Source organism: Sciurus carolinensis, chromosome 6, assembly GCF_902686445.1.
Source record: "Sciurus carolinensis chromosome 6, mSciCar1.2, whole genome shotgun sequence".
NCBI classification, from domain to species: Eukaryota; Metazoa; Chordata; class Mammalia; order Rodentia; family Sciuridae; genus Sciurus; species Sciurus carolinensis.
This window is the reverse complement of record NC_062218.1, coordinates 108,453,664-108,596,400: the sequence shown is the minus strand read 5'-3', so window position 1 is coordinate 108,596,400 and position 142,737 is coordinate 108,453,664. Positions and strand designations below refer to the sequence as shown.

General features: G+C 43.6%; 4 protein-coding genes, 1 long non-coding RNA gene and 1 pseudogene across 8 annotated transcripts; 4 read left to right on the top strand and 2 right to left on the bottom strand.

Moving 5' to 3' along the window:
* The first annotated feature begins 25,981 nt into the window (after positions 1-25,981).
* Dctn4 (dynactin subunit 4) lies at positions 25,982-62,343 on the top strand. Its single transcript, XM_047556283.1, has 13 exons — positions 25,982-26,167; positions 30,148-30,218; positions 32,256-32,434; positions 36,586-36,629; positions 38,772-38,879; positions 40,471-40,544; positions 41,001-41,113; positions 41,399-41,508; positions 44,246-44,319; positions 47,231-47,285; positions 48,313-48,420; positions 49,804-49,901; positions 59,726-62,343. The coding sequence occupies exons 1-13, from the start codon at positions 26,033-26,035 to the stop codon at positions 59,937-59,939; spliced, it is 1,383 nt and encodes a 460-aa protein (XP_047412239.1). The 5' UTR covers positions 25,982-26,032; the 3' UTR covers positions 59,940-62,343.
* Positions 28,487-29,145, top strand: LOC124986912 (caspase-6-like; annotated as a pseudogene).
* Positions 62,344-70,807: 8,464 nt separating the features above from the next.
* Positions 70,808-80,415, top strand: Rbm22 (RNA binding motif protein 22). Its single transcript, XM_047555721.1, has 11 exons — positions 70,808-70,961; positions 71,399-71,452; positions 72,565-72,594; positions 73,320-73,452; positions 74,910-75,010; positions 75,165-75,337; positions 76,080-76,280; positions 77,255-77,419; positions 78,393-78,481; positions 78,662-78,793; positions 79,664-80,415. The coding sequence occupies exons 1-11, from the start codon at positions 70,908-70,910 to the stop codon at positions 79,792-79,794; spliced, it is 1,263 nt and encodes a 420-aa protein (XP_047411677.1). The 5' UTR covers positions 70,808-70,907; the 3' UTR covers positions 79,795-80,415.
* A 1,538-nt stretch (positions 80,416-81,953) lies between these two features.
* On the bottom strand, positions 81,954-96,101 carry Myoz3 (myozenin 3). Its single transcript, XM_047556925.1, has 7 exons — positions 95,950-96,101; positions 94,370-94,431; positions 89,103-89,257; positions 88,147-88,200; positions 87,920-88,046; positions 87,383-87,545; positions 81,954-84,453 (listed from the first exon to the last, which is right to left on the bottom strand). The coding sequence occupies exons 2-7, from the start codon at positions 94,428-94,430 to the stop codon at positions 84,285-84,287; spliced, it is 729 nt and encodes a 242-aa protein (XP_047412881.1). The 5' UTR covers position 94,431; positions 95,950-96,101; the 3' UTR covers positions 81,954-84,284.
* A 1,913-nt stretch (positions 96,102-98,014) lies between these two features.
* On the bottom strand, positions 98,015-135,226 carry Synpo (synaptopodin). Of its 3 annotated transcripts, none has more exons than XM_047555218.1 (3): positions 134,567-135,226; positions 106,363-108,764; positions 98,015-100,691 (listed from the first exon to the last, which is right to left on the bottom strand). In XM_047555218.1, the coding sequence occupies exons 1-3, from the start codon at positions 134,976-134,978 to the stop codon at positions 100,026-100,028; spliced, it is 3,480 nt and encodes a 1,159-aa protein (XP_047411174.1). In that variant the 5' UTR covers positions 134,979-135,226; the 3' UTR covers positions 98,015-100,025. The 3 variants fall into 3 exon arrangements, with proteins under 3 accessions (XP_047411174.1, XP_047411175.1, XP_047411176.1); XM_047555219.1 differs by lacking the exon at positions 134,567-135,226 and adding an exon at positions 129,536-129,558; XM_047555220.1 differs by lacking the exon at positions 134,567-135,226 and adding an exon at positions 128,981-129,005.
* LOC124986667 (uncharacterized) lies at positions 126,885-133,452 on the top strand. 2 transcript variants are annotated; one of them, XR_007109055.1, is made up of 4 exons: positions 126,885-127,119; positions 127,406-127,540; positions 132,824-133,056; positions 133,274-133,452. It is a non-coding gene; the product is annotated as an uncharacterized LOC124986667 (long non-coding RNA). The 2 variants fall into 2 exon arrangements; XR_007109054.1 differs by lacking the exons at positions 132,824-133,056; positions 133,274-133,452 and adding an exon at positions 127,696-128,816.
* Positions 135,227-142,737: the final 7,511 nt, after the last annotated feature.

The window sequence follows — 142,737 nt, the reverse complement described above, 5'->3', positions numbered from 1 at the left end:
AGTTTGCTCAAATAATAAAGGCTTAATATTTTAGTCTCTACCTTATGACATATATATGTCATTCACAAGCAGGAGGGATGCTAGTATTAACTGACTGTGGTTTATCTGCTCCATATTTCTTTTTCTTCTTCTTTTTTATTTGTTCTAATTAGTTATGCATGACAGTAGAATGCACTTATGCACTTTGATACATCATACATAAAAGGAGTATAATTTCTTATTTTTCTTCTTGTACATGATGTAGAATCATACTGGTCATGCAATCATATAAGCACATAGGGTAGTAATGTCTGATTCATTCTACTATCCTTCCTACCCGCATACCCTCTCCTTTCCCTTCACTCCCCTCTACCTAAAGTAACTCTATTCTTCCCTGCCCCTTATTGTGAATTAGCATCCGCATATCAGAGAAAACATTCAAGCTTTGTTTTTTTGGGATTGACTTATTTTGCCATATTTGTGACTGGCTAATAATCTAAGAATTGCATTATTTATAAACCCACAAAAGCATTCATTCTGTCCAATCAAAAAATAATGTTTATCTTCCCTCTGTTACTTTTTTAAATAGATAGGTCATTTCCTCACGTCCACAGTATATTCTTGCCCTTGAGGAAATAATGACAAAATTCATAACCTAATAGAGGATTTTATTCACCCTTTTCTGATATAGTTTGTCTACAGTAATAAACTAATAGAAACTTCAGTTTAATCAACAACGGATGGTTTTTGCTTTCCTTGCATGCTTGTCTGAAGACCTGTGCTGGAATCTTTGACAAAGACAGTCCCTGTGCCTTCACAGAAAACACTGCAGCAGCTACTCTTAACTGGGAGAGACATGCGGAGCCAGACGTCTTAGCATTCACTGACCACAAGTGGACATCTATAGACTAAACCATATGGCTATTTCAGGACTGCTAGGATGCTTTTTAGTCCAGAAGCAAATGGCCACGGAAGTACACTGCTGATTTGTGAGTCAAGAATAAATTATATAAGCCTAATGAGCCAACGAGGGAAATATAATCATGGTTATTTGTCTTGGTATACTGGTGGATTGCTTTGATGTTCTGTTTTCTGATGTGCATAAGGAAGTTCTTTTCTCTTTCATTTTTAATTATTTGCCTACTTCTTGGTCTATGGATAATCCTCAACTTAGCAAACTATGCTTATGCAAACTGAAAAGAAATATCTTTTAATGATTTCTTCTTCCCACTGACCTCTAACAAAGGAGTAAATATTTTCACAGAGTCTCTGGCTATTGTAACTATTTGAATAGATTCACAGACTCTGCTCTCCTCTTTACCAGGATATATTGGATAAATCTATTATACAATAAAAAACTCCAAAGAGTTTTATATGAGAATAAATGTCATTTAATCTGTTATAATTACATAACTGCCAAGGAACAAGAATTGTACTTCCTGTGCGGAAGCAAGGCTGTAGCCCTCTGAGGAAACTGGTCTGGTATCTATTTTTGGCTTAAGGGTCCCAACATTATACTGATAAGATAGTAAGGAAGTTTTGCTATCAGGCCAGTATTGTTAGCAAATGGTGAAGACCTCGAGAAAAATGGAAGTCGCTCACTTTTAGGTACTGCATATAAAACGTAATGAAGATTAATTTCTTGGCTTGGTTTTGCGGTATTGGAATATATGAGCAAAGAGGAGCTTTGATAAAAGTATCAATCATTACATTAAAAAATATTCATTTCATGTTAGCAAAGTAGTAAAAGAGTAATAGAAGAACAAAAATACAGAAAACTATTTAAAAAATTGAAATGATAGAAATCTAACTATTATCAATAATCATGTTAAATGCAAATGGACTGAACAATTCAATCAAAAGGCAGTGATTCTCAGTTTGGATTTTTAAAATGCAGGATCAAAGTTAAACAGTATCTAGTGGAGAGGCACACTTTAGGTTCAGAAGTATAATAGATTAAAAGTAAAAGAATGGAAAAAAATATATGATGCAAACAGTAACCACAAGAAAACTGAAATGGTTACATTTACAAAAAAAATTATATATATATATATATACTATAAAACAAACATGTTATTAGAGATAAAGAGGCACATTTTATACTATTAAAGAATCAACCTATCAGAAACTTAAAACAATTATAAACAAATGCACCTAACAACCAAGGAAAAATAAAACAAAGCAAAGATTGATAGAATTGAGAGAAGAAATAGACATTAAGTAATAATTGTCACAGACTCTTGTACCTCACTAATATTAGATTGAACAATTAGGCAAAGGATTGACACAGAAATAGAAGAGTTGAACAATACCATGAACAAGATACACCTAAAACACATCTGTGTAACACTCTACACAATAACAGAAGAATATACATCTTTTTCATGTGTACACAGAACATTATCCAAGATAAACATGCCAGACCATAAAACAAATCCCAGTAAATTTAAATAGACTGAAATCTTACAGAGCATATCCTCTAATCACTATGTATTAAAATTAAAAATTGATAAGAGAGAAAAGTTTGGGAGATTAACAAATTTGTGGAAATTTAAAAATATACTACTAAATAACCAGTACATCAATGAAGAAATTACAAAGAAAATTAGATAGTCTTTTAAAATAAAATGAAGACAAAACAAGCTGGGCATGGTGGTGAACAGTTATAATCCCAGGTACTTGGAAGCCTGAGGCAGGAGGATCCCAAGCTCAACGCCAGCCTAAGAGACTTAATAATATCTGTCTCAAAATAAAGATTTTTTTTTAAAGAACTGGGAATGTAACATAGAGGTAGAGTGCTTGCCTAGCATGCACAAGGCCTAGGTTCAATCCCCAATACCACCACCACTACAAAAACCTAGGGGATACAGCTAAAGCAGTGCATAGAGGAAAATACATGCTATAAATGTCTACGTTAAGAAAAAAAAGAGATCACACATTGGCAACCTAACCTACCACCTTGGACAATGAGAAAAAGAAGAGCAAACTAAACCAAAAGCAAGCAGAAGAAAAGAAATAATAAAGATTAGAATGGAAATTAACAAAATAAAGAATGGAAAAACAATTAAGAAAATCAACAAAACCAAGAGAGATTTCTTTGACCACATCAGTGAAATTGGCTAATTTTTAAAAGCTAGACTGAACGTGAAATCCAAACTGAGAATCACTGCCTTTTGATTGAATTGATAGATTACTAAAAGTAATTTATGAAATGGAATTTAGAAATGGGAGAAGGGACATGACCATGGATGGTTCAGAAGAAACAAGAATCGTAAGGAAACACTATGAACAAGTTTTTGCCAATGAGATCACTTAGATGAAATGGAAAAATTTCTACATTGATAATGAACTACTAAAACTTACTCAAGAAGAAATAGAAAATCAGAATAAATTCCTAGCAAATTAAGAGAGAATTGGTAGTTCAAGCCACAAACTAAAAAAGCCCAAGACCAAAGGGCTTCACTGATGAATCTACTAAATATTTAAGAATTAATACCAATTCTTCTAAAAAACAAGAGAAGTGCGAATGTTTTCTTAGCTTATTTACCCTGATACCAAAACAAGACAAAGACATCACAAGAAAAGACTGTAGACCAAAATTTCTCATGAATATATTCACAAAACTCTTCAATAAAATAGAAGGCTTATACAAAAAACCAAAGGCCACATGTTTTCTCTGATAAGTGGATGATGATACATAAGGGGGTGATCAAGAGAAGATTGGAGGAACTTTGGATTGTGTAGAAGGAAATGGGGAGGAAAGATAGTGGACTGACATATTATCATTACCCTATTATATGTATGATTACACGAATGGTGTGAATCTACATTGTGTACAACCATAGAAATGAAAAGTTGTACCCCATTTGTGTACAATCAATCAAAATGTAGTCTGTAAAAATAAAAAGAAAAGAAAAAAATAGAAGGCTTAGACCAAGTGGAATTATATGATCAACCTGGATTTATCCTAGGAATACAAGGTTGGCTGAATATCCAAAAATCAATGTAATATACCACATCAAGAGAATTTTAAGGACAAAAATGACATGATCATGTCAGTAGATGGCAGATTCAATGTAATTTCTATCAAAACCCAACTGCCTTATTTGCAGAAATGGACAAGCTTACAAACTAAATTTCTACACAGAGGTAGAGTGCTTGCCTAGCATGCACAAGGCCTAAAAATGTAAAGGACCCCAAAGAGTCAAAACAATTCTAAAAAAAAAAAAAAAAAAAAAAAAAGGGAGAGAAAGTTGGAGAATTCACACTTTTCAATTTCAAAACTTACTACAAGCTACAGAGTAATTGAAACAGCCTAGTTCTAGCATAATGGCAGGCACATGTGTCAATTTATTCAGGAATAAACCCTTACATTTATGGTCAAGTGATTTTCAAAAAGGCTGTCAAAACAATTAAGTGAGAAAAAGTAGTCACTTCAAACAACAGTGCTGGGACAATTGTATATCCAAATGAGAAGGAGTAAAGTTGGACTCCTATCTCACATCATATAAAAAATTAACTCAACATGGATCAAAGAACTAAAACTTTAAAACTCTTTGAAGAAAACAGGAGTGTATCTTCATAATTATGCAATGGTCAGTTAAAGATATGCAGTACTATTTCAGAATCCACATGAATCAACATTGCAAGTTAAAGAAACCATCCACAAAGGACCACATATTTATGGTTCCTTTTATAAGAAATATCCAGAACAGGTAAATCAATAGAGACAGAAAAGATGAGTAGTTTCCTAGACGTGGGGTGACAATGGGAATACTGGGCAATGTCTAAAGAGTACAGAATTTTTTTCTGGGAAAGGAAAATCTAAAATTGATTGTGGCATGCTTGCTCGACTCAGCAAACATACTAAAAGCCATTGATTTGCACGCTTTATTTTTTTAAATTTTTTTTTAGTTGTGGGGACACAGCATCTTTATTTTATTTTTGTATTTTTATGTGATGCTGAGGATTGAACCCACTACCTCATATGTGCTAGGCAAGGGCTCTACCACTGAGCTATAGCCCCAGCCCAACTTGCATACTTTAAATGAATCAATCATATGGTATATTAACTATATCTGCCAAGTTGATAATATCTGGAATGATACTGGGTATTGAAAATCCAATCCTAATTCCTTGTAAAATTTCCCAGCAGAAGCAGATCCTCTGGTCATAGTAATTGCTTGACACCATAAGGCTCTGGACTTGAAGACCATATGATGGGACTACTATGGGGTTGAATGCAGTCAATAACTCCAAAATATAACAAAATGAAACATTTCTGTGATCATAAATAACTTTGGAAGTTTGTCATTGTAGAGATGAACTGACAAGAAAAATTACCCAGAACTTGGAAATAAACCAGAAGGATGACTAGCTATTCAATCCATATCATACTAACTCATGACTTAAAGACCATCTGACTGAAGGAATATGTGCATTTTTTAATTTACTACTTACTATTAATTAGGGTTCAGACATATTACAGTCCCACAAAGTTAGATGCTAACTTGTAGGTAGTTTGATAGAGCACAAATAGATTTTTGTTTGTTTGGGTTTATTTTGTCCAGAGATGCAAATGATTTCTGTCTTTTCTGATAGAAAAGATCACCCCAAAGATATGCTTATATTGCTTTATAAGTGATTAGCTAATTTTGTATCTAACATTAATTTTATTTTCATTTTTTTAAAATGTTTTTTTAGTTGTCGATGGACCTTTATTTTATTTATTCATATGTGGCACTGAGAATTGAACCCAGTGCCTCACACATGTTAGGCAAGCACTCTACTACTGAGCCACAACCCCAGTCCTATTTTAGTATTCTTGGTCATCTTAATAGTTCCTTCATTAAACATCTAAATAAAACTTTGATACATGCTGTGTTAACAGCTTTGAGTCTCTGTGACCAAAATACTGGATACAAATAACTCAGAGGAGGAAAAGTTTATTTTGGGCTCACAGTTTCAGAGGTTCAGTCCAAGGTCAGCCAACTCCATCCTCTGGGCCCAAAGTGAGGCAAAGCATCATGGCAGAAGGGCATGGCAGAGGAAAGCTACTCACCTCATAGCAGCCAGGAGGCAGGAAAAGAGAGCTCTGCTCACCAGGGAAAAATTTAAACTCTTTGGGCATGCCCCCAGTTACATCCAGCCAAGCCCACCTGCCTGTAATTCCCACCCAATTAGTTCATTCAAATTATTAATTATTAATCCATCAAATGAATTAATCCACTGATTACGTTACAGCTCTCATAATCTAATCATTTCACCTGTGAATGTTCCTGGATCGTCTATCATGGGGTTTGGGGGGACACTTCATATCCAAACCATACACATGTTCTCTGTGTATATGTATACAAATCATATTTTTAAAAGAATTTTGAAAATTATACTTTGACAAATTATTTGAAGAGAACAGAGTGCTGAAACAGATTCTGGACTTCTTGAACATATGCCATTCTTCCCAAATACCAAGAATTTCCAAACAAAACAAGGAATGCAAGACTGTGTGCTTCAGAATTTTTGAAAATTGAGTTTGCACACTGGTTTTGACACGTACTAGTTGTGTGGCCTTGAATAAAGTATTTAATGTCTACAGGCCTCAGTATCTACAAACTGGAAATGCTGCTGCCTACTTCAGGGGGGGTTAGTGAAGATGAAATCATGAGTGTGAAAGAGCATGTGACTGGAAAACAGTACTCCTTTGTATTCACTCTATATATGAATGAAATACCAATATGTGAGGTTGTGCCTAGAGCAGAGTTGTATGTTTGAAAAATTATATAAATCAGAGTTCATTAGATGTGTTTCGTATGGAGAGAGAGAATAAAAGAGGTGTCAAGGAACTGGTTCACAGGACTGTAAAGGCTGGCAAGTCCAAAATCTGCAGGGTGGACCAACAGACAAGAAATTCAGGAGGAGAGGATGTTGCAGCTAGAGTCCAAAAGCAGTCTAATGACTTGGGGAAGGTCAATCTTTTTCTTAAGGTCTTCAGCTGGTTGAAGGTCTATCGTCATTGTGGAGGGTTATCTGCTCAAAATCTTCATAGCGGCATTTGCCAGGTAAATGGATGGAACTGGAGACTATCATGCTAAGTGAAATAAATCAATCCCCAAACACTAAAGTCCCCAGTGTTCTCTCTGATATGCAGATGCCGACTCACAATAGGCTGGGGACAGGGGACAGTTTTCACCAGATTTGACAAGGGGAGTAGGGGGAAGGGAGGCGGTAGGAATAGGAAAGACAGTGGAATGAATTGGACTTAACTTTTCTATTTTCATGTATGAGTACATGACCAGTGTACAATGATTAAAAAAATGGTAAGTTATATTCCTTGTATATATGTCAGAATACATTCTACTGTCATGTATAACTAAAATGAACAATTTAAAAAAAAATTTTTAAACCTTCTTAGCAACATCTAGTTCTGTTTGACAAACTATCTGGGTACTGTGGCCCAGCCAAGTTGACACATAAAATTTACCATCACACTTGTGTCCTCTTCTAGCCACCACAGTCTGAAGAAAACATTAACTAGGTGATGATATGTCTAGAATATTAAGTTGTTCTAAAACTGGACCAAAAAGACAGAATCATAAGAAAACAGGATGTTTGGTCTAGAGAAGTAGCGGGAGGTCCACTGTGGGGACTCGGAAAAAACCTCTGAAGTATGTCCTAAGACAAAGAGGGCTGACCTAGAAGGAAAGAGTGTCAGCTGAGGAGAAGCAGATTCTCAGTTCACCTTAATAAAGAATTTAGTAGGAGAGCTATCTGAAAATGGGCAGAGTGGACTTTCCTGGGATGTCCTGAGCTCCACACTGCTGGAGGCATGCAATCAGAGCAACGTTGCAAGATTTCATTGGGATAGTGAGAGACCGAAGGATACTGGTACAATATAATGGCACCAAACTGTCATGACTTTTTATCCTGACTCTGTCCCTATTTTGCCATGTTACCTTGAGTGAGTCTCCCTCACTCGAGGAAAATCTTTAGGCTCCAGAAATGAAAACAAGTCACCTGCACTTTCAAAATTCTTTTAAAATTTAGGGTCAAGGATCTTAAGATTTCTACAGTTTGGAAGTAAAAGCAATCTGTACAGGGTGATCCATCTTGGCCCACTGATGGATATGTCCTGGTTCAGAGAGTTGCAACTCCCTTACAGGCCCTAGAGCAGCTCAGTTCTTCCAAAAAAAGTCAGACACTGGGCACCAGGCCTCCTGAAATTACTGGTCTCCCTTTCTTCTTCTTTCATTCTGGAAAAATTCCAAAGGGTTTTTTTGGTTTTTTTTTTTTTTTTTGCTCTACAGATCCTTGGGCAAGATGCCCTCATACTCTTTGGAGAAGCTTCACTAGCTGGCTAACTCTCAAAAGAAATAATCACTTAGCCTGAAAACTATGTGCAGAAACTTCTACTTTAATTAAAACTTTTTTATTATAGTTGGCAGACTTCACTGAATTAATGATTAGACAGAAAAGTAAAATGATAGAATCGTGCAAATACATGGAATATGAGATTAGACAAGATGTTGAACAGACTGAAAAAAAGAAAAGGAAATGGAAAAATCCATTTTATAGCTTTGAAGTTGAGTGATGGTCACATGGTCTCATTAGTGTGGTTGTAATTACTTGAATCAGTTCTTGTGGCTTAATTCCAATGTGTTCAATTACACAGTAATGTAGCTAAGAGAAGACTTTTACTGGCATATATCTCAGTTCAGTCAGTCTAATTTTGGAAGTAAACTGTGTTCTCAAGAAAAATATTTAACAAAAGTATTTGTCTTTAATGTTTTTCTAGAAAAGATTATTTACTTAATTAAAAAAAAAAACTCTTTAACACTTACTGTATAGCAAAATTTAATACGCATTATACTTCTTAGTCCTTACAACTATTCCACGGTGAAAATGTTATTTAACTCACTACACCTGGAAAAACAGAGACCCAAAGAGGATAAGTTAATTTGTCTAAGATTATTTGCCAGCGAGTAGGAGCCCTGGATCTAAATGCCTGCTGGCTCTTATACATCCTATCTTCTCTGCACTTTTACTTTGTGCTCTATGAAAGGCACTCATTCCTGCCCTGAGGAATGCACAATCAGAATGTGTAATACACAAGCACAATTTTGCAAAAAGTCCCTATGTTAAATTTTTCTCAAATTACCAGTTATTCCACCACCTGTTTCCTGTTTCCATGACTAATATAGCAGATTTGATGATTTCTGAGTTTGGCCTTAGAAGAGTTGAGTTCGAAAATATATTGGGAGGGCACAAGGCAACAAAGAGAAGTATAGAGTGCAGCAAAGGTAAACTTCCCTGGTGGTTATCCTCCCAGGGATCGCTCCTGTGAGGACAGAGAGATTCTCGGATGAAACAACTCAATGTCTAAAAGAGTTTCCCAGAAATTAATTGGAAGAGTCACCCAAGAGGAACAGACAGGAGTTTGGACAACTTGGGAAGTCACAATCATCCAAAATAACAAAAGTAGTCAACTTAGTGCTCAAGAAGTAAGCTTGAGCACTAATCACTTCCTCTCTTCAAACCTGTTTTCTACTTGTAATGAAAGGGTTGGCTTAATAGCAAAGACTTATGTAACTCTGATGGTGTTACTTTCATTAGCTCGTTTCATCTTCACGCAAGGGGTGAGTTTGTTTGGAAGAGCACTGGCTCCATTCCAAATGGGCTGGGCTCTTGAATAGCAGTGTCTCAGCCTGGGTTGGAGCCCTGAAGATCTGATTAATGTGTTTAGCAACCAACTGGCTCTTTCTCTAGGTCTCTTGTGAAATAGCCTTTCCTGTGTGGTAATCATCATGTTTTGTGAGTTGGAACAAAGCAAATGAAAGATGGAACAAGTTAGTTTTATTTCCTTTTCTTAAACATAAAAATATCTGATTCTTTCCTGGATCTTTTTATTTTGACCTTAGGGAGAAGAAACAGATAGTATTAGTAGTGATTTCTGAGGAAATAAACTCCCAGTGATTGAATTCATCCAAATCATGAAATGAATTATCCCCTGGACCAACCACAGCCTCCCTGTTCCAAGGCTTCAAGCTGCACCTACATATATGATGCCCCAGAGCAAACTCAGGAAATCCCATAGACTCTACCTTCAAATATAGCCAGAGTCCCTGGTTTAAGACACTACGGACTTTTGCCTGGATCACTGTAGCAATATCCTAGCTGACCTCTGCTTTTATTCTTTTCTGTCTCTATATTCACAAGACATTCCCAAACAGTGCCCAGAGTGACACTTGTTCGATCACGTCACTGCTCTGCTTGACATCATGCACTTACTCCCCATTTCCCACAAAGCAAAATCTAATGTCCTTTAAATGCCCTTCAAGACGCCAATAAGCTACCCCTGCTGCTCCCATTACTTTGGGTGCCTCATTCCCATGGTCTTCCTCCTGCTCAATCCTGAACAGCCCTCTTGCTATGCTCCCAGTTAGGAACTTAGAGACTTTGATCAGCCTCTATCTGGGACTTTTCCCCCAGATGTCCACTCAGCCTTCTCCCCACCTCTTTCAATCTTTGTTCAATCTGACTTTCTCATGAATCCTACCCTGCCACTGTATTTAAAAATGCAAGATTCCTCCTTCTCTCCACTTCTTGCTCTACCTTCTAGAATAAGGAATTGTTTAAAAATCAAAAACAAAAAGAACTAGTTTTTGAGATAGAGTCTTGCTGACTTGCCCCAGCTAACCTCCAACTCATGATCCTCCCACTTCAGCCTCCCAAGTAGCTGGAATTTCAAGTTGCACCATTACACCTAGTTGATAAAGAACTCTTTAGTTGCTAACTTCCATCTGCTACTTAGTTTCATATAGTTGAAGACAATATTCATTCATTCAACAAACACTTATTCAGTACCTGCTCTATGCCAGGTACTGTTGTTCTTTTGCGGTACTGGGGATCAAACTCAGGGCCTTGTGCTTGCGAGGCGAGTACTCTACCAGCTGAGCTATCTCCCCAGCCCTTATGCCAGGTACTGAATTAAGCAGGAATTCAATCTTCGATTTTATTTTATTCAATTCAGTAAGTAGTAGTACACTATAGGTCCCCTAGGAGCAAACCTCAAGGCTGGGTAGTGAGCCCCATAGAAATGGAGAGTTAGCCAAGTGTAGCCAAAGCAAGAAATTTGGAACCAGAACCTGAGTTCCAACCCCAGCTTTACCTCTATCATAAAATAAGGGGAGTCAACTAGTTCATTGCTAAGGTCACTTCTGACTACTCTTTCATGGTTGTACCCTCATTTCATACAAAGTTAGAGTCTATGAGTCAATTGAGCTCACAAGGGTGAGGCACCTGCCTTAAGCAGTCAGGGTTACTACTCAGTGGTTAACCTGAGTTCATGCTGCAAATCCTCCCACTGAAAGAAAATACACAGCCCACATCCCTGCTGCTTCAGCAGAGCAAAGAGAAGTGAACCAAAGTCCCACAGAATTGACACCGGCTTCCTGTAAGCCAGCTGAACACGGAGAGGAGAATGAAAGGAATGAGCTTTGGTGAGGCTTTGAGTACACTTAAGGAACTCCTGGTAAAGCCAAGGGAAGAGATGGGACATTCATGTGCCCAAAGTAGGAATGAGGTCATCCAACAAATTTCCAGGGCAAAAAACAAAAGGCTATCTATTTGCATTTGTTTTCCTTTGTGTAATGGTTAATTTGAATTGTCAACTTGATTGTATTAAGAGATGCTGATGATTAAGAGGCTTCTGGGTGTGTCAATGAGGGTGTGTCTGAGAATGATTGGCAAGTGGGATAGTGAACTGAAGTGGAGACCCTTCCTAACTATGGGCAGCACCACCCAATAGGATGGTGGTTTGGATGAAATAAAAGTTGGAAGAACAAGGAAGCAGATGCAGATGCAAGCTCCACTGTTCTTGAATGGGTTCTTGATTGCTGCTTCAATCACCTAAGGATATCAGACTCTCGCTTCTTCACTCTTCCAAAGTGGACTCTGCCAGGGATTCTCCAGGTAGTTTCCAAAAGCCTTGGTCTCAGACTAGTATAGCACTGTTGATCCTTCTTGTTCTGGGACTTCTGCCTCTTGAACTGCACAGCTGCTGGTTCTTCCAGCTCCCCAGCTGCAGAGGGCTATTGTGGACTATCCATCTTCTGGTTGTGTAAGTCAATCTAATAAGTCACCTTTTTATAATCATATTTCCTGTGATTCTGTTCCCCTAGAGAACCCTGACTAATACACCTTACATTGACTTTCTTTTCTTTTTAAGTATTGTTAGAAGAGCAACTATTTTCTTACTCTGTTGCAGGCATGGATTCATTAGCCAATGTGATGTGAAGTAGAGAGTTGCATTTATAGAACCAGAAAAAAAAAAAAAAAAAAACAGGAAGCTGTACCAGAAGTGAGAAAATCTGTGGGCATGTCCCTTTAACTTTCTGGGCTTGATTTTTTTCCATCTGAAAAATACAGGGATTGAACTAGATTCTTGCTACTACTACCTAGTCATACACAGCCTGCTAAACTGGCTAGAGTGAGCATCAGTAAACTCCAATCCCCTGGCCAGATCTGACCAATGCTTGTTTTTGTACAGCCTGCAAGCACCACTGAAGCTGGCACTGTGAGCCTCAGAAACCACTTGTCCTCTTGGGTCCCTGCTTCTCCCTCTGCTTATTTGCCTGGGCTGTGCCTCCCTGCTGCCCAGGGCCAGCACTGGCTGCCACCTATGCACTGAGAATTCCACTGCTGATGACTGCCAGTCACTGAGCAATGAGACCTCAGCCTGCCCAATTTGAAACACTTGGTTTCTGGGAGGAAAGAAGGGCACTGGACGCTGGGTGTTACCAGGGAAGATAGTTAAATGGACCTTTCTCTTTCTCTCTCTTCTTGTCCCACTTTTCCCCACCTACTCCCCACTGACCTTCCTCCCTCAGCTGGTTTCTCTCCAACTGGGTTCAAAGTATGCCCACAAGGAGGCAATCAGCAACTCAGAGGGAAGGGCAAGGTTGTCTCTCTGGTTATATAGATACATAATATTCTTGATTTTGCCTTGGCCTACAAATTCCAACCTATTTCTATCTGTTCCTTTATAGAAAATGTTTGCCAATCCACAGGGTGTGGTGCACATGCCTGAAATCCCAGCAGCTCAGGAGACTGGGACAGGAAGACCATGAGTTCAAAAACAGCCTCAGCAAAAGTGAGACCCTGTCTCTAAATGAAACACCAAAAAGGGCTGGGATGTGGCTCAGTGGTCAAGTGCCCCTGAGTTCAATCCCCAGTACCTGCCCTCAAATTAAAAGAAGAAAGAAAGAAAAAATGTTTGCCAATCCAAGGGCTATTGCAGAACCTGTGAGAGAAGGGTACAAAGTGATTAGATGACCTGGGTCCAGATCCTAACTCTACCACTTCTAGGTGTGACCTTGAGAAAATTACTTAACTTCTGTGAGCTTGTTTCTTTACCTGTAAAATTGGGTTAATAAATGTGGTGCCTTCCTCATGGGGTAGTTGTATGTGTGTATACCTATCAGATAATTGTAGCAAATTTAGCAATGGGTATATGTAATAAAAATGTTCAGACATAAAAACATTAAGCAAAATTTATTGTGTGCTGACTTTGGGGCAGGCCCTTTGCCCGGCCTTAGCACAGTCCATAGTCTAGAAAGAAGGCTGATTCCTTTTTGAAAATAGAGGCAGTGCAGTCTGCAAGTTGCTCTAACAGGACGAAGTTGCAGGAGAAAGGTAAGCATGGTCAACTCCTCATTGCCAGCGCTGGACAAGATTTTACAAAAGAAAATTACCCATGAGGTGGCAAGCAGATAAAAAGGTCATTCCTGGTTGAGGTAATTGCTTATGCAGGGTCCTAAAGACATAAAAGGATACTGCATGTTCTCGTTAGTTGGTCAACAAGACTTAGAGGGCCTTCAGTGCAGTGCCCTCCTTCAGAAGAAGCTGAAAAGGCAGAAAGATCCCGGAGGACTTATCTACTATGCCAAGAGTTTGGGAGTTTGTCCTATGGGTGATGAAGAGTCACTGAGGAAATCCAAGCAACAGCAAAACAAGATCAAGATCAAAAGATGGGTTTGAGAAAGACCACCCTAAATCAAAGTAGAGAACACATGAGGCAGCAGTAAGTCCAGGAGGAAATCGGTACAACTCTGAATTAAGGCAGAGACTATGAGAATGAAGAGGGGAGCTATTGAGGAGGCAGACTCAAAAGGGAACCACCCCAGAAGTTCTTGGGTTTTGCGCTGGGGTGGGTGGGTGAGAGAAGGAAATAACTGCAGTAGGTGGCGCAGGTAGGGAATAATCAGCTCCATTAAAAAAAAAAAACCCAAAACTCAGAGTCCCGTGCCCAGGAAAGGTTGACCAGAACAAAGACACACCTGCATCCTTGGCCTTGCTTACATTTGGGAAATAGGATTTTACCAGCACCACCACCATATTTTTTGGGTGAAGCTCCCACAGGGGCCAGACACATATTGAGATGGTGGCTTTTTTTTTTTTTTTTTTTTTTTTTTTTTTTTTGTCCCCTTCTGTTCACTTACTGTGACTTTTAGATGAGTCTTCAAGATTCAGTGTAGGAAAAGCTGTGATTAATGTTATTTTCAACAAGAAACCAAAGGCAGGGAAGGCAGCCCTGGCAAATGACCAGAATCCGTCAGAGACATTCTCTGAAGTTGCAGAGGCCCCAGGCCTTTGCTGTGGAACTCCTTTGACCAAAGCCTAGCTCTGCCCAGTTTTTTCAGTTGTTATTGTGAATTTTCTTTGAAGAACTTGAGAGAAATGAAAACCACCCCAGATTTTTCATACATTGAATATATAGAGAGAGACCTTTTGTTACATGTCACTGGTGCTTCATAGCTTACAAAGTGCTTTTGCAACCATAATGATTCTTTATTTTCATTGAGATGGGAATTATCTTCCCATTCTATGTATTGCTGGGTCAAATGGTGGGTCCATTCCAAGTTTTCTGAGGAATCTCAGAAAACTTTCCAGAGTGGCTGCACCAATTTGCAACTCCACCAGCAATGTATGAGTGTGCCTTTTTTCCCACATCCACGCCAACACTTATTATTGCTTGTGTTCTTGATTATAGTCATTCTAATTGGAGTTAGATGAAATCTTAGGGTGATTTTAATTTGCATTTTTCTAATTACTAGGGATGATGAGCACTTTTTTATATATTTGTTGATCAACCTGTATATCTTCTTCTATGAATTGTCTGCCCATTTCCTTAGCCCATTTATTGATTGGGTTCTTTGTATTTTGGTTGTAAAGTCTTTTAAGTTCTTAATAAACTTTGGAGCTGAGTGCTCTGTCTGAAGTGTGTGTGGAAAAGATTTTCTCCCACTCTGTATCTCTTTTCACATTATTGATTGTTTCCTGTGCTGAGAAAAAAACGTTTTAGTTTGAATCTATCCCATTTAATGATTTTTGCTTTTATTTCTTGCACTATTGGGGTCTTGTTAAGGAAATCTGGTCCTAAACCAACATGATAGAGATTCGGGCCTACTTTTTCTACTATTTGGTGAAGGGTCTCAGGTCTAATTCCTAGATCCTTGATCCATTTTGAGTTGAGTTTTGTACAGGGTGAGAGATAGGGGGTTAATTTCATTTTACTGCAAATGGATTTCCAGTTTTGCCAGTACCATTCGTTGAAGAGGCTATCTTTTCTCCATTTTATGTTTTTGGCACCTTTGTCTAGTATGAGATAACTGTACTTAGGTAGGTATGTCTCCATGTCTTCTGTCCTGTACCATTGACCTACCTGTCTATTTTGGTGCCAATACCATGCCATTTTTGATACTATTGCTCTATAGTAGAGTTTAAGGTCTGGTATTGTGATACCTTCTGCATCACTCTTACTGCCCAGGATTGTTTTGGTTATTCTGGGTCTTTTGTTCTTCCAGATGAATTTCATGATTGCTTTTTCTGTTTCTATGAGAAATGTCATAGGGATTTTAATTGGAATTGCATTAAATCTGTATAGCGCCTTTGGAAGTATGGCCATTTTGATAATATTAATTCTGCCTATCCAAGAACATGGGAGATCTTTCCATCTTCTAAGGTCTTCTTCAGTTTCTTTTTTCAATGTTTCCTAGTTTTCTTTGTAGAAATCTTTCACCTCTTTGGTTAAATTGATTCCCAAGCATTTTTTTTTTGAGGCTATTGTGAATGGAGTTGTTTTCCTCATTTCCCTTTCAGATGTTTCATCGCTTATGTATAAAAATGCTTTAGATTTATGCATGTTGATTTTATATCCTGTTATTTTGCTGAATTCATTTATGAGGTCTAGAAGTTTCCTGGAGGAGTTTTTTGGATCATCAGCAAATACAGTTTAAGTTCCTCTTTTTCCTATTCATATCCCTTTAATTTCTTTAGTCTGTCTAATTGCTCTGGCTAGTATTTCAAGGACAATGTTGAGTAGAAGTGGTGAAAGAGGGCATCCCTGTCTTGTTCCCATTTTTAAAGAAAATGCTTTCAGTTTTTCTCCATTAAGAATGATGTTGGCTGTGGGCTTAGCATAAATAGTCTTTACAATGTTCAGATATCTTCCTACTATCCATATTTTTTCTATTTTTTTGAGCTTGAAGGGTTGTTGTATTTTGTCAAACACTTTTTCTGCATCAATTTAAATAACCATATGATTCTTATCCTTACGTCTATTGAAATGATGGATTACATTTATTGATTTACGGATGTTGAACCAACCTTGCATTCCCGGGATGAACCCAACATGATGGTGGTGCACTATCTTCTTAATATGTTTTGGGATACGGTTTGCCAGGATTTTGTTAAGGATTTTTTGCATCTATATTCATCAGGGATATTGATCTAAAATTTTCTTTCCTTGATGTATCTTTGTCTGGTTTGGGTATGAGGGTGATATTAATTTCATAGAATGAGTTTGGTAGGGTTCCCTCCTTTTCTATTTCCTGGAATACTTTGAGAGGTATTGAAATGAGTTCTTCTTTGAAGGTCTTGTAGAACTTGGCTGAGAATCCATCTGGTCCTGGGCTTTTCTTAGTTGGTAGGCTTTTGATGGCTTCTTCTATTTCATTGCTTGATATTGATCTGTTTAAATTGTGTATGTCCTCCTGGTTCAGTTTGGGAGGAGCATATGTCTCTAGAAATTTGTCAATGTCTTTGGTATTTTCTATTTTGTTGGAATACAGATTTTCAAAGTAGCTTCTCATTATGTTATGTATTTCAGTGGTGTCTGTCATGATATTTTCTTTTTCATCATGAATTTTAGTAATTTGAGTGTTCTCTCTCCTTCTCTTTATTAGTGTGGCAAGGGTTTGTCTATTTTGTTTACTTTTTCAAAGATCCAACTTTTTGTTTTGTCAATTTTTTTGAATTGTTTCTTTTGTTTCAGTTTCAATTATTTCCACTCTGATCTTATTTCCTGTCTTCTACTACTTTTGGTGTTGTTCTCTTTTTCTTTTTCTATGGCTTTGAGCTATAATGTTAGGTCATTTAGTTGTTGAATTTTTATTCTCTTCTTGAATGTACTCCATGAAGTGAATTTTCCTCTACTGCTTTCATAGTGTCCCAGAGATTTTGATATGTTGTATCATCATCCTCATTTACTTTTAAGAATTTTTTTATATCCTCCCTGATGTTTTCTGTTATCCATGCTTCATTCAATAGCATATTATTTAATCTTCAGGTGTTGGAGTAATTTCTGCTTTTTTTTGTCATTGATTTCTAATTTCATTCCATTATGATCTGGTAGAACACAAGGCAGTATCTCTATTTTTTTGCATTTACTAAGGGCTGCTTTGTGGCATACATATGGTCTATTTTCAGGAAGGTGCCATGTGCTGCTGAAAAGAAAGTGAATTCACTTGTTGATGGATGGAATATTCTATATATGGCTGTTAAGTCTAAGTTATTGATGGTGTTATTGAGTTCTGTGGTTTCTTTGTTTAGTTTTTGTTTGGAAGATGTATCCAGTGGTGACAGCATTGTGTTAATGTCACCCAGAATTATTGTGTTGTGGTCTATTTGATTCCTGGAATTGAGAAGGATTTGTTTGATGTACATGAATGCACTATTGTTTGGGACATAAATGTTTATAATAGTTATGTCTTCCTGATTTATGTTTCCCTTAAGCAGTATGAAATGTCCTTCTTTATCCCTTCTGACTAACTTTGGCTTGAATCCACTTTATCTAAGGATGAAAACCCCCGCTTTTTTACTGAGTTCGTGTGCGAGGTAGGTTTTTTCCTGTCCTTTTACCTTTAGTCTGTGGATGTCTTTTTCTATGAGATGAGTCTCTTGAAGGCAGCATATTGTTGGGTCTTTCTTTTTAATCCAATCTGCCAGTCTATGTCTTTTGATTGATGAGTTTAGGCCATTAACATTCACAGTTATTATTGAGATATGATTTGTATTCCCAATAATTTGGGTTTATTTTTGGTTTTTAACTTGACTTGTTTCTCCTTTGAATGGTTTTTCCTTTAAGGTATTTCTGCCCTTTGCTGACCTACATTGTTGTTTTTCATTTCCTCCTCATGCAATATTTTGTTGCGAACATTCTGTAGCGCAGGCTTTCTATTTGTAAATTCTTTTAACTTCTGTTTATTATGGAAGGATTTTATTTCATCTTCAAATCTGAAGGTTAGTTTTGCTGAGTATATGATTCTTGGTTGGCAACCATGTTCTTTCAGAGCTTGAAATATGTTGTTCCAGGCCCTTTTAGCTTTTAGAGTCTGGGTTGAGAAATCTCCTGATATCTGTATTGATTTGCCCCTATATGGAATCTGATGCTTTTCTCTTGCAGCCTTCAAAATCCTATCTTTATTTTGAATGTTAGGCATTTTCATTATAATGTGCCTTGGTGTGGATCTGTTGTGATTTTGTACATTTGGTGTTCTGTAAGCCTCTTGTATTTGATTTTCCATTTCATTCTTCAGGTTTGGGAAATTTTCTGATATTATTTCATTGAATAGGTTGTTCATTCCTTTGGTTTGTATCTCTGTGCCTTCCTCAATTCTGATAATTCTTAAATTTGGTCTTTTCATGATGTCCCATAGTTCTTGGAGGTTCTGTTCATGATTTCTCACCATCTTCTCTGTTTGGTTTACTTTATTTTCAAGATTAAATATTTTGTCTTCATTAAGGTTCTGTCTTCCAAGTGGTCTAGTCTGTTCATGATACTTTCCATTGAGTTTTTTATCTGGTTTATTGTTTCCTTTATTTCAAGGATTTCCCTTTGGTTTTGTTGTTGTTGTTGTTGTTGTTGTTGTTTGTTTTTTGAGAATATCTCTTTGTTGAAATGATCTTTTGTTTTCTGCAGCTGCTCTTTCAACATCTTATGGGTGTGACCATTCATTGCCTGCATTTGCTCTCTTAACTCATCCTTTGCTTCACAAATAATTTTAATTATGTATAATATGAACTCCTTTTCTGACATTTCTTCTACCATACTGTCATTGGATTCTATTAATATAGAATCTATATTTGTTTGGATCATTTACTTCCCTCGTTTTTTCATGTTGTTCATGTATCTTCCCCTCTAGCAGTGCAGCTCTGGGGTATTGCAGTTCCCCCCATAGGCTTATAATGACCCTATAGCTTTCCAAAACCTTTTCTTTAAGGGGAGATCAATATTGGCAGTGCCCAGTTCAGACAATATGCAATCCTAGACCAAATAGCTCCTATGAGGACATTAACAATGTTGTCATAATAAACAGAATGAATTCAACTATTACCTACAGTATAACAAATAGATTTGCAATAAGGTCTGCAGTTTCTAATGGAGGACATAGAGGATGGGGAGGGATGTAGGATGTAGCTGTTAATGGGATAAGAAAAGAATCTTTAGAAGTTCTAGATCATAGAAACAGTGATAGTATAATCAAACAAAGTTGGTTGTTAGCATGCGAAAAGGGAGAAAGAGACTCTGAGGAAACAAGTAAACAAAAGGAAAAGAGAGTGAGAAAAGTAAAGAAAAAAACTTAAAATTTTTCAATAAGGAAAAATAAGAAAATCTACACTATAACAGTCATATTGTATTCAAACCTCACAGTCTTCAGTAGCCTGATTTATGAGAGGTACCTGACAATGAGCTTCCAGTCTCCAGCAGGTGTCTCAGGATGAGATTTTCCCACCTAAAGATGGGAGATACTGCTTCCAGGATTATCCAAGATGTAAGCTCCGGCTTCCAAATGTGTTGGCAAATGAGGAGCTGCAGCACAGAGTGTGGGCATGGTCAACTGGAGGTCCTAGTAGCGGGGTGCGGTTGGTCAGGCAAGGGTCCTGGAGGTGGGGTGCAGTCAGTCGGTCTGTGGTTCCTGGTGGTAGGGTGCAGTCAGTCGGTCTGAGGGCCTTGGAGGCAGGGAGTGATCAGTCAGGCTGAGGGGTCCTGGAGACAGGACTCAATCAGTCCAGCCAGGGGTCCTATGGGGCCTGGCTGTTGTCTCAAAATGGTGGCAGCCACATGTAACCAATCTGCAGGTACTGTGACAGTGAACTTCCAGGCAACAGCAGGCAGCTGGCGCTCCACTGGCAGTCTGCAGTTCGCTGGCTGCTGTGAGATGATTGGGAGGTGAACCTCAGGCGGTGGGTGATGGTTAGATGAAAGGCAGGTGATGGACAGGAAAGAGGCAGGAAAATGGCAAATGGTAGGTGCGAGAGAGTGAGCAATCTGCACTTTATAAGTCTGAAACTCTGTAAGGAACTGTTACAGAACTGGGGCCTTCTGAGAAACTGAGGCAATGCAAAGACCCACCTCCCCCTACAAACCCTGATTCTTGCAACCAGTCAAAAAGATTTCAGACAAGTCACTCAGAGTAACAGGAATGAGTTTATTGAAGGAATAGGAAAAGGGAGAGGGGACATTCCCAGGAGAGAAAGTGGGTCCTCTTGGAGATGAGAAGGATCATGTGCCTCTCCTGCACTCCAGTTTTATTGGGGATCCCAGAGCATCCTGCCAAGGTGCACCTCTTGACTTTTGACTAACATCGGGATGACAGACTTTCAAGTCCCCGTTGCCATGAAAACTCTGTCACCTTGGCCTCTGTTGACTGATTCTAATTGTATTCTTACTCATTTTCACAGGTTTTATGGTTAGGAGGAATTATCCTTATCTTCCGGGATCTGGTCTGTGAAAAGGGCCACAAAAGTCTCTCCCTTCAAAGTAAATTGGGTTTCCTTTTTTTTTTTTTTTTCTATTCTCATACAAATTTATTACTTATGGAGTTTGTCTACATTATACAATGAAAGTAATATTTCCAAATAAATAAATTTACCATATTATTAGAACATAGCATCAAGTAACAAAGTACATTTTTACTTGTTTCCTCTTATCAACGTTATTTCCTGCCTGCATTCCCTTGCAGATAACAGGTAGTTTGCTGAGGAATGTGATATATCCTGTCCACTTAGGCAAGGCAGGGCTGCAGGTAAATTGTTTTTTGTCAAAGAAAACATGTAGAGTCAGCATGGTGGGCCCATTTTATAGAATTTTGTTCTTAACCTCCCGTTTCCACCATCCTCATCCAACTGCCCCTTAACAGAACCATAGAGAATGTCTAAAAGCAGGAATGGGGGGACATTTATTACAAGATCCCACCCTATGTTGGTCAAGGTTTTCCCCAAAGAGTGTTTTTTAAAAAATATTTTTTAGTTGTAGATGGACACAATACTTTTATTTTATTTATTTATTTTTATGTGGTGCTGAGAATCAAACCCAGTGCCTCACACAGGCTAGGCAAGTGCTCTACCACTGAACTACAACCCCAGCCCAAGCAAAGAATGTAAACACATCCAGGTTTGCCAAGTGAATTCTCAAAGGTATCCCAAAACTATTTTCATATATTAATTATAAGTTAAAAAGATCAGAGGAAGGCGTCAACCTAGGACTGGAGTAGTCACAGGAACACAGATCTCCAAAGTCAAGCCTAATCTTCAGAGACTGAAACTAGGGCTCTGTAGAATTAGAATTATGGAAAATAGAATCCAGGCCCCTTGGAAATGGGAAGAAGAGCCTGGCAAGGGACAGGCAAGGTGTTTTAGTTTTCTGCCACAGGAGACTGTCATGAATGACTTGGATCTGGAATGTCTCGCAAAGACTCAGGAGTTGAAGGCTTGGTCCCCAGCGCAGTAATGTTCAGAGGCAGGGCTTTGGGAAAGTGGATGGTGAGGCCTCTGACCTTATCAACGTATTAATCCATTGAGGGATTCCTAACTGAATGAGCTTTGGCAGGCAGTGGAAACTGTAGGAGGTGGAACCAGTTGGAGGAAGTGGGTTGTTGGGGGTGTGCCCTTGGGAACTATATCATATCCCCAATCCCATGCATGAGTGACTACACCCTCATGCTCCCTTATTCTTTGTCTCTCTCTCTGCTTCCAGCTTGCCTTCAGAAGAACAGCTTTCCTCATCTTCATCCTTCTGACATAATGTTCCACCTTGCCTCAGGCCCAAAGCAATGCAGTCAGCTAAACATAGACTGAACTTCTGAAACTGTGAACCAAAATAAATCTTTCTTTCTCTGAGTTGTTTTTCTCAAGTATCTTGTCCCAGTGATGGAAAACTGACCAACATAGAGACTTTCTACATTCAATAACACGATGACCAGAGAATGCCTGGTATTCTGCTGGTGAATCTACCAATAACCAGAGGGCAACAGAGACAAGCCTCTCCAAGTCCAGTCTCAAGGTCGAAGACAGCAAATTTAACAAATGATTATCAAAAAGAAGTACTTCACCACTTTAGTGGGAAGCTTGTTATAAATTTAAATTCCTGGGCCCCACCCCAGAAATTCCAATTTGGGTCTTGGAAATCTACATATATAAATCTGTATTTGTAACCTACAGTTATAAATACCTCAGGTAATTCTTATGTGGGTGGTCTGAAACCACATGTGAGAAACACTGCCCCAGGACCATGACTCTAAGCCCTATGAATGGAGAAAGTATCTCATTTTCCCTCCCAAATACCTGGTACATCACAGAGATCATAAAGTTGTCCATTTAATTGTTCAAAGTCAGTCCTCGAAAAAGTGTGTTTTTCACACAAAGCCAGCCAAAGTCAGTGGCCTCTCTGCGCCTTCAGGTTCTAGGACTTCATTATACCAGGGGATATAAGTTCAGGAAAAAGCATCCAAACTCAACAGAGGCTAATTGATGAACCATAATGCCAAAAAGTTCTTTAACACAAAGAAATAACTGCAAATCAGTTGGCTAATAATATATTTTTTCATAAGAGCAAAATCTACCTATAAAATTAGTACTAGACTATAGCTTGGTAAACAAAAAGAGTAGACGAAATTTTAGGCTTACATTGTTAAAGTATTTGTGAGATAATATATATGAGAGCACTATATAAATTGAAAAGCATTAGAAAAATACAGGCATTATTAACATATTAGAACATAAGCTGGAGACATTTTACATAAAGGTAACACGCATAAACTCTGAAGTCAGAACAGAGTTCCACTTCTCTCTACGAAAGCTTAGACAAGTCACTGCACGTCCCTGAGCCTCCATCTCCTGACACTCAAAGCAGAAAAATGGTACTACCTGCCTTTTGAATTTTTGTGAGGATTAAAGTAAAGAATGTATATTAATTTTTTTTTTTTGGGTGCTGGGGATCGAACCCAGGGCCTTGTGCTTACAAGGCAAGCACTCTACCAACTGAGCTATCTCCCCAGCCCCATATATTAAGTTTTAACACAGTACCTTGACTAATAAGTTTTCAATAAAGATTTGTTGTATTCAGTTCCCTTTCTTCTCTACCACCAACTCTAATGTCAGCTGGGTAATAATACAACACAACACTAGTACAATGATAAAATTACAAGCAAGATGGCAGGCAACATGGGCTCTAATCTCTGCTAAGCATTTTAGGTGATCCTTTTAAGCTTTGGTTTATACCTCAGAAATAACATATACCTTGGCACCAAAATAGGTAGACCAATGGTACAGAATAAAGTACACAAAAACAAACCCACATAACTACAGTTATTTCATGCTAGACAAAGGTGCCAAAAACAAACAATGGAGAAAATATAGCCTCTTCAACAAATGGTGCTGGGAAAACTGGAATCCATATGCAGCAAGAGAAAATGAACCCCTATCTCTCACCCTGTACAAAACTCAACTCAAAATGGATCAAGGACCTAGGTTTCTTTTTTTCTTTTTTTTTTTTTTTTTGTGGTGCTGGGGATTGAACTCAGGACCTTGTACTTGCAAGGCAAGCACTCTACCAACTGAGCTATCTCCCCAGCCCCAAGACCTAGGAATTAGACCAGAGACCCTGCACCCAATAGAAGAAAAAGTAGGTCTAAATCTTCATCATGTCAACTTAGGACCAGACTTCCTTAACATGACCCCCAAAGCACAAGAACTAAAAGCAAGAATCAATAAATGTGATACATTCAAACTAAAAAGCTTTTTCTCAGCAAAGGAAACAATCAACAATGTGAAGAGACAGCCTACAGAGTGGGAGAAAAATCTTTGCCACAAACACTTTAGATAGAGCACTAATCTCCAGAATGTGTAAAGAACTCAAAACAACTTTACACCAAGAATACAAATAACCCAATCAATAAATGGGCTAAGGAAATGAGTAGCCACTTCACAGAAGATCTACAAGCAATCAACAGATATATGAAAAAATGTTTAACATCCCTAGTAATAAGAGAAATGCAAATCAAAACTACCCTAAGATTTCATCTCACCCCAATTAGAATGGCTTACATCCCTAGTAATAAGAGAAATGCAAATCAAAACTACACTAAGATTTCATCTCACCCCAATTAGAATGGCTATTATCAAAAACAGAAGCAACAATAGGTGTTGGCGAGGATGTGGGGAAAAGGTACACTAATACACTGCTGGTGGGGTTGCAAATTGGTGCAGCCACTCTGGAAAGCAATATAGAGATTGCTTTAAAAACTTGGAATGGAACCACCATTTGACCCAGCTATCCCACTCCTTGGCCTATAGCCAAAGGACTTAAAATCAGCATACCACAGTGATGCAACCACATCAATGTTCATAGCTGCTCAATTCACAATAGCCAGATTGTGGAACCAACCTAGATGCCCTTCAATAGATGAATGGATAAAGAAACTGTGGTATATATACACAACGGAATATCATTCAGCCATAAAGAAGAATAAAATCATGGCATTTTTCAGGTAAATGGATGGAGTTAAAGAATATCATGCTAAGTAAAATAAGCCAATCCCCCAAAAAGCAAATACTGAGTGATTTCTCTGATAAGTAGATTATGATACATAGCGGAAGCAGGTTGTGGGGTAAGGCAAGAATGGAGGAAGGATGGATTGTGTAGAGAAAAATGAGGGGTGGGGCGGGGGGCCAGGGAAGGAAAGATAATAGAATGAGACAAACATCATTACCCTCTGTACACGTATGATTACACGAATGATGTGACTCTACTTCGTTTACAACCAGAGAAATGAAGTTGTACCCCATTTGTGTACAATGAATTAAAATAATAACAATAGAAATGACATCTGCCAACACTGATTTACTTTTTCATTCATTGATACTTATTTAATGTCCACAATACAGGCTTAGACTAAATCCGGAAATAAATGAACCTACTCCGCTCGGGGGAGCTTACTAAGAAGTTTCAAACGAAAACAATGTATGCGAAAGTTCCCCGGGAGTTACTGATAAGACTGTCAGAACAAAGTGCTGGCGAAAACTCTTAACTTTCCAGCTCCCAGGGAATCTGTCTCTTAGAGACCTTCGATCTGTCTCTTGCATTTCTGCTTGGAGGTTGGGAAGGTCCTGGTACATAAGAGAGCAGCCTTCTTTTCTGGAAGAAAGGAAGAAAAGGGAGAGCGCGGAGCCAATCCGGGTTTGAGCTTCGAGTCTGGGCATAAAGATAGGTCTGAGCTAGCTCCCGGCAGCTGACGCTCACTGAAACCCAACGGAGCCGGAGGAGGGCGGGGGCAAAATCTGAGAGGCCAGCTGCGAGGCATCACTTTGATATTCAAGCAACGCAAAGCCCTACTGCGTCAAAGACCACGTAAAAGCACGTAGAGTAGGCGGCGAGGATGCCCACGGCTCTGTGGTCACGTGAGGCGGCGGGAGGGCCGTTGGCTCCTCCCTCTCCAAGATGGCGTCCTTGCTACAGTCGGAGCGGGTTCTCTATCTAGTCCAAGGAGAAAAGAAGGTTCGGGCCCCGCTCTCGCAGCTCTACTTCTGCCGATATTGTAGCGAGCTGCGATCGCTGGAATGTGTGTCTCACGAGGTAACAGTCGTTCCGCAGAGAGTGTGTTGGGGTGGGGGGTGTTCATCCTAGTCACTGCGACCGGTGGGGAAGTTCCGCCGGGTGGAGGCGGGCAGTCATTTTACTAGCTTACTGATTGGCTCTGTCTCCCGTCACTCAGCTTTGCCTGCGATTTAATTTGCTTATAACCTGTCACTTGGAAAGGAAGTGCGGCCCTGGGTGGGGCTGAGCGGATTTTCTTGTTCTGGAGCGGCCTCTGGTTGGACAAATTTGACTTAGACCCTGGCTGTCTCCTGTGGGGCTTGGTAATCGAGTGGGCAAGGGAAAAGGATCCGGGATGTTTATTAGTTCAGGCCACTTGGGCGAAATAACTGTTCTTGCAGGATCGATAGAAGGGAGAGGCAGACATTCTCATACAGGGACCTCTTTCATGGAAGGTCGACCCCTGGTTTTATCCAGCAACTGGGCGCTCTTCAAACTCCTTGCCTCCTTTCCTGATTCAGGCCAAGGCCTACCCAGGGAAGAGATTAAAGTGAGTGGGTGAGTTGAGTGAAAGACGCCTAGAATAAAGTGAGGGAAGCTCAGAGAGTTTCATGGCGCTTCTCCTGATGGTACTGGTGCTATCCTTCACGGGTGGAATAGGATTGCTTAGAAATAGAAGACCCCGGCCAGTAAAAAATCACCAAATAACAAAACCTGTAACCCTTCGGGCACAATTTGATCATTCAGTAAACTTTAGGAATAAAAAGAGGAGTAAGACAAACTGCTGTTAATGACTCAATTTCTTGAAGAAAAATATAATAGTAATAATAGTTATATTTGTTGGGTACTTGCTACATGGCATACGTTTTAGGTAATACCTGCAGACCAATGAAGATGGTTGGTTAAAAAAAAAAAGCATTTTACAGACAAAGAACAAGAGTGTTTGCCTTATGTCATGTCATGCACAGTAATTTGGCGGTGGAAGAAAAAAATCAGGCTTTGAACCTAAACAGCCCAACACATAGACTTTTACTAGAGATTCCTGGACTGTCAAAATGTATCTGAAATGTGTCTTGTACCATAAACCATTTACACATTCACAGTTATTTTACTGGAGATGCTTTTCATAATATTAAGAGGGAATCAAGGAAAGCAATTAGAAAACACAAGTAAAATAAATATCACTATATATATATATATATACACATATACACACACACAAATGATTTTTTTTTATTTTTATGTATTCTCCATTAGCACTGTTCATGTATCTCCTTGTCTGGTCCTTCCTCTCTCAGATGTTTCCCTATTCCAATTCAACCTCCAGAACTTATTGGATCAAATTTCCAGTGGTGGATATTACAGAGTTCAGTCTCTGATCTCTAAGGATCTTTCAGCTAGGACATTTCAGACTGTAACAGTGTATCTTTTAAAATGTGGTGTGTATCTCTGTTGTGGAAGTCATTAGTTTGGGAACGATGAGGCTACTGAGGGCCAGGGATGTCCAGTAAGCACTAATGGAGAACCTAGGTCTAGAGCTGCATGTGCAGGGACAATTTGGAAAAGGGGCAGGAAGGAATTAATTGTATTTTGCCTTTTATGATGTGCCAGTGTACATTAGCCTTTCATTACTGTGATGAAGATTCCTGACAAGAACAGCTTAGAGGAGGAAAAGTTTATTATAGCTCACAGTTTCAAAGGTCTTAGGCCATGATTGACCAACTCCATTGCTCTGGGCCCAAGGTGAGACAACATCATGGTGGAAGGATGTTGCAGAGAAAAGCTGCTCAGTTTATGGCAACTGGGAAATAAGAGTGAGCCAACCAGGCATCCACAGATAAAATATAAACCCCAAAGAACCCCACAGTCTTGCCACCAGTGACCTAATTTCCTCCAACCGTAACCATCATCATCCAATTAAGGTATTCAGATTATTAATCCATCAAAAGAATTAATCTGTCGAGGAGGTAACAGCTCTCATAATCTAATCATTTCAACTCTAAACATTGCCACAGGAACCTTTGGGAGATACTTAATCCAAACCATAACACAGTGGAAATATTAGCAGTACCATTTTTTATATTGAGTAGCAGTTGTGTTGATCTTTTCAAAATAGGCCTATTTATAGCAGATGGTGAAAAAAAGGACAGTTTCTGTCATAGTAACTATGTTCAAGTTAATGCCTGTCCATCTGCAGGTGAGTAGAATTCTGTAATTGTCAATAGGATCTAACTCGGCAAGGCTGGGCACTGTGGCCCCTGACTCCAGGAAGCAGAGGCCCCTCAGTCTTCTGGCAATGAGCTGGGCACTATGAGCTCGGCTCCAGTGTCTCGGGGTCCCAGCCTTGCCAGTGGGCAACAAAACATGACAGAAATAGATGCCTACTAAAAAAGTGAAAAGTCTGATCCATCAGAAAAGTACAAACTGGATCACAAGAGGAGAGGACTTGCTCTAATCTTCAATCATGAGAGGCTCTTCTGGCACTTGACACTGCTGGAGATGCGGGGCACCAGCGCAGACAGAAAGAACCTTACTCGAAGGTTTTCAGATCTAGGATTTGAAGTGAAATGTTTTAATGATCTTAAAGCAGAAGAACTACTGCTCAAAATTCATGAGGTGTCAACCTCCAGCTATGTAGATGCCAATTGCTTTCTATGTGTCTTTCTAAGCCATGGTAAAGGCAGTCACATTTATGCATATGATGCCAGAATTGATATTCAGACACTAACAGGCTTGTTCAAAGGAGACAAGTGTAAGAACCTGGTTGGAAACCCAAGATATTTATCATTCAGGTGTGTTGGGGAAACCAGCACAATGTTCCAGTCACTCCTTTGGATGTGGTGGATCATCAGATGGACAAGCTCAACAATGTAACTGAGGTGGACATGACCTCCTCAGGATGTTTACAGACTTATCACCCTGATTGTGCCCCATCTCATCTGATCTTGGAAGCTAAGCAGGGTCAGGCCTGGTTAGTACTTGGAAGGGAGAAATCCTCAGGAAATTACTGTACATAAAAACCTATAAACATTTTTTTTTTTTTTTAAGTAAACTGTAAGGTTACCTGTAAAATTTAGCTGATTTAACTTGTATTTTGTGACTTTTTTATGGCAGTTTATTGCATGATATTTTTTAAACTTAAGCATTAGATAGTTGTTTTTCTTTAATAAGATACTTGAAATTCATGTTTTATTGAATTTTTCTAATTCATGTAGGATCTATCTGCATTAAAGAAAAGACTTATTCAAATCTTTAAAGAAAATGTAGTGAATTTAATGTTTGGACTGTGCTTTGCTTTAAATACAGTAAGATTATCCTATTTAATTTTTCATTTTAAAATGAACTAGTTAAAGCATACTTTATATAGCAATTAATTTATGTTTAGTAAATATGTTACTTTGCTAATGAGAAAAAAAATTTTAAATCTTCAATCGTTTAAAAAAGTGTAGTCAAGTTATTAGAGTCAAATAAAGCTGAACTAGCCAGGTGCAGTGACACATGGCCGTAATCCCAGCTACTCAGAAGGCTGAGGCAGGAGGATCACAAGTTTGAGGTCAACCTGAGCAGCTTAGTGAAACTCTGGCTCAAAATTTAAAAAAATTTTAAAGGAACGTGGCTGGAGATGTAACCCAGTGGGGTTGTAGCCTAGTATTGGGACCCTGGGTCCCATCCCCAGTACTGCAAAAGAAATAAAAATTTTAAAAATAAAGCTGAACAAGATAGGAGGGTATTTGATTACAGCTTTATGATTGCATTGTTTTATTAATCTCTTTATTAGGTTATCATAGAGTTCATTTGAAAACTTTAAATTTTCATGAAGACAGCTTTTGACACATCTAACAAAACCTTGATGATAGGGAACAGGAAGTAACAGAAATGAAAAATAGAAGGTGTTTTTTTTCCCAGATCAGTGGTATTTCACCTTTTGCTGAGGTATTTTGAAATTTGTAATTTGATATTTGTACAACTTAAACTGAGATTCTCTGATATTTTAAAATTTATTTCTCATTTCCTCCTAGGTGGACTCCCATTATTGTCCCAGTTGCTTAGAAAATATGCCATCGGCTGAAGCCAAACTAAAAAAGAATAGGTAAGACCAGAATCAGTTTTTCTGTTTTCCTCAACCATTTTGTAAATAGCTGGCCAGGAAACATAAGGAATTAACTTTCTTTTTTCAAACTGCTCTGTTTTTATTTTTAAGCAACATCATTGCCTCAGATCAAATGCCCTTTGATTTTTTTTAAATAAACTTTCTATTTTAGAACAGTTACAAATTTAAGAATTATTGTGAAGATAGTATAGAGAATTCTTGTTTACTCCCAGACCCTGTGTCCCCTGTTAAGAAACCACATTATATTAGTCGTATATCCTTGGGCTTCTTTTGACTCTTGACAGTTTTTAGACTTTAAATCTGATGACCTTGGGAATTTTGAGGAGTACTGGTGAAGGACTTTATAGAATGTGCTTCAATTAGAATTTGTGTGATGTTTTCCTCACCAGACTGAGGGATGCATTTTGGGGAGGGAAGAGTAGCACAGAGGTAAAGTGCCATCTCTCATCACATCGGATCAAGGATAAATTTACTGTCCATGTTATTTATCACTGGATGTTAACCTCATTCACCTGGCATGAGCTAGTGTTGTCAGGTTTCTCCACTGTAAAATTACTCTTTTTTTCCTCCTCTTTTTCTCTAGTCCTTAGAAGAAAAAAATCACCATCACACCCTGCACTTAGAGAGTGGGAAATTAGGTTCCCCTCTTCTTGAAGGCTATCTGCATAAAATATTTAGAATTTGTTTTGCTTGAAAGATTGATCTTTTCTCCATGTATTTATTGATCATGTAAATCATATTATACTTTGGGCTCATGAATATTTATTTTATACCTTGGGTTATAGTCCAGTACTGCTTTACTGATATATGTATGTATGTATGTGTTCATTTATTTATTTTGCCCATATTGTTTCAGCTTTGGCCATTGGGAGCTCTTTCAGTTTACTTCTGTATTCATTTGACATACCCCTATAATTGGGAGTGAGGGAGGAGTGTTCTGTTCATTAGTTTGGGTGCTTTATTACTAATACTACAAGATATTCCATGCTTGCTTGTGTATTTTTCTGTGTCTATCTGATAATTGGCCATTTCTCTAAGGAGCTTTGGTCCCTTTTATTGGAGAAGAGTATTAAAAACCAAGTTCTGGCTGTTCGATATGCTCATTGCTACTGGATGATAGTTTTTAGTTTGATGTGAAAATCCTTTTGCTACCAGTCACACTTCTGTGCCTTTGTGGATGTGAACCACTATTATTTATTTTTCCTCTCTCAAGAAATAGCTCCTGATAACCAGGTGCTGTTTTGTTTGCTTCCCACACATTAATTTTATCATTTAATACTCAAAGAATCTCTGTGAGGTGGATATATTGTACTCACCTGAGGATGATATCGAGATAGCAAAATATCACAGATAATGGAAGTGGTACAAGACTGGAGGTACTGATAATCTCAGGTGGTGGGAGAGTTAAAAGCAGCAAGGCACAGGGACCCCTAAAAGGAAAACCTGGGTGAGGCTAGGAAAAATAGCATCTGAGAACAAAAAGCCCTGAAAGCATATCACTTCTGAATCACTGCAGTTTGGTAGCATTGTTTGGTCTCTGTTTCAGCTCTCTGGCACAACAATCAAGCAGTTATTTTCTAAATCCAGTTTCACAGCTCCTTGTGTTGTTGACTCTGTTTTCCATCATATATAATTGGTCTCTCCTCTCTAAAGGCTTATGCTGTGACATTTATCTTTGCCTTAGAAAGCTTTTAACCTGCTAAGCGTAAAAAGATTCTGAAACAGTGAATTCTATCTGTTAACAGTGATTTCCTCTGTGGAGTAGGATTGGGTCAAGTTCTAATTCTTCAAAAGCTTTGGTGATAATTGCATGTTTTAAAAAAAATAATAATATATAATACTTTCAAAATGCTAAAGTTGATAACAGGCCCCAGGAATATTTTTATCTTTTTTCTTGGGAGACACTCCAAATTGAACATATACTCTGTTGAATTCCTAACATGTAGAACAATGTCTGATATATAGCTTGATAAGTATTTATTGAATGAACAAATGGTTGTGTTTGTCACATTGCAGATGTGCCAACTGCTTTGACTGTCCTGGCTGCATGCATACACTCTCCACTCGGGCAACAAGCATCTCCACACAGCTCCCAGATGACCCAGCCAAAACCACCATGAAGAAAGCCTATTACTTGGCCTGTGGATTTTGTCGCTGGACATCTAGAGATGTGGGCATGGCAGACAAATCTGTAGGTGAGTGAGGTGGACTTGAACATGAGTTCATTTAATGCAGCCGTCAGTTCTATACTCATCGGTGTGTGTGAGTCTTTTTTATTTATTTTAACATGTTTAGGTGCTCTCAGATAGGTACTTGGACATGGAATTGCCAGGCAGAAGAAATAAAAGCAATTTAAATCTTTAACAGATGTTGTCAAACTGCTCACCAAGATGGAATGTAGGAGAGAACTCTGTGTTCTAGCCAACACTTGATATAACCAAATTTAACATCTTTGCCAAATAAAGGACATTTAATTTGCATTTTCATGATCTTTAATGTACTCAAACATTACTTTTGGCATATTTATTGAGCATTTCCATTTGTGAGAGTTACTGTTCTCATAACATTTTCCTACTGATTTTTCATTATTCATTTTCAAGGGTTCCTCATTTTTTATTATTCATTTTTAGTCTCTTATATATGATTCAGCTATTAATCTTATTTTCAAGTAAAAGAAACACACCCAGAAATCCAGATAGATGTCTCAGTTTGTTTTGTAAGTGAATGTTTTGAGGCTTTATATGTTTTATTTGAGGCTTTTGGATTATGTACCATTAAGGATTAGAGAATTTTTATTTCAGAACTTAAAAACTTATGATGGCCTCTAGAAACCTGTCTCCTCTGGGGTATCTAGAAGTGATAATTGAATTCCCAGAGCTCTTAAAGAGTATAGATAATTTCATTTCCTCCATGATGTCATTGGTGCCTAAGAAACCCTAAAGCCACTTTATTTGCTTGTTTTTAAGTACTTCTCTTTAATGTACAGATAAGAATTTATAATGAAATCATTATGGCAGTCTGTCAATTTGCTATTTAGAATAAATTACTAGAAATTACTAATTCCGAAGAAGCCAGTAGGTAAAACATTTGGGCTTTTTTTTTTTTTTTTTTTTTTCCCTGTACCAGGGATTGAACCCAGGGATGCTTAACCACTGAGCCACATACCCAGCCCTTTTTATTTTTCATTTTGAGACAGTCTCATTAAGTTGCTTAGGGCTTCACTAAATTGCTGAGGGTGGTTTTGAACTTGCAATCCTTGTACCTCAGCCTCCTGAGCTACTGGAATTACAGGTCAGCACCACCACACCTGACAAAACATTCAGACTTTTAAAAATATTTTTCATGACTGCTTTAATAAGTAAGGCAACCTCTAAATTATGCATGTTGTGCTAAAAAGTGTTATTTCATCCATTTTTTTGCAAGAGAATAAAATGTTACCTTCAGCAGGTAATTTAGAGTCCTTTTTGTTTTAGGAAAAAAGGAAATCATTTTTAATTAAATATAGAATGTATTTGTGTACTTATCCAGCCTAAGAAATGAAATATAACCAAAATAGTTTTAAGGCCTCTTGTAACCTTTCCCCTACTTCATTGCTCTTCCTCTCTGCCTCATTTCCCCAGGAAATAATCTCAATCTTGAATTCTGTTTGCTACTGTCCATGCATGTCTTTATACTTCTCGACATCTGTATGTAGCCACTAACAAATAGTATTTTTTAATTTTAAGCAAGTGGAAATATACTGTATATATACTGCTACCCCTTTTCTCCCTCAATATTGTTTCTCATACATGGCTGATTCATGCATGACTTACCCCAGTGTACTTTATTCAATTGTTTCTTAACAGACATTTAGGGAGAGTATTGTAGTTTTTTGCTGTTGAAAACAGTGCTATTAGAAAAATATGTATGTGTTTACTCAGGCAGAAAAATAAGCATTTTTCTGCCATAATTGAAGTAAAATTACCCATCATAAGTTGTGTATTTCCTTTGTTCTCCAAAATGATATTCCAGGTCTTTTTTTAATATTTTAGTTTTTTTTTTAGTTATAGGTGGACACAATACCTTTATTTTATTTTTGTGTGGTGCTGAGGATCAAACCCAGGACCTCATGCATGCTTAGCAAGCACACTACCACTGAGCCACAACCCGAGCTCAGAGTACCAGTTTTTGAAAATAGTAATATTGAAGAATAGACTGCCCATTGCTCCAGATCCTTAGCAGATCTTATTTTTTTAGGGCTCTTTTAAATTTTTTTCAAACTTATGGTGTGAAATCATATATATTTCATTGTATAGTTTGTTTTTTGTCTTTATTTAGTTTTGAGATAATTACATATAATGAAGCTTACCAATTTTAAGTATAGAAATCTGTGATGCTTGATAAATATGTAGTCATATAACCACCACCATAATGATAATACACACCATTTCCATCACTCCAGACTTGTTTCCTTTAGTCGGGTCCTTTTCCATACCCTTGGTCCCTAACTACACTGATGTGCTTTCTTTTTTTTTTTTTTCTGGTACTAGAGATTAAACCTAGGAGGGCTTAACCACTGAACTACATTCCCAGCCCTTTTTATTTAATTTTTTTTTTTTTTTTTTTAATTTTTGAGACAGATCTTGTTAAGTTACTTAAGGCCTCACTTAGTTGCTAAGGCTAGCCTCAAACTTGCCATCCTCCTGTCTCAGCCTCCTGAGCTGCTGTGATTACAGGTGTACACCACCATGCCTGGATGATATGCTTTCTATCACTATAAGTTTGCCTTTTCTAGACGTTTATACAGTTAGTGTCATGTAGTGCATAGTCCTTTGTGTCTGACTTCTTTCACTTTAGCATAATGCTTTTGAGGTTCAACCATATTTTTGCTTCATTGTGTTTCTTTTTATTGTTCATATTGTATGGATATACCACAGATTGTTTATTCATTCTCCATTTGATAAATGTGGGTTGTTTGACGGTTTTGTCTTAAATGAATAAAGCTACTGTGAACATTTGCATACAAATCTTTGTGTAGGTGTATTTTTTTTTTTTTTTTGAGACAATACCTAGAAGTGGTATTAGTGGGTCATGGTTAAGTGTAGCTTAACTTAACTAGAAACTGGGATCCTAATCAGCAAAGTAGTAGAGTTCTAATTCCTTGACAACCCTTGACACTTTTAATTTCTTCATTTTAACCACTCTGGTACTTGTATATTCTTTTTTGTGACTTTAGTGTGTGTTTTCTTTATGTTTATTTGCTATCTATTTAGCATCCTTGGGGAAATTGTTACAAATATTTTGCCCATTTTTTTAACAGTTTTTTTTTTTTCCATTTTGTCTTTGGGTTGCATTTTAAGAGTTCTTTGTTCTGGATATAAATTCTTTGTTGTGTATGTGTTTTGCAAATATCTTCTCCTGGTCTGTAGTTTCCCTTTTCATTTTTTTTCAGCATTGTCTATTGAAGAAAATAAGTTTCTAAATTCAGTGACGTCTGGTTTATTAACTTTTTTATTTTATTGTTTGTGCTTTTTGTGTCCTGTTGAAGAAATTTATCCACTGTTACCAAGATTTACTTTTATGTTCTCTAAATATTAGTTTTAGCCCCTTAGAGCTAAGATTCTTGTTCTTTTCAGGATATGTTTTACTCATGTTGTGAGTTAAGCATTCATGTGCTTTTTTATTTTATTTTTTATTATTTTTAAATACCTTTATTTCTATTTATTTTTATGTGCTGCTGAGAATCAAACCCAGTGCCTCACACATGCTAGGCAAGCACCCTACCACTGAGCCACAACCCCAGCCCCACTTTTTTATTTTTTTGTATGTGGCTATCCAGTCATCTCAACATCATTTATTGAATTTGTTATTATGGTTTTGTTTTCAGTTCTCTTGAATAATTATTTTTTGTAACTCGAAGATCATAGAACATAGAATCTGTATAATAATGCAGATAATAACGGAATCTATGAAGTTAGGCTGCTTGCTTGAGTTTGAGCCTAAGGCTGCAATTTATTATCCGTATGACTTTAGGCAAGTTATTTAATCAGCAAAAATGAAACGAGTAATAAGAGTTCCTACCTTAGAAGGTTATTATGGAAATAGAAAGAAATTTAGTACTTTTCAAGTGCCTAGCACAGAGGCCGTGCTTTCCTTGGGAATGATAGAGGTCAGCATTACCACAATCATTATAGCCAAAGAAAAAAATGCCATTCTGAGTGTGCTGGTCTATAAAATTTCTAGAATTCTTTCTGGAAAATTCTTAAACTTTGTCTTTAAGTTTCATTTTAGGGCCTACAAATGACTTATTTTTATGAAAATAAAATCAAATAATAAAAGTTTCATTTAATGTTCCTTTATTTTCTAGCTAGTGGTGGTTGGCAGGAACCAGAAAATCCTCACACACAACGGGTAAGTAAAGGTCATATGATAGAAAAAGAGAAATTAAAAAATATAGAATAAAAGAGTAAACATCTTTCATTTTACCAGTGCATATGACCTGTGCCTGTAAGTCCATGATGTCTATTTTGTTATCTTTTACACATAGAAAATGCTTCTCATTGTAAGACATTAAATCACAATCTCACTTCTTTCTGTTGATTTAAATTAAGGGAAAAATCTATATGTAGTTTCAGTTTTATTTTTGGGTTATATGTCCAAAAAAGGAAAAATAATTTTTATTTTTCTTCACATACCCACCAGTGAGTTAAGGTTTCATTTGTTCTCCAGTATTTTGGAAATATAAACATGTAGACATTTTACCCCCTGGAAATACCACTGATTTAGAAAATACCCTTGGATTCAGTAGTGGTCGCTTATAGGATCTTAACTTGAGCATCCTTTAGCAGTTTGTAGTGAATTGATCTTTGTATTATAGCTGATTTTTTTTTATCCTCTTGAACTGGAATAATATGAGAAAGGTAATTAACTGCTATAGAAATGAAGTGTCCTATCAGTACAAATTAAATAGTAATTATTCACCTATGATATCAGCAAAAATTAGGGATATGAAAATATCCTAGGTGGAAATGGGAGGAAATAGGTTTTCTTTTATATACTATTGTTGTATTAGTGTTGGTTGATAGAGATTTCTTGAGCTCTTGGCTGTATCTACCTGCATGAATTAAAGAAAAACTTGCGTGTATGCACATACATATATATGTGTATACACACACACACACACACACACATACACATACATAAGCACACATACACACATATCTCAAGTATATATCAAGCAAGGACTGTACTAAATGGTCCCTACTCTCATGGAGAGTATGTCTAATGAGGGGGAAATCATCAATCAGTCATTCAAATAACACCCAGATAAAGAGAAAATCATGGTAAGTGATATGCAGGAGAAAGAAATTGTGCTATGTGAACATTTTGTTGGGGGCGTCCACTGAGAATTGTACTAAGGTGTGAGGACAACAGGCACAGAGGGGAAAGAATTCAAGGCAGGGAAACAGCATATGCAAAGAACTTGTAAGTGGAGGAAGCAAAGCATGTGGTAGGTAAAGGGAATGTAGCTAGAGCGAAGCATAGTCCCAACAAAGAGGGATTTAGGGTCTGACTATGCAGGACATATGTGTGAACCAAGCTAAGGAGTTTGAGAAGCTATTAAATGTTTTAAAGCAAGGAGATGATTAGATTAGTGTCCCTAAGAAACAGTTACTGCTGAATTCAGAGAACAACAGTAGGCACCATAAGTCTGTTAAGTTCAATTATAGGAAATGGTTAAATACCTTGTAGGTGTCTCTTCACAATAAGTTATAGCCTTTAAAAAAAAAAATGGTATCATTCTCTCTATTTGCACTGGATAGAAAGATAAACCCAATGTATTTGTACTGCATGGAAAGTCCAGGATACTTAACAGTGAAAAAGAATGTTATAATTTTCATTCCCTTTTACATGAAAAATAAAAGTATTCAAGTTTTTTGTCTATATGCAGGTGTTTTGAAATTATGCAAAATATAGCATAGTTGTGTCTCTTAAGTATATAAGAACAGTATCTAAACTGATAATAGTAGATAACTGAGTAAAGAGATCAACTTAGACACACAGGGATGAAAGAGAAGTTTTATTGTTTAGTGTTTATGTTTGCATATTATTTGAACTTTTTACAAATTATGTATGCTACTTTATGATTAAAATACATTAAAAGTAAGCAAGTATGAAGGAGAAGTGTAAAATAAAAATTTGAAATGTTATATTCTTAGAAATAAATGATCCTGTGGCCATGCAGAAAAAGTAGGAGCAAGTGGGAGAAGAAATAAGTAGTAAAATAAAACAGCAATGAAAAAAGAGCTTGAAATTTTCAAGTCTTTTTATTGCCCATTTCTTCCTGTGGTTGAACTTGAAGGTTTCATTTGAATTCTTAAAACAGATCATGTGATGAAGAAATTCTCTTTAAAAAAAAAGCACATACTTGCCCATCTTTGTAATTTGTCTTCTCTGTACTCATTATGTATCTAGTCATTGCAGTTAATTAATTTTGTATGTTTCTGTTAGCTTTTTTTGTGAAACAAATACTAAGTCTTTGATTTATTACAGATGAACAAATTGATTGAATATTACCAACAGCTTGCTCAGAAAGAAAAGGTTGAGCGAGATCGCAAGAAACTGGCACGACGTAGAAACTATATGCCTCTGGCTTTTTCGGTGAGGATTTGGTACAAAAAAGGACTTTGAGAAACTTATGGGATGTAATAGTGACCATTTCAGAAAGTGGCCATTGTCCTAGGTTCCTGAGTGGTGGGTAGCAAACGTTTGAGCCCAAAGGACATTTGTGTTTTTTTCACCATTACTCTTTATCTTTTGACTACTTCCCCTCAAAAGGCTACTATTTAATTTTATAGGCACTGCATAACTCTACATGCAACTTTTGTGTATTCGAGAAAGTCTGAGAAGAAGAAGGTGGGCAAGTGGTAGATTTTATTGAGATTACCCATATAGCCTACCTTTGACACCCTGGTAGTAGTAGTTTCCCAACTCTAGTTATCTTTTTTTAATACCTTCCCATATTTCTCCAAAATCAAAAACACTTACACAAAGCATTTGTGTGGTTAAATAGTAATAGATACAAGTGCAATTTTTGATAGGAATTATTTATGGAAGTTATTCTCTTTAAGTTTACATACAGGGCTGGGGATATGGCTCAGTTGGTAGAGTGCTTGCCTTGCAAGCACAAGGCCCTAGGTTCGGTCCCCAGTACCACAAAAAAAAAAAAGTTTATATACTAGTAGGTAGAAGCAAGAGATAAAAGAGTTTTGAGTTTTTGTTGTTGTCCCCCAAGTTTTATTTGCTTTCATGGAAAAATTTGCTTTCTTTGTGCTTGCTTGAGGCCCAACAGATTGACATTCAATAAATAACATTTATTGAATGTCAATGATGTGTCAAGCACTGTGCTAAACAACTTGTTTGTATTATTTATTTAATCCTCATGACAATCTTGTGGGATAGATAATGTATCCCCATTTTACACTTGAGATAATGAGAGCTGGCAGGATGAAGTAACTTGTCATACTGTATCTACATGAGAATGAGTTAAGCCATTAAAACCCTAAGGATTGGTAAGGTTCATATAAAAGTATTTAGATTGGAATTTTATAAAACATTGACACTTGAAAAGCAGCTTCCATATAGTCCAATGGTATAATCAGCACATGCACTACTATGCATTTAGGAGAGGAATTTAAATTAAATGCATTATCCTTCCAACTTTCCCATATACCTGCCTGCTGTATGAGTTTGCTTCTATCTTATGCTGCATTTTTTTGTCTCTGTTGCAACCTGCTGCTATTTGGGGGCTCTACAGCAACATACTATTCATGTAGTGGTAAGTTCTCTTTTATAATTCTTGCTAACCCTGAAGAAGTTAGCAGATGGTCACTGGTGTTCCAAGAAGAAATTCATCACCTATCTTAGACACTACATAGTTCTTGCCTGAATCACAGCTTAGATTTTTTTAGCTTAATAGCAAAAGCTCACATTTAGTTCACTTTTACGTGTATTAATGTAGTTTCAGTCTCCATGTTGGTTGGTGCTTTTATTATTTTAGGAATAGAATAATGATGTGGAGTTACAAACTACTATCTTTAAAAGCAGCTTTTAAGTTAGCTTTTGGGTTTTGTTTTGTTTTGTGTTTGCTTATTTCCCTAAGCTTCTCATGCTGTCCCACCCCAAATTCTTTGTTTCAGTAAATAGGATGTTTAAATGGATTTTCTAATAGTAATTTCTGAACTTTGTTTAGGATAAATATGGTCTTGGAACCAGGCTTCAGCGACCACGAGCTGGTGCATCCATCAGTACCCTTGCTGGACTTTCGTAAGTTTGAACATTAGATTTTGAAGAGAAAAGTGGGTATCAAAATGAATATATAAGGAACATTATTTTAAAAAGAGAAAAAAGATATTTGCCAATGGGGAAAGAGATTTTCATACTTAGAAAAAACCAAAACTGAACTCCTCTCCATGGTGCATGCCTGTAATCCCAGCAGCTAAGGAGGCTGAGGCAGGTGGCTCTTGAGTTCAAAGCCAGCCTCAGTAATTTAGCAAGGCCCTAAGCAACTCAACAAGACCTTATCTGTAAATAAAATATAAAAAAGGACTGGGGTATGGCTTAGTGGGTAAGCATCCCTGGGTTCAATGCCCATACCCGAAAAAAAGAAAGAAAAGACCAAAACTGAAAGACTATTCTACAATAGAAGAATATGTTAATTATTGATACAGACTTGGAGGATGATCATATGGACTGTTGGAAAATGAATCTCTTCTCTTGTAGCCTTAAAGAAGGAGAGGACCAAAAAGAGATAAAGATTGAGCCAGCTCAGGCTGTGGATGAAGTAGAACCTCTACCTGAAGACTATTATACAAGACCAGTAAATTTAACAGAGGGTAATTTTATACTGTTTTTATTGTACATATACTTCTACTTTTTGCTATTTTTATGCCTGATGATTGAGATTTTTAATGGACTAGTCGTTAATGGTAAAATGATATATAGAAAATAAAATAGATGGAATCATTTGAAGGACTATGGCATGTCTATCAAGTTTCCATATTGTAGTGTTTTGAACAACACTATCCATAATGGTAGTATTGCTCCATATAACTACTGACTACATATAAGTCAGATTTTAAAGTCCCTAAACTAAGCTTGGTTCTTGCCTTTCACAATAGTGACCACCCTTCAACAGCGCCTCTTACAGCCTGACTTCCAACCAATCTGTGCTTCACAACTCTATCCTCGTCACAAACATCTTCTAATCAAACGGTCCCTGCGCTGCCGAGTAAGTATTCTTTTCTGTAGAGATGCCATTTGTACAAAAGAAAAGCAAAAATAAATATTAGTGTGGTAAATACAGAAACAGAATATACCAGGAGCCCAGTCTTTATTTTTTATATATTTCAGTTGATACGCTTTCAATATAAACTCAAACTTCACAACCCTATAGAGGTAGGTACTATTGTTATCCTGTTTTATAAATGTAGCAACTAAGATACCTGAAGATTAAATAATAGTGCTAACCCCTGAAAGAGTGCATAACTATTAGACTGATAGAGGGTTGGGGGGAACTAATACAAAATAAGCAATTTAAAAGAGAGCAAGAAATAAGAAAAATCAGTAAAATTCAGTCTCTAGAAATCTATAGAACAAATAATAGTTTTACCCAAAAACAATTTATAAAAACAAAACTAAACAAAATGGAAAATAAACCTTTCATAGTACTGTCCCACAGATCATTCTATGATATTGGATATGATATCTGTACAGTTCAGCATGGTATCCACTAGTCACATGTGGCTATTGAGCACTTGAAATGTGACAGAGCAACTAAGACTTTAAATCTTTAATTCATTTAATAACCACCTATGGCTAGTAGTTAATGTTACCAAATAATGCAGCTCTTGCTTAAGAGATTTGAGAGATATACCTACCAAATACAATAGGCAGACTTTATATGTATCCTGATTTAAACAAAACAGAAAGAGATCTTGAGAGGAAGGAAAAGAGGGAAAAAGAAAAAAGAATAATGATTCTTTGAAGAAATTTAAACACTGACAGTTTTTGATGTTATTAAAGAATTGTTCTTTTTTAGCTGGGTGTGGTGGTGCATGCGTTATCCAAGCAACTGGGCTGAGGTAGGAGGATCACAAGTTCAAGGCCAGCATCAGCAATTTAGCAAGACCCTGTTTCAAAATTAAAAAATAAAAAGACGGGGTTGTAGCTTAATGGTAAAGTGTCCCTGGGTCAATCCTCAGTACCAAAAACATAACAAAAGAATTTTTCTTTTTTTTTTTTTTAGGGACATTAATAGTATTGTTATTTTTAAAAATAACTTTGGGAGGTACTGAAATATTTATGAATCAAGTGGCATAATGTCTGACATTTATCACAAAGTAATTAAGGATAAGGAGTAAGATCAAACAGTAGAAGCAGCAAGATTGGCTATTGATGTCAAACTACTGATGGTTGAAGCTGGATGATAAATACCTAGGAATTTTTCATACTGACTGTATCTTTATATGTTAGATGTTATATGTTATATGTTCTTTTTAAAGAAAACAAGAGGCAAAGTAGCATATAACTGGTGGTTCAGTTATAAAGCATATAATTAGATTAAAAATCAGATATTCTAGTATTTACATTTAATACCAATAAATAAATGCTTTCATTCAAAGATGAAGATTATCAGACTACATTAAAAGTAAACTTGTGCTCCCATCCCAAATAAAACCTATAATGATACAAAAAGACCACAGAATGAGAAGAGTAATTTGTAAAATATAATTAACAAAAAATTATACGCAGAATATATAATGAACTTTAGCAAATCAGCAAGGAAAAGATAACCCAATATAAAAAATAACCAGTAGGTAGTAACATATAAAATTATAGCCAAGAAATCCCAATAGCCAGTAAACCTGAAAGATATTAAACTTATTTGGTAATTAGGGAAATGTACATTAAAACTGCTATAAGATGCCATTTCATAATTGTCTGATTATCAGAAGCTAGCAGTTAGGCAATGTCTATTAAAGTAATAAATGAATACATCCATTGATCTGCTTTCAGGAAATTATCTTATAGATAATGTTTATACAATGGAAAGTAACCAAAGTGTAAGAATACTCATTGCTGCATTACTGGTGTAGCAAAATAATGGAAATATACTAAATACCACCAATTTATACCTGGTTAAATAAATTAACAGAAATTAGTAAGAGTGGGACTGAGAGGCTCTTCTTTGTATGCTGGAATGGAATTAATTCCAAACTAGAGTAAGTGAAAAAAAGCAGAAGACAAAAAAATGTATAAAATGCTCCTTTTTGTATTATTGTAAAGAAAGAAAGATCATATATGATTATATGTTTATGTGTATAGTCTTTTAGGTTGGTTCTGAGGCAGGGAACAAGGGAGAACACAGATAATGGATAATCTTTACCCTGAATACCTTTTTTGTACAGGTAAAAAAAAAAAATTTAACCAGGTTTATGTAGTACCCTTTTTAAGGAGATACTGAAGAGTACCCAAAACAGAAGACAAAAGTGGTAAATAATCATTACTGTATTTTGAAGCATGGACTCATACTACTTGGATTTAAATTTTAGTTTTCACTCTTTTTGGCTCTGTGGGATTGTGCAGGTTATTTACCCTTCTTGTGTCCCATTTTAATCATCTGTAAAGTGGGAACATTAATACAGTATTTACACCTACATTATAAAGTTTCTGAAATGTTTAAATCCATTTAATCTAGTGAGCACATTTTTCAGCATATACAGTAAGTACTACTCACTGTACTCACACTGTGTGTGAGTGATTTCAGTAGTTTTTAAGCAGTATAGAGGTATAATAATATTTGATAGCATGGTCACTTTTATAATTTTCAGTCAGCAATGGCATGTACTATTTCAAAACATACCCCTACAACAGAATAAAACAAGTAAATGCCATCCTTCTGAATTTATCAGCTCTATAGATGAGTGAAGTATGTTCTTATTTTCTTCTGATATTTTTCTTTCTAGAAATGTGAACATAATTTGAGCAAACCGGAATTTAATCCAACATCTATCAAATTCAAAATCCAACTGGTTGCTGTGTGAGTATTTTAGGGTTGTTGTTTTGTATTGATTTTGTTTTTTTGTTTTGTTTTGGGGGTTTTTTCAATGTGAATTGTATTTATTCTTGGCCTAAACCAAAAACAGGAAGAGAAAAATTATATCAGAATTATGTTACCATTCCATTCCTGTTCAAGTTTTGAATTTAGTTACATTCTGTTAAGTTTAAGGGGCAGAGTGGTATGTTGATTATTGGGTGGAGAGTCATTATTCATTCATTACAAATTTAAAAAGGATCTAAGTTTGGGATAATCCTTTTAAAAACTATAAAATAACAAAATACAACAAAGAGTACCCATGAAGCAATGTTAATTTTATTTTGAATGGATTAAAAATGATTTAAGTTAGTGTTAACTCACCAAGAATTGTCAGTGGGAGGAGATCTGGTAAATAAAAATCATCCATCAAGAAAAATGTTTTGAAAAATTATGAAAATATTGAATAAATATGGGATAAGCATTTCCTTCCAAACTCAAGGAAAGAAACCCGGAAACCACTAAGGAAAGGAAACACCTTTGACATTGGTAAAAAGGAAGACAGTAGGACAGGAAAGAATATTTGGCACTGGTGGCAAGTTAATATCCCTGGTTTGTAGAATTTCCACCAATTCAAAAATAAAAGTAGAAGTAATGAGGTGGGATATGGGGTAAAGGCAGCTTGAAGACAAGTTCCAAATGGCCAGAAGATATATATGAAAAAATGCTAAGATTTGATAGGAAAAGCTTTTAAAAAATAGTGTAGGTAAAGATGTATTCACATACATTATTGATAGGATTATTAATTGCTAGAATCTTTTTGGAGAATGGTCTGAGACACAACGTCACAACATCGCTATCTCAGGAATCTGTAGAAACAAAAACAATACATAAGGATTCATTTACAAAGATGTACTCCAAAAATGTATTGTAGCATTTTAGTGGTAAAAGCTGGAAACAATTTCAGTGTCAGGCTGATTAGCCATCAATGAGGAAATTTTTTATTAAATCAAGATACATTCCTACAGTACATTATTCAGCAGTTCTTAAAAAGCCGTTGGACTGGGTGCAATGGCATACACCTGTAATACCAGCTACTTACGAGCTGAGGCAAGAGGGTTGCAAGTTCAATGCCAACCTTGGAAACTTAGCAATGCCCTGTCACAAAGTGAAAAATTGAAAAGGGGGAAGAGGCTGGGGGCATAGGTCAGTGGTAGAGCACCCCTGGGTTCAATCCACAGTACCACAAAAAAGTCACTGGGAAACAAAAAAATTGGAAGTGCTAAACTGGTGGGTTAGGAAGTTAGGAGAGTCAGGTGTGGGGTCTGTCACTGTTTTTCTAAAGGTATTTCCCTCATCTCTGAAATGGGAGTAATACCTCCCTGTGGGGTTATTGAAAAGAATCATAGGCTATTTTGTTTGTAAGTGCCTTGTAACTCTAAATCACCATTTAGAAATATGTTCATTTTCCTAATTAATGTAATATACAACTGGTTAAGAATTAAGAGAACTACAAAAATGGCACATGTGAATTTAGGATTAACTACTTTCTTAATTAAGGTGAGAGGATGGAGATTAACTACTTTCTTAATTAAGGCTTATGTTCATTACAGAAACCCTGAATGGTCGCCTGCGGTTAGCATCACTTTCTTAAGCTTGCTTTGAGAAAAAGTGTTTTTTTTCTGAAATCATAGTAGAATCACATGACAATATTAATACAAATGTCCTAGTTTATACCTCAAACCAACTGAATCCAATTGCTTTGTAGGGAGCCCTTGAATTTCAGTTAAATTACTCAATTAATTCTGCTGTTTTCCATGACAAATACGTAACTTGAGTTTAAAATACCTTATTACCTTGATTCTAAGATGTGGTGTTTTTTGTTTTTTTGACTTTTAGTGTTGCTGCAGTAGATTTTTGTCTTATGTCAATATATGCACAACTAACATTTGTGCATGCTTCATTGCAAACACTTTTTGCACATTTTGTTTAACTTTTTTCTTCACAAGAGATAAATACCACTATTGTCCTCATTTTGTAATTGAAAGATTTTGGTATCAGGGATTGAACCCAGGAGCACATAACCACTGAGCCACATCCCCAGCCCTTTTTATATTTAATTTCGAGACCATGTATTGCTAAATTGCTTAGGGCCTTGCTATATTGCTAAGTCTGACTTTGAACTCGAGATCCTCCTGCCTTAGCCTCCTGAACCACTGGGATTATAAGCATACACAATATTCTTCTGTTTTCTTTACAGAGGCAGCATAACATAGTGATTAAGAGCAAGGTCATTAGAAACAAAACTGAGTTTGAATTCTGGAATTTACCATGCCCAGTTTCTTCTTCTTTTTTTTAATAGTGGAAATAATCCCATCTCATGCAGTTGCAGTAAAGAAGTGAAGATTATTAAATAATACTTATAATAAAGTGCTTAGGACATTGCCTGGCATATAGGTGCTATTGAAGTATTTGGTAAGAATATGTTTTTATAGGAGCTCCAGTGGCACAATTAGTTAGTTCACAGTACTTATAGGAATATGTTTTCATAGGCTTACCACAAATTAAATGAGATTTGGATTGTATAACCAGTCGCCTTCTAGAATTAAAAAAATGAATTAAATAAGATCCAAAAAGTAGATTTAATGAGGAAAATATCAGTCATGACACACATACAATATAAGCTATAAACTAGCTCTGTACATAGAGGCTCTATACCCAAGATTTCAGAAAGCACTTGTTACCAGTTGAGTTTTCATGTCTTATCTGTTACTGTGGTGATAAGATTCTTTAAATTTTTTTGTCTTACATGTTCTGTTTAGCATAAGACATTCTTTATTTGTTGCACTACCTTTAAAAAAGTAATAATTTCAAGGAACTCTAATGAACATTAATGCATTTTTCTATTCATCAATAGCAATTATATTCCTGAAGTGAGAATCATGTCAATTCCCAACCTTCGCTACATGAAGGTTAGTACCTTACTTATCAAACAGAATGAATTGACTGATTAGTGATATATGCATGTGTGTTTGGTATTGGATACAGTACTGAGCAAGGTCTAGAAAAGGAGATGGTTTGGAATAATCAAGAGATTGAGACTTTAGTCATTTTAAGCTGAGATTCTTGGCAACAGAAATTCTGAAATGTACGTAGAAGGAGCAGGCTGCACATTCCGTAAAAGTGGAATCATAAGGGAGAAAAAGAAAGATGATGTTGGACCCCAAAGGCATGTGTCACTCTTCCCAATGTAGAGATTCTCCATGGTCTCACATGTGTCTACACATCAGTACCAGGAATCAGCTAAATTTCTTCTTTACCATAGCACCTCTCTTGAAGTCCTGGTCTATACCTTTTCCCCCCACACACACATACCTCCCCCAACCTCCCTCCCTTCCTCCCTCCCTTCCTCCCTCCTTTTTCCCTCCCCTTCTCTCTGTGACACACACCAATGAATTATAGAACATTCTGCAATATCCTGTTTAGCTCTTTCCCTTTATGCTGCTAATGAAAACATATATAGTCTCTTCATTTGAAAGAGTATTTTCCTGATCTTGAGAGTAGCAAACAAAGGTAAATCATCCTGGTTTACAAAGTCTTAAAAGGGTCTCTTATTGTCTTCATGTGTCATTTTTTTCTGTCAATACATCTTGCTAGCCTGCAGGCTCCTGTATTTATTTATGGGGCGGCTTCTTTTTAGTCCTTAAGTGATCACCTGGGTGGGATGAGTGTAGATAACACACATTCCTGAGAATTTATGATCTAGTAACAGGAATCTATCATTTCCTTGGTGAAATAGCAGGTCCAGAGTACATAGCCTACTATATAGATAATAGAATGGAGATCACTGAACACAGAGAATGCAGTAATGTAAAGGTATAGGTAGGTCTCGTTGCTCAGAAGTAATGAGATTTTGTGAAATACTTGGTGTAGCAGCTCAGAAAGTGGACGTAGGTGGCAGTAGTGGCATGTCTGAGAGATGTTTTTCTTATTCTCCAGGAGAGTCAGGTCCTTCTGACTCTTACGAACCCTGTGGAGAACCTTACCCATGTGACTCTGTTTGAGTGTGAGGAGGGGGATCCTGATGATATCAACAGCACTGCGAAGGTAGGAGTGTTTTGCCTCTTCATGACAGACCCTAACTTTGCCTGTGGCAGCCTCGTTTGACCTGGCTTCAAAGACTCTACATTGTCATTTCCACATCCAGTAGGCAACTTCCTCTAATTCCACCTTTGTAATTGTCTTACTTTATCTCCAAACATATTGCCACTGCCCTGTTTGAAGCTCTCATGATTTCTGACCTGATTTGTGACAGTACTTCCTACATGACCTCACTGTATTTCATATGCCCCACCTCTGTTTCAGCCCATCTTTTGTATTGCCACCAAGATGATCTTTCTCAAATCTAACTGCACAGCATGCTGATCACTTATCATCTCTCTGTCTTTAGAATGAAGTCCAAATTCCTTGGCATAGCAGAAGAGCTCTGTAATAACCTCACTACTTTTCTTCTAGCCTGAACTTCCTCGAGATTCTCAAATTTAGCATTCTCCAGGTATTACTACATTAATGGTTGTGATCTAGGCAGATCAAGCTGGTTTATAAGCTTACATGCTGGAGAATTGCATATATTGTTCATTTTACATAGACTGCCTCCTTACATATGTCCCTAGGGTAGGTGCCCTTTCAGTCTCAGTCTAATGTATACTCATTCTTCAAGACTCATATAAAATATCATCTTCTTTTAAAAACTGGGATGTCTCTTCTAGCTTTCATCTACTTAAAGTGTATATAGCACTTACTAAATATCAAGATGATGTTTTTGACTCTTAAAATTTAGTGTGAGTTGAATAAATGAAATATGGCCTCCTTTTGTTTTGCTACTCAGTGATTCCTCTAGTACTAGAAATTTTCAGACAAGAACTTTCCTCTGTAGATCATGTTATTACTGACTTGTAATTCAGCATGATACTCAACAAAAATTGGTAGAAAGTGTACCTATATCTTTAGCAGTTATTAAATAATATTATTAAAGAAAATGTTGTATTGAACTAATGATTCTCTTTTATGTTTTTTTAAACCATTGAACTATTTCATATATACCAAAAAATAATATAATAAACATCATGTACTATGTATTCCTTAAGAAAAGTAAAATAATTTTCTTAATAGTTAAAACAAAAAGAAAAAAAAAAAAATGAAACATTAAAGACCCAACTCAAGCAATCAATTTTCCCTATTTGAAATCCCTATGATTGCCACAATGAAAAAGTAAGCAGTCACTTTATCATTCTCATAAGTTTCTTCATTCTTATTTTATTGAAAATGCACATATTCCTAAGTATTTCTAAACGCTGTATAAGTAGTATAATGCTATATAGTACTGAAACTTGGTGCTCTCCTCTGAATGTCTAGATCAGTATAATACTTGCCATGTTCTATTAAATGAGTGTGCTACAATACATTGATCCTTTCTGAGTTGCTTTCCAGGTGGTGGTACCTCCCAAAGAGCTCATATTAGCTGGCAAGGATGCAGCAGCAGAATATGATGAGTTGGCAGAACCCCAAGACTTTCAGGACGATCCTGAGTGAGTGTTCTTTTTTTTTTTTTTAATTTATTTTTATTGTAAACAAATGGGATACATGTTTTCTGTTTGTACATGGAGTAACAGCATACCATTTGCATAATCATACATTTACATAGGGTAATGATGTTTCATTCATTCCATAATTTTTTCCTTCCCCCCACCCCTGCCACCTCTCTTTTCCCTCTATACAGTCCCTCCTTCCTCCATTCTTGCCCCCTTCTCACCCCCCATTATGTGTCATCATCCGCTTATCAGTGAGATCATTCATCTTTTGGATTTTTTTTTTTTTTTTTTTAATGTAAACAAATGGGATACATGTTGTTTCTCTGTTTGTACATGGCATAAAGGCATACCATTTGTGTAATCATAAATTTACATAGGGTAATGTTGTTTGATTCATTCTGTTATTTTTTCCCTGCCCCCCACCCCTCCCACCCCTCCTTTCCCTCTATACAGTCCTTCCTTCCTCCATTCTTGCACCCCTCCCTAACCCTAACTCTAACCCTAACACTAACCCCTCCCACCCCCCATTATGTGTCATCATCCACTTATTAGCGATATCATTCATCCTTTGGTTTTTTGAGATTGGCTTATCTCACTTACCATTGATATTCTCCAATTTCATCCATTTGCCTACAAATGCCATAATTTTATTATTCTTTATAGCTGAGTAATATTCCATTGTATATATATACCACGATTTCTTTATCCATTCATCAATTGAAGGGCATCTAGGTTGATTCCATAGTCTGGCTATTGTGAATTGAGCAGCTGTGAACATTGATGTGGCTGTATCTCTGTAGTATGCTGATTTTAAGTCCTTTGGGTATAGACCAAAGAGTGGGATAGCTGGGTCAAATGGTGGTTCCATTCCAAGTTTCCTAAGGAATCTCCACACTGCTTTCCAGAGTGGCTGCACTAATTAGCAGCCCTACCAGCAATGTATGAGTGTACCTTTTTCCCCACATCCTCTCCAACACCTATCGTTGCTTGTATTCTTGATAATCGCCATTCTAATTGGGGTGAGATGGAATCTTAGTGTAGTTTTGATTTGCATTTCTCTTATTACTAAAGATGGTGAGCATTTTTTCATATGTTTGTTGATTGCTTATAGATCTTCTTCTGTGAAGCATCTGTTCATATCCTTAGCCCATTTGTTGATTGGGTTATTTGTATTCTTGGTGTCGAGTTTTTTGAGTTCTTTATATATTCTGGAAATTAGTGCTCTATCTGAAGTATGAGTGGCAAAGGTATTCTCCCACTCCATAGGCTCTCTCTTCCCATTACTGATAGTTTCCTTTGCTGAGAGAAAGCTATTTAGTTTGAATCTATCCCAGTTATTGATTCTTGCTTTTATTTCTTGTGCTATGGGAGTCCTGTTAAGGAAGTCTGATCCTAAGCCAACAAGTTGAAGATTTGGATCTACTTTTTCTTCTATAAGATGCAGGATCTCTGGTCTGATTTCAAGGTCCTTGATCCATTGCGAGTTGAGTTTTGTGCAGGGTGAGAGATAGGGGTTTAGTTTCATTCTGTTGAATATGGATTTTCAGTTTTCCCACCACCATTTGTTGAAGAGGCTATCTTTTCTCCATTGCATATTTTTGGCCCCTTTGTCTAGTATGAGAAAATTGTATTTATTTGGGTTTGTGTCCATGTCCTCTATTCTGTACCATTGATCTACCTGTCTATTTTGGTGCCAATACCATGCCGTTTTTGTTACTATCGCTTTGTAGTATAGTTGAAGTTCTGGTATTGCGATACCCCCTGTTTCATGCTTCCTGCTAAGGATTGCTTTAGCTATTCTGGGTTTCTTATTCTTCCAGATGAATTTCATGATTGCTTGCTCTATTTCTATTAGGTACGTCATTGGGATTTTAATTGGAATTGCATTGAATCTGTATAGCACTTTTGGTAGTATGGCCATTTTGACAATATTAATTCTGCCTATCCAAGAACATGGGAGATCTTTCCATCTTCTAAGGTCTTCCTCAATTTCTTTCTTCAATGTTTTGTAGTTTTCATTGTAGAGATCTTTTACCTCTTTGGTTAGATTGATTCCCATGTTTTTTTTTTTTTTTTTTTCTTTTGAGGCTATTGCAAATGGAGTTGTTTTCCTCATTTCCCTTTCAGCTGTTTCATCGCTTGCGTATAAAAATGCTTTAGATTTATGCGTGTTGATTTTATAGCCTGCTGTTTTGCTGAATTCATTGATGAGGTCTAGAAGTTTTCTGGAGGAGGTTTTTGGATCCTCTAAATATAGAATCATGTCATCCGCAAATAGTGACAGCTTAAGTTCCTCTTTTCCTATTCGTATCCCTTTAATTTCTTTGGTCTGCCTAATTGCTCTGGCTAGAGTTTCAAGGACAATGTTGAATAGAAGTGGTGAAAGAGGACATCCCTGTCTTGTTCCCGTTTTTAAAGGGAATGGTTTCAGTTTTTCTCCATTAAGAATGATGTTGACCATGGGCTTAGCATAGATAGCCTTTACAATATTCAGGTATCTTCCTGCTATCCCTATTTTTTCTAGTGTTTTGAGCATGAAGGGGTGTTGTATTTTGTGGAACGCTTTTTCTGCGTCAATTGAAATAACCATATGATTCTTATCCTTAAGTCTATTGACATGATGGATTACGTTTATTGATTTACGAATGTTGAACCATCCTTGCATTCCAGGGATGAACCCCACTTGATCGTGGTGCACAATTTTCTTAATATGTTTTTGGATACGATTTGGCAATATTTTTGTTAAGGATCTTTGCATCTATATTCATCAAGGATATTGGTCTAAAATTTTCTTTCCTTGATGTGTCGTTTCCTGGTTTGGGTATGAGGGTGATATTAGCCTCATAGAATGAGTTCGGTAGGGTACCCTCCTTTTCTATTTCCTGGAATACTTTAAGAAGTATTGGAATGAGTTCTTCTTTGAAGGTCTTGTAGAACTCGGCTGAGAATCCGTCTGGTCCTGGGCTTTTCTTGATGGTAGATTTTTAATGGCTTCTTCTATTTCATTGCTTGATATTGATCTGTTTAAATTGTGTATGTCCTCCTGGTTCAGTTTGGGAGGAGCATGTGTCTCTAGAAATTTGTCAATGTCTTCGGTAGTTACTATTTTGTTGGAATACAGATTTTCAAAGTAGCTTCTAATTATGTTCTGTATCTCAGTGGTGTCTGTCGTGATATTTCCTTTTTCATCACGAATTTTAGTAATTTGAGTTTTCTCTCTCCTTCTCTTTGTTAGTGTGGCTAAGGGTTTGTCTATTTTGTTTACTTTTTCAAAGAACCAACTTTTGTTTTGTCAATTTTTTGAATTGTTTCTTTTGTTTCAATTTCATTGATTTCAGCTCTGATTTTAATTATTTCCTGTCTTCTACTACTTTTGCTGTTATTCTGTTCTTTCTTTTCTAGGACTTTGAGCTGTAATGTTAGGTCATTTAGTTATTGACTTTTCATTCTTTTCTGGAATGCACTCCATGCAATGAATTTTCCTCTTAGTACTGCTTTCATAGTGTCCCATAGATTTTGATATGTTGTATCATCATTCTCATTGACCTCTAAGAATTTTTTTATCTCCTCCCTGATGTTTTCTGTTATCCATGTTTCATTCAACAGCATATTATTTAGTCTCCAGGTGTTGGAGTAATTTCTGTTTTTTATTTTGTCATTGATTTCTACTCTCAGTCCATTATGATCTGATAGAACACAAGGCAGTATCTCTATTTTTTTGCATTTCTTAAGGACTGCTTTGTGGCATAACATATGATCTATTTTTGAGAAGGTTCCATGTGCTGCTGACAAGAAAGTGAATCTGCTCGTTGATGGATAGAATATTCTATATATGACTGTTAAGTCTAGGTTATTGATTGTGTTATTGAGTTCTATGGTTTCTTTGGTTGGAATTTGTTTGGAAGATCTATCTAGTGGCAATGCGGTGCATTGAAGTCACCCAGAATTATTGTGTTGTGGTCTATGTAATTCTTGAAATTGAGAAGGATTTGTTTGATGTACAGGGATGCACCATTGTTTGGGGCATAAATATTTACTATCATTATGTCTTCCTGATTTATGGTTCCCTTAAGCAGTATGAAATGCCCTTCTTTATCCTTTCTGACTTTGGCTTGAAGCCCACTTTATCTGATATAAGGATGGAAACCCCTGCTTTTTTACTGAGTCCATGTGCGTGGTAGGTTTTATCCCATCCTTTCACCTTTAGTCTGTGGATGTCTTTTTCTATGAGATGAGTCTCTTGCAGGCAGCATATTGTTGGGTCTTTCTTTTTAATCCATTCTGCCATCTGTGTCTTTTGATTGATGAGTTAAGGCAATTAACATTCACGGTTATTATTGAGGATATGATTTGTATTTCTAGTCATTTGGCTTATTTTTGGTTTTTAAGTTGGCTTGGTTTCTCCTTTGAGTGGTTTTTCTCTAAGGTAGTTCCTCCCTTTGCTGACCTCCATTGTTGTTTTTCATTTCCTCCTCATGGAATATTTTGTTGAGAACATTCTGTAGCGCAGGCTTTCTATTTGTAAATTCCTTTAATTTTTATCATGGAAGGATTTTATTTCATCTTCAAATCTGAAGGTTAGTTTTGCTGGGTATAGGATTCTTGGTTAGCAACCATGTTCTCAGAGCTTGAAATATGTTAGTCCAGGCCCTTCTAGCTTTTAGAGTCTGGGTTGAGAAGTCGGCTGCTATCCGTATTGGTCTCCCCCTATATGTAATCTGATGCTTTTCTCTCATGGCCTTCAAAATCCTATCTTTATTTTGAATGTTAGGCATTTTCATTACAATATGCCTTGGTATGGATCTGTTGTGATTTTGTGCATTTGGTGTTCTGTAAGCCTCTTATATTTGATTTTCCATTTCATTCTTCAGGTTTGGGAAATTTTCTGATATTATTTCATTGAATAAGTTGTTCATTCCTTTGGTTTGTATCTCTGTGCCTTCCTCAATCCCAATAATTCTTAAATTTGGTCTTTTCATGATGTCCCTTAGTTCTTGGAGATTCTGTTCATGATTTCTTACCATCTTCTCTGTTGGGGCAACTTTATTTTCAAGATTAAATATTTTGTCTTCATTATCTGAGGTTCTGTCTTCCAAATGGTCTAGTCTGTTGGTGATGCTTTCCATTGAGTTTTTTATTTGGTTTATTATTTCCTTCATTTCAAGGATTTTCGTTTGGTTTTTTTTTTTAGAATCTCTCTCTTTGTTGAAATGATCTTTTGCTTCCTGCAGATGCTCTTTCAGCTTATTGATATTATCATTCATTGCCTGCATTTGCTCTCTTATCTCATCCTTTGCTTTGCAAATCATCTTAATCGTGTATAATCTGAAGTTCTTTTCTGACGTTTCTTCTAACATACTGTCATTGGATTCTATTAATATAGAATCTAGATTTGTTTGGATCATTTTCTTCCCTTGTTTTTTCATGTTGTTCATGTATCTTCCCCTCTAGCAATGCAGATCTGGGCTCTTGCAGATTTCCCCCTGTAGGCTTATAGTGGCCCTATATGTTTCCAAAACCCTTTCTTAAGGGGAGATCAATATTAGTAGTTCCCAATTCAGACACTATGCAATCCTAGACCAAATAGCCCCTATGAGGACAATAACAAAATTGTCATAATAAACAAAATGAGTTCAAATATTATCTTCGGTAAAACAAACAGGTTTGCAATAAGGTCTGCAGTTTCAAATGGAGGAAAAAGAGGATGCAGAGGGATGTAGAATGTGACTGTTAATGGGATAAGAAAAGAATATACAGAAGTTCTAGAAAATAGAAAGGGTGAGAGTGTAATCAAAAGAAATTAGATGTTAGCATGCAAAAAGGGAGAAAGAGACTCTGAGGGAACAGGTAAACAAAAGGAAAAGAAAGCAAGAAAAGTAAAGAAATAAAAACTTAAATTTTTCTAATAAGGAGAAAAAAGAAAATCTACAGTATAACAGTCATATAGTAATGAAACCTCCCAGTGTTCAGCAGCCTGATGCATGAGAGGTACCTGACAATGAGCTTCAAGCCTCCAGCAGGCGTCTCAGGATGGGTTTTGCCCCACCCAAAGATCGGAGCTACGGCTTCCAGGATTATCCAAGATGGCTGCTCTGCCTTCGAAATGTGTTGGCAAATATGGAGCTGCAGCTCAGGGGTGGACATGGTCAGCTGGAGGTCCTGGAGGCGAGATGCGGTTGGTCAGGCAGGGGTCCTGGAGGTCCGGTGTTTTTGGTGTGGTTGTGGGATCCTGGAGGCCGGGTGCAATCATTTGGTCTGGGGTCCCGGTGATAGAGCGCAGTCAGTTGGTCTGGGGGTCCTGGCGGCAGGGAGCAGTCAGTGGATGTGAGGGCCCCAGAGACAGGGAGGGATGGTTGGGCTGAGGGATCCTGGAGACGGGGCTCAGTCAGTCCGGCCAGGGGTCCTATGGGGCCTGGCTATTGTCTCAAAATCGTGAGTGTTCTTTTTGTGACCTTCATACCACAATTGACTGATAAAAGGTGTGTACTTATATACCTCAATTTTCTTATCTGAATATTGAAAAATAGTAGCTTCTTTCCCTTTCTGTTTATAAAAATAGTCACTATATTAAATTTGGGAAATATACCTAAAACCATGAAGAGGAAAATAATGTTACCGCACCATCCAAGATGAGCATCTTTACCATTTTGGCATTTGTCCTTCCAGATACTTTCCATCTTTGGGATCATTCTGTGAACAATTTCTAGCTTTTCTTTTTGTTTATTTGTTTTTTACCAGGGATTGAACCCAGGAACATTTAACCACAGAGCCATCCCCAGCACTTTTTAATTTTTATTTTGAGACAGGGTCTCACTAAGTTACTTAGGGCCTGCTGAGTTGCTGAGACTGTCCTTGAACATGGAATCCTCTTGACTCAGCCTTCTAAGTCACTAGGATTACAGGCATATATCACCACGCCTGGCCAGACTTTGTTTTTTACTTAAATACATTTTTTCATTTAATAAAAATGTTTCATGTACATGTTTTTTTTAATGATTGTGACTAGGATAAGGTATTAGTCTATCCCTATAGAATTATTATTGAATTTGTTCCTCACCCACAGCCCCTTAGATTATTTCATAGATTTTACTATTATCCTTAATAACTGAGAAGTAAAATAACAAACATTTCCCTGGATAAGGAATGCCTTAGTCAGGATCCAGTCTAAAATTAGAAATTACATCCATGTTTTGAACAGAGAGAAATTATACAAAGAATTGTTAACTTGGTGACTTAAGAGGTTAAAAAGATCTCTGATGTAGCAATTTTATGAATCAACCACTATCCCTAGGGCTGAGAGAACAAAGGGAGATAGTTAGAAATATTAATTCAAACTAGAAGAAAGGATTCAGACTCCAAACTCAAAGTTATGATGAGATGAAAATGATAATTACCATAATTTGGACAATACCCATTGTGTGTGTATATATATTGAAATATCACACTGTACCTCATAAATATGTACTATTTTATTATTATGTGGTAATCAAAAATTTTTTTAAAATTTTGCAACCTAGAATAGATATGATTTAATGCCAGATCCCAGGTACAGAAACTATTTCTTGTTTTGTAATTAAATTCAAAGACCCTTGTTACTCAAAGTGTGGTCTATGGACCGACAACATGGATGTCTCCTGAGAGTTCATAAGAAATGCAGATTCAGGTTCCATTCCTGACCTACTGAATTGGAATGTGCATTTTAACAAGATCCCAGGTGCCCTGTATACACCATAAAACTTCAAAGATTTATTCATGTAAACTTGCAGCAGAGCTGGGACTTCTTTTGCAATGGTAGCACATGAACATGGGTATGTAAAGAAAAGCATAACACTTATCTCCATTTATAAAATAGTATCACTGTATTTTGAGTAGCTAGTAGACATACCATAAAATCACAGCACACCAGCTTTTGTACAGTAAAAAAAAAAAAGTGTTAATGCCACTGTAATTTTAATTACTGTAATAACAGTAAGAGTTGACAAGTAGTAGTATAATCTGTTATACTGATCAAATTAAATTTTGCTTGCCAGTAAGTGAATCCTCCTGTGTATTAAGTGTGTATTGAAAATTCAAGATTAAATCTTGGAAAAAGCTGAGTATTGTATACATGTATCAAATTATTACACTGTCCCCCATAAATATGTATAACTCAAATAACAATGAAAAATAAAGGAGTCATTAAAATGGAGAAGCTTGAAAGAGGAGCCCCATGAAGCTGAAATTCAGACCTAAAGGAAAGTACGGGAACAATATCTTATTGGCATCTCAGGGTGGCAGAGGAGGTGTGGCATGATGAAGCTAATCATAAAAGAATTAGAAACCTTAAGTGAGTACTGCTGCTGTCTGGGTAGATTAATGCCTACAAGAACGATAGCAAACAGGAAGCTGAAAAAGAGAAGACCCTTCTTCCTCTAGGCTTCTGTCTTCCTTTAGAGTTCCCTGTTGATAGAACCTGATAGGGAACCAGCCTACAAAGCAGAATCCAGTGTCCCAAACTGAGGTAGAGAAAGCTGGGTTTGCAGCTGTAAAACAGTAGCATGACAGACTGTCACAGGGAACATTTAAGGTTTTTTATAACAGAATGGTTCAAAAGCTCCCTCAGCAAGAATTGGAGAGAAGAGATAATGTGGAATGGGTTGGAAAACTAAAGTGAAGGCAAAGGTGAAAATTAGTATAGTGATACCAAACTTCTGTTAACATCAGAAAACACCAGGGCAGGTGTTCTGTTTTGTTAATGTGTAGTATTCCAGACTCTACCCCCAGAAGATCTCTTTAGCGGTTCTAACTGGAGACCAGAAATCTGAATTTGTTTCATAAACAATCCCAGATATCAGTAGCTGCCTAGAAATTAAAGAGAATGAAGGCTTTATCCTTTTTACAGATTCTAACTTTTTTTTTTTTACATGAATCTTATACAAAGCAAGTATTCAGTTAGTTATGATAATAGAAAATGTGTTGAGTTGGTACAATTCAAAATGTATTCTCTGAAATACTTGTTTTTTGTGGGCCCTTCAGTTATAGTAATTAGGTACAGAAATTTATTAATCCGTGGTAAACTTCTGGGAAGATCATATGAGATATTAAATTCCGGATTAATTTTAAAAATACACATTTTACATTGTTATACTTGACAGGACTTTCAGTTATGTGGAAATTAATACTATATACTACTGTATAAATATGTAAATGTTTTATTCCAGTAATTTTTCTTAGAGTAACAGTACCATTTGGATAATAGATTAAATTGTTCATTTAATTGCCTTTTTACTTTTTAAAAAAAATATTTTTGGAGTTTTATTCTTTTTTTTATTATTACTACCTTTATTTATTTACATATGTTACAGAGGATCAAACCCAGTGCCTCACACGTGCTAGGCGAGCACTCTACCACTGAGCCACAAACCCAGCCCAGCCTTTTTACTTTTGGAAGATAAGTTAAATATTAAAGAACAAACTTCAAGTGCAGGTGAAGGAAAACTGAAATGGGAACCCTTACCAAAGAGACTTTTGGTTAAAAAAACAGAAAAGTATAAGCTCATAGGAAAATATCTGGTAGGTCAAGAACCAATGTTTATAGTTGACTTTTTGTACTGAAGAGAAGGGCAAGGACTTACTTTTTCCCACTTGAATGTTTTATGGCTCTCTTTACTTTTGCAATATTAAGAAAATAAAGAGATCAGTATTTGCTGGAGAAATTCTTCATTGTTGATAAACAAGATGGTAGTCTTAGGGATCCCTCGTTATGCCATAAAATGACTGTAAGTCTTAGTGGTTTGGCTGACTTGTGACCTACCTAATACTCTACTTATTTTTTTCCATAGCATTATAGCCTTCAGAAAGGCCAACAAAGTGGGCATTTTCATCAAAGTTACCCCCCAACGTGAGGAAGGTGAAGTGACCGTGTCCTTCAAGATGAAGCATGATTTTAAAAACCTGGCAGCCCCAATCCGCCCCATCGAAGAAAGTGACCAAGGCACAGAAGTTATCTGGCTCACCCAGCATGTGGAACTCAGCTTGGGCCCGCTTCTTCCTTAAAAGGTTACTTTGGCGGGCAGATCCCACCTGAGGCAGAGTCACCACAGACCTGTGTTAAAACATGGAAGCTCCTGCTTCAGTAGGCCTTGTTTATCACGATGTACCCATGCACTACTTGGTCCTCTTCCTAGGAGTGGGAGCACAGGCCAGGCATCAGGAGCACGGGGTAACTGCTGTTCCTCTTGTTCTCACCTTTTTTGACAACAGTCAATCTGTGTTTCCCTCACTGAGCCCTGCACGTTGAATAACACCAACATAGCTCCATCCCAGTAAAGGGGATGGCTGTTTTTCGGAGTGGTATTAGATTTTCCACCTGAAAAACTAACTGTACTGTCTCTTGATTGATCTCACAAAGGATCATAATCTGACAATTGAAACTTAACAATGATAACCCAAAGGTGGACCTGCTATTAACAATCCAGGCTTGGTCTCAATGTACCAGCTGCTTTCTGCATTCCAGTAAATATCATCTAGCTGTCTAAAACATACCCCTTTATTTGCCAGTTTGGCTCTCATTTTGTCATAGATTTCCATTTGACCAAAAAAAATGGAATTGACATATTGTCTTTTGTGATGATTGGGAAAACCTGTGAAATAGGCGCTCATTTACCCTCTTCTAGATGAATATAGGATGCTAATTTTATCAATTGCTCTTAATTTTTTCCTAGAATAATATGAAACTTTTAAGAATTTGAAAAGACACAGGGAATTATGTGTCATATCAAGAGGGTAGAAAATTCCATTCGTTTTAAGTTTTGCCACAATACCTAGAATTAATGCTGCCACAAGGAGGCAGTCTTTGTTCTTACTCCTCACCCTCTCTTTTCTGCTCCTCCTCTTTAATTCAATAAATTGTTCTGAGTATTTGGCACTTGAAAAGAGCCCCACACAAAACCTGAGTGGACAAATTCACTTTGGGACTGTAGAAAACATTTTAAAGTTTAGATTTTTTAGTATGACCTGAAGTAACGTTCTTTCCACTGATTTGAAGAAGAAATTAACTATTATAATGTCTTGAATCCAGAATTGGATATTAAGAGAGGGGGGAAAAAAAACACCCCTCACTGAGTTTAAGCCTTTTGTCATATGGTATATCAAATAAGACCATTTTGATTGTAAACCATAACATAATTCAGCAAGAAGCCCAGAGTGCTGGCCTAACAGCAGACATGATGTTTTCACCTGGGTCCTAGCTGGGTTGCTATCCTTAATTTCTGTGATGTTTTCTCAAAGGAGACTTGATACAGTAGACCACCAGCTGCACCACATTTTCTTTAAAAGTATTCTTGGTATGTGATCAACAGACTTGTGAGGAAAGAAAAATTTCCTACTTACCCTAGTTTTGTTTTTAATTTTCAGTCTTAAAAAAAAGTTAAGATATATAATCTAGAATACAGATACATAGTACTTGTCAGCTCTCCTTGAAAGACAAAACTATTTAGGAAACTTTTGAAGGACGCTAAATTGTACTCTTGAGGTCAGTTTTATGAAGCAATATTCTCACAGCCCAATATATTGTGCTGCAATACAAGTAAAAAATACTCATCTCTAATATTGTGGTAATAACTAAGGTTTAGCCTCTTAGTAATGGGGCAGAGAGATGGGTAATTACAAGTTTGCAGACTATAAAAAGAGCTTGATTTCTTGTGATCCCACAGGGTGTCAAATTAATTTTTATTTCACTACCTACTAGAGCCTATTGTGAAACCAGTGCTTCATATTTGCCAGTGGAAGAAATGGGCATAAAGAGAGTAGCTTCATATGTTTACACATTTGCATAGGCTACTTGCAGTTTTATGTCATGCCTTTATGGCTTGTAGCTGGTATTTGTTCCCAAAAGTAATAATGTTGAAGTAATAGGACTCATCACCCCAGTATGATACTGAAACATAAAAACATTTTTGATCATAGAATTTTTTTTTCTTCAGAAGCCAAATGAACACAATAACAAGAACCATTGGAGTAATGTTTCCTCAAGATAGGTTTTAGTGCAAGTTGATATTCTGTGTGTTTATAGAAATGATTCAACATCTGCAGCTGGTGAGTTAGGAATTTCATCTGTTGCCTTTCTTACTTTAGATCAGGTGCAAGGTTTTTAATGCTAGTATGCACCACCACAGGAGAGTTAGATCTCATCAGCACTGGAAATTGTAATTTTGGAAATATAAGGCTAAGTTAGTTTGGATTTGTGATTTGATTCACTCACCAAAGTTTTCTTTCTTTCAAAGTACATATTATATTAGCATAATGAGCTAAGTGTCATGTGTCATGCATATTTGTGAAGAAGCATCCTTTTTGGTCCCTTTTGGGAATGAGAGGCACTCTTTGGTCTTTATGAATGACAGGTTACTGTTTTGCCTTATTGCTTAACTTAATGTAGTGAAATAAAGCAGACAAAGCTTGAGTGTATCTTTTGTTTCATTTCACAACTGGTTGGAAATAGCATGGCTAAGATTCAGAAGATGGGTGCAGTTAAGCAAGTGGGTATATGAGATTCAGTGGGCAGGCTCCCTTCCCATTCTTCACGTGAACTGAACTAAAACTTCATACGAGGGTAGTCATTGTAGATATTGCTCAAGCTATTTACATACATTCTCAGAACCATTATATAAGTGTTGTTAGATATCTGCCAGCTTTAATACCCTGGGTCATGTTCACAATGTCCTTTCAAATGTATAAAATGGTCCTACGTCCACAAGTAGCCACTCATCCATTTTTTGTGCCTACATAACCCTTCCTGTTGCTACAATTAAGTGATTTCTCTTCCTCCTGTCTAAAGCCAGCCCCACCTCTTAATACTCACCTCATCCTCTGACCCTATTCAAGGTTATCACATTAGTAGTTTCCTTCCTTGTCTGCATCATTACTGTCAACATGCTTCTCTCATCTTAAAGAAATTGGCCTCACACTCCTCCCTGACAGCCACCCATTGCTTTACTCTCTTTATGGCAAAACAACTCTACCTTCCTCTTGCCATTCTCACCCAAGCCCATTCCAGTTAGGCCATCACCCCCACTGCTGCATCAAAACTGACCCTGTCAAGGTCACTAGCAATTTCCACACTATTAAGTACAAGGGTCAGTTCTCACTACTTAACCAGGTAATCTGTCTTTACCTAGTCTTTGTTCATATGTTGCCTTCATGTGGCATCTGACAAGTTGTTCTCTCTTCAAAGACTATGTTTCCAGAGCACAACACTGATTTTCTTCTGCCTGGCTGGGAACTTTTCTCCCATATCCTTTGCTAGTTCCCGCCTATCTTCTCAGCCTTGCAGTGTTCCTTGACTCCTCTCTTAACACTTCTTTCTGTGCTTTTTAGTGGTATCATCTAGTTTTTAGGCCATTTCCCATATTCAAGTACCATTTCTAGAATAGTCTCCAAAAGTCCAGAACTGTGGTCTGGATTTTCTCACCAAATCTGTCTGTCCTCTAGGAGTTCCAAAATTAAATGGCAACTATATTTTTGCAATTACAATTAAAAAAAAAAAAAAAAAAAAACCTTGACTACTCTTACGTGCCATATCCAGCACGTAAATCATGCCAGCTGTCTTCACATTCTGACCACTTTACACCATCTCCACCATGACTATTCTAGCAAGTCATCATCATCTGTATACAACACCCCTAGAATGTTTTCCAGTGGCACATAAACCTCCCTGGTCCCTCCACCCACCTTAGTCTATCTTCAACACAAGAGGCAGAGTGACTAAGTCATTTCTCTGCTTAAAATCCATAAAAGGTTTCTTAGCTTGCTAAACAACAGTAAATTATAAAATTCCTAGAATAGCATATAAGGACCTACATGACTTGAAACGCTCCCCAACCTCTTCTTCCCAAAATCTGTCTCCTATTCCTCCTTGTGCTCATGCCGCCCCAGCCTCCCTGCTGTTAGCGAATCTCCCCAGGCAGGCTCCCTCTCAGGAACTTTGTACTGGCTGCTACCTCTGCCTGGAAAACTCTCATAAGATACACATAGCACTCACCCTCACCACAAGGTCTTTTTTCAAATGTTGGCTTCATGTGGCCTTCCCTGACCACTCTTGTCAACTATCTTCCACTAAACATATTTCCTGGCCCACTTTGCTTAATGCTTGCCCCCCATAGCATTAGTCGCCATCCAACATTGCATACTCTGGTTTATTTTCTGGCTCGCCATTCTAAAACATAAGCTCCATTAGGGCAGGGGTTTTTTTCTTTCTTTTTAACTGTTATATTTACAAAGCATAGAATGATGGCAAATAGCGGACACCCTATCTTTCTTGAAAAGATTAACACTATCCTGTAGCTGCTGATATTGTTAGTAGACTTTTCTAGAAAAATTTTAGGTTCACAGCAAAATTGGAAGACACATTTCCTGCATGCCCTCTCCCTCCACATGTGCATAGCCTCCCCAACTAGCAGTGTATAGTACCAGTGTGGTACATTTGTTACAACTGATGAGCCGAAAAATAATAATACCTAGTGTGTTAGCTTTTCATTGCTGTGATCAAAATACCCAACAATAACAACTTAGAGTAGGAAAAGTTTATTTTTGTTCATGGTTTCAGAGGTCCAGTCCATGGTTGGTTGACTCCATTGCTCTGAGCCAGAATGAGGCAGAACATTATGCAGATGGGTATGGTAAAAAAAAGTTACTCAGCTCATGGCATCTAGGAAGCAAAGAGAGGGGGGCAGGAGCCAAAGGAAAAAGATAACCCTAAGGGCATGTCCCCAGAGACCTTCCTCCAGCCATGCTCCACCTGCCTGCAGTTACCACCCAGTACAGTAGTCCTTTCAAATTATTAATCAATCAAATGCATTAATCCACTGATTGATTAGGTTACAGCTTTCGGAATCAAGTCATTTAACCTGCATCAGTGCAGGAACTTCTGAAGGGCACCTCAAATTTAAACCATAATACCTAAGAATAAATCTAACCTAGCAGGTGATAAACCTCTACAATGAAGACTATAAACACTGAAGAAACTGAGGAAGATGGAAGACAGAAAGATCTTGCATTCTTGGAGAGGCATAATTAATACTAAAATGGCCATATTACCAAAAGTGGTCTACAGATTCAATGTCATTCTCATTAAGATATCAATGACAAGAAAACACTCTTAAAATTCATGTGGAAGAATAAAAGACTCTAAATAGCCAAAGCAATTTTGAGCAAAAAGAACAAGGCTGGAGGTATCACAATACCTGATCTCATTAAACAATAGAGTTATAGTAACAAAAACACCATGATACTAGAATACCATGTGAACCAATGGAATAGAAGACACAGAGACAAACAGACACAGACATCTGATCCTTGACAAAGGCACCAAAAACACCAGAGAAAAGATAGCCTAATTAACAAATAGTGCTAGGTAAAATGGATATCCATAGGTAGAAGAATGGAACTATATCCCTATCTCTAACCCTGCTCAAAAATCTGAAAATGAATCCAAGACCTAGGAATTAGACCAGAAACTTTGCAACTGCTAGAAGAAAATATAGGGTCGACGCTCCCAACACATAGGCACAGGCAAATAATTTCCCTTGATAGGACTCCTAAGGCTCAGGAAATAATACCAAAAATTAATAAGCAGGATGGCATCAAATTAAAAAGGAAACGAGTGTGGAGAGAGAGCCAGCAGAATGGCAGAAAATCTTTGCCAGCTCTTCTTCCGATAAGATTAATATTAAGAATACACAAAGATCTCAAAAAAACAGAACACCAAAACAACAACCTAATCAACAAATGGGTAAATAAACTAAACAGTCACTTCTCCAAAGAAGAAATATAAATGGTCAACAAATAAAAAAAAAATGTTCAACAGGAAATGCAAATGAAAACAACACTGAGATTTAAATTCACTCCACTTAGAACAGCATTATCAAGAATACAAATAAAATGCTGGCAAGAATGTCAGGGGAAAGGAATACTTATACACCATTGGGGAGATTGTAAATTAGGATAGCCACTATGGAGATCAATAGTGAGGTTCCTCAAGACTAGAAATGAAAGGGGCTGGTTTTGTAGCTCAGTGGTAGAGCACTTGCCTAGCAGGTGTGAGGTGCTGGGTTTGATCCCCAGCACCATATGAAAAATGAATAATTTAAAAAAAAGACTAGAAATGAAGACACCATAGGACCCAGCAACACCATTCTTTCGTATTTATCCAAAGAAATTAAAGTCTGCACACAATAGTGATACATGCACATACACCTGTGCTTATAGCAGCACAATTTACAGTAGCCAAATTGTGAAACCATCCTAGGTGTCCATCAACAGATAAATAGATAAAATGTGGTCTATACACATAATGGAGTTTGATTCAATCATAAAGAACAAAATTGTCATTTGCAGCAAAATGGGTGGAACTTGAGAGCATTATGTTAGACAAAATAAGCCAGACTCAGAAAGCCAAGGGTCAAATATTTTCTCTCATATATGGAAGCTAGAGAAAAAAAATGGGGGGAGGGTGTCTCATGAAAATAGGAATGAAAAAAGGTGGGCCAAGGAGAGGAAGGAAGGGTGGGAAAGAGGAGGTACTGGGGAATGAAATTGACCAAATTATGTCATGTGCACATATGAAAGTCACAATGAATCCCACTGTTATATATAATTATAATAAACCAATTAAAAAAAAAAAAAAAAACCTGATGAGCCTTCCTTGACACACCATGGTCACCCACAGCCCGTAGTTTAGAGTTCATTCATGTTGCACAGTTTGCAGGTTTAGGCAAAGGTATGTGATATATACCCACTATTATAGTACCATCCTCTCTGTTCTCTGCCTGTTCATCCCTCTCACATCCCAACCATAAATCTTTTTACTGTTTCCATAATTTTTGCCTTTTCCAGAATGTCATAGTTGGAATCACAGTATGCAGTCTTCTCAGACTGGCTTCTTTTGCTTAGTAGTATGCATTAAGTTTTTTCCATGTTTCCATGACTTGATAGCTCATTTCTTTTTAGTAAATATTATCATTTAAAATATATACACAAATATGTATGTATGTATATATATATATATATATATATATATATACACACACACACGCACACACAAAGAGTCTTTTGTCAAAAGCCAGAGGGTGCAGGGCACGGGGGTACACGCCTGTAATCCCAACAGAGGCAGGAGGATCTTGAGTTAAAAGCCAACCTCAGCAAAAGCAAGGCACTGAGCAACTCATTGAGACCCTGTCTCTAAATAAAATACAAAATAGGGCTGGGGAATGTGGCTCAGTGGTCGGGTGCCCCTGGGTTCAATCCTTGATACCAAGAAAAAAAAAAAAAAAAAAAAAGCCAAAAGGCCAGCCACAGTGGCACATGCCTATAATCCTAGTGGCCTGAGAGGCTAAGGCAGGAGGATCATGAGTTTAAAGCCAATCTCAGCAACTTAGTGAGACCCTGTCCCAAGATAAAATATTTAAAATGGACTGGGGATATGGCTCAGTGGTTAGGCACCCCTGGGTTCAATCCCCAGTACAAAAAAAAAAGAAGCCAAAGGGCTTCTTACTTTGTGCTTCCTTCTTCTGGTACTACTTAGGATACTCTTCCCTCTCTCTTAACCGTTAGGATTACTTCTCTTGCTCTCACCTAAATGTGGTTGTTTTTTGTTTGTTTTTGCTTCTGGAAATTGAGCCCAGGTGTGCTTTACCACTGAGCTACATCCCTACCCCTATTCATTCATTCATTCATTCATTCATTCATCATTTAGACTGGGTCTCTCTAAGTTGCTAAGGCTAGTTTCAAACGTGTGATGCTCCTACCCCAGCCTCCTGAGTCACTGGGATTACATTGTGCACCACCACACCTGGCCTAAATGTGGTCTTAATTCACAACACTGTACTTCTCAAAGGCAGGTACCTCTTTCTTCCTTGCATGTAGGATTTTATATGTGCCTAGCTCATTTACTGGATTACAGACTCCCTACAAGCCAAACCCAGGTCCCTTTGTCAGTTTCTCCTACACTCTACTCAAAGGGCAGCCTACAGCAAACTCCAAAACTCAAGCTAAGTTGCTTGCTGAATGGCAATTCAGTCATATGCCACATGACGTTTTCAGTTAACAATGAACCATATGTATGACAGTGGTCCCATAAGAAATATAATGAGATATAATGAGATTATAGCCATCTTTGTGTAAGGTACACACTATGATATTTACACAATAATAAAACTACATGGCAATGCATTTCTCAGACTTAACCCTATCACTGAGTGACACAATTTCTGGTGGTCAAGATGTTAATAATATATTAAAGCATATTTCACACTATGTAATACCTGCACAAAAGTAGCGACTTAAAGTGTTAAATGAAAGTAATAAATAATATGGAAATCAAATGGTGGAAAAATTTTTTCTTTCTTGTTATGCTACCACCCCATTTGTGGTTAAATCAAGGGAAAAAATACCAGTGCTATTAGGTTTGTATGTTTGTGACATCTAACAGTAAAGTGTCCATACTATTATGTTTGTAACATCTAATACTTCCTTGTTTTTTTTTTTTTTATAACAGACTTCTGGATAGAGGCTTTCAAAGTCAACAATAGCACTTGCTAAATAACACTGTTTCGTTGTTATTGTACTTGTTTTTAAGACCACAACTAAGCATGTGATGCTAACTTTCCATTTGCAGAATAATCCTCTTAAAATAAATATAAATAAAAGCTGGTTGACTCCAGAGTTCTGCAGAAGTTCTACCTATCATGTAGACATCTGTAAAAAATCCCACCCCCACCCAAAACCAAAAAGTGAACCGGTGACAAAATCATAACTGTTCTTGGATCTATCAGAAATAATGTGGCACAGCAAACAACCTGAATTCCAAGGAGAGACAGAGCCCTCAAAGGAGAGAGAGTCAGGTAGACTGCTTCACCTGTGGCAGATATGGGAGAAGTGTTGACCCACGTACAAGCAGGTAAGAGGAAATCAACTAAAATATTAAAGAACTACTAAAGGTCAAATACAGGGTACATGATAGTATAACATCTTTGAGCCCAAAACAAGAAGGGAGCTAGCTTGTGCACACTCACAGGCTCTTTCTAAACCCTCCACCAGGTGTTCATGAGAAAAATGGGCACAGTGGGAGCTCTAGAGTCTTGCTTGGTTTGGAGAGCTGCAGGAGGGTTGCAAGTGGGAAAGGTTATAAAACTTTGCTCCCTGCCCGGGCCCTTCCCTCATCCGGCGTGAAAGCCCTAAGCCACTGATGGAGGAACAGAAAATCCTGTCTCCCCAGATTATCAATACCATTAAAAGGTCCCACCCATACACACCCAGAGGCATAGACAGAGGTTTATGTAGTAAAGTATATACATATTGAAGAAAGAATGGGGGCAATCTCACAAAGAAGTCACCTTTATGGTAAACAAGGATTATGCATCCTATCTCCAGAGGGAGAGACAGCCCAATAAAGGTCTGTGGAAAGGACAGAAACTCTCCCCTACCATAACAGACACAAATAAGAGTTTAACTGCTAGAGGGAAGAGAAGAAGGAAAACTGAGAAAGAAGTCATTCCTAAAGCCCAAAAGACTGAAGCCGAATTGAATTAGAACAGAGAACCCCTTTATCCCTCCTTCACTAACAGCCTAGCCAGCAGCTAGTAACAAACACCAGTTGCTGGGGGATGGGCAAAGGCACAGAAGGAAACAGTCCTCTCTGAGCCTATATGCTCCAGGATAAACTTTCAGAAAAGTTCTACAGCCCCAACCTAAAGCAAAAAAATAATGCTAGAGGATGTGAAATCTGTGACACTAGAAGCAACCACAGCAATGAAACCCAAATCCCAGGCACTGAGAGGCTGAAGTAGGAGGATCCCAGGTTGGAGGTCAGTATCAGCAACGTAGCATGGCCCTATTTCAAAATAAAAAGGACTGGGGATATAGCTCAAAAACAAACAAACAAAAAAAAAAAAACAAAACCTCAGTTCCTGAATAGATTGACCACCAAATTCCAGATAATGGATTTATCAGGATGCAACCCCATATAGGATGGTTGCTCTGTGCTGAGTGCAGGAGTAAGTAACATTTTCTATGGGCACAAAAGAACTCTTTGGGGATGATGGAACGATTCTGTATTTGTGGTGAATGTATGTAAAAATTCATAACTGTACAAAAAGGTAAAACCTTACCGAATGTAAATCCTACTTCAAATAAACGATTTTTTTAGAAAAATGAAGTAATTTAAACTTACTAGTTTAATAAAAGTGACACTAGAATGGCTTGAAGATCATAAAATATTGGCAGAACTGTTGAGTCATTCCAAAAAGGAAAAAATAATGTATGTATTGATCCTAAGGCCTTTCCCGTGTCAGAAGTTGGAAAAATAGTACTAATGCCTTTGAAGTTGCGGTTTCGCCGTTTTAGCTCCACAACCAAGAACAAGTTACTCAATCTCCCTAAATCTGTTTCCTTCTCCATAAAAGAGGAATCGACATACTACAGGACGCCTCGTCAACTGTGATTTGCGGATTTAAAAAAATGAAACCAACTTTAGTATAAAATATGTGTCAAACGTATTTACACTGAAAGAAAAAGGATTCTTTATCTGAAATTCGACTTAATCAGACGTTCTGTATTTGTTTGCTAAAACTGGCAACCCTACAGAGAGGTTATTGTGAGAATTAAACGAGACTGGCACCGCACGACGTTCACCCAGCGTTTGGCATAATTAGCGCTCGGTGGCGGCTAACGCTGTTCTAATCCCGGCCCCAGCCCCTCATTCATCATTTATTCACTCTTGGGCCTGTACTCGCGGTTTTATCCCAAGTAGGCCACGCGAAGGAAGCGTCAGAGAGTAGGACACAAGAACCTCAACTATTAAGCGAACGTTCCAAGAGAAGCGACGTCACGACGCACAAGGCTCCGCCCCGAGGGAGGCACTAGGCGCGTAAATAAGACGTCGACAGCCGGGCGCCAGCCCCGGGCCTGACGGGATTGTGGCGGTCCGCTTTCCTGACTCGGAAGCTACTGCTGCCTCTGGACGCTCTCAAGATGGCGACCTCTCTGGGTTCCAACACCTACAACAGGCAGAACTGGGAGGATGCGGTGAGTGTACCCGCCGGAGGAGAACGGCAGGAGGCGACGAAGCCGGGTCTCGTCCAGGCGGACAGACTGAGGCTGCGGCTCGGCCGACGGAGCTCCAGGGAGGAGCCCGCGCTGCGGCCTAACTCGGCGGGAGCTGGATGCTTGAGCGCGGCCCTCCTGCGGCTTGGAGGGAGGGGACTTAGCTAGGGTCCCGGGACCACCCGCCTTTACATCCCTGCCCCCTCCAACCTTTTCCAGCCCTTTTTCTCTTCTCCCGCTGCCTGCCGGAAGTGCACACAGCGCCCCCTCCCGCGACCCGGCCCGTGCTGGACCTCGGGTTCCTGCCCTGCCTTTTCCTCCCGGCTCTCGCTCCCCGCCCTCCCCCACCCCCACGAGTGTGACTGAGGTGGCAAGGTCTTTGGAGCTTGATTCTCATCCATATTTCGCATTTTCACCAGGACTTCCCCATTCTATGCCAGACATGTCTGGGAGAAAACCCATATATCCGAATGGTGAGTAATTTCGAGTGTGAAACGGGAGTATTGCACATGTTCTGTCAATATTGTACTTGAACATACACTGTAAAGTGTTTCCCTTACCGTCAGAAGAAATGATGCTTTCTTACTAACCCAGAGTGCAGGATAATTTGCAAAGGACTGTCATCCTTTCTCTCACTTAGGGCTTTAGCAATGACCCTGTAATGGAAGAGTCCACGACTAATATTTGTTGTGCATTTACCTAGGAAATTGGTCTATTGACCATAGACCAAGAGAGAGTTTATGTCTTCTCATATGGCAAGTAAGGAGTGGAACTGGGATTTAAATTCAAATATTCTGACTTCAAGGACCTTAGCAAGTTAGGAGGAGAACCAGGATTAGACAAGTTCCTGACTCCTAAGTCATATGTCTCTTAGCCACTGTACTTGGTAGTCTTTTTAGTGTAGGAGACACTCTGTTCTTAAAACCAAGGGTAAAAGAGCAACAGTGATTAAGTTGAAGCTCTGTTATTGTGATTAGTCTCAGATATTTATATGTTGTATGTTCAAGGTGTTTAAATAGCTTATGGGAACAGAAGCTTTACTCTCTATACAAGTCATCAGCTTAGGATGCCTCTAGACTAATTCTCTTCTGACCAAACTTTGTAAAAGGTTTGGTCAGATTATTTGTCTTTGTTCCCATGGCTGTATCCTGTTATAGGAACTGTGGAAATCATTAGTTCCTGGGAGCCAGAAGTTAACCTAGGAGTTATGGCTGTGCAAAGACACTTACCTGGCATTAGATCCATAGACTCTTTTTTTTTTTTTTTTTTTACAGTGCTGGGGATTGAACCCAGGGCCTTATGCTTACAAGGCAAGCACTCTACCAGTTGAGCTATATCCCCAGCCCCATAGACTCTTGAGAGAGAATAACTCATAGTTTGTTGTTAGAATATTTCCTCTTCCTTACCCCCCAAAAAGGGTTATTTAGTTTGGTTTTGTTTCCCCCCCTTTAGGATGCCAGAGGTCTCCAGACACATTTCTTGGGTTGTATATAGTGGAAGAGTAGATGTCTGTTTTTTTGTTTGTTTTGTTTTGTTTTTTCCTTCCTATAACTAGTTATTTTCTTTCTTTCTTTCTCTATTTCAGACCAAAGAAAAGTATGGAAAAGAATGCAAAGTAAGTATGTCTGTTAAGAAGTAATGATTTCTTTTTCTTTCCTTTTTCTCTATAAAATTAGACTTTACATTCTAATCATAAAAGTCAGTGCTCTCTAACTTTCATATATCACTTGATATATTCATTGGCTGGTAACTGTTTAGTGTAGGAGATAAGAAAAGTGATCTCTAATGTATAGATTCTTAATGTAGTGATGGTGAATAGTCTTTGAATGACTGAAGTTTGTACAGTAAGTGTTGTTATGACTGTGCACGTGAGCATTTTAGCTGAGAAGGAAAGTCATAGCTGTCAAAAGATTCTCAATTAATTATGTGATATTCCCTACTTCCTCCTCTCTCAGAAAGATTAAGGGTCAGATTATTTGACTTCTTTGTTTTGTGGTATTTGAAATTGAACCCAGGGCCTTGCTTATGCTAGGCAAGCACTCTACCACTAAGCCACATCCCTGGCCAGGGTCAGATTATTAATGGTGCTCACCTCTAGGGTGGGGAGACTTTTGACTATTTAAATATTTTGTTTCTGTACTATATGAATTTTTTTAACTACTGGCAAAGGATGCTGTAAATTTTATTGAAACAGTTGGCATTTAAACAGGTGTTTGCTAAGGTCTCTTCTAAACCCTAGATTCGGGAATTCTTTCTGGAATTCTCCATTTTTTTAATATCTCCTGGGTTGATTGTCCAGGTCAAGAGCAGTAACACTCTGTGGCTATTGTTTGTGTTCAGATCTGTGCCAGGCCATTCACAGTGTTTCGCTGGTGTCCTGGGGTCCGCATGCGCTTCAAGAAGACTGAAGTGTGCCAAACCTGCAGTAAATTGAAGAATGTCTGTCAGACCTGCCTCTTAGACCTAGAATATGGTATGTTTGCCATGTCCAGTGGATCTGTAATTGTACATGTGCCCTAAACAACAAACTTGTCCCCTACTTCTCTCCTTGTCTCTGGTTCTGATCCCACTTTGGAATGTCTGTTGTCTACTTTTCCCAGGAATAGAATCATAATTAAGCCACTCTAGAGTCCTGAACAATATAGTAGGATCTTGAGGAACAGCTAAGAAATAAACAGAACTAATCTATACCTCCATCTCTGTAGTCAAGGTGAGGTAAAAGGCATTGATCCTATAATAGGAAATTCTTGGCCTTCAGCTTTTTTCTCAAGCCAAAGCTTATTTCCTACAATCCCAATCAGAAGCTCATAGGCTAATTGTGCTTTAGACTTTTGTCTCAACTGTGTTGTTAGGACCAAAATACTATATTTTTATTGTTTCCAAGCAGCTGCTTTGGAATGATTTTTTTCTTTTAAACTGTAGGAAACTTATTAAAAATAGCAATTTGCCCACTGGGTGCAGTGGCACATCCTGTAATCCCAGCGGCTCTGGAGGCTCAGGCAGGAGGATCATGAGTTCAAAGCCAACCTCAGCAACAGTGAGGCACTAAGCAATTCAGTGAGACCCTGTCTCTAAATATAATACAAAAGAAAAAAAGGGGGGGCTGGGGATGTGGCTCAGTGGTCAAGTGTCCTGTTCAATTCCTGGCCCCCCCCCCAAAAAAAGAAAAAAGAAATTTGCTGACAGGAATTCTATATAGTAAAATAAAAGGGGAAAGGAAAATGCATAAGTATTAACGTATGTTAAATTCAGAAAGGACTCTGCTAACCAGATTCCTGGCCACATGTTGTTTAATATTATTTATATGTTAAGTAGAATCCTGGTCCTGAAGTACAATGACCCTTATGTCTGTGACTATCTGTAGGATCTTTAAGATCAGCCTAGAAGTAAACCAATTTACAGTTACATTAAATAAATTGTGTTAATAAAATTTAGATATATTAATTTTCAGGTCAAATCTGACTATAATCCAAGTTTGTTTATTTAAAAGATTTTCTAATGCTGGGCATGATGGCACATGCCTATAATCCTAGTGACCTGGGAGGCTGAGGCAGGGGGAGCACAAGATCAAAGCGAGCCTCAGCAACTTGGCAAAACCTGTCTCAAAATAAAACATAGTAAGGACTGTGTGTGTGGCTCAGTGGTTAAGCACCCCTGGGTTCAATCCCTGGTAACAACAACAAAAAAAGATTTTCTAAAATATTCACTCCATCAAATTTTATGGCAGCTTAGGAATTTAGATAGTTCTTTGGAATGCTGTGTAGCAGTAGTAATCTGATGGTGCTGAAGAATTTGAAAAGAAATATATAGTAAAGTGTCTAATACTAAGTAGGACAAAGAGAAAGGAAGGGTGATTTTTATTCTGTGTATTTAGTATTGACATGTTTTTAAATATATTTGAGGTTTTTTTCCTCCATTTCTTTGTATCAGGCCTGCCCATCCAGGTTCGTGATGCAGGATTGTCTTTTAAAGATGACATGCCAAAGTCAGATGTCAACAAAGAGTACTACACACAAAATATGGAAAGAGAAGTATGCTGGCACTTTATTGATATATTGGGGTGGCAGGGTTTATTTGTTTTTGTAGTGCTGGGGATTGAGCCTGGGCCTTCTTGAGTGATGTGCTTTTGTATTTGATTAAAATCCTGATTAATTGACAATCTACAAATTTGTCATCCCCATGTAGATTTCTAACTCTGATGGAACACGGCCAGTTGGCATGCTCGGGAAAGCCACATCCACTAGTGACATGCTGCTCAAATTGGCCCGAACCACACCCTATTACAAAAGGAATCGGCCCCACATTTGCTCCTTCTGGGTGAAAGGAGAGTGTAAAAGAGGAGAAGAGTGTCCATACAGGCAAGAGCTGAGCCAAACTTTCAGTATTTGCTTTTGGAGAATGAATTTGTACTTCAAAACTTAAAGCTCATACAGCTAGTATATTCTTATCTCAGATCATAGAACCTGATTTAGAAGAGCTTGATTAAATTGTTTGTTTTACTTATGACTAAACCTTGGGAAACTAAATGGCTATGCCATGTAAAATAGATATAACCCTGAGTTTCTGCATAAGAAGTGAATCCTCACTGTCATATAAATGGCCTAAATCTCAATGTGGAATGGAAGTCAGAACAAGGCCAGACTTCTAACAAGTGTGTATATTCCAGTCAAGACTGCCAAGCATCTGGATTAGGAGTTCTTAACTTGAGTTTGGTTAACTCCACCCCCCCCAAAAATAAAGCCATTTTTCTGGGGCTAGGTTCCTAGTTTTCTTCAGATTTTCAGTGGAATGCAGGACTTCAAATAAATGTTAAGAACAATTGACATAGAAACGGGTGATCACATGTCCCTTTTTGTTTTAGGGTGAATTGTGCCAAGAGTATTTATAAGCAAAGTTTGATACCCTAAATGGCCATTTAAATGGATTTTAGGAGACTGGGAAAGACTATGATATACTAAAACCCTTGGTATCAGCTGTTTTGATAATTATATTTTGTTATGGCCCTGGTTTCTAGTTCAAAAGGCATAGGATTTTACTATGTAGCTTCTATTGGGTAGTATCAGTATTTTTTCACCTTTATGCATTGCTCTTTTCTCATAGACATGAGAAGCCTACAGATCCAGATGACCCCCTTGCTGATCAGAATATTAAAGACCGGTATTATGGAATCAATGACCCTGTAGCAGATAAGCTTCTAAAGCGGGCTTCAACAATGCCTCGTCTGGACCCACCAGAGGATAAAACTATCACCACATTATATGTTGGTGGACTGGGCGATACCATTACTGAGACAGATCTCAGGTTTGTGGGTATAATTTTAAGAACTTTTTTGCTTTTAACTGCCTTGGAATAATTCATTTGCAAAAACACAAGCATGATCTATATAAAGTACATTTTTTTTTTAGCTGTTCTATAGTTAGTATCATGCTGACTCGAATTTTTATAAAATTGTCTTTTATGATGCCAGAGGAATTTGTAATGTTCATCAGGAGTGCTTATCCATGCTTGCATATGCTAATAATTTAAGAATGGCACACTTCCAAGTATGATCAGTTATGTAGGGGAGGGAGAGCTTTGTGATTCTAAAACTTTTATGGTTTAAATTGTTGGCTTTTTAAGAGAGACTGGTATTTGATAAATTTGTGTTATTTTTGGCTTGTATTATGCTTGGCTAGATGAGACATCTGGGCAGATAGTAATGGAAATTACCTCTTCCAAAGAGATAAAGTGGAGAAGAAACTCCTGTAAGTTTATAACCTGCCCTTGGTAGCCTGTCTCCATTAAACCCTAATCTTAGTGAGCTGCATAATTCCCAGGGGTTGGCAGACTTTCTGTGAAAGGCTAGAGAGTGAATATTTTTAGGCTTTGTGGGCCACATACAGTCTTTCTCTCTTCCTTTTTTTTTTTTTTTTTTTTCCTTTCAACTTTAAATTAAAAAAAAAAAAAAAATTCTTGGCTCATGGGCAATGAGCACTGTACTTTGCCAACATCTTATGTAGGACATAGGGTCCTTAAGGAACCTATAGAGCCCTCTTTCTTCTGTGGGAACAACACTGAGATGTTTGAGAACCCCTGCTTATTCTTTTTTCTCCCATGTAAGTAAGCAGCACGTACAGTAGGGCTAGATATGGGGGGAAATAACTGCAAGTAGTTAGGTACATAACCATGGGGCCCACCTGCCTAGTGGTGAGTCAGAGAAAGATTTCATATCCATTGTCAGTCATGTGTGCATGTCTGTGTTGTTGACCTTTCTCTTTCTGCCTGTGTCCCTTCAGAAATCATTTCTACCAGTTCGGAGAGATCCGAACAATCACTGTTGTGCAGAGACAACAGTGTGCTTTCATCCAGTTTGCCACAAGGCAGGCTGCAGAAGTGGCTGCTGAGAAGTCCTTTAATAAGTTGATTGTCAATGGCCGCAGACTCAATGTGAAATGGGGAAGGTAAGAATAAGACTATTTTAAAATTTATTGAGACCTTTTTTTTTTGGTACTAGGAATTGAACCTGGGTCCTTAACCCCACTGAGCCACATCCCGAGCCCTTTTTTATATTTTATTTAGGGACAGAGTCTCACTGCGTTGCTAAGGCTGGCTTTGAACTACTTGTGATCCTCCTGCCTGAGCCTCCCAAGTCGCTGGGATTACAGGCATGCGCCACTGTGCCCAGCTTTATTGAAACTTTTAGTAAATTGTTTCATTATTTGGAAAGTAGTAAGCTTTTGGTAAATAGGCTTAAATCAACAGTGTCTTTAGAAAGATCTTAAGAAGGTCATTCTCTGTCTGATTCCCATGGATGTTGGAAGAGTTCTGCTTTGGAAATGTATTTAGGGTTTTGCTGTTAATAATATGACTCTTTGAAGGTTCATGTTTTTTTGACCAGCATTTGTAGACTAAGTATAATGCCCAGGCATAAAAGATAGATTCAAGGGTTTATAATAAAATTAGACCTAGATTCTACTTCAGAGACTGATTGCTTGGGGGAGAAGATAAAACAGAAGAATAGCTGTTTTAAGCTTGAAAGTGATGATTACATAAGAAAGACACAGGTAACTGTGTAAGAGACACAGGTAAAATGCTCTAAATTTTAAGTTCAAAGGGAGGACTTACTTCTAGCTTGGAACCAGGGAGGAGGTAGCTAATATCAGCAGCTCTTCTTGCATGCTAAGCACTTTGCCAAACATATATGTTGCCTCTTCTAGTACTGACAACGGTTCTAGCAAGTTTTGAACCCAGATCTTTCTGCCTTCAAAACCATTGCTCTTATCTACTCTGCACTTTGGTATTTATGGGAAGACTGCTTGATGAAGAGGAGGCAAGGAGTGAAGGAACTCCATTTGACCGGGGAACATGACAAGCAGAGGTATGAGCGAAGGTGGGACAAAGTGCTGATGTCCTGTGTGCATGCATATCTCCCAGATCCCAGGCAGCCAGAGGAAAGGAGAAAGAGAAGGACGGAACCACAGACTCTGGGATCAAGCTGGAGCCTGTTCCAGGACTGCCAGGAGGTGAGTGCAGACTTGTCCTGACCAACAAAGCTCAGTTGCCCCATGTTCCTCTATTAGACGAGAAGCATGTGTGTCTCCTGCAGTGGCTGTCACTTCTAGAAAGGCCTGGGTTTAAAAGTGATAGAAACAGTGTTGCTGGTTGTCCTCCCTTCTAAGTGTTGCCCGTTTTCTCTTCTCTAGCTCTTCCTCCTCCTCCTGCAGCAGAAGAAGAAGCCTCTGCCAACTACTTCAACCTTCCCCCAAGTGGTCCTCCAGCTGTGGTGAACATTGCCCTACCACCACCGCCAGGGATTGCCCCACCCCCTCCCCCAGGTAACTTTCTTCTTTCTTCCAGAGAAGTTCTTGTGAAAGTCCTACACCTCACCCCCATGTCTAAGACAGCTAAATCCTTTGCATTTTCCCTGAAGAAGTTTATAGATAAAACTGATAAGTTGAGATTTCTAATATTTCATTATTTTCCTAGTCTGCCAAGGAGAGGAAAAGCACTAGTTTTCTGTAAATCTAAATATATGTGTGATCAGGATAGTGATCTACCACCAATTTGTTCTCTGTTCTGAACTAGGAAGTCTGTTCTAAAAAAAGACTGACAACTGAATAAACAGCATACTTGGTTGTGTAATTTAGTTACATTTTGGCTCAACATCTTTATCTTGTCAGAGGAAGTAATAAACAGTTTAGAAGACTCACACTTTGTATAGCATCCTACTCTAGTAAATGTGGTGACAGTATGAATAGTGTAAGGAAATCACAGGTGGCCAATTCAATGGCAGAGAGCACATATCTTTAAAGAAAGTGGTTTCTGAACACCTTCCATCCTGGTGTCAAGCATTGAAGTTAATGATGACAGGGTCTTGCCATTGGCCTGATTTCTTCCTTACTTCCCACATCCTCACTGAGTCTTGTTTCGTAGAATTTGGCATGTTTGATACATAACAGAGGTTGACATAACATGCTAGCAGAAGCCCTGGATCCTGAGGATTATTCTGGGCTGAGGGGAAACGTTTTAAAATCAAGGATATAATACAGGTAGATGTTCCCTAAGCAAGTCTGATGGAGTGACATTTACTTAAGCCCATGTCAGCCTTGATTTATATGTAGGTGGTTTTGATCTTAGGAAGACAGGTATGAAAAGTTGCCAAGGGAACAACAAGTCTTAACCACTTTATTCTTTCCCGTGTACAGGTTTTGGGCCACACATGTTCCACCCAATGGGACCACCCCCTCCTTTCATGAGGGCTCCAGGACCAATCCACTATCCTTCTCAGGATCCTCAGAGGATGGGAGCACATGCTGGGAAACACAGCAGCCCCTAGCACATTGCCACCACTCTGGGGCTCTATGGAAGAAAGGGCGCTTTAAAATCCCAGTAAATGAATCTTGGAATAAATATATTTTTCCTTCCTTCGTAGTTTCCATGGTAGCTGAATGTGTTCAGATGTGGGCAGTTGGAGAAGCATAGCCCTGCTTCCCTACATGTGTCAGAAGGATCAGTGGACCTCAAATAAACTGCCATGAGCACAGCTAGTTACCATGATTATATTACTAAGAAAACCTACTGCTGTTCCCCTTAAACCTGTGTGGGGGACAAGCAGATGGGTAAATTGGAATAGCCAATGGAGTTACCATCCCAATTATATGTTCATTTTGTATCTTTTGGGGTGGGGGGCAAAAATTGACCTGCGGTAAAAAAACTTTTGACTGTTTTTATGTCTATTGGATATTTTCTTTTTTTATCATCTAAAAAAAAAAAAATAGTACTAATCATCGTAGTGGCATAAGTGTGATTTAACTTTTTTTGAAGTCACATGCTCAGAGAGACAAGAAGAAACCAGCACCTAACACAGCCCAGAATTTTTCTTTTCCTCATTTTTAAAAGGACTCTGATAGTTTTACTTCTCTGTCACCAAAAAAAAAAAAAAAGACAAAAATAAAAATTACTTTTTATTCCTATCAGAAACACAAATTTTATGGATATATCCTTGAAAAAATCTGGTGTCTGGGATGAAATTATTTTCAAGAACTTCCCACAAAATACCTTCTTTAACAAACTAAAAGGCAAACCTTGGAGTGTGTTTGAATGGAAGACTCGTGAGCTACCAGTGGAACTCTGGTCTTCAGCATTCACCTTCATGTGTCTTCAGCGTCCCCTTGTGATTGCCTGCTTCTGGGCAGAGGACTGTTGGTCTTAGAATGTTTGGATGTAACTGAATTGTAGATGATAAGGGAAATTTGATGTTGTGTTGTATTGTTTTTAAATAATTAAAACGGGTCAATTTTCCAAATGTTGTTGGCTTATTTCTAGATTTCTGTTTTGTTTGTCCTTCAGTAGTTGAACTTAAATCAATGGAAGTTAAAAACAATTTATGCATAAATGTGAAGTTTTTAAATCTCGTTTTAGACTGTTTTGATTTTTATCTTTATATTCATTTCCTAATAGTAATAAAGGCCAGGTCTTTTTAGTTCTTGGGTCAAAAGTTGGTTGTGAGGTTAAAGTGATGTTTGTAGCTCAGAGCCTGACATGAGATGGTTGATAAAGGGCAGCCTTAAAAGTCATCTTTATTTAAGGCATTTTAAAAGGAAACATAAAACTTCCCCTTAAATCCAATTCCATGACCCTTTTATCTAAAATATGTACTTGTGGGATAGACATGCCTCCACTCGAAGGGACAATTCCCCTTCTGCATTTCAGTCCAGGCTCCCAGCCTATTGGATGGTGCTGCCACACTAAGGGTGGGCCTCCCCTAGTTAGTTCAGTGACCCACACTCCAGTCTTCTCTGGAAACGCCTTCATAGACACACTCAGAATGTGCTTACCAATTTCTAGACATCCCTCAAGTGTGATTAACCATCACGCTCCTTCAAAAATGATTTTCCATTATTGTTGGAAAATATTGCTGTTAGTTTTGAGCATTTTCCTTTTATTCTCCATGTCTTTTAAACCTGTATCACATAGTTTCCATTTCTTCACCTGTGTGATGCTTTGTGGGTCCTTTAAGTTCACTAATTCTTCAGATATGTCTAATCTATTAATCTTTTCATTAACTTGAAAGAAGGCATCATTTTGACAGAATATATATAGAAAATGCATAAGATAGGTGTACGATTAAATAAAGTGAACATTTATATACTGATCACCCACATTTAGAAGTAGAAAACTTCCATTTACCCCAGAGGCATTTGAGTCCGTTCACATTTATAAACCCTTCCTTTTCATACCACTATTCTGACTTAGGTTGAACATTTCCTTGCATTCATAAACAAGCCTTCCCTTGCTTACCATTATGTTTCTGAGATACAGCCATGTGGCTGCACATAATAGTTGTTAATGTTCATTGCTATGTCTAATGTCAGTTTTCTGTGTTTTTGCTATTCTTGGTCACTTTAATTTATATAAAGAACAAAAAGAGGCAAAAATAGTTTTGTATGAAGGATTCATTAGGTGCCCATGAAATGAAAGGTTAATTAACCTGATTTTTCAGGATCTAAATTTTACTTGCTGAATGAAGAATGACACATGTAGTACAAGTCCATTGAAACAAAGGTATAGCCATATACCTATACATGTGTACACATTTACTCACAGAATTTTACAATTCTAAAAGGACCAGACTTACCAGGGGTTTTTCTCTAGTATGCAGAATAGCAGGTTGCAGGAAGGTGAGAAGAGGAATGGTAAGAGGAGCTGTGTAAGAGGAGCTGTGTTGGGTAGACACTTTCACATTTTACTTTTATTTATTTTATTTTTTACAGTAAGCATTCTTTATTTAACATCAGCAAGTCACATGATCAAAGGAAGGGAATGAGGATACACTTTTGGCAGCAGGAATTTCCCGCAGTCTCTCTTCTGGGCCTGACATCAGTAGTGACCCTGCAGAGCACTGCAGAACCAAGCCAAGGCAATCCATGTCCCCTCTTCCTACTTGCCAGACAATTTGATGGTTGGTCTTAAGCTCATGGAAGCCTGACTTTAAACAATGGCCCTCAAATCCTAGAGAACACATCCAGTGCAAACATTCTTAAAGAGTCTGCTGACCCTTTGGGATCCAGAAGGGGACCAAAACTGCAGACCAAAAGGGAAATGCAACCACTCTCCGCATGACCTAGAGTCAGGGAGGAGGAACCCCTGTGCAAAGGGAGGCTTTCCTTCAGGTAGCAGCTTTACTGACCCCAGTGCCATCCCAACAGCTGACTTCTCAAGCTGCACCCATTGCAAGATCCTAGATTCCAGCCAAGAACCGTGGCTGCAATCTAACAATGACTGAGCTCTCATGACTGTCCTGCACCCCATAAAGGAATTTCTATACTCACCCTCATCTTACAGATGGAGAAACAGTCTCAGATGTGAAATGACATGCCCAAGTTCACAAGACTTGCAATGGCAGAATTAGACCCCATCCCATCCCATCGGTTGCCCCAGCCTCCACTCAACCTGTGAGCTCCATGGCAAGGCACCACGATCAATGATTCCAGAGTGAGTGGGCACTGGCTTCATCACCCAATATGGTAAAGAGCCAGACAGGTTCTCATTTTGACTCTGCCCCCAGATAAGTCATTTCCCTCTTTTGAGCTTGAACATTCACATCTGTAAATTGGGAACAAAAGTACCTTTCTCTCAGGTTGTATTGAGAATTAGGAATCAGGTATGTAGAGAATCCAACCCAAGCACTAGGCACACAAAAAACCACCACCACCACCATCCTCCTCACTAGAACTCAGAGGCCTGCTTAGAATGGAGGGTGGAAGGCCATCCTTATAAGAGCTCCACTTTGCACCTCCCCTGTAAAGGGCCCAACAGGGCAACCCTTCTTTGGATCCCCATGATCACACCTCTAGTCCAGACCTCACCCCTTGAAGACTTCCTGGCTCTCAGCATTGCTCCTCTCCAACCTGTGTTCCCCACGGCAACCAGCAAGATCATTGCTAAAACCTCCCCATTTCTAGATCTCACTGACCCCAATATAACCTCTAGATCTCACTGACCCCAATATAACCTCTTTCTTCCCCGAAACAAACTGCATCTACGCTCAATTCCACACCCAACTCTGCACATGCTGATCCACTTATCAGGAATGCCCTCCCATCGCACCTCTTTCCTTGATGAACTCGCCTTCCTCCTCCAAGATCCCACTCAAATCTTCTGGGAAGCTTCTAGAATTCCACCCCACATCCAGGTTTAGGAACCCTTCCTCTGCTCCATGACACTCGGTTCCTCAGTTGTCAATTAGCATGCTGTAGGAAAAACTGAGGTGATTTACTCCTTCACAAATCGTCCTTCCCCACCATCTTTTCCTCCTGGAGTCCTGAGCCTGGCACAGTGTCTGGCACATAGTAGGTACTTAGCAAACAGCATGCACAGACAACAAGCAACTGCGTCTCAGAAAAAGGAAAAACTCTCTAATTATCAGAGATATCCTCAGGTAGATGAGAGCGCACTATCAGGGGAGTGCAAGCTACTGGAGCAGGAAGAACAGGGGCGTGGGTGTGGATTCCTAAAGACACTAACTGTGGCCCAGTCACACTGGAATCACCCAGAGTATTGGTTACTAATAGAAATTCTCCACACATGAGATTCTGATGCTACAGGTCTGGGGCAGGCCAGAAGTCTGTGTTAGGACCAACGTCCCCAGATGATTTTGAAGAACATCTGCATTTGGGGACTACTGAACTTTGTGACCTTTGAGGTCATTTGCAATAATACTTTGTGTGTGAAGACTCTTCATAAACTGTGAAGTGCTGTCCATGTGTCTTGGCTCCAGATGCTACCTGAGCTCGGAGACTGAGGAATTGAAGCTTCCGACTGGGGCTACAGCTCCTCAGATTCTGGGAGGTTGCGGACCCAGCCCTGAGCCACCCTGTTGAAGCTGGGCCTGAGGCGGAGGAGTTCCAAGCCACTGAAGGACTCCGAGACAAAAGGGGTGCCTGCCCTGGGAATGGTCTCCCCCATGAGGGGTCCTCCAAATGGCACTGGGGTCCTGGGGAAAGAACAACAGGAGAGGTGGGCTGTGTGGAGCAGGGATGGCAGAGCACGGACATGCAGGTCACATGTGGCTCCTATCTGCCTCTCTCTGGACCTGTTTCCCCTTCTGTGCATAGAAGGCTTTGTACTTTGGTTAACAATTTCTCCACTCCTGCCCTTTCCCAAGTCTGCCCCTAGTGGGGAAGGAGTAGCAGAGATGTTTTCATAGAATAGGTTTGTCCTTGGCAAAACTCTAGGCTCCAGTAAGCTCCAGAAGAGAGCAGAAATAGAAGTAAAAGTTTTTCCTTCTTCTTGTCACCTCCCCTTAGGACAAAATACCCACACACTGGAGAGAGAAGGAAGGATTCAAAAGAGCTATAAGAATCAGGGAAATGCAAATTATAACCGAGATATACCATTTGGGCAAATGGAAATAATTTGAAGAGGCAACATTGATGAGGTGATAGGGTGGTTTCACTCATAGTCAACTGATTAGAGGACAAATTGGTGCTGCTTTCTTGGAGAAAAATTGGTGGGATCTTCTTAACCTCGAATTTGTGTCACCCAGCAACTCCATCTGTAAGCCTGGAGCTCAGGGAGGCTCATGTATGAAAGCCCAAGGAAGCAAACGTGAATAGTGCATTAGCAACAACCAGAAGCAACCCAGATGTCCCCTGTCTGACAAGACAGAGATAGTGTGTCACCTGACAGAATACTTGCAGCTTAAAACTAGACCTACATGTATTGGTGTGGTACCTTTCAAAAGTATAATGTTGAATGAAAAAAGCAAGTTACAGAATAAAATAAAAAGTATTAAAACATGTGCATACTCACAAACCAGTGCCATAAACTCCATATGTATGCAGCTGCCTTAACAATGTGTTCCCAAAACACACGGGCCAACTTGACAACAGTGCTACCTTTAGAAAGGGATCTGGGAAAGGGACCCGGAGGACAGTGAACCAAGGGCCCTGCCTTTATTTGAAGTTGCCTAATTATTTTTTTTCCAAAGAGAATGTATGTGTGTGATTTTAAAACAATGTTTTAATTCTAAGGAAAATATAAAGCACTTCTAAGGAAAGCAATTCTAAGGAAAATATAAAGGGTTTTCCTGCAGCAGGGGCCAGTGGGAAGAGGGGAATCTTGCCTCTGGGTGGAAAGACGAACCATGGGCCAGAGCCTGGGAGCCTGCCAGGAAAGCACTGCTGCCTGGACCACCTCGGCTTTGGCAGCAACGGCCAGGCCCTGCGGGAATAGGCTGGGCAGTGTCCAAGCCGAGCAGCCACACAGTCTGGTCGTTGACTGGAAGCCCAGAGCCTAGCATTCTGAGCCCCACTAGGCCCCCAGTACTGCTATTCCTCCTCTCTATGCCTCAGTTCCTCCTTCTGTCTCAGAAAAGGTCTGGGCTCAGGACTCCCTAAGGCCTCCCCCCTGCTGGTGAGAACATGCCTCAGTCTGCCATTCAGAGGTATGAGATGGGTAGGATGGGCGCCCTGAGCTGGCCAGCCTGGAAGCTGGCTACCAGGACTGAATGTCCGCTGTGGATTTTAAATAGCTGGGCAAGCAGGGTCTGAGGGCCCAGGAGGAGAGACAGGACAGCCCTGACTGGCAGGGAATTCAGAATGTCTGCCAACGGCTCATGGCTCACACAGAGCCTGTTGGGCCTGATTCTTCCCATCAGGGCCCTCCCAGGGTATTCGACCACCTGAGGGCAGTCACATTTCTCCTGAGCCATCTCTTCTCAAGGCTGATCACCTCCCATTCCCATCCTTCGGTCCTTCCTAAAAGCACCTCATAACAGCCTAGCCAGGCCCTGGCGTGCACCCATCTGTCTCTATCAGACACGGTCTCCATGTGTGGTCTGAGCAGGTGCCAGAAGAACTGGATTGTAGCCTCCTCTCTGTGGACACTTCTTTTCCTCACTTAATATAGCCTAAGCCAAAGGAGTATGTTCAAAAATAGATTCAGACTGAGGTAGCCAATTGCAATTGAAATGCACTCCCGGTCCAAGGCCTTCCTCCAAGTTCAGCTCCAGTCTTGACTCCTATGGTCTGTTTTTGAATTCCCAGGGCAAAATATGATTGAAGTTCTCCCTTGTTAGCTCTACCAATCATCATTTCAGTCTGCAAATAATAGCAGCAGCAGTAGTAGTAGTACTGTTTATTGAGAGTTTATTACTTGTCAGTAACTTTGCCTACGGCTTCTCATGTCATCCTCATGGCAATGTTATGAAGTAGGTACAGGTGCAGCAATGGAGACTCGGGTTAAATTGCTTACCCAAGGTTACACAGCCAGGCCTGGAGTCTGCATTCAAGCCCATACGGAGACCTTATGCACTAAACCAATATAAACCACTCCTTTGTGGTCCTGACCTCTGGCCCCACTCCCTGCTTTGGGCAGCCTCACAGTCACCTTGTAGGTCTCTTCCACATCATTGGTGAAAGTAAGGAGAGGCTGGATTGGCCTTGGAATGGTGAGATCTGGGGCTGTCCAGAGGGAAGGACAGAACCTGATGTCCAATCCAGAGGTGGCCCACAGCAGTAAAGGAGAACAAGACAGCAGCTCTGGAGTCAAACAAACCCAGACTTCAATCCCAGTCCTGCTGTTTCCTCCTTGTTCTGACTTTGGGCAGGTTGTTCCTGAGCCTCGGTCTCTCAATTGGCAGAACAGGAGAAATCAAGGCACGTTCCCCATCTTGTGAAGATGCACCAAGATTGGGGCACGTTCGCCATTCATTCTTCCTATGTTTATTAAGCACCCACTAGGTGCTGAGGCACTTTTCTAGCAAGACCTCAATAAATATATATAAAGTGCTGGAACTAGACCTTGCATGTAGAAAGTACTCAGGAAATTCGAGCTACTGCTGCCATACCCTGTACAGTCCTAGGCTCTTCCCCGAATTACACCTTCCCACCCCCCCCACCCCCCGCCCAGCCTGGTCTTACTTGTTGAAATTCCGATAGTCTCGAAGGCTAGGGGTGTAACTTCGGCCATCGATCTGGTAGTCCCGGTAGCTGATGAACTCCTGCCACGGGCAGCGGTAGCCCTTGGGGATGGCGGTGTGGTTGAACTTCTCAGGCGGCACGCCTTTCAGTGGCTCCGCGTAGCCTGCGGTAGAAGCAGCAGGCGTGGGGGCCCCGGCGGGAGGAAGCGGTCGCCTGGCCTGTATCTCCGCGGTCCCATTCCCACCACCCCAATCCAGAGGACCAGGTTGGGGGAGGAAGACCGGAGTTAGGAAAGGGGCGAAAGGAATGTCACAGCAAAGGGGACCCTCCCTCATCCCAGGAAACAAGGAGGACCTGAACAAGTGAACCGAGGGCTCTAGTTTGGGCTCGGATTCTGACTCGCTGTGTGACCTTGGGGCGCTGCTGCCGCCCTCTGGGCTAGTGTTCTGATCTAGCGTGTGTGCGTGTGCGCGCGCGCGACCACGGTCGCTCCCCACATTCCATCCTTGGTGACCAGGACTCAAGGTGGCCACTCACCTGGCGCCAGAGCGCTGGGGCTGTGGGCCGTTGCGGCTGCTGGGTGGGCGTCCTCCGGACCTCCGGGCGAAGCCGGGAAGACGTGGAGCTCCGAGCGGTAGTTCGGCCCCTCGGGGCCACTGGCAACCTGGGCACAGGGCCGGGCGCTCAGAGCCTCAGACCGCCGCAGCCAGCTGCCCCGCCCCTTCGCGCAGCTTCCCCTCCAGAGGGGTCCCCTCGGCGCTCACCATTCCCGCCTCCGCGGTTCCAGTTACCCTCCTCTTGGCGCTTCCGGCCAGGATCTGCGGGGGCGGGGGGATAAAACACAGGGAGGCTCAGGAGGGCACGGTGCCAGGGTTCTCCTCCTCCCAAAAGAGAAAGAGGAAGGCGAGAACCCTAGCATTCACCTCCAGGGCAAGTTAATCTACAACACTAAGCTCAGCGCCGGGAACAGAAGAACGATGGGTAGTCACTGCAGTTGTCACATGGAGTCTGAACAAGAACCTTCCTTGAGCCCCAGATCGCTTCTCTTTCAAGTGGGCATCACCGCGATGATGACATCCACCTCAGAGCACTCTATATAAGGATAAACTGGAAGCGCCTGGCCAGCACTGTCTCAGGTGCATAGCGGAGGTAGGTGTTTGCCATTCTTATTCTTCCTGTCACATCATTCCCTCTCAGTTGCCTCTTGCGTGGCCCAGAAATTGAGTGGAGTATGAATAAAATAGCTCTGGTTTCATTAGAAGTACCCGAAACTGTCTGCAACCTTTTCCAAGCCTTGGAATAAACCATTCCCACCTTCCTTTTCTGTCAGCAGATTGTTCCATGACCTTTGCCTTCTTCCAGTGGGAAGGAAAAATTTAAAAAGGCATTCTGCATTTTCCATCTTTGATCAAGCTGAAGTCTAACTAACCCCTGCCCACTGCAAATTTAGCCCAGAGCACATGGCTATTCTTTAGCAGTTTCTGTAGAACAGGAATCCCATGACTTCACAGTGCATCCTGCCCAATTCGCTTTGTGTTCTGTGTCTGGGGAGAGATGCCCAGGGAGAAAGCTTTTCAAGGACCACACAGCAAAGCAGGGGCTCTGTCATTGTCTCCCCAGCTGGAGGGACTCTCCAGGGGGCAGAGGTCCTTGGCCAGGCTCACTGTCTGGCTCTTTCTTGGTCTCAGTTTCTCCATAAGCACAATGGAGGCTTACTTACCGCCCGCTGACTCTCCTCAAGCTCAAAGGTGAACCTTTGCACTCTGCGCTGCCTCTTCTGGAAGAGGAGGGATCCTGGATTGTTGCGAAGCGACAGCTCCTCTATCATCAGGTCCTGGGGCACACTCAGCTTCTTCCCCAGGTCCAGGGAAGGGACTGCCAGGAGAGGCCAGAGTGAGCTCTTACTACCCAACCCCCATGGCACTCCTGGTCACTACCTTGAAGGTACCTGTCACAGCATCACATGCTATGTAGGAGAATGCCTGCTTCGCCTCACACTTGCTGACCCTGGGAGTCACTGTGTTTTGGATTCTTTGCCCACCTGATGGGCAAAAACGACTCCTCAGAATTGAATTAGTTGTGCATGATATTCTGTGGAGTTGAGCATTGTTCTGGAAGCTCTTTGGCCATCTGTATTTATGTCGTGAGTCCCTCCTGCAGGTTCTTGCCCGCCGAAATGAAGGTAGCATGAACTGGTCAGATTCTAAGTACTTTTTAAAGGTAAACCGCAGGTAAGGAATGTGAGAGAAGAATCAAGTCACCTACAAGATTTCTGACCTGAGTCAACAGAAAGGGCTCAGTAAGATGGAAAAGGATGAGGGAAGAGAAAGTTTGGGGAAACATCAGAAGTTTAGTTTTAGACATATGTCTTTTCAAAGAAAATTTTTTTAAAGAGATGGGGCTTCATTGTGTTGCCCAGGCTGACCTTGAACTTGTGGTCTTCCTGCCTCAGACTCCTGAGTGGCCACATTATAGGCATGTGCCACCATGTCCAGCTCTCTTTTTAAGTTTCAAATAGTCTCTTACTATTATAAAAACTTAAACGTGCATTTAAAAAGTTAGAAAATGGAGGTATAATTTAAAAAAAGAAACTTCATTATCTGTCACTCAAAGATTGCCATTATTAACCCTGCAATGTTTGACCTTTCACTTCCCCTTCTTTTGGGTATTGGGCATGAATCCAGGGGCACTTAACTGCAGAACCACATCCCCAGCCGTTTTTTTTAATATTTTATTTAAAAACAGGGACTCACTGTGTTGCTCAGGACCTTGCTAAGTTGCTGAGGCTGGCCTTGAACTCTCAACCCACCTGTCTTAGCCTCCCGAACTGCAGGGATTACAGGTATGTGCCACTGTGCCAGGCTTCATGTCTTATAATAACTACACATTCATGTGTGAGTTTTTAGTAAAATCATAGCAAACATGCTTTGTAACTTTTTTTTTTAACCAATTAAAGAGACATCACTTTTCCAAGTGAACACATTTTGATTTTATCTAAATATCTAGTCTACATTTAAACTCCCAATTGTCTTCAAAATTCAGTTTGAGGAGCTGACATCCAAGTGGAGAAACTGAGCTGGGAGTAGGATGTGTGATTCTAGTGTTCATGAAAGAAAATTGACCTGGATATTTAAAAAAAAAACCGAAGAATCATAAACTTATAAATGGTATTTTGTTGCTGTCATTTTTCAATGAAGAACATTACATTTATTTTTCTTCTCATGGTTAGGATTTGTCATTTGGCTCATGACTGTCCTTAGTAGTGTGGGACCTGTCCTCCAAATCTGGGCTTTCCCTGCCAACAAAATGCATACTCTTATATTTGACTAGGGAGAAAAGCCTTTTGGTGGACAGAGTGACAGGAGGGCCGGGGGTTATGCGTCAGCAGCATGGCCATTGTTGTCCAACTCTGAAATCAGATACAGGGCTGGGTGTGTGGCTCAGTGGCAGAGCACTTACCCAGCATGCACAGGACCTTGGGTTCAAATCCCATCCAGAAGAAAAGTAATGAATTAGCTAACTTATTAAAATAAAATCGTTTGCACACAGGCTCGTGTGCCAGTTCTATAAAATGATATTTTAAACCGGGAAGCTGAAAAACTTCAGGAAGAAATGAGAAAAGATAAAGAGAGCCCCAATAGAGCCCTGAGGTTTCCAACATTTAGAATGGGAAGGAGCAGTTAGCGGGGTTGGAGGAAAATCTAAAGAGACTGGTGTCCTGGAAACCAGATGATAGAAGATTTCTGGGATGACAAAGTGACCAAGAGGGTCAAATGCTGCTGATTTGTCAAATCAGAAAAGGGCTGAAAATTGACTGTCATATTTGTAACATGGAGTCCCTGGTAATCTTCACTAACACTGTTTCTATGGAGCATTTGGGTGTGAAATTCTGATTGGAGAGGATTCAAGAGAAAATGGATGGGGGAACCAGCTTAAATATCCCACAGGGGAGCGATGAGCCAAGTCCAGGGCTTGGAACATTCTACAGGGCAACTGGCCTGTTTGCTTCAAACAAGTAAATGACATGGGGGAAAAGGGGCGGGTTGTTTTAGATTAAGAGAGATTTAAGAGACATAGCAACCAAATAAAAACTATGAGCCTTGTTTAGATCCTGATTAAAACAAACCAGAAAACTGGAGAAAGCTGAAGATAGGACTGGCTAGTAGATGTTGTTAAATCATTACTGCTAATTTTGTTGGGTATGCTAATTTTTTTATAGCACATAAGGAAATGTCTTTTTATTATTTACATATATGTTGAGGAATTTAGGAGATGAAATGACATGCTCTTTGGTATTTGCTTTGGGATCCAGGAATAAAGGGGGCTGTGGCACCCTCTACTTATGTGTGTGTTTGGAAATTGGCATGATGTGTTGAAAAGAGAGAATGGGAAGAAAAACATAGACAACTGTGTGCGGAAGCTGTGCGTTAAAGGCCTGTGGCTGCAGGCAGCATGGGATCCAAGGGGGCTTGTCTGTAACCAGGAGATAATGGCCTGTGTGTTAGCTGTGGGGAACTTTTGATAATGCAATCGAGGGAGAATTACTGGAGGAATGTCCTTGAGCCCAAGAAGGGGAACAGCAGGGTGTCCTGCCCAGCGAGCTAGAAGGGTTGGCACCAGACAGGTGTGAGGAGAGTTCATCACCCTTGCAAGTGGAGAGGGATTGAGAATAGATGCAAGCCAGTGTACGGATGTGGCAGAGGTGGCTTGCAGATGTTTTCTTTGAGCTACTACATTTTTCTCAGCAAAACAAGAAGCAAGGTCGCTAGCTGAGACTGAAGGTATGGGAAGAGTTATTGGAGCTTCAGGAGAGAAGTTGCCAAAGTCATCTAAGAGAATAAGTTGTCTGGGGGCATGCCTGAACTGGGGAAAGGAATGCGGCTGCCAGCAGCAGTGAGAGCCACCCAGGTGCTGTGATTCACCTGCATAAGACCCCCAGCCTCTCCTGTTAAGGATGCCACCCTCATGACCACCATTAAAGGTTAATTAAATATAAATGACATGTCCTAAAACAGGGGAACTGAGGGGAGAGAGGCCATAAGATAAACCATACTAGTGTGCAAAGGAGTCTGTGGTATGTTGCTAAGGGAAAAAGGAAGCAAGCTGAAGAACACAGCACATAGCATTTAGCCCATGTGTGTACACATCATGTAAAGACATTTGGACAGAAGAACTTACACAGATACCTGAACAGTGATTATCTACAGATAGTTTCATTATGAAGCACTTTCACTTTCAAAGTTGTTCATGGTGTTTTATCTGAATATTTTTTTTAAATGGATGTATTTTGCTGAGCACGGTGGTGCACACCTATAATCTCTGCAGCTTGGGAGGCTGAGGTAGGAAAATCGTAAGTTCAAAGCCCACCTTAGCAACTTAGCAAGGCCCTAAGCAACTCAGTGAGATCCTGTCTCTAAATAAAAAATAAAAAGGGTTAGGGATGTGGCTCAGGGGTTAAGTGCCTCTCCGTTCAATCCCTGGTTTTTTTCTTTTGTTGTCTGTTTTTTTTTTTTTTTAAGAATGTATTCTTTGTGTAATTCTGGAGAAATCTCAAGTCAAATCCCAGTTTTGCTACCCACCAGATATGTAGAGACCTATCACCTCTGAGCCGAAATTTTTCATCTGCAGAATGGGAATAATAATATCTAACTTGTAGAATTGTTATGAAGCTCAAATGACAAGACACAAATCTCCTAGCACCCTGTCTGACACAGAGTACCCACATAATAAGGATAGTGTTTTTATTATTACTATTTAAAAATGACTTTTTAAGTGGTGAGATCATGAGATTTATTTTTCCTTCCTATTTTTCTTTCATTTCAAAGTGTTCTTTAATGAGTGGTTTAGCAATACTCCACAAGTTCTGTATTTCAAGTTTGGCATAATGATGTGTGCCAATGTTTAGAGGACGCTAATTAATTGCTTAGACAAGAGAAATGAGAAGGCACTGCCCATCTCTCCCAACTGAAGTATGAATTCCTCACGATGTTTTCGTATTTCAGCACACAAAATTAAGGAGTGTTGCTAAAAGAAACATGATGCCAACAATAAGAGGCAAGAACGCACAAACTAGGTTAAAGGGAAAACTTGCATATCAAGCAACACAACTCGATTGACTGCTTCCTAGGACTAACAGAGGCCAACTGCGCAAGAGCTCTTGGACAAGCATTTCTCAGAGCGAGCTCACTGTCACCAGCTTTGAAGTCACCTGAACACTTGTCCAAAAGGCAAATGTATGGCCCCCACCTGCTCCAGGTCAATGAAATCAGAGTCCCTGAGGGTAGATGTTGTGAATCTTTATTACCAAAAACACGGAACCACTGTGACTCACACTAAAGCTGAGGGTCCCCACTGAGTTGAATCCATTTTTAAAATATTTGAAATGCTCTAATGTAGACCAAATAAATACGGACTCCAAAATTATACCAGGAGTTCATGAAGAGGTCTTATAAAGTTGATAAACATGATTTTAGAGGATTTATTCCAGAGATGAGTCTGCTTTGAAGTAAAATGGCTTGAGTTCAACTCAGTGGTCTGCTCTTGCTCTCCTGTCACACTATCCCCCACCACTAGTCTTGAGCCCTGGGCTGGCCACCTGGGTCATCCTGAGGCCAACATGAGGCCCACAGGTATCAAAAGCAGGAGCACATGGGCCAGAACTTGTGGCTACAGTTGATCTGGGACCAAAGCCCTTAAGGATTGATTTAGGACAGAGGGAAGGCCTTAGCTGGAACCAAGGCCAGGGTCATCTTGGGGTCGGGGCCTACTCGGGGGCACTCAACTTCAGCTCCTGGTCTGTGGACATAAGGGCAGGGCCCTTCCAAAGCCTCAGGAAATGCCTGGGCCCAGGTGGCAGATTCCACAGGCACTCCCTCAGGGCTCTGGAACTCACACCTGTTTGCCAGGCCTGGGGCCAGCAGGCCTGAGTGACCACAGTCTGGGACCAAGAGAGGAGCTTGCAGAAAGCACAGGTCTGGGCCACCTTACCTGGTCCAACAAAGTCCCCCATGACAGCCATCACTGGCTCCTTCTGCTCCTTGGGGATCATCCTGTGGAGTAGAGACTTTGACACATGAGCCAGGCTGTCCCTCTCCTCCCCAAACCTCCCCCTCCCAAGGCTTCCTCTAAGTCCCTGGTCCACCCAGCCCCAGCCCTGGACAGTCTTGGCCCACCCCCAAATCAGGAGCAAGGGTGTCTGAGCTGGAAGGGCCTTTCGGGTCTTTTTGTAGAAAGGAGGAGACTGAGGTTCAGGGAGGACAGGGGAGGTGCTTGAGGCATACAAATCGGTGTCCATGTTGCTAGGGAGGTACTCTGTCTTCAGGGGCTGGCCTCTAGGGCTGCTCCCCAGGCCCGAAACGCCAGGGATCAGGGAGGCTGGGTCTTAGGCACTAATGTCATCTACTGACCCAGAAGAGGTGGATGAGGGTTAGAGGTCTAAATTGGAGGGAGAGAGCACAGATCAGGTTGGGGCTCCTCTGGGCCTGCATGCTGGTCCCCACTGCCCAGGCTCTGGGCTTGGCCCTGAGGATGGTCCAACAGAACTGAGAGCCATCACTGTCCTCCCCGAGTCCCCGCCCTGGGTTGACTTGCACAATGTTCTCTTCTCCCTCGACCCTTCTCTTCTTCCTCCATGCCCTTTTTCATCTCATGGCACTTTCCAGGCATCTTGGAGACCATTTGTGATTAAAATGAGCCCCAGAGCCTCAGAGAATCCCTGCAGGCTCCAAACCCAGATTACCTAACTTTCCCCAGGAAAGGAGGCAGCGCCCTTGGGCTCCCTGGCTAACCACCCACCCCAGTGCCCCTCTCCTTTGCTTCCAGGTCTTTTTTTTTTTTTTTTTTTTTGGTGGTGCTGGGGATTGAACCCGGGGCCTTGTGCTTGCAAGGCAGGCACTCTACCAACTGAGCTATCTCCCCAGCCCCCAGGTCTTACCATACTCCTTTCCTCAGGAAAAAATCTGCTCCTATCTGTGTCCCCACACACATCTGCAAGGGCCCTGAGTTAGTGGACACTTGACTGCGTCCACTGCATCTGGGCCTCAGTTGCACCCTGTGTCATTTAAGAGAGTGGGGCTAATCATGGGCGTCCATGATGGGCTTGCGGTATCAAAAACAGTTAAAACTGTAAATAAACATGAGGGTGTCCAACATGTTTGGGGAGATCATTAGATTATAGAGAGTGCTCCCACTCTGAGCTTTGGAATGCCACAGTCCACAGATCTATTTCTGGATAAACACTCCCTTCACCAGAATTCACAGGTGCTGGGAAGGGGTCCTAATTTATAGACAGGAAGTGACTTTCTCCATTGCCTGGTGACCCTGAAGTCCTGGGCAGAGCCATCATCTATCCCCAACCATTAATCCTACTTGCCCCCTCCCCATTTAATGGAGAGAACCCAGAGCTTTCTCCCCTCCTCCCGACCCAGGATCCATGCCTCCATGAGGCCCCAAACTCCCCGGATCCTCTGCAGCTCCCTGTGTCTGCAGGCAAAAGAGTTCCTCTGGGAATTGCCTACCCTCCGCCACCCACTCCCCCAGCTCCTTTAGCTCCCTTAGGATCCTGGTACCTGAGAGGATGAAACCACAGTGGTCAGAAAGGGTGTCCGACCCTCAAGATTAACACCTCTGTCGGGAAGCTGAGAGTTGCGTGGTCAGTGTCTGTCACAGTCGGCGGTCAGCGGTCAGTGATCGGAGTGTGCCCTGTAGCCAGCTCTGGCTTCAGCTGACGAGAATCATTCTTGCCTTGTCGTGGGTCACAGCCTTATTTCGGGCTGCAACAGGAGACGGGGCCAGATGCTAAAAGCACCAAGCCCTAGGGAAGACAGGTGCTCCGGCAGCAGGCCCTTGCAGACAGAAGGGCTTGCACCCACGGGTACACATGCACAAGTGCACATATCCAAGGCACCTGGAAACACTGAGAACCAGTTGCTGTCACTTCAGCTTGTTAACTGTTATATTCTTAGGCCTAGAACAGTGTTGCATAGGAACTCAATAGATATTTGTTGAATAAATGAATGTGTGGATGGATGAATGAACTCTTCCTAATATCTTTGCTTGACTTATCGTTTGTCTCCTTCCTTCCGCCTTCTCTCCCTCCCTCCCTCCCTCCAGCTTCTCACATTCTCTAAGCCTTTCTCTATGGACTGAAAATAAATAAGCCAGGGAGGGCCCTGTCCTCAAAGAGCTCAGCCAGCTTGAACTCACACCAGTCCACAAGCCTTGTGATGCATCATGGGAAAGGCTTCAGGGGAGTTGGGGAGTCTGTCACCTCAGCCTGGAGGGTGGGGAGGCTTCCTAGAGGAGGAGACATTGGACTTGGGTGAGAGTCCACCAGGCAGAGAGGAGGTAAAGGCAGTGCAGGCAGAGGACACAGTATAGGTACAGATGATAAGAGGTTGGCAAGTAGGACCAGAGCCAGGGATGTGGGGCCGTGTTGTGAGATGAGGCCTGACTGGTGGGCAGTGGCCAGATCACAGCAAGCTTCTCAGAAGGAAACGGTTGTAAAGGGCTGCTGAGGAAATGCGCTGGCGGAGTGAAGTGGTCAGATGAGCATTTTTCACAGATATCTGGCTACCAAGGGTAGCCAGGTGAGACAGGGATGGCTGGCCTGGACAGGGACAGAGGGGATGGAGACAAGAAGAGGGGGGGCATTGAGGGTACTTGGAGAACCCACAGGTCTTGTTGAGCAATTGGAAGTGAGAGGCGAGAAATGGGAGCTTCCCATGACTCCCGTGTCTGACTTGGGAACTAAGGTGCATAACCAGGAGAAGCAAGGTGGGGTGGGGGCAGAGAGAGCTTGGTTTGGGATGAGCTCGGTTTGAGGTGTCAGGTACCAGGGTGAAATCAACAGTAAGCAGTAGGGTACTGCACCCAGGAGCGGTTCCAGCTGACGTTGTGACTGGGTCAGATGCACACAAATTACTCCTGTGAAAGTGTGGGCATGCTTGTGTGCCAGCGAGGTTGGTCCAGGGCACATTTCTGATACCTGGAAGGGACAGAAGTTTACTGGAGTCTGCTATGATCCTGCCCCTCGGGCTTCTCTGCTCAGTGTCTGCTGGGCCTGAGCTTCTAAAGAGGAAAGGCAAGGGATGTCCCCAGGCAGGCATGCCCTCACCTGGGAGTCGGCCACAATCCTCTTCTTTGGGCAAAAGATACAGAAAAGTACTCTGGATAGTCTGGATCCTGGCCTCACTAGTGTCCAGACTCAGATGTGACTTCTCATAATGGCTTCTATTCTTGTCCTGGACCCCTGACCTGCCATAAGGAAGCAGCCCCAGAGCACTAGGCCTTGACCCAGCCAGGATCTGCCCACTCCGGCGACAGTGCCATCTAGTCAGGGCCTGGGCAATATGACCCTGAGACCTAGTCTAACTCTCCCATTATAGAGATGGGGAAGTTGAGACCTGCAGGAGTGGGCTCATCCAGAGCCACCTAACTAGTCAACTAGGATTTCAATCCAGGGACTTCTTCTATGGTTCCAAGTTTTCCTATTCTTCCCCATCTCTCCTCATATTCCCAAGCTCTCAGCCCATGTACTCAGATATTGCCACCCACTCAGTGTCCCATGGACTATGCATGCCTAGGGAGAAGGGAAGGGCTTTAGATAAGCCAAAAATGACACAGGAGGCAAAAGAATGCAGGAAGCATTTATTTAGCTGAATTCTACAGGAGGTTAGAGGCAGGACACAAGCAATCTCTAGAGGGTTAGAGGAGAGGGTGGGGGAGATGGCAGTCACAAGGAGAGCACAGTCAGAGAAAGAACTGCAGCTTCCCAAGGCTGCCTCCTGTTGGCTCTGTGGAGAAATGCAGGTAGAAATGGATCTTCTATGCCAGTGCATCAGCCAGAGGCCTCAGTATCTTTTCTCTGGGCGGTACTCTTAGCCCTGGTTTCCTATGCTACAAGGGTCCCTGCAGCAGGTAGGGGCTTTGGTAAATGTGGTCACTTATTAAATGAGGAGGAGTCCCATCTCATCTTCCTACCAACAGGGTCCATGACCCCAGGCCCTAGGAACCCTCTGGGATCACTCCTTTATTCCAAAGTGCCCCACTCCAACCCCGACTCTCTTTCATCATTACCCTTGTTTTCCCTAGCCTTACACAGAAGGTTCTAGGACTAAAGTTACTCTGCTGGGTGGGCAAGTCTATCCCTAACCCAAAATTATACTGTTCCTCACCACATCCTAATATTCTTTCACCTACAGATACTTGATCCTTAGCCAGTTTCAGTCACCGCTCTGCTGCATCCTGGCAAAGTATTCTGAAACTGATAATCTGAACTTCCAGAGGATACCACCATCCTGCTCTAGAAACTACAGAACAGCCACATTCCTCTCCGGTTCCCTCCTAGGGATTGGAATCAGAACTACTAAGGTTTAAGGGATGGGCTAGGGCCTGTAGCTAGGGTCCCCAAGGTCCCTGGGACGAGGCATGAGCTAGGCCAGACTGCAATGATAAAGAGGTAGGTGGGACAGTGCCCACTCTTCTGGTTATGATATGGACACTGGGGATGGGGCCTAAAACTGAAGAGGGAGGTGCTTCCTAGGTGACCAGAAACTCTGGCCTAACCCTTCACTTACCTACCTAAGCTTGTCTGCCCCTGAATTCAAGCTCAGCCAATTTGTCACCATTACCCTTCCTACTTCCTAATACCATGCAATGCATCTGAGGACTGGAAGAGCTCTTGGAGGTGGTCTGAGCCAATCTATCCCCTGCTAGATTCTCCTTTGTGCATCCTGCATGGTTTGCATACTTTCTATAACAAGGAACTCTTTGCCTCTCTCTTTCCAAATGGGCAACTCCAAACTGAGGGTAATCAGGTAAGGCCACAGGGTAATTCTGTATTTCTTCTTCTCTCTTTAGCGGAGCTTTGAGCCCAGAACCTGCCATGAACAGGCCCAGAAGATAGGCAGGTTGGAGGCCCAAGACAGGACTGTGGAAAATTATTGCCCTGGCTACAGAAGGGATGCCCTGAACAGTCTGACCTGGGATGGAGAAAGGAGCATGACAGGGTCCAGGGAGAATCTTTCTGCCCCTTCTCTCCGGAGGGATGAGCAAGGCACCTTGAGCTGCCTTGGGAGATCTCTCTAAAGGTCACTGGGTAAAAATAGAGCTTGTCCCAGAAGGGATGGAAAACAGCTGCTCCTGCTTGGGACGTGGTGCCAGGGAGCTGGGTGGTCAAGTCAGGGCCTGGACTTGGGACATGGCCTAGGTTCTTATGAATATACCCCTTATTTGCCAGACTCCAGAGAGCAAAGAGCCAGGAGGGGGTGTGGAACCCTGGAATGCAGCAAGTTCAAGGGTCCTATGCGCAACTGCATCCTCCAAGGCACTAGTGTTTCTGTGTGTTGATGGAAGGGGAATTTTAGATTTTGGCGACTCCTTTGTCCAAAGCTGTATTAAACAGATGAGAAAAGCTGAGGACAAGACGGAGGAAGGGTCTAGTCCAGGGTCACAGCACTGAATAATAGAGCATGAGCTAAGACCCAAGCTTGGATCCTTACTCGGTTCCTAAACCCAGAGCGCTACTTCCTGACCACTTATCTCTGATATTATCCAATGAGGCCAGATCCCTTGCGGGTCGCCAGGCCGGGGTCCCCCAGGCCTAATAACTTTTCTTCCGGCTCGGCCCTCCGGGGCTGGGGCTTTAGGTAGTGCAGGAGGCCTCCGTGGGGAGGCTGCCGCGTTTGAGCCTCAGGCTACCGTTCCATCCGCGGGGACAGATGTTGTAGCCGAGGATGCCAGGCGATTTAACCCCAGAGTCCTCAGAATCAAGAGACACGTCGGAGTCCGTGGGCGACCTGCGGTAGGGAAAGGGCCTGGGCGGCGCAGGCAGTGGGCTCCGGGGACTAGTGCAGGACGAGGGTCCGGCCAGCAAGGGGCTGGGCGGGATGGGCGTGAACGCCGCCGCCCTTGCCAACCCTGGGCTGGAGCGGGCGGGCTGCGGCGAGCGCATGCGCGGTGGCGGCGGCGGCGGCGGTACCCCGGGAGGCGAAAAGGGCCGAAGGCTCTCGGCGCCCGCTGACCGCGGGGAGGCGCTCTTGCGCCGGGCCGCGTTGATGATGTTTCGCGCCAGGAGCGCTTGCAGCTGGCGGCTGGGCGGACGCACCTCGGTCTCGGTTCGCAGCGGAGATACTGAACGCTCGCTCCACGAGGGAGACATGGGCGGCGGCGGCAGCGGCGGGGGGCTTCCCATGCTGCTCCCGCGGCCCGGTTCCCACGGCCCTGGGCTCACCCAGCCGTCCAGGCTGCTAGGGGGCCGGGACGCGCTGGGCGTCCAGGGCGGGGAGGTAGGCAGGCTCTCCTGGCGGTCCTGGGGAGAGAGCAGAGAGGGTGGGGGCAGGTTTTTAGTGCGAGAGTTCCCTAGACCAGGGTTTTGGAAAGGACTAAGTCTGATTTGTAATTTCTCTAAGGATAGGACTGCACTGACCAAAGTCAGGTAGAGCCTGCCATAAAACCCAGGTGACCCAACTCCCAGCCCAGAAGGCTTATAAAAGCCCACGCTATCAGGAGTCAGCCTCTGCTTTTCACCGCAGATGACTAAGGGGTAAAGAATGCTAGCTTTGGAGACATAATCCTTAATTTACTGGGTGAACTGGGCAAGCTGCTTGCCCCGTCTGGGTTTTAGTTTCCTCTTCTGTAAAGTGGATACCTGTTAGGAAATAGGGCCAACAGGGTCAGGGCATACAGCCACGGGGGCAGGGGTATGAGGTTTTTTAAGGTATTCTTATAGAAGTTTAGATTATTTGAACTTTTTTTTTCAAAAAAGTTAAATTTGATCATTCATCTGTTGAAGGGCATCTGGGTTGGTTCCACAACCTAACTATTGTGAATTGAGCTGCTGTAAATATTGATGTGGCTGCGTTACTGTAGTATGTTAATTTTAAGTGCTTTGGGTGTAAACCGAGGAGTGGGATAACTGGGTCAAAAGATGGGTCCATTCCAAGTTTTCTGAGGAATCTCCACACTGCTTTCCAGAGTGGCTGTACCAATTTGCAACTCCACCAGTTCCCTTCAACAGATGAATGGATAAAGAAACTGTGGTATATATACACAACAAAATATTATTCAGCAATAAAGAAGAATAGTATTATGGCATTTGCAGATAAATGGATGGAATTGGAGAATATCATGCTAAGTGAAACAAGCCAATGTTTTCCCTGATAAGTGGATGATGATATATAATGGGGGTGGGGTGGTGGGGGTGAGAGAAGAATGGAGGAACTTTAGATTACCGCGAGGGAAATGAGGGGGGTATTAGAAATGGTGCAATGAGACAGACATAACCCTATGTACATGTATGATTACACGAATGGTATGAATCTACATCGTGTACGACCACAGAAATGAAATGATGTACCCCATTTGTGTACGATGAATCAAAATGCAGTCTGTAAAAAATAAAAAAATAAATTAAAAAAAAGTTAAATTTAAGGACTGAGATCAGTGATACAACACTTGGCTAGTGTGTAGTAGGCCCTGGGTTCAATTCCTGGTAACACACACACACACACACACACACACACACACACACAAAGTCAAATTTAAAACTATTAGTTACTATTATTAAGGTTGGGCTTAGTGAAAGACTCCCTCAGCCCAAACCACTTGCTATGTTGCTGTGATCACCTCCTTGTTCTTCCTTGATTCCTGAGCAGGGAGGAAGTTCCTACTGACAGATGGAAACACAAAGGTGAGTCGTTCTTCCCTAGGCAGCACACTCCCCTTGTTGGACTTTCTGCTGGCACCAGGGGAGGAGTGTGACTCCAGATGGTAAACAGCGTTCTGAAGCACAACTCTGCCACACACTCCGCCATACGTGTTTCCTACATTCAAGGACTTCCTGTCTGCAAGGTTCATTCTCATCCTTTACCTCTGGTTGATTCCTCACAGCAAAGTGGTGAGGTAGCTGCCATAGTCACACCCAATTTCCTAATAAGGAAAATGAAACTCAGGGGCGTAGACAGCAGCCCAGGATATTCTGCCATCCCTCCCCCCAAATGTATGTGTGACTGTGCTGCTCAAAGGTTGTCACGTGTCATCAGTTTTAACCGGATTGGAAGTGGAAGGCTTGGGAATCCATGCCTAGCATGTATTTCTCAAGCCGCCCAACTGTTGATCCTGTTGCTCCAATCAGATTCCAACAATAACCAGTCTACTACGACTCGAAATCCAATCTGAGTTCACCATCAGCCATTCATCCGAGTCCCTAGCTAGCCAGTCCATTCATTTTTTGCCTCCTACCCAATCTAGACCCATCCACAAGATCCATTCTTTCCTTCAATCAGCAATCAGCCAAAGCCAAGCCAGTCATCCTTTCAACCAGCTGAGAACCTAGTTCCTCCCAGAAAAAGGAAGCAATAGGCAGATTATACTGTTCTCTAAAGAGAAGGCAGCAACTGCTAGATGAACCCAGACTCAGAATCAGGGCCCTTTAACCTGAAAGAGGAATGTCATGCAACAGCCTGAAGAGGAAGTTTTTCATGGAATGGTAATGCTGCAGTGGCCTTTAGGGACCTCCTGAGGACATCCAAGCTTACAGCCATGAGTAGGGAAGTTAAGGCTCAGCATGAGAACCCTCTTTCAGAATCAGAGTTGTGTCTGTGTTTGAGCTGGAGACTCTGAGATCAGCTCTGTCTGACATCCCTGGAAGTGTGCAGTCCAGCTGCCTGTGGAAGCAGAGCCCACGTCACAGGGAAAGGAGCTTACAGGGAGGTCCTGGCCACATAGGAAGAGGAGAGGCTTAAACCAGAGTCTTGGTGCTTGGGCATGTCCTATACCCAATTATCATGCCCTCCTGAGCAGGAAGGTGGGGACAAGAGCTCGTGACCCAAACCATTAAGGCAGAAGAACCAGAGTTCTCAGAAGAGGAGGTTGGGCCAGGGGGAGCTGCAACAACTGTCTAAAGAGTTGCCTCTGTTTTTCATGGCCACAGGGGGATTTCTGGGTCCAACAAGCAGAGAGAGTAATGGAATTAACCAGGACCCTGAGGGGAAACAGCTCAAGCCAGGGTGGGATGCTGGGGGTAGTGGTGACCAGCTCCTCAACCTCTGGAGAAGGGCCAGGCCTGACCTCATGCTAACTCCATGTCCTAGGACTGACTCTGCATGAGAGGGCAGGCGGAGGGGGCTCACAATACAAAAAGGCTGCAGAAAATCGGAATGGTTCACTATCTACCAAAGTAAAAATGCACCATATATGCTGAACTCCTTGGACATGCAGTAGATGGAAAATTCAGAAAGTAGCACCCAGTCAACTCAGCCCCAGCCCCACAGCAGAACATGTGTGTGGGGTGAAGGTGGAGCTGTCAGTCATTGACTCCCAAACAGCTCCCAAGTCACCTTATACAGTCCTATCTTTGCCCAGAAGGAGAAACTGAGGCCAGAGATGGGAAGGGTTGTGCAAGGTCAAACGGAAACTAGGTATACATCTAGCAGTTCTTTCCTCTCCAGCAGAGGTGGAAACCTGGTGCTTTAGCGAACCAGGTGGTGGTGATGAATGTGGGAAATGACCAAATTTAGATAACAGGAATGGGGAGGGGACCTGTAGGAACTGAAGAGCAAATGCTCTGGTGGAAGGCTTTTCAATTTCATTTCTCAGGAACCCAAACAAGGGCTGGGGGTGTGAGTTAGTGGTAGAGCACTTGCCTAGTGTGCCCAAAGCCCTGGGTTCAATCCCCAGCACTGCAAATAAATAAATAAATAAATAAATAAATAAATAAATAAATAAATAAATAAATCTGGGCCATGAGGGGTAGCATGTGTTCCCCACCCACCCTGCCCCACAGCGGTTTGGCCAGACTCTGAGGGAAGGAGAAAACAGATCAGGGTTCAGGGTGCCTGCAGGTTAACCTGGGGAAGAGAGAGGGCAGCCTCCACTTCCCAGGCAGCCCAGCAGATTCAAACACACGGGGATACACACCTCGCTCTCACATGGTGGCTGACCCCTCCACTGCACTGCCCAGGCCAGGAACAGGAGTGAGGGAGCCATGACCCATGGCAGCAGTAGCACAGAAGAAAAAAAGAAGCAAGACGGATTTGAGGCAGAGTGTATTGAGAACAGGAGAGAAAACAAAGTTGAGGGAAGAGCTCAGCCCAGCCATGGGAGCAGTAGGATGGAAGGTGGCTCTTCCACTGCCGCCCCCCCACCCCACCAGGGGTCGCAGGGAGCAGGCCCCGGGCAGGGGCTTCACCCTGTTCTGGGAGGGGCATGGCGTGAAGGAACTGAGCTCCCTTACGGCTCCCCAAGCATGCCCGCTCTGTCTGTGGTTCTGTGCAGAATGAGCTCACTGAGAAGGCACCCCTGTTCCCATGGAGACGAGCCCGGAGCTCACGAAAACTGCAGGCTCAGCCCAGCATGGGCACCGCCTCCACCACCCCTCGCCCCTCTGGGAGCCCAGAAATAGGACTGGGGAAAAGGAAGTGGGTGGTCCTCAGCCCCCAGTCTTGGGCAACTTCCATCTGAATCCTGCTGCTGGTATCTGTCTTCTCTTAGCCCCCACAAAGCTTAGTTTTGGGGGCTGTATCACATCAAAGGGGCTGGGGACGGGGTTGGGGACGTCAGGCTACCTGACTCAACACCCTCACTGTGTGAATGGGAAAACTGACCCATAGAGACACATGAATCCAGGTCTAAGTCCCAGGCTTCCCTCAAAACATTAGGGTCTTTTCTGTCCCTTCCCTCTGAGCTGCTGTGTGCCTATTCCAGCCAGCATCATTTCTAGGGTCTCCAGGCAATCCTGACCTGAGCCATCCCAGACCAGGCTTCTGCGCCTTTGGCCTTCTGCAGCAGCTCATGCTAACCATACCTCACTAGACTGTCCTCACAGACATCTAACTCCATCTGTCCTGTTTCCTTTTCCTTTCTTCCTGGGGACTATCTTGACACTTACAAGCCCTTCCTTCCAAAGCACCAGCCTATCCTCTCAATCCTCACAGCTTATCATGGCTAAAAGGGCCCTTGTAGTATAGATGAGAAAACAGGCTCAAAGAGGGAAAGTGACTTGGTCAAAGTCACACACAGCAAGTGGGAGGCACAGAGGGGAGCTCCTCCCCTGCTTCTCTCCCTGGGGCCTGTGCTATTGCACTGAGATGAAGCCCAAACAGCCCACTGATACCTTACTAAGGAACCACCTCCTAGCGGTACACACACATTTGTACATCATTCTCTAAGGGATCCCCTGGGATGTCCCCGACCCCAAAACAGAAGGATAAGCCAGGTGGAGGAGGATTGAGGCCTGGGCCAGGAGTCTCCCTCAAGTGGAGCCAGGTCTTGGAGAAGGTGCAGAGGCAGCTGGGTAGAGCAGGAAGAACAGCAGCAGACAGCAGTGGTGGGCTAAGTCCACGTCCAGCAGGAAGCCCCAGGAGAGAAGAAAGGGTGGAGGCCAGGCAAGTTCTCTGAAGCAGTGGAGAGGAAACCGTCCAGAGGCAAAGAGGGAAGAGACAGGCCTGCAGAGGTGAGAATCCAGTAACAGGAAGGAAGATGCCAGGAGTGTGGGCCACAAGGGAAGACCTCCGGCCCACTGAGGAGGCAGACTGGCTGGCAGATTCCTCAGGCACTGGCAGGCTCTGTCTGCTCCAGAGGTCCCCTTAGCATCCCCTTCCAGGCCATTCCCCAGCAAGTCGCTGACTTCAGACTGACAGCCCTACGGCTCAACAAGGCTGGGAGAAGCCCCTTGGCCTCATCATGGCCTGCCAGAGGGGAGCTCTCTCCATGACCCTCCTTCCCACCCTGACATGGAGTCCAAGACCCCTTGTAGTGGAGAAGAGGCTACTGTAGCTCAGAGAGGGGAGGCAGCTCGCCCAAGGTCACATAGCTAGCTGGCAACGGTGCAGACCTTGAACCATGGACTCCCATCCTCCTCACTAGGCCCTGGGCCGCTTTCTGACATCTTTGCTCTCCACCCAGCCCCTGGAGAAGGGGCTGGACAGGCAGTGGGACCCTCGTGGGACTCGTTACTTGAAGCAGAAGGAAGGCTTCCACACCTGAGCCTCGATCCCTGCGTTCCGGGTAGAGAAGGAGGGCCTGGGGGCCTGCTTGGCGCGGGGAGACCATGCCCGGGAGGGAGACACGGGGGAGATATCACTGCTGTAGGTGGGGCTCACGGCAGTGGGCTGGAGGCCGTCCTGGCCAGGTGAGGTGTAGAGGCCTGGGGAGGAGCGGGAAGCCCGAGGCAGTGCCGGAGATGGTGGGAGGCCCGCCTTGGGCAGGCTGGGCACTAGGTCCAGGGAGCTGGGCTTGGCGGGGGAGGCGGCTCTTGGTGAGGCGGCTCTTGAGGATGCAGCTCTTGAGGAGGCAGATCGAGGCGTGGCCTTGGCAGGTTCTTTGATGGGCGAGAGGACAAAGAGAGAGGGCCGCATCTGGTAGGGGGCCTGCTTGGTGGGCTCTGGGCGCAGGACCCCATTCTCAGGCAGGTAGCCATGGTAGAGGGAGGCAGGCGGGGTCCGCGCTGGGCTTAAGGATGCCACTCGGAAGCCCCCAGGGGCATTAGTGGAGTATTTCCAGGATGAAGGCAGGGACATGGTGGGTGAAGGGCAACGGGCCATTTCAGTGTGGCCTGAAGATTCGATGACATACTTCTCCATCCGTGACTGGCGGCGGGCGTAGAGCTCAGCCCCCTTCCCAGAGGCTTCTGAGAGGTTCTGGTTGGGTTTGGGCTTCGGCTTGGCCTGGATGCGGGGTGACTTGAGGCAGGAGGCCCACTCAGGGACAGCCTCCTCAGCTGCAGCGGGGCTGGCCCTGTCCCTAGGGGCTGGTTCCTGCTGGAAGTTGGAAGCCTCGGCCCCCAGCGCAAAGGGCTCCTCCTCGGCACAGGTGTCCCCCTGGTCCCTCTGCCTCCGCTTCTCATCGGCCGTCTGTACCAGATCCAGCAGGTCTGGATTGGGGGTGACCTTCGGCTTCTCCACAAAGGTGAACATGGATTTTCGACTGCCTCTGCGGATCATCGACTCCTCCAAAATGCCTGTCTTGCTGGCAGGAACTGCCTGGCCCTTCAGATGGGAAGGCTTGGGGTCGGAGCTAGGATACAGGGCAGAATAAGAGGGGGGAGACCTAACCCGGGACGCCGGGGGAGCCGCAGACAAGGTCTCTGCATAGGTGGGGGGTGGGGTGAAGTTCCCCAAGGGGCGTCTCTCCAAGGCAGGGCTTCGCTGCCCCACCAGCCTCCTTTCCACCATGGGGCTGTGGGACATTACATGTCTCTGAGGCCGGGGACTCCTGTCTACCATGGCGGGGTGCTGGGGAGCAGAGGCCTTCTCCCCAAAGTGTCGTCTCTCCATCATGGGGCTCCGCTCTATTTGGCTAGTGCCCCCGGGTGCCTGGATCCCAAAAGGTCTGGCCGTCCTGTTCACCACGGACTGGGGCTTGGCCAACGTGAGGTGGACCTCACTGTACACCTTGGTGGGTGTGGTGGCTGCTACCCGCCCGGACATCTCTTGTTCTGTTGACATCACTAGGGTGCTGGGCTGCACATCGATGAGCAGGGAGCTGGACATGAAATCTTGGACCAGGGGTCCGGAGCCCTGGATGGGGGTAGCTTCTCTGGAGCAGGTGCCAGTGGCAGAAGGTGGAGTTGAGACCTTGTCAATCAGGAGCATGCTGGATCTCACCTCCTCCACTGGCGCCTGGGGCTGCCCATCAGCACACAGGGTGCTGGGTTTGGAATCTGGCCTCGTGCCATTCTGTGGGCACTGTGCCTCGGAAGAATTCTGTTGGGTGCTAGAATGTGGCAGGCTTTGGGGGGTGACAGCTGCTGGGGGGTTCTGATTGACATCGGTGGCTGGCAGGTTGTGGTTGCTGTTAGGAGCTGGTGTGGTGAGCCCAGTACTGGATGAGGAAAGGTTTTGGTTGACATCTGCTGCTGGGCTGTGGACCTCCGCTGGAGGAGGGGTGGGCGGGGACTCCTGGGCCTCTCGGTTCTGGGACAGGTGGAGCCCATTGGCTGTCAGCAGAGCTGCATTCTCCTTTAAATAAACCACCAGTGGGACCTCTTCCTCCTCACTGGCCACCTTCTCCAGGTGCCGCAGCAAGCTGGTCTCTTCCGAGTACCCCTCCATACTTTGGGTAGAGACCCTTCTGTGGCGGGTCTCAGGGTCAGGGTGCCTGGAAGAGCCTGGCTTGGGCAGCAAGGTGGAACTCAAGCTGAGTCCTGGGGCATGGCCTGCGGGGCTTGCACAGGGTACTCTTGGGGACTCCTGGCCAGGCTCCTGCACCCTCTGGCCGTGGCTCTCCAAAGTGAACTCGTTCACTCTCTGCCGGCGCCTGTTGAAGAGCTGGACACCCCGGGAATTGGAGCTGGGAGGGGTGGTCAGCTGGGCTGCGATCTGCTGGCTCCGCGCCTTGGCCTCTTTCAGATCCTTCTCGGTGAGGCTAGTGCTCCGGCCCAGTGCTGCAGGGAGGGATAGAGGCCAGGTTAGGAAATGGGAATGCAGTGCCACAGGGGCGTGCAGACAGGTGGTCATCCACGCCCCTCCTACACATAACCACTTCCTCTGGAATTTCATCTTTACTCACAGTTTCCTAGAACCGGCTCATGACCCAACTCACACACTACCACCTCCGTGAAACCTGCCATGATTTCCTTTTCAGTATTAACTGGCCCTTCATTTGAATTGCCCCCAAAATATGTTGATACAACACGTCACTAAACTGAGTCTGAACACCTTGTCCTAGAAGTCAAGGACCCATTAGGCCCTGACTCCTTCTCCACCACCCTTGCCCTCCCTATACTCTGCCACTTTCTTTCTGTTCCTTGAAAATGACATGGTGGTCCTTCCCCAGGGCTTTTGTACACGCTGTTCCCTCTGCTTGCAATATACTCTTTCCCCAGATGACTCTCCATGTTGGTTCCTTCCAGCTGCTCAGGTCTCAGCTTGGATGTCACCTTTCTGGAGAGGTCTTCCAGTCTCCTATCCCATCTCTTTGCTCTTCATAGAATTCTCCACAATTTGAAACGGTCTTCTATGCACTTCCTCGATTATTACCTGTCTCCTCACCTAGAGCACAGCTGTAAGGAGATGATGGCCTTGCCCAACTAGTTTCTCTCTCTAACCCTGGCCCCTGCATGGCACCTGGTCTAAAGTGGGCACTAAATTAAGATTGCTGACTGTGCAAATGAGCCCTGGGACATTTTCTATGTCTCTCTCTCTCTCTCTCTCTCTCTCTCTCTCTCTCTCTCTCTCTCTCTCTCTCTCCAGTACTAGAGATCGAACACGGGGATGATCTACCACTGAGCTATACCCCTAACCCTTTTTATTTTTTATTTTGAGAAAGGGTCTCCCTAAGTTGCCCAGACTGGCCTTGAACTTGCGATCCTCCCACCTCAGCCTCCCCTGCCCAGTCACTAGGATTATGGGTGTGTGCCATCATGCCCGACTCTGTCCCTTTCTTATGTTCCTTTACACTTTCAAACTCATAGTAATTTTCTTTGCTCTTATAGAGTTGCCACTAACATTTCTTTTTAGAATAGATGATACATTCACATTTCACTTATAAAAATAAGGACATAAAAACGACATACAGTGAAAAAGCATCCCTCTGCCCCTGATTACTCCACGTCACAATCACACAACCACAGTCGTCCGTTTCTTCTGCGCTTTTCCAGTGTTACTTCCTGTTTTTACTTAAAAGGTAATTTTAAAATTCACATATTGCATGGGGTCACAAACCTGTAATCCCAGCAGCTTGGGAGGCTGAGGCAGGAGGATCATGGTTCCAAAGCCAGCCTCAGCAAAAGTGAGGTGCTAAGCAACTCAGTGAGACCCTGTCTCTAAATAAAATACAAAATAGGGCTGGGGATGTGGCTCAGTGGTTGAGTGCCCCTGAGTTTGATCTCTGGTACACCTCCCCCCCAAAAAAATTCACATATTTTAACAGTAGAAAAGTAATAAATTGGGCTAATTCAGAAGTGATCACGTTGAACATTGCATTCTTCATCTTCATCCTCACATGCATGCCATAAGATGAGTGTTACTTGCCCGTTTTGTAGAAGAGAAATACAAGGTTCCGCTGAGACTTGTAAGTAACTGACCCAAGGTCACAGAGCTAAGGATGGCAAAGCTGGAGTCAGTCCCCAGCCCATGCTCGAGGTTCCTTGGAAAAGCGGGAGGAGGAGAGATTGGTGATGGTGGAGGTCCAGTCTGGGGACTGAGGTCAGGGATCAGGCCCCTATTAAGTTCTCTTTCTTTCCCTGGTGCCCAGTTGGTACACAGTCAGTGCTCAATTTGTGCTTGTTGAACAACAAATGAACAAATGGATATATGAACAAATGAACTGACGGACAGATGGAGGGATCAGCCTGTGGCCAGGGTCATGAGCTTAGTCAATGGCTGAGAAAATTCCTTCCTCTGTCACCCCTCTCCCCGCTACTGTGGGAAGCTAATTAGTTCTTGAAGAATGTGACCCTGCCCTCCCTCCCACTTGCCCTCATTAGCGCTGGCCATGACGTGCCTAGTGGGTCTCCAGGGACAGTCTTTCTAGGCACCCTGCCAGCCAGGCTCAGAATTCCTGAACTCCCAGGGCTGCAAGGGCCCTAATAGGGGAGCAACGCCGTTGCCACTCCATTTTATAGATGGCGAAACTGAGGTCCACAGAGTAGCCCGGGGCAGAGCCTTCTGACTCTAGAGTCAGTAGGGAAGCCAACAGAGGGAGAATGGCAATTTCACCAAGTCCAGGTCAAGCAGCCACAGGCTGGTGGCCCCAACTCCTTCTTCCCTGCCTCCTAGGGCCTGAATTTCTCCCACCTGTTGGAGACAGTGAGTGCACACAGCCCGCCCCACGTGGGGCCTCTGGGAAGACTCCTCTAAAGTTTGTGTCACCCCCATCAGTAAAAAATGAAGGGCTAAACCAGGCGCAGCGGCGCACGCCTGTAATCTCACTGACTAGGGAGGCTGAGGCAGGAGGGTCACAAGTTCAAAGCCAGCCTCAGCAATGGCAAGGTGCTAAGCAACTCGGTGAGACCCTGTCTCTAGATAAAATGCAAAACAGGGCTGGGGATGTGGCTCAGTGGTCGAATGCCCCTGAGTTCATCCCTGGTACAAAAAAAAAAAAAAAAAAAAAAAAAAAAATCGAGGGCAAAAGCCAGGTGCAGTGGCACATGCCACTCAAGAGGACCAGGCAGAAGGATCGCAAGTCCAAGGCCAACCTGAACATCTAAGCAAGACCCTGTTTCAGATAAAAAAAAAAAAAAAAAAAAAAAAACCACAAGGGCTGGGATTTAACTCTGTGGTAAGAGGGCCCATGAGTTCAATCCCCAGTACCACAAAAAAGAAAAAGAAATGGTTTAGCTAGTTTGCTCCCCTGGGGAGCTGTAGTGGGAGCCGCCAGCCACATAGGGGACCCTGAGAGGTTGCTCAGCATGCAGTGTATGTTTCTGCTCTGCTTGGAACCCAGACCACCTGCCCGAATCCAAGTCATTTGCTAGCCGTGTGACCTTAGCAGGTTCCTGCATCTGAGCCACAGTCTCCTTAACTGAGAAGTGGGGTGAAAGCACTTGATGGCAGTGTTGGGAAGCCACATGAGGTCATGAATGCCAGAGGCTTACGGTCATCAAGCCCAGGTGGATGGAGCAGAGGGCTCATGCCACCCTGGGAAGAGTCGGCAATTGGTGCTCCTACTCTACTCCCTGGAAGGGGTGAGATGTGCTTCCAGCAAAGGAGATTCACTCCATAGGTTAGGGTCCCCAGGGTCACACAGCACAGGATCCCAGAGTTATGGGGAAGAAGAGTGTATGACCCCAAGTCACAGAATCTCAGTGGCCACCAGCACAGGGTCCAGTTCCCCCACACAATTTGGCATCTCCCAAACCGCACCCCTGACATGAGGTCACCACCCCAGAGAGGTGCCTTCCACCCGTGACCACTCCTCAGCAATAAACTGCCACTAACTTCCACTGCTAGGTGTGCCTCTGCCCCCAGCACCACACACATACGAAAAGCTTTCTCTTTCCACCCTGACAACCCTGCAGAGATTCACAAATTCAAATCCACAGGACATGGTCAGGATAATCATTCCAAGTTCCACCAATGTTTCTTAATGACCCAGTGGCAACGACAGTAGCTCAGATTTATTGGGCAGGTACCGTGTACCTCTACCTGGACTTTACACATACTATTTAATACAACAGTCCAATAAGGTACAAACTTGTTACTATGCAGATTTTATTGATAAGAAAACCAAGGCTCAGAGAGGTAAAGTGAGCTGCCTAACATCACAGAGCTGGGTTTACACCCGCTCTATATGGCTACAGAGAGTACCAAGCTCCTGGCTGGCAGGTTCTCCAAGGGTGAGAGACTCATGAAAAGTGCTTCAGTGTGGGAATATTTCAGACCTTTCAATGCCCCAGCTTCTTTCTGCTTTTCTCCTTACTTTTTTGCGTCAATCTCGTCCCCCAGGATGGCTCTCAAAGGCCATGGATTTAGAAATGCCAGAGTGTGACGGGCCCTTAGGAATAAACTGGCCTGGGAGACTCAGAGGGAAAGAGTCACAAAGGAGGACATGCACTCAGGACCAGCTCTAAGTTGGGCTCCACGCACAGCCACACTGCTGCTGCTGAGCGCTTCCCACACCTCTCAGCTTGTAACTACCTCAAGTCACTGGTCTGAGAGGGGAGGAATGGCAGAAAAAGCCAGAGGGGAGTGAGCTCTGCCCTGAGGACAGCTCCCGCACCCCCACACCAGCCTGCAGTGACTGCACAGAAAAGGAATTCAGCAGGAGGTTTGGACCAGACCCAGCCAACAAACCAGATGATTTTTGCCACCCTGCACAAACAAAGCTGAAAGAAGGGGGAGGGCTTGACCAAACACAGTCACCCTCAGTCCCTGTCCAGGACTCTAGGGAGCAGCTCCATCTAAAATTTCCCAGCCTAGGGAGGGGAAAAGGAGGAACTAGGGAATGCAATTGACCACATTATGCTGAGTGCATGTGCCAACATCTAGCAATGAAGCCCACTGTTATGTAAGATGAAAATGCACCAACTTAAAAAAAATCTCAGAAATTAAAAAAATAATAAATAAAAAAAAATTCCCTGGAACTAGGGAACTGCCACCTGTAGCAAGAGTCACCTGTTCTAAAACTGTGCTCCCTGGTTTCAGAGAGACAAGAGGGGACCAAGGCCCACAGGAGATGTGCTTGGCTGGGGCCTGCACCTGTGTAGGTCATAGGGGCCCCGCCCCCAGCAGTCTCGGCCTCTGCAGGGCCAGGTTGGGATGCTAGCCCACCCTGGACATTGGATCTGGCCTTCAAGGGAGGAAGGGGTGGAGGGCAGATGCAAGGAAGAGCTACCTGGGGTCAGCAGACTCTGACCAAGAGGGTAAGTCCCCAAGTGGGGGAGGGGTAAGTAGCCCCAAGCGCTGCCTTGGGAGGACTGCAGCAGCTGCCTAGTCACCAGACCTCAGCACAGCCCAGGTGCAGTGCTGTGCACTTGATGCTCATCTTATTTCAGCCTCAAAACCCCAAGAAATAAGCACTGTTAATTCTCCCCATTTGCACATGAAACCAAGGTTGAGATACCTGCCCAGGCTCATCCCGGGGCAGAACTGGAATTCAAAACGCAGAAAGCTTGGCTGCTAAGTCTCATCTCCTAACCACTTCTTCTTCTAGACCAATCCAAGGGAGGAGCATCAAGAAGGGCTCCAGGGCTCCTAGATGATGGACTGCACACCCCTGTTTCCTCATCCCATGATCGGTGCCTTCAGCAGTGCCCTCTCCCCTGAAAACTCAGCTGCCTAGAACAACTCAGGCATTCTCTCCCTTCTTCCTCCCAGTGGGAGAGCTGAAAAACTCATTTTTACTAAGGTAGAAATGACTGATAGGGTATGAAAAACCAGTGAAGTGGAAAGAGCATGAGGTTGGGAGCCAGGAGACCCCAAGTTCTAGTTTTTCCCTATCACCCTCTGTGGGCAGCTGCCTGTGCTGCCCATCACTGAGCCTGCCTGGACCGAGAATCTGAAGGAAAAGGGTGAGGTAGGTACAGGGAGGCCAGAGCGGAAGTTCGAACAGGGAGAATGAAAGGAAATGCTTCTTCACACAGCTGCCGTCAATGGAAATGTCCAGGCCCAGGTCGAGTGGGGTAGACAGGGAGCCAGATGTAGGAACAGAGACTGGCGCGGGACAGCCCATTGTGGCTGCGCTAGAGTCTTGGCAGCAGGATGGGTAAACAGGCTGGGTAAGCAGCTCCCCTGGTGGGATCAGGAAGGAACCAATGGCTGGCCTCTGCACAACCTCTGGCTGGGCTGGGGGCAGGAAGATGAAGAGGCCTGAGTAATGGTCTGGCTACCTAGCCAGCACTGGCCTTGCATCCTCCCCACTGAAAGGAGGAAATGACACATTCTCCAAGCCCCGGGCAGCTCTGCAGTCAGCCCTGGGCAGAGGAGTGCAACCCCACTGAGACCAGCAGATGGAGAAAACCCCTACTTGGGTGGGAAGGATTGCAGGCACAGGGGACACAGGAATGGGAGTGGGGAGACCCAGCCTGACCATTAATATGCCGACAGAAGTCACCCGTATGCATCTCCATTGATGCCCAAAGGGGAAGCTAAGATCAGAAACGGGATGCCACATGCCCTGAGTCACACCCCCAGCCTCAAAGGCACCTCTGAGTGCTCATCTTACTCACTCTAGCTGGGTCCTCCCCACAGCCCAGCTCTCCCCGGGGTGCTCTCGCCGGCTGCAGGGACTCCGTTCTCAAAGCCTCCAGGAAGGCGCCCAATCACCCGGTTGCCGAAGAGAGGAAAATCCCACCTCGACAGCAACACGGAGAAGCTGAATATGACTTCTCTCCTCCACAGATGACTCAGCCCAGCTCTTTATCAGGAAAACTGATTTTGCAACAGTCTTTTAAATGGCCTCTCCACCCCCAGTCTCTTCCCCCGCCAATCAACCCACCCCACGCAGCCAGATTCACCTTCCCCGCTCCACTCTCCTTTCTTTCCTGCTCAGAAACCTCGCTGTCTCCCAGGACATGGGGATTGAGAAGAGGGTCTCGCTCATCCTGGCATTCAAACTCCTGACATCAGGGCCTGCCTGAGAGCTCGCTAGCCCTCTCTCTGCGCCCTAAGCAATGGCGGAGGGAGTTCTATGCCTCATGGTTCCCACATCTGCCCTGGAACTTCCTGCCGGCAGAGAGCACCTTTCACACAGGCCTCCCCACACGGAACACTGCTGTGTTTCACATTCTTTTTGTGTACCCTAATCCCCAGCCTCCCGACTAAATCAAATGCTACTGTCCCCTCCCACAAGCCTTCCCTGATCACCAATGTTTCATCTGCACCGTTCGGTGCATTATTCATGTTAGTAAAAATTACCCTTCAGGATGTGCTCACATGCCAGTCCCCACCACAGGCCGGCACCTCATTTACCTTCACAGTGACCCATAAGGACAGCAGCAACCCCATCTCCACATTAGAGGAGAAACTGGCTCAGTGGGCACAGTAACTTGTTCAGGGTCACACAGTCTCAGAGGCACAGCTGTTTCAAACCCAGAATGGCCCAACTGAGCCTAGGGCCTGTCACGTGGCCTGCACTGTCTCTGCCAAGATTTAGCTTCATAGCCATCATGGTCTGGATCTTACCCCCCACCCCTGCCCATAGACTATATAAGCCTTGAGGGCGGGTCTCACTGCTGTATCCTTCCAGCCCCATCTTTCACAGCCGCTTGCAGAATAATGATGAGCTGATCAGGATGACAGTAGACAACATTTGAGGATCACCAGATGCTGCAAGCAAGGGGTTCAATATGTCTTTCCTCGAATCCTCACAGCAATTCATAAAGACAGTCACTTTATGGCCAATGAGGAAAACGAAGGGGGGAGAGTTAGCTAACTCATTCAGGGTCTCGCAGCCAGCAAGGGGCACAGCAGAGCTGGAGCAGGGACAGTCTGATCCCAAGCTCTCCTTCTGGAGAGCTCTGCCCGCAACATGCACACACTTGCCCCACCCACTCTCCTACACCCAGCCCAACTGCCACCTCTTCCAGGAAGCCCTCACCAACCATCCAGACTCCTAGATTAGTGCTCCTCCCTTGCTTATCCTGGCTCAGGGATCCCAGAACAGGATGGAGGCTCAAAGGAAATCACAGGCTAAGAAAGCTCAGAAACCACTGAAGAAAGAGGCTGGCTCTGTTTGAACTCTTGTATTTTCCCTGCTGACAGTGGAATGGGATCAGGGAGGGCACAGATGAGGGAAAAGGGGAGACAAAGATGTGGGGTCCCAAATCAATGCAGGCCCAGGCTGGCTGCCAACCCTGCAGGTAACAAGCAAGGTCCAAACTGCAGGTTTACCAGGACCCTGCCTCAGTGTCCTGGCCAGGAACCAGGAGTCAGGACCAGAGCATCCTTCCTGCTTGTTCTATTGGCCTAATCACTAATATAATCAGAAGATTTTAGAAATTTAGACACTTTGTAAACTTAGGCAGTTTTAGTCCTAGGCAGACAGCAACCTGCAGAGCAGTTTCCTAGAGGGCCAATGTCAGAGCCCAGGCTCCCAGCTCCCATCCCACCCTTTGGAAGCCAGTCCTGCCCTCTCCGAGCCCCCTCCTCTTGTGTTACTCCCTCACCCCAGCTCCCTGGAAGCCTTGGGGGACTAAAAGGACTGTTGCATTCCTCCCTTCCAGAAAGAACACATAATCCAGGTGATGCAAAGGTGGCAGCCTAGGGCAGAGAAGAGGTGAATCCCCTTAATCTGTGTTTCTGCCAGGAGCAGGCAAAAGTCTAGGTCATCTTGGTCCCCACCATGAGTCCCAGGGCCTGGAACACTCTGGGTCCTGCACAGAGATATGGCTCTTTCCCTTAGCCCAATGCCATTCTAGGGCCAAAGCCAGCCTTCCTCCTCTCTAAATGCCCCCGGACCCAGCAGAGGTCTTCACCAGGAAGGCTTCACTAATTGCTGACTAAATCACCCCCTGGGGAGAAGCACTCCCACATCCAAAGCCTCCCAGCTTCACATCTGCTTCAACATTTGCCCCTGGAGCCTGATTCTAGATCCCTCTAGATTGTAGACTGGAGATCTTGAGAGTAGATCCTGGCGGGTGGGGGAAGAGGGAAGGAGAGAGCGCTACATCTGCGGGTGGAGACGGTGATGAAACCTCAAGTTGCTGTGTTGGACCTGAGAGGTAGAATGTTCTGTGAGGTGCCAGGAGAACACGAAGGAAATGAGTTAAGAGGAAGCAATCAGGAAGGCTCCCTGGAGGGGACGGCATTTACTGCAAATCTCCAAAGAAGATCTAAGGGGGCATTCCAAGCAATGGGGACAGCGCTGCAAGGGCTGAAAGGCTCAAGGTAATCCCCACACTTCCTTAACCAACCCCCATTACCCAAATAAAGAGCCTCAGGAGAGGAAGGGACCTTTGACGCGACCACGCCCATCGGCCTTGCGCAGAGGCGAGGGTGAGCGGGGTGAGCCAGGCACAGATCCACCCGGCCATGTATATTGCAAGGCTCGTGCCCCGAATCCAGGCGCGCCGTGTCCCTGCCCCGGGCCTCCGGGTGGGTTACATAACGCCCACTGCTCCAGTCTCCGAGCCAGCGCGACCCTGAGCCTCCTCTCCTCTCCTGCCTTCTGTCTCGGCTGCTTCCTTCTCATAGAAGAGGCCGCTGTGCGGCCGAAAACGAAGGCCAGCGCCCTGCGGTAAATTCCCCACATTCCTTCCTCACAGAAAAATAAATAACCCGGGAGGAAAAAACGCAGGAGGAATGGTAATGACGGCCCAAGCCCGCTGGAGACGCAGCGCGGGCTCGCGGGGTAAACAGCGAGGGGCCGGGGCGCCCTCCTGGGAGGCAGGTTCTCAAATGTCGCTTAGGCACCGACGCGGGCTCTGGAGCACCAACGCGCGCCCCCGACCCCTCGCCTCTCGCGGGCTCCCCAGGCGATGCTCATCCTCCCCGGTCTCGAGCTCGCTCGCACCTGCCCATGAAGGCGCTGGGCATCCCTGGGCAGATGGCAAGGGGTCACCATGGGACCATGAGCAAACGTGGCAGGGGCCGGTGCACTCAGGTTCACTAAGGCTGCTGCCTCCTGGGCACGTCTGTGTGAGCGATTCCACCATTAAGTAGAGTATTGTTTTTATGACATTTGATTTTATCCTAGCAAGCTGTGAGGTAGGGAGTGCGCTTCTCTCCATTTTGCATATGAGGAAGCTTGAGGCTCAGAAAAGTTTGGGAATTCAGATTCAAGATATTTGTCCAGTGAGTTGAATGCGGGTTGCTGGAAGCCAGCCTCTCACTCCTGTATCCCTTCAACTGCCTACTTCTCCCCAGATAGCCCCGCTTCACCAAATTCAATCACATGAAGCCTGTTCTCCTCCCCCTGTGTTCAACAGGACATCCCATTCAACATGCTGGGCTACCTTTGGGAAATCACTTCACCTCTCTGAATCTCAACTTCCCCATCGGTAAAACAAGAATGAAATATCTGCTTGAAGAGTAGCTACTGAGCAAATGAGATGCAGAAATGATTTATAAAGTATAAAGCACTGTGCACACCTGAGCAGAATTTTAACTCTGGCCTTTTGCACACACCTACCTCTGCATAACTCTCCAAGGCTGGAGCTCTAGCTGTCTCCTCCCCTCGCTTTTCTTCACCAGCTCCATCACAGCACACATATCCCAGTTCCTGCCCCATCCCTCACAGCACCCTCTGCAGAGGAGACCCTGTCATTGACCTCTATCCATTGTGCTGTAGCAGGAGAGCAGGTTTTGAATCCCTGGGCCCCAGGAGCAGAGCCCAGAGGGACTCCTGGGAGGGAAGGAGCAGCCTGCACTGGCTGGGGGGCTAAAAGGTCCCACCACGGCTCATCACCAACCAGGGGTTCATCACCAGCGGGGAGCTGGAGGGCACTGCAGGCTGCAGACCCTGCCCCTGCCCCCACTGACATTCCCGGAGTTTCTGGCCCCCTCCAACAGGAGGAATCTCCTGACGGGAGGCTGAATCATCCAGGCCTGCCCTCCCCCTTTCCCTCACACTACAAAAGAAGACTGGAGGTCAGGACATTTGGTTCCAGTGTCTGTCCTATCACAGTTTGGATGACATTTGGCTAGTCCCTAAGGCTCTTTGAGGCTCAGTTTACCCATGTGTTCAAAGGGGTAATTGGACTGGACCAACAAGTCCCAGAGTGTGGTGCCCACCCCGTCTGGTGAAAGCAAAAAGGATTTCAGGTGGAATCCTAACATCTGAAAGTCCCGATAGTTTCAAATACATATTGGAAAATACACACCAAACCTGTGTTCTCAGGTATATTACGACTTAGGGGAAGACTAAAGTAGATATCTCAGTAACAAAATTAGACAGTTTAAAAAAAATAATCTAGGTGGTACATGAACTCATTCATTCAACCCATAGTTACTCATAACAATTAAAAGGTCAGGCACTTTTCAAGGTCATGGAGAAAAACAGACAAAAAAAATATATCACTGCTTATGCCAGGTACAGCGGCACACACCTGTAATCCCACTGATGCAGGAGGCTGAGACAGAAGGATGACAAGTTTGAGGCCAGCCTCAGCAACTCAGTGAGACCCTAAGCAATTCAGCAAGAACCCATCTTAAAAAAAAAAAAAATGTTAAAAAGGGCTGGAGATGTGGCTTAGTGGCTAACCCCAGTCCCCCGCCCCCTAAAAAAAAAAAATCTGCTTGCACCTAGTAGGGGAGCAAGGTAATAAATGTATGATTAAGTCAGATGGTAAATGCTATGGAGAAAAATAAAACATGGATGAGATGCATGGGGTGGGGAGTGGTTGGCAAAGGTAAATATGGTAATCAGAGTTGTCCTTAATGAGATGGCACATCTGAGTAAAGCACCCAGAGAGTAAGGCACAGGCCTGTCTAGTGAAAGAGAAGCAGGGGGAGTAGCTAATGCTAAGGTCCTGAGGCAGGCTACACCTGGCAGATTGCAGGATGGTGTGGAGGTGGAACACAAAAAGGAAAGTGGCTTCTCTAAGTGGAGCTCTACTTTTGCTCTTTGGGATCTCTGGGATTCCCTCTGCATTGCCCCCACCCCTCTCTCTCTTTCTTCCGCTCCTGTTCACTTCTCAATGCTGGAAAGACCCCCAGAGAGCAGCAGCATAATTCCTCTGCACATATGCCCAGGCATGGAGGGGCTGCTAGCTTCAAACCTGCATTACATGCATGTGTGCGCTCCACGGCAGGAGCGAGACGTACACACATACATGTGCACACTGAGCATCCGAGGACGTGCGCACAGAGGAACACGCGTATATGTGCATCAGGTGCCCACCCTGTGGAAGGGCACCTGTCCCCCTCCTGCCAGCCTGCCCTGTATACAGGTGACAAGTTCCCAGACAACACCTGCCTCGAGGACACGTGCTACCGAAGGAAGGGAAAGGGTGGTGAGGCTTCAAATCACGTCTCAGTATCTCTGACCCTGAGTCATAGTCTTCCCTTTCCCAAGGGTCCATTAAAATCTGCCACCTGATGCTCAAGTGACCCAGGGGATCATGCTACTGAGGAAAATGTCTCCTTTTCTACCCCTACAGCGATGAAACAGGATAAGCCATGTGAAACGCCCAACACAGCACTGTAACGTTAGCAGCCACTACCAGCAGCAGCCACCATCAGAGCCTCCCCACTCCTTTAGGTGCCTGGGGATAGCTGGAGAATAAGAGGCACTGGAGGCCTGGAGTCTAGCCTCGACTTGGTCTCCAACTCAATGTGAGGCCTGGTGCAAGTTCCTTCCCCTCTTCTGCTCAGACCAGAAACTCAGAGGTGCATCAGAATCCCTCAGGGAATGAGTTCAACATGCAGATCTCTGGGCTTCAACCCAAGCCCATGAGAACACAGAATATGCATAGGCTCTCTGAGGGTTTCTGATGCACAGCCAGGTTGGGGACCCACTGGCTTTAGACTCAATAATTTTATAAGTAATTTATAGTAACACATAGGAAAATGCCTGAACTGTGGTCAGCACATAGTAAGGCTCCATAATGTTAACCAAATATGCATCTAATAAAATATATTTAGATAATTACATGCAATAATTATATACTATTCTTTGAATACATGCAACACTTTCATAGTTTTCCTAGCACTTTTTATCCATCAGAAACAGAGGCAGAAGCTGGGTGCTATAGTGCATGCCTGTAATCCCAGCTACTTGGAAGGCTGAGGCAGAAGGATCACAAGTTTGAGGCCAGACTCAGCAACTTAGTGAGACCCTGTCTCAAAATAAAAAATAAAAAGATCTGTGGTTATACCTGGGTGGTAGAGTATCACTGGGTTCAATGCCCAAGACCACCAAGAAAAGGAAGGAAGGAAGAATGAATAAATAGAGGCAGAGGAGGGACTGTCAGACTGTTTTACAGACTAGATAAGTGTGGCCGAGAAAGGCCAAGGAACCTCCCCAGGATCTCCCAGCACACAGGTACACAGGTCTTTGTGTCCCAGCCTCATGAGATGTGCCACCTTGGGGTCTTGTACACTCACCCCCTATGATTTTGACTTCCAGCCTACAAAATAGCTGACCTTCCATCCAGGCTCATGAAAACTCCAGACACACATGACTAGCAACTCAGGATTCACCAAGAGCAGGACGATCTCAACCAGCTGATTTCCCTCCAGCATAAAGTTCCCTCTCGTGGGGCAGAACAGGGGTTCCCAAAGCCTTCCCCCTCACACTACCATTTGATCTAAAATAGTTTTGTCCTAGCCGATCTGATCATGAGCTATGGTGACTTGGAGCAAGCCTTGAGTGTGCCGAGCCTCAGTTTCCTCCTCTGTAAAAGGGCCTCCTAATTCCTGAGTGGTTGCACAGACCAGCTTACACCTGTGCAAAGTGCCCACTGTCAGGCCTGCACGCACGCTGACTTGCTGGCCAACGTGTGAGCTTCTGGAAGGCAAGAACTGGGTTTCATTCATCAGCGCACTCACACTTGCCGCCTGTGACCTGTGCTCAATAAACATGTGCTGCATGAATAAAAAATGAAATCATTTCGCCAAGCAACTTTCTCCCAGCCCTAGTTAACCATTCTATTTTATGACCCAATGCCCGGCTGGATGGCCAAGGATGGAGGGATGGGCGATGGTCCTGGGAAGTTGCTCTCCACTCCGCACACAGACGCAGTGACGAAGGCTGTGCTGTGAGGGCCGTGTCCCAGGAGCCCTGAATGTAATCCTGTTGACTCAGAGGCATAAATAATGCACTAGTATGTTCTCTGCTCACCACCCTGACACTAAGAATAGCACTGGCTACACTTTCAGGGACTCCAAAGGGGAAGAGGGCAGACACCAAGATGGGGGCAGGCAGGAAAGATGTCACTGGGCTGTGGACTGTCAAGCAGGCTTTCTGCAAGTGCACCTTTCCAAACTCCTAAGACAGAGGACCCTGGAGATCAGAGCCAAGAAGGCTCATGAAGGCCACCTGGGCAGCAGTTCTCCCAGGGGTCAAGAGAGGCCTGAGAAGATGTCCCCTCCCCCCACACTGTTTATCTTTTCCTCCTACCCTGACGCTCTTCCTGATAAAGCCTGTGCTTCTAACTTACCCTTCCTTGATCCTGGGATGAATCCAGAGTGGCTAGGTCTCCTCTTGTGTTTCATATTACAAACTTTGGAGAGGGATGATTTTATGGACCTTAGTCTTTTGTTTTTTTTTTTTTTTTTTTTTAGTTTAAAAATGGCTGGCCTAGAAAGGTGTACTCCTTTCGAGGAGCACATAGGAATTACCCACAGATGTCGCTGAAATGCACATTCTGATTCAGGAGGTCTGGGGTGGGGCCTGATTCTGCATTTCCAACAGCAAACTTCAGTGATGCTGACGCTACATCCATGGGCCACACTTTGAGTACAGGAAAACGAGGGTATTTACTGTTGTGTAGATGGGGAGACTAAGGCCCAAAGAGAAAAGAATGTGGCCAAGAGCAGACAGCAGAGCTGGGCTCAGTATACAAGCATCTGGACCGCCTTCCTGGGCCTTTGGCTTTAGGGGACCTTGAGTGACTGCAGTCACCTGCCCAAGAGCATGCTCTCACCAGCTGGAGGCTGAGGCCAGTAGACCACCATGCCCTTCCTTGAAGGCAGGTGCATCAGGTGGTCATTCAGATGCAAACAAGATCCAGGCAGAGCAAGAGACAGCCCCATGTACTCTGCATGAAACCACCCCATGTGGAGGGCCACCAGGATGGGCATGCAGGGAAACAGATAAGGCAACACCAGCTGAGACCAGCACCAGGGAGGTTTCTCCTCATCCCCTTTGGGCTCCAGACCCAGAATGACTGACCCACTGGCCACTGCCTCACACTGCAGATCCTGTCACCTCTCTGAGTGGGGTCTCCAGCACTGCTTCTTAGTTCTAAATGAGAGAAGGGATCTTGGAAAGGTTCTATACAGCTATAAAGCTTTTACTGATGTCATTATTCTGCCAATACTTGAGGCCCAGAGAGGGACAGGGCTTCGTTCAAAGCCACACAGCCAGTGTGTGGTGACACCCGACCTCCCTGGCACAGCTCAAAGCCAAGAGCTTAGTTTCAGGCCCACCCAAGCTCAATAAGAGCACCATCTGCCTGGAGGCTGGGCAGGGGTGGAGGAGGAGAGGAGAGGGTAGCTGGGGAGCAATGAGCCTCAGGCTCAGAGCCAGTGGGAGGTGGGTGGGGCCCCCAGCAGGAGACCTGAGTGGGGCCTGGCAGCCGGCACAGGGTAGCCAACTGGCTCAGGCTGGGTAGTGGCAGGCTTATTCCCCTTGCGCGTGACAGTCTATTTTTTAATCAGTATCCTCCCCATCCCCCAACTCCTAAAGAGCCCTATCTCAGGAGTCGTGTTCTGGCTGAGGTCTGGGCTACCCTGGGGATCAATGAAGGGCACCCCATGTCTGTCTTTCTATGCTTAGTACTAAGCAGCCCCAAAAGCACAGCAAGAGGTGTAGGGATAAAGAGCTCCCTCCTCTGTGCAGCCTTGGCTGGTCCCTGGACTCTTCGACCTCAGTTTCCCTATCTGTACGGTGACGGGGAAGGGGGGCTGCCAACCTGCATGGCAGCATTACACCTCGAGCGTTCGGCATCTACTCCAGCCCCACAACATTAACAATGCTCACTCATCAGGCCCTGGCAGGCCCTCCCGTGTTCATGGTGCCCACAGGGCACACTTAATCCTCCCTGACCTACTCCTAGGAGAAGAGGGGAAGGGAAAAAAAGGTGCTGAGCTGGTTCAAATGCCAACCTCAGAAACCTCTGCTTCAGACCTCGTGAGTTTCTTCCTTCCAGGTCCTGAGGAACAGAAATGGTAAGGATCAAAGGAGAACGCTGTGTGTTCTTGGGCAAGTGGTGTGGTCTCTCTGTCTTCGGCACTCCTTCTACGGTAGGAGAGATTGTGTTGTATACTAGTGAAGCTTGCAGTCTTTGGTGTCAGATGGCCTGGGTTGGCCTCTGGCCACTTACTAGCTGTGTGAGTGTGGGAGCTCACTTACCTGACCTCTGTGCCTCAGGTTCCCATATATAAAATGATGATACTGCAGTACTCACCTCACAGAGACTCTGAGGTATAAAGAGCTTGGAACACTCGTGGCCCATAGGAAATAACAATAAGTACTTTTCAGAAATGGTGGCCTTTTACTAGGAATAAAAGTAAGGGTCCCCTTAGTCTGTAAGACATTTTATTCTAGAGGATTAGGTGCCAGGGTCTCAGGTCAGCCCACTCTCTTGTCCTGCTCATCTGACTGCCCCTTCCTTGACCCAGTGATTTTGGTGTCTTTCACACCTGGGATCTCAGATCCTCACTGCCCATTTCACAGCCACTCAGGACTGAAGCCTGAGACCCAAAGGTTTGCCCAAGACCACCAGCCTGTTAGCCATTCCATAAGCTCCGTCCAGACCCCTTCCCATTGTGCTCATGTCCATCCTCCCACTGTCAAAACCTGTTCCTGGGAAAATATCAAAAAGTAATTTACACTGATATATGATGAGTCTTGGGCCCCAGTCCATCTCCTCAAGGGCTTGTTATTTTCACAGAGATCAAGACATGATAATACTATTAATAAGGTGTAGCTCATTTTAAAAATATTTATCACACATTTCATTTTCATAGTAACAGTACAGGGTCTATTATTGTCTCTGTTTTATAGATGAGGAAACAAAAGTCCAGACAGCTTACATAATGTGCTCAAGATCTCCAGCTGATCAGCAGTGGAAGCCAAGGGTCCACCACCGTCCTTGAGCATTGGCCTCGGGGAAAGCAGGTAACACAGGAGCAGGCGGACCGGGCTCCACCTGCAGCACCCTGGGAGGCTGGGCAGACAGGGCAGGATGGGGTCAGCCCAGTACCACACCAGCCTGCCTCACCAAGTGGAAAAGATGAAGCCAGGACGGAGGAATTCCAGGCAGCAGCCAGTGGTAACGATTTCATTCCAGAGAGAGGGCTTTTTGTAAGCCTCTGGAATTGCAGGGCCTGGGGGCCGTTCCCAGATTGACTCCTCCTCTGTCCACACTGAGTAGCAATTGAACCCCAATGCCCTGGGACAGTTCACAAAGGACTCTGTACACACACACTGGCCTAACTTGCAGAGACTCCCCCTAGGCAGGCCCAGACTCCCTCTGGCCAGATCCCAGGCCCAGCTCCTTTGGGTGTGCAATTGACAGCCCTGGGAGTGGGGGACACAACTAACACCCACCCGCCCACCCCCATTAGGACATTTACCACCCTCTGCCACACCCTTCCACCCAACCCAAACCCCTCCCATTCTTCTGGACCCCAGTTCCTGACAAGCCCGCTCCAGGAAGCCCTCATCACCTCTCAAATACCATTTAGACTTCTACCCCTCTGTCACCTCCAGAGAAAAGCCTTCCCTAACCATAAACCCAAAGTAGCCCTCCTCACTCTTCTCCATCTTAAAAGCACAACTTTTTTTTCATGCTGATTTACCTATCTGGAATCACCTTGACCATGTATTTCCCTTTTTTCTTGTCTCAGCCTCTCAATTAAAGAGCATGCTCCTTGAGGGCTGGAACCTGCCTGTCCTATTTACTACTAACCCTAGTTCCCAAGCACCCATCCAACCATGGACACTGAGATCCCTAGAGGGCAAGGGATTTACCCAAGGTCACGAAGCCAGTGAGTAGGCGGCAGAGGTCAGCCTGGCACTGCAGCCTGGGCACTTGGTCTTTCCCAAATCTCTCCCCATTGACCCTTAGCCAGCCTGTCTTGCCCTCATTACAGTGGGGTCAGAGCCTGCAGGTCTTTGCCAATAGTGTCCCCTTTATTTCCCTGGTGACCCATGATGCCCAATCTAGGCAGCCCTGCCTGCTTCCCCTCTGTCCCTCGTCCCTCCCTTCCTGGCATCAGCGGTTCCAATGAGCTCATGTCTGGAAGGTTGGGAGCTGCCCTGAAGGAAAAGGTGCCTCCGGGGCCAGGACCCTGGGGCTGGAGGTGTGCTGAGCCTCGTGGGAAGGCATCCCTGGCAGCAGGAGGGAATCCACTGACCCCTACGCAGTCTGCCTCCTGGAGCTAAGAAGGGAGCTCAGGGAGACACCCATCAACCCGAGATCAACATGACTAGGGGTGGAGGGGAGATGAAGGGAAGGCTCCTCCTGTGCTTCTCTCCTCCCTCCAGATGCTCCACTGTCACTTGTGCCCTCCCACCTATCAAGGAGTTGCTCTTTCCCAAGGAGAGAGGGCTCTGCTGCCTTCTACCCACAGAATCACCCTGGGCAAATAGCTTCCCCTTCTTGGTCTCAGTCTCCCTAACAGGAAAACTGGAGACTAGGTAAAATGACTGAAGAGGCTAGCCAGGAACCAAGCACCAGAATGCCACAGGTTTGTGCTCCCGGTCCCCGCACTTTAGGGAAAGAACAGAGAAGGGCAATAGCTGACAAGGGGGAGAAGTTCAAGACCTTATTTTAACTATGTAAATGCTATGACTGGAAAATCTCAACTTAGTTCAAGTGGGGGTGGGGGTCATGGGGCTGGCTGATGGTTTGCAAAGTGGGAGCAGACCTAAAAGGTGGGGCTGCAAGCCAGGGTGACACAGCAGCAATGATTTATGCGTGAGAAGTTCTTTGAATATCAAACTTGACTGATCCTAGTTCATCCTCTTGTACAGATAGAAAAACAGGACCAGAGAGAAAGCACCATCCCAAGATCTCATACAGAGAACAAGGAAGCAGATGCCCCTAGCAAGCAAACAGGGCATTTCCAATTCTCTTGAGGGGGTCTCATCTCTTCCCAAAGCAATAAGGTAAGTAGTGGCGGGAGTGAACCATTAGTGTCAGTTTGTGCCTCTGGCCCTTAAGACTGGATGGGGGTCAGGCCTGGGGTTGGTGATGGGGCCTTTCCACAATGTACCCTCCTTTCCCTGATTAGCATCCTATCTCACCCTCCACTTTCCAACAGAACAGGGTTGGAGCACCTCTGACTGACTGTTCTACAACCACCAGCACAGGGGCCCCTCAGTGAACATCCGGCCAACACTCCCACTGGGAGTCCCAGAGAGCAAGGGGCTTACTCCAAGATCATGCGGCAAGCTGGTTTGTTCCACTGCCACCTGCCAATCAGGATAGGGTGGAAGTGGGGAATGGGACACATGCTGCTTTCCACTCAGTTCTTGTCCCTTCTAGAAAATTCAGACATGGAACCCGGGGGGGGGGGGGGGGGCCCTGTCCCCATCCCAAATAAGCATATAACTTGGGAGTAGTTTGGGGAGATGAAATAGACCTTTCCCCAAATTCCTCAGAGGCCTTGCCAGGACCGTGAATGATGCTCTCCCACCGCCTATTCCACAGCGCTGAGGTTTGAAAGGAGCCCCACCCTAACTCCACTCACTTCACCTTTGGGGCCCCGATTCTCAGAGCAAATGGGGCAATCCTAGGAGTGTTGTAAAAATTTGATGTGGAAGGCCCAGGAGTTTCCCTCAGCCGGAGGGCACTGCGGAAAGCCCGTGATTTCCCCAGGTGAGGCTCCGGCCGGGTGGTCGGTGGCGTAGCGGTTTGGCGTCCTGTGTCCCCGCGCTGAAGCCAGATCCCGGTACCCGGCGGCCCCGCCCGCGGGAGGCGGGGGTGCAGGCCCAGCGCAGGCCGTTCCGCTGCCCCACGGGCGCCCATGTTGGTCCACCCGGGCCGCGCCCCACCCGCGGTTTCCCTGGGTCAAAGCAGCCCCACTTTCCCAGAGCGCCCGTGGGTCGCAGACCCCGGGCGGCTTGCCCATCCGTGAGCCCTGGGCTGCCTTGACCCCCGATCCGCTGGCGGAGAGGGGCGCGAGGGCTGGAGCCCCCACAGCCCAGAGAACAGCTTCCCGTGGTCAGGGCGTCCTCCGGCTCAGGGGTTGCCGGAGAGCCCGAGATCTCTCCAACCTCAGCGTACAGGTGGAGAAACTGAGGCCCAGAGTGGAGGAGCAAGTTGGCCAAGGTGACCCTGCGTGCGGCGACTGGAGCCCAGATGTGCCACCGCTTCCAACGCGGTGCCAGCAACTGCGCAGGTGGGAAGGGCGAGGCGCCCGGCGCCCGCACCCCTGCCACGCCAGCGCCCCTCACTCACCTCCAGCCGCTGCGCGCGGTCCCCGAGCTCCCGGGCGCCGCCGCCTCGGCACACCTGGCCGCGTCCGTCAGCGCGCCCCGCCCCGAGGTCCCCGCTACCCCGCCCCGCGCCAGGCGCCGGCTCCGCGCCCGAAGCCCCCTCCTTGCCTCCGCCACCGCCGCCGCCGCCGGGAGGGCTGCTCCGGACCGAAGCCGGGAGATGCGAGCGGGGCGGGCGGGCCCGCGGCTCTCCAGCCTCCCGCTCCCCGGGGCCCTAGCGCCGCCCCTCCCGCCCGCCCCGCCCTCAGGGGTACGACTCCCCCCTCCGCTGGCTCGGCCTCCTGTCTCCAGGCGGGTCCCCCTTTCTCTCCCTTTTTCCTCTCGCTCTGACTCCCTCTCTGCTGCCTGGTTGCCTGTCTCTCCCATTTCCTCATCATTTTCTCTATCTCTAGGTCTGTCCGTCTGTCCCTAAATTCAATTTTCTTTCTGACCCGATGTGCTTGGTCGTCTCATTTCCCCCTCTTTTCTTTGTTCTTCCCATTAGTCCCCCCTCCCTTAAATCTTTCTTTGTGATTCTGTGCGGCACCAGTGACACCACCTCCCGTCCCAGAAAAAGTACCCTTCAGGGCCATCACCCCACCTTCATCTCAGCCTTAAAATCGAAATAACTCTTTACCCTGGTAGGATTAGGCAAATGGGGGCTGAGGAGGTTTGCCATCTCACCATCAGCCAGACGCTGTTCCCAGACTAGTGGGTCAGCAACAGGGTCATGGGTGCTAAGATGCCTCTGTGGGGCTTTGGTTCCCCATCTTTTCCTTGAAGGGAATGGCATTCACATGGAGCTCTGCAGTCTTGTGACAGTGGTCAGTCTGCTTCAGAGTCACCGTGGGGATGCTATTAAAAGCCCATATTCCCACATTCCAGTCCCCCTCCCATGGGGAGGGTTTGGTGCACTTGGAAACAAGACCAAACAATCACCCTCCACAGCTCCCAAAAATTTTGAAGCAGGACTACACTTGGAAAAATGTTGACCTGAGCAGAGCACAGCGGTGCACACCTGCAATCCCAGCTACTCTGGACGCTGAGGCAGGAAGATGAAAAGTTCAAGGCCAGCCTCAGCAACTTAGCAAGACCCTATCTCAAAATAAAATAGGAAGGGCTGAGGTTGTAGCTCAGTGGTAGAGTGTTTGCCTAGCATGTGTAAGGCCCTGGATTTGATCTCCAGCATAACAACAACAACAACAACAACAACAAAATGTTGAACTGGGTTTTCACAAGGTTTCCCTGGGTTTCTCACCCCTTGAACCAAGGTGGTTGCACTTTCATCTGTCTTCTGTATCAAGAGCTCTATTTAGATTTCTGCAAAAGGGAAGTTAGAAGTGTGCTGGTAAAGCCCACCCCACTCAAGGTTTTCTGAAACACAGACCTACAGGTGTTGGGGTCTTGGTTGCTCCCTGTCCACAGTGGGCGGGCTCAGAGTGTAGGAGGTCAGGTGACTGAGGAGACAAACTCTCTGGCCACTCCCATCCCTCTGCCTGGCCTCAAGGGCCTCAGAATTCCTCTGACCCTGTAGCCACTGGTCCTGTTTTGCTGGAGTGGGGCGGGGGTGGGGGGGAGGGTAGGAGATTGGCACCAGGCAGGGTATTGCTTACCCTGTGAGTGCCTGTGCTGGAGAAGTGGTTGCAGCCCAGCCTGTGGGAAACCAGGAAACAAACTGTGTGGGTGAGAGGGAAAGAGAGACAGAGGCTAGGATTACTGCGTGGGTGGGTATGAAAAAGAAAGAGATGGGGAAAAGAAAGAAGGAGAGAAAGTGGTTCTGTCTGTACGTGGGTGTGTGACAGTGGGTGTGCAAGAGTGGATGTGCCTGTAGGAGAGAACGGGAACGCAAGAGAGCGTTCAAAGTGTAGGTGTGCAGCAAAAGAACATAGAAAAGAACAAGCTTTAACCTGCATCTGTGCTGGTAGGAGAAAATGGGCACATGTCTGCTATGTGTTTTCAGGTGGCACTGTAACTCTAAGCAAATCTAAAGCACATGTCCACATGTGACAGGCATGATGGGTGACAGGGCCTTCAGGAGGGTGTGTGCCAGTGTCTCCCCATTGCCCAGATGTGTGTCTGAGGGTATTCGTGTGTGCAGATATGTAAATCCATACATGTGTAACTGTTCGCATGAGAACATGATGTAGTATACATCATGGGTATATACACATGTGTTTATGGGTGCTTGTGTGTGAGTGCACAGTGAGGTATGTTGGTACAGCCACTGTGGTGTGGGGTGTGGAAAGGGCAGTGGGCAGCTTCCTGCTCAGACTTCTGTTCTGGCTGTCCTCTCTCCCACAAGCCTGAGAAGCAGGGGCCTTGTCCTTGGCCCAGTGGCTACTGTCTGCTCTTAGCCTGGGTGCAGGCTCTTCTGTTTAATCAAAATCAGTGCAGCCAGGAACATGACTCATCTGACAACCTAGACCCCTACTATCACCCCAAGACCATCCTGAGGCTCAGAACAGTGTCTACTACAGTTGGAGAGACCTCTAGATACCCCTACCCCAATAACAAAAAGGTCACTGGCACGGGAGAGGCTGGATTGGCAGTGGGTCCCAGCACCCCACCCCCAGTGCATCTGAAAGGGAGAGAATGTGGTTTGTCCGAATCCCCCCACCTACTTCCAGAGCCTGAACAACCTTTTACCAGCCCCAGGTGGGTGGAAGAACACGGCCTGCTGCCTCGTCTCCATGGAGACGAGGCAGCAGAGAGGGTGTTTAAAAGCTTGGGACCAAACCTCTCAGGGTTCAAATCTCAGTTTCTCCACCCACAGGCTGTGAGACTTTTGCCTTAGTTTCCTCATCTGTAAAACAGAGATAAGAAAAGTATGAACTCCATAGGGTTATTTAGAGCATGAAATGAAGTAGTCCATATGAAGCATCTAGCACAGCACCTGGCAACTGAACAGTGAGACAGAAGCCACGGGTTCCAGCCATTAGCTTTGCCACCAATTTACTGTGTGACTTTGGACAAGTCGATTGTTGTCCCTGAGCTTCAGAGCCTCCATCTGCAGTGATAATCTCCATGAGCCCAGTTATAACCAGATGAGACTGTGGAGAGGATGGTTACAGCATGAGGCTTTCTTGGTGAGCTGTGGAACAACTAGTTTGGCTGAGACCTAATCGTGAGCCCTATATTACACTTTCCTTCCCACATATATGCTCCTAAGTTGGCAGCAACTGGTGACAAGAAACTTGAGCTTCAGGCTGCTGCCCACCTCAGCTGTCTGCAGTCCCTCCCCTTACAGCCTACTAGCTGGTACTCAGACCTTGGAGAAATGGTACCAGTGCCCACTAACTCCAAGTGAAGATCTCTGCAGAAGATGCCATGCCTATACTTAAAAACCACCAGGGAACCCTCCAAGAGGCAGGTATAATTGCGGAAGGATGGGTGTAATTGTCTGAAGATGCTCATAATCCTTTGGCAGTAAAGGAGGAAGCTTTAAAAGGAAGCCCTAATCCACTAATAACCTGGCAGTCCCACAGGCTCCTCTGCAGCTCTTCAGGCAGAGGGAAGGGACTCTAGCCACACCCTTTCCCCAGGGAACAGAAAGTCCAGTGTGGGCTCTGACCCAAGACCACCCGGATTTTGTCTCTCCTGCATGACCCAGCTTCCTTCCTGTCTCCACCTCTGAGAAATCTACCCATTCTATCCTCCTGAGGTCATTCCTGTCCCCTTTGTCCCTAGAAATATTCATACTAGAACTAGGTGACCAGTTGATAGGACATTAAAGGAAAAAATGAACCAGACTGTTCAAGGCAAAGAACACCACCATAGTCTCAGTGCTGGTACTGACTGCATTGCCTTGGGCAAGTGACTTGAATCTCTGAGCCTCAGTTTCTTCACCTGTAAAGTGGAGAGAATACTACCAGCCTTGAAAGGCTCTATAAGACAAGAAGAATGACCTAGGTTGGTGTGTGATACCAGTGGGTTACATTTAAGGTAATGCTTTCTTCTCTCCTCTCTACCCAGGCTCTTCCACTCCAGGTATCCACAGACAGCGCATACAATTCCAGAGCAGAGTGATGGCTATGAGCACACGCCCGTATTCACAACACTGTGGTTGAAACATGTCCTAGCAGCTCGCTAGCCCCGCATCTCGGACAAATCACTTACATTCTCTGAGCCTCAGTCTTTTCATCTGTATAATGGAGATAACACTACACCCCCGGGGCACTGCCATCTGACTGAATGAAATAATACAGGTAAAACTCTTCGCACAGTGGGCTTGGCACAAGAAGCCCCAGCAAATAGTCTAATGGTTGAGTTGATGATGATCATTTCAATTGTTATCAGAGTCCCCACATACCTATTCAGATGATTGTAAAATTTCCAAAACTTTGCCACATCTAAGATCATTGTAATCTCCCAACAGCTTTATGAGGTAAATAGGACACTCGTAGTTTTATTTTACTTTCACAGATGAAAAAACTGAAGGTCACCAAGGGGAAGGAACTTGCTAGAGTTTGGCCAGTGAGCATTGGGTCCAGACTCTGGGCTCTGATCTATGTGAAGGGAGGCAGTAGATCCTGGAGTTTCAGGCTCCAGGGGGCCCAGATTTGGACTGACTCTGGAATGAAGGCCCACCTCCAAATTTCATTCTGGTGAGTCTCCCTGGAGCCCTCTTCCTGCCTCAGAGGCACTGAAGGCCCCTCTTTGCTCCTGCCCAGCTCCGTGTGTCCCAAGCCTGGGTGGGAACTGTGTTCATGGGGGTGATCAGAGACTGGAGAGAATTATTTCAGAGAGTAGAGTAGGCGGGAAGGTTGGTGAGATGCCAGCCTGGGCGTCAACAACGCCTGCAGAGAAATGAAGTGTTCCTTCAGTTTCCTGACGCACGAACCCTCCCAGGACTATGTCCCCCACACGCCCTGCACCCCTGAGATCTCCTGGCAGCAGCTCCTGCCTGAGTTGAGCATGGCCCGGCTCACGTCCTCCCCATCTGGACCCACTTCAGGTTTCCATGGGCCGGTGGTGGAGGTGATTCAGCGTGGGTTTCCCTGCCCCGCCCTACTCTGCAAACTCCAGTGCCTGCAGAGAAAATGACCCTCAGGCCTTCCTTCCTCCATGCCACACGTGGAGTGCTCCCCACGTGCTGTCACTGGATCCTGCTGCAGCCCAGGTGACATAGCTTCTCCTTTGTCATCTCTAACAGATGGGAAAGCAAGACCTAGGTGAGGAATATGGACCCAGCTCAGTCACTAATATGCCAAGTGACCTCCAGCAGTCTCTCGCTCACTCATGGTCTATTTCACCATTGAGGTTGGATTAGATAAAAGACTTCAGTGGCAAGCTTGGGGGCAGTGACCATGTCTGTTTTGTCCTGTCTGTACCCCCGGTATCCCCACGTGACCAGAACTCTCTTCATTTAATGAGGGGTCCTGCCCCATTGAATGATTGGGACTTTCATGGTCATTCATTACCTAATCATTAAAGGGCAGATGAGACTGAGAAATGGACTTTTTTCCATTCAAGGATGATAATGGTCATAATGTGGCTTTCTTCCACTGCCTGCTCACGTGCCCTCTTTGGCAGAGAAAGAAGTGAAGTTAGACAGGGTGCAGCTGGACTTGCCCGTAACTCACAGCTGCTTCTCTCTCTCCACAGCTGCTAATCTGGGCATGGTTGAGGGACTGCGACAGATCGCCATGTTTCATGGGAAAATATGCTGAGGAACCCCGGCTGGAGGACCTCTAGGGAGAAGGAATGCAAGCTTACCTGGTTTCTGGGCCACCCTGGGCCCAGGGCTGGGGCTGGGGCTGGGGCTGGCTGTCATCACCTGCTGGGCCTTCACCACGTTCCAGTCCTGGTTGGCCCTGTTGTCATGCTGGGACCCCCCTGGTGCTTCCCTGGAACATCTGGGTGGCTGGATGCCCAGGGCTCTGGGCAGCTGTGGCAGCCCTTGCGTGGCTCTCCAGGCAGAGTTGCTGCTGCCGCTGCTGCTGCTGGCCACCTTGTTCTCTCCCTGGTCCATGGGCCCCACCTCTCCCTGCAGGCCCTCCTCACTGCTGCTCTCCTCGGCCTCCAGCGCCAGGCACCTGTAGCTCCCATCAGGGATCTGGAAGGTGCAGGGGGTCAGCCTCCCTTCTCCAGGCCCGAGGGGCTGTGGAGGGAAGTGAGGGCCCAGCATGAGGCTGCCTGTCCTGATGATGCAGAAGAGTGGGCACTGGCCTTAGTCTGGGGCAGCCTGAGTGAGCACTGCTCTTGGCTCCTCTCGTCCTCTGGCTCTCTGCAGATCCACCTTCAGAGAGTTGGGGCGAGGTCCAGCTGAGAAGTAAGGTAAGTCCTTTCTGGGCTGGATGAGGAGGCGGGCCCCCAACACCTTCTTCTTAACCCTTCTTGACCTCTGGAGTGGGAGGTCGCTTCAAGAAGATCTATCTGTACAAAGAGAAAAGGAACGGCACATGAGACAGCTCATCAAGTGTTTTGGGTTGAATTTCTGAGACCTGTCCATCTGCGGGTGGGCCAGAAAACTGACTGGGTTTCGGGGTACGGGCCTCACATGTGCACGGGGAAGGGTTGCCTAAGCCGCCATCATTCAGCATCCTGGATCGGCACCATCTATTTGTGCTATCTGACACTCTGTTGACTTAATATTTTCCTTTGATCGACTTTAAATAACTTACTTCTATTACTTTAGACTTTCTTAAGCAATAATTACAGAGGGACCACAAGTATATTGAGCTAAGTCATTTCCCCCCCACCCCGATTCACATTAAATAAATACCTAGTTATTTAAAAATATTTATCTGGGCACCACCAAGAAAGAATTCTTTCATGTCCCACCAGAAGTATATACACCTCAGGAATCACAGGAACAGCAGGTGAGGATAAGAGACAGGGGACAGTTTTATGGTTGAAATTGGAATGTCCCTCAAGGGTTCATGTGTTGAAGGCTTGGTCTCCAGCACAGCAATATTCTTTTTTTTTTTTTTTTTTTTTTTTTTTTGTACTGGGAATTGAACCCAGGGGTGCCGTATCACTGAACTATATCCCCAGCTCTTCTTATTTTAAGACTGTGTCTCACTAAATTGCTGAGGCTGGCCTCAAACTGGCAAGCCACCTCAGTCTCCCAAGAGACTGGGATTACAGATGTGCACCTCTGCACCTGGCTCCCAATGCAGCAATGTTCAGAAGTGGGACTTTGGGGAAGTGAGGGCTCTGATCTCATCTGTGGTTGAAACCTTGATGGATTCATGATTGGATGGTATTATTGGGAAGTAGTGGAAACTGTACCTAGAAGAAGGGAGTGTGTTCCTTGAGGCTGTGCTCTTGAGGACTCTTTTTCCCATACACTTTCTCTCTCTCTCTCTCTCTCTCTCTCTCTCTCTCCCCTTTCTGACCTCCAGGAGGTCAGCAGTTGTGCTCCACCATACACTTTCTGGCATAATGTTCCAGAGGTCTTAACACAGGCTCAGAGCAATAAGGCCAGCTGACCATGGACTGAAACCTCTAAAACCATGAACCAAAATAAAGCTTCCCTCCTTCAGTTTTCTCAGGTATTTGTCCCAGTAGCAAACAGCTAACTGAGGCGGGGCACCATGATGTGCTTATATGCTCAGGATCTGAGTTTGACTTGTGATGGTCTCTGAACCTCCACTTCCCCACCTGTAAAATGGGTATTGTAATACAGGTTGATCATCCCTAATCTGAAAATCCAAAATCCCAAACATTCCAAAAAAATAAAACTTTTGGTGGGGGGTGGGGGTGGGGGAAACAGGATACCACAAGTTCACATTCCACGCCTGACCTCATGTGGGGGTCACAGTCAAAACATAGGCATACTAAAAATATTGTGTAAAATCTTATTCAGGCTACATGTGTATATGAAACAAAAATGAATTTCAGTTTTAGACTTGGGTCCCCTCCCCAAGATGTCTCATTATTTTTATGCAAATATTCCAAAATCTGAAAATATCGGAAATGCTACTGGTTCCAAGTTTTTCAGATAAAGGATACTTAAGTTATCTCTCCAGGGTCACATTGAGGGTTAAACTGTCTCAGTGTTACAGTGAGGTTTAAATGAGAAAATGCATGCAGAGGACTAAGCACAGTTTCTAAGGCATATCTTTGTACATTTTGGCTATTCTCTCATTCCACAAAAAGTTCTTAAGCTCTTATTCTATTTCAGATACCATAAAAATTCGTGGGGATATAGTGAGGATAAAGAAGATATGGTACTCGGGCTCATGAGCCTTAGAATCTGGTGGGAAGAGCTGTGAATGATAATAAGGACAATAATAATAATAGTATGATTATTTATAAACATTATGAGTGATGAGAGTCAGCAGAGAAGGGACATAGGCTTCCTGAAGGGATGGATGGGAGAGGTACTTGGGCGGAAGAATTGGCCGGGGCTGGAAGCAGATGGAGAGTGGGTGTGGAGGAAGGGGGAGGAGTCCCGGATACAGTGCAGGTCCCCAGCTCTGGTGACAGAGTGATTTTGTTAATAGAGATCAGGAATACACGGGAAGGAGCTGGTGTTCAGTGGAACATGGGAAGGAGCTGGTGTTCAGTGGAACAGGGAGATGAGATTGGTTTTTTAATTTCCAGGGAAGGTGAGCAGTGGGTTCACGGATCAGGGAGAGTTCCAGACTGGGATGGAAGGTTTGGAAAGCATTTGTGGAGGCACAGAGCGGAGGCAGACGAGATCCCCTAGGTTGAGCAGGTAACACTTAAGACAGGGCTCAGCGCCGATTGTGCTTGGGAGGAAGCCTTGGAATGAGCAGGTCCCCATGGTTTAGCTGTGCGGACTCTGGATCTCATGTATCCTATTGGAAAATGGGGAGAGAGCCACCTGCCATGAAAGTCTGTGAACGTGAATGACCTCAGGGCCGGGACCAACCCTCGTCCCTGAGCAGAGGTCAGGAGCCCCCGCCCACCGCAGCAGGCTGGGTGGAGGCATTGGCTACTGGTTGGGGCTGTGCCAGGAAAGCATGGTAGGCAGGCGGGGAGATAAGTGCATTACCAGGCCCTAGGGCAAATCAGAGCCAACCAGGGGAAAGGCAAATATACGTCAGTCAGAAAGATAACCAGGCACCTGTTAGAGCAGCCGCTGCAGCAGGAATCAGGAGAAAGCAGACAGCCTGTGCTGGAAGCAGGGAAGCTCCCAGTACTGAACACATCCCCGTCCTGGGTTACACACTTAGGTTATTGCCGTGAATTCTCACAAGCCTGGAAGACAGGCACTGTATTATTACCTCATCTCAGAGGTGAGGAGGTTGAGGCTCAGACAGGTAAAGCAACACAGCCATTGAGGGACAGGGCTGGCACTGGAGCCTAGCTGTGTCACCTTGACAGTAAAGCTGGAGCAGGGACAGAGGAGATGGCAGCAGGCCCGCAGTCCTCTCCTGGAGCACTCTCACTCACCAGCTGCTGCCACACATTTCCAAGATCTTAGCCTCTCTTGAAGGGCTGGGAGATTTCTGAAGAGACCTAAGTGGCTGTGTGATCTTGGGCAGATGGTCTTGCACTCTGGAGTCAGTTTCCCCAAGGGCACAATTTGGGGTGGAGACAGACGGTGCTGGAGGGGCCCTGGGCTCTGGCGTTGCAGGATCCCATGATTCTAAGCTCTGGAGTCACCCACCCCCATCACCACCACAGCCAGATGGCAGGAGGCAGAGGGAGTGGGTGAGGGGAGGGGGCAGGGCTCTCCAACTCCCTGCAGGGGCCTCGCCTCACTCTATCCCTGCTTCTGTTTTGCTGTATTTGACAGTGGCCACGGTTTCCAGGAAAGAAGAGAGAGGCAGAAAAGTTAACTTTCCGCCACCCACACAAATATTTTTGGCTGGCGTCGTCTTCAGGCTGCCAAGCCAGGAGGGAGGGGTTGGCAGGAGCACTCCAATTCAAGCCTCCCTCCCATGGTGGGAGGACTCCCAACCCTGCTGGCGGGTGTGGGCAGGCCCTGCACGGGCCTGAGCCCTGGAACATCCACCCTTGGTGCCCAGGACTCAGTGATAATGGTAACTGCCACTTCCAAGCATCTGCAAGGTGCTGGGCCAGCCCCAGACCTTGTACTCCTGTGAGGCAGGTGGACGAGCACTGTCTACAGGTGAGGAAACTGAGGTACAGAGAGGAAAACATGGGGGTGAGGGGTAAAGAGGGGTGTGTGACTCAAGTTCGCCGGAATCTGTTCTCCTACCCGCTGCTCTCTCTGGCTGTGAACTCTGTCTCCAGGGACCCCCATGGCCCCCAAGGCTGCTGAGCTCAGATGGCAGGCCTATCTGGGGGAAGCAGTCTCCTCAGTGGGCAGGAGAGGACCACCTCTGACCTTGGCAGAAATGGGAGAGCGTCCTTCCAAGCTCTGATTCCATTTCTACCCACCTGCATACCCCTCATCTGACCTTGGGCTCTAAAACTCCTGAACTTTGGCAATCAGGGCTGGTAGAGCCCATGGAGCCGCTGATCTCATCTCAGAGGGGAACTCTGAGCCCAGGTTATATAAGGCATGACTCTGGAACCCAGGTTCCAGTGCAAGAGGCCCAGTTGAGCATCAGATGCCCCTTGGTCTGAGGGCCCGACTGGACATTCTGGGGCTCCTTCTGTTATTGGCTTGTGGATGGGTGGGTCCAGGGATTGTGGCCTGGGACCCTCACATTCTTTCCACTGCTCCTTTTGGAGTGGGGGAAAGACACTGGCTTGGAGTCAGACTCAGGTTCTAATTCTAACTCCACCATCCGGTGGCTGCCTGATCCTGGGCAAGTGCCTTATTTTTCTGAGCTACAGTTTCTCTGCAAAATAGGGTTTAAAATTGGGCCTGCTTCCCAGGGTTGTTGCAGGGATTAATAGAGAAAACATAGGCTCATTGCAGCACCTGGCAGGGAGTGAGAAGGCACTGCTGTGTGCTTACCTGCTGGGCTCTGTGGGTGCTTGGGAAACTGCTCCTTGATGCACAGGCTGCACAAGGCAAGGTCCCGCCTCCCTCAGAGTCCCCACAGGCCTGAAGAGCATGTGGCTGCAGAGGAAGCCAAAGGGAGAGAGGGGCTTGGAGTATCAGGGCACATGTAGGTACATGACAGGGGTCAGGGCATGGAGTCCTTGTTTTATCTCTCCCATTGCCCCGCTGGGTCGTGCTAGGGAAATCACAGCATCTGATTCCACATGTGGAAGACAAAAGTAGGCTGAGAGGAGAGAAGTAGCCCAGGAAGACTAGACAACTCAGTTCTTCAAAGTCCCTTCTGCCAGAAGCCTCCCTACCTGACCTCCCTCTACCTGCAGTTTCTTCCTCGTCTCTATACTATTATAAAGGTGGACCCATTTTCCCAAAGTGCAGCTCAGAATGTGTTGCTCACCTGCTCAAGAGCATTCCATGGCTCCCCACTGCTCACAGAATAAAGTCAAGTTGCCAAAAAGGGAAATGTGAATTTAAAGGCAAATCTCATGATTCTTGATTGAGGGAAATGAAGGAGGGTTTCCTTAGGAAGAATACCAACCAAGGCCCAGTGAAAACAAGAAGGTAGGGCCACTGGGTATAAATCCAGAGAACACACAGTCTTGGATAGACTGAGGCAGCTGCATGTTTGAAAGAATGAATTAGGATTGAGGGAGAAGGGGGACAGATCATGACAGGCTTCAGCGACCTGGACTCTCTCCTGCTGGCCCAAGAGACGACCTCGGGAAGAGCATTGTAGAATTGGGGAACTGGGCGAGGCCAGTCCCATGGGTTGGTGCTGACGGCAGTGAGGCTGTAGCAGACGGCAGGAGGCTGAAGCAAGGGCTGGTGTGCAGGGTTTCCTGGGAGAGGAGAATTTTGGAGAAAGCTCCTCAGCAGCTGGCACGGTGCCAGGCACATAAAACAATAACAATGATAATAGCTGATGGTCATGAAGTGTGTATTATGTCAGGTGCTATTCCAGACACTGAGTATGCGTGAACTCATCTGATCCTCATCACGAGCCTGGAAGGAAGGTGCTATTATTATCCCCATTCTACAGATAAGGAAGTCAAGCTTCCAGACCTGCCAAGCTCACCCAGAGAGCAAGTGGCCAAGTCAGGCTTCACATCCTGATCCTGATTATCCGGCTCCAAATATCACTTTAATCTACAAGCCTGTATTATCCCAGCCACAGAAGTTGTTACTGAATGAATGAATGAAAGAAAGGATGGATGAATGAGCGGAAGAGGGGAAGATGGAAGGCCAGAAGGGAGGGAAGGAGGGAGGGAGGATTCCCTCCAAAGCCTGGTACATGGTCTGGCACATTGTAGGCACTTATTAAGTGAAACAAGGAATGTGTTGGAACCCAGGGGCCAGCTGTTTATGTATCCCAGGGACGGGGGTAGCTCAGAAGAGGTTCAGATGGCTCAGGGCGCACCTGCCTCCCCCCCACTGCCAGCAGCAGCGTTAGCCTGAGGTTGTGCAAGGAGCAGTGTCTGGCCTGTCCAGTTGTCCCTGCCACCAGAAAGAGAACTTGAGCCGTCCTCAAGATTCTAAGCTGAGAGGACGTTCCCCTTTTTCTCTCCCCAGGGAAATATGGGAGGCGAGGCAGGGGCTTCCTTCCAGTGGCACCCAAGGTACGAATCCCAAGCCCTTGCTCACACCAGAACTGCCAGGCAGGAGGGGTTCAGCCTCTGCCACTACCTTGCTGTGCATTCTTGGAAGAGTCACCTCCTGTCACTGGGCCTCTGTCTGTCCAGTTGGAAAAGGCCTTGGCCGTGTGGCTGGCCGGAGCAGGGACAGCCAGGGTTGATGCTGCTCCTGACTCCTCCCCGCACCTGCTCTGTCCCACTGTCTTCCAGTGGGCAATTTCAGTCCAAGAGGGATATGCAAGGGGTGACCCCACCTTGCCAACCCTACTCCTCATCCTGCAGGATGAACTGAGGGGTGCTGCGCTCTCCCCTTCTGTCTCAGCAGCCTTCAGCAGCATTTGGCAGCCCAGCCCGCTGTGACCTCTCCTCCTTCTTCCTTCTTCCCTCTGTTCCTGTCCACCTCCTGAAGCAAAAGGGGCTGGTGTTGGATGGGCAGTATGTGAAGCTTGGGGAGCTCAGGGAGCAGCAGGAAACCCTCTCTGGCACGAGGGGGCCTTTAGGGGCCCAGAACTTCCAGCTAGCCCTCTTGGTGGGCTCAGGAGCCGTGAGTGTCAGCCAGGCTCAGTTCAGCCTCGAGATAGCTGAGCAACTTTGGATGAGTCACTTCATCTCAGTGAATGTCAGATGCCCTCTTGGCAGCACGGGGACTCAATCATTCATTTATTCCCTCGTTCACTCAGCACGCACTCACTGAACGCCTGCTATATGCCGTTGCTATTTTCAGCGCTGGCAGTACACAGTGAACAAAAGAGAAAGAAACCCTGTCCATGTGAAGCTCACATGTTAGTTGGGATGGACAGATAATAAATAAATAAGAAAGCATATCAGATGGTGCTAAATGGCATGGAAAAATAATTAAGCAGGAAAAAAGACCGGGGGTGGGAGGGTGGGGGGTGCCGTGCATCACTACTATAGAGGAAACCGTGAGAAACCTCCACAGATGCCTTTCTGGGCTTTGCTTGGCATATGTATTTCAAGTTCACTATTATGTTAAATTATCATATGCAACTGTAAAAAACATAAAATCAATATTAGGTGGCAAACTCAGAAACATAAGCCCTGCAAATCCCCGGGAGGTGTATTTCTTTAGCTACTATGCTGATTATACGATTACTCGCCACTATGGAACCTCCTTGTTCCACTATGACTATGCTGACCATTTAGGACATGATTTTTTTTTTTTTTTTGCAATCTGTATATAAACATATCATTTCACATATTAGCATTTTTTTCCTTGAGAATATTCTCTTCCAAATTCATTAAATTGATAGGGCATCTCCTGAAGAATGGCATTGTACTGTCACTGGGAAAGTTAAGTAAGTGCTCAACAAGATGCCAAGATTGTCATTGTAATGACTTTGGTG

What these genes read in the sequence shown, in the direction of transcription:
- Rbm22 (XM_047555721.1), top strand. Translation starts at nt 70,908, where the DNA reads ATGGCGACCTCTCTGGGTTCCAACACCTACAACAGGCAGAACTGGGAG. An exon ending in CACAAAATATGGAAAGAGAA is followed by an intron (nt 75,011 to 75,164) that starts GTATGCTGGCAC and finishes ATCCCCATGTAG; the next exon opens with ATTTCTAACTCTGATGGAAC. An exon ending in ATTACTGAGACAGATCTCAG is followed by an intron (nt 76,281 to 77,254) that starts GTTTGTGGGTAT and finishes GTGTCCCTTCAG; the next exon opens with AAATCATTTCTACCAGTTCG.
- Synpo (XM_047555218.1), bottom strand. Translation starts at nt 134,978, where the DNA reads ATGCTGGGCCCTCACTTCCCTCCACAGCCCCTCGGGCCTGGAGAAGGG. An exon ending in CAGGGTGGCCCAGAAACCAG is followed by an intron (nt 108,765 to 134,566) that starts GTAAGCTTGCAT and finishes CCCTCCCTGCAG; the next exon opens with CACTGGGCCGGAGCACTAGC. An exon ending in ACGCAGGGATCGAGGCTCAG is followed by an intron (nt 100,692 to 106,362) that starts GTGTGGAAGCCT and finishes CTCTCTCCCCAG; the next exon opens with GACCGCCAGGAGAGCCTGCC.
- Myoz3 (XM_047556925.1), bottom strand. Translation starts at nt 94,430, where the DNA reads ATGATCCCCAAGGAGCAGAAGGAGCCAGTGATGGCTGTCATGGGGGAC. An exon ending in TTGAGGAGAGTCAGCGGGCG is followed by an intron (nt 88,201 to 89,102) that starts GTAAGTAAGCCT and finishes CCGCCCCCGCAG; the next exon opens with ATCCTGGCCGGAAGCGCCAA. An exon ending in CCCCAGCGCTCTGGCGCCAG is followed by an intron (nt 87,546 to 87,919) that starts GTGAGTGGCCAC and finishes CTTCTACCGCAG; the next exon opens with GCTACGCGGAGCCACTGAAA.
- Dctn4 (XM_047556283.1), top strand. Translation starts at nt 26,033, where the DNA reads ATGGCGTCCTTGCTACAGTCGGAGCGGGTTCTCTATCTAGTCCAAGGA. An exon ending in GCCAAACTAAAAAAGAATAG is followed by an intron (nt 30,219 to 32,255) that starts GTAAGACCAGAA and finishes GTCACATTGCAG; the next exon opens with ATGTGCCAACTGCTTTGACT. An exon ending in CATGGCAGACAAATCTGTAG is followed by an intron (nt 32,435 to 36,585) that starts GTGAGTGAGGTG and finishes TTTATTTTCTAG; the next exon opens with CTAGTGGTGGTTGGCAGGAA.